This window comes from Pezoporus flaviventris, unplaced genomic scaffold (genome assembly GCF_033815535.1).
Source record: "Pezoporus flaviventris isolate CSIRO_AGI_PZ_B2104156 unplaced genomic scaffold, CSIRO_AGI_Pfla_v1 ptg000002l, whole genome shotgun sequence".
In the NCBI taxonomy this organism is placed as follows: domain Eukaryota; kingdom Metazoa; phylum Chordata; class Aves; order Psittaciformes; family Psittacidae; genus Pezoporus; species Pezoporus flaviventris.
Genome location: NW_026892550.1, coordinates 43,186,318 through 43,330,496, shown reverse-complemented (window position 1 = coordinate 43,330,496; position 144,179 = coordinate 43,186,318). Strand labels below are relative to the sequence as shown.

At 41.1% G+C, this 144,179-nt stretch overlaps 1 protein-coding gene across 12 annotated transcripts; it reads left to right on the top strand.

The window, feature by feature from the left end:
- The first annotated feature begins 51,478 nt into the window (after nucleotides 1–51,478).
- Nucleotides 51,479–139,004, top strand: TRIM2 (tripartite motif containing 2). 12 transcript variants are annotated; one of them, XM_061476404.1, is made up of 12 exons: nucleotides 51,479–51,676; nucleotides 101,494–101,675; nucleotides 103,754–103,991; nucleotides 109,382–109,533; nucleotides 110,201–110,381; nucleotides 113,456–114,179; nucleotides 122,417–122,520; nucleotides 123,774–123,941; nucleotides 130,064–130,232; nucleotides 130,895–130,965; nucleotides 133,354–133,494; nucleotides 134,514–139,004. In XM_061476404.1, the coding sequence occupies exons 2-12, from the start codon at nucleotides 101,542–101,544 to the stop codon at nucleotides 134,664–134,666; spliced, it is 2,235 nt and encodes a 744-aa protein (XP_061332388.1). In that variant the 5' UTR covers nucleotides 51,479–51,676; nucleotides 101,494–101,541; the 3' UTR covers nucleotides 134,667–139,004. The 12 variants fall into 12 exon arrangements, with proteins under 12 accessions (XP_061332388.1, XP_061332396.1, XP_061332362.1 ...); XM_061476412.1 differs by having other exon boundaries at nucleotides 51,479–51,770; XM_061476378.1 differs by lacking the exon at nucleotides 51,479–51,676 and adding an exon at nucleotides 51,697–51,840.
- The last annotated feature ends 5,175 nt before the right edge of the window (nucleotides 139,005–144,179 follow it).

Below are 144,179 nucleotides of genomic sequence, written 5' to 3'. Positions count from 1 at the left end.
ACCATTCTATGATTTTATGTTTTTATTGACTGACTTGTCTTGGTCTATTTGGCAGTGAAATGGCTAACAGTGCCATCATGTATATTTGTCTGCTTTTTGGATGATACATTTTTGCATTGTACTGGAAAGAGTTCATATCCTGTGTCAGTCTGCTCAAGGGAGCCTTCACACATGAGAAGAATAAGCATAGAAACATCTCCTGGTCTGCACCCAAGCTGCCTCTGGTGATTGTGAGCCTGACAGTGTAGCACAAGCCGGTTACCTTCTTTCCTGTTTCCGTAATGAAATCATGAGTTCTGCAATACTTAGACATTTTGATAGCCTGTAAGGGAAGGGTCCAAGCCCTTTGCCCCCCACCCAGAGAAGCTGTGCAAGCAGGTGCTGGTGGGATGGACCCTGTACTGCATCTTGGTGCACGCTGGCTCTCTGGCTGCAGGAGCTGAGGTGACAGCAAGCTCTGTTGAAGCTGGGTCTAGTCGTTCCTCACTTTGGTGTGCAACCTTTCTCACTCTAATGTTTCAGAGAAGACAGCATGGATTGGGTATAGTGAGTAAGAGAAGGAATAAGGATTGAGAATGTTTACTTCAAAATAGTGGTTTTTTTTTGGGGGGGGGGAAGTAGCTTGGGAGTTCAGAAAAAGCAGTCTGTGGAGAACAGAGAGTTGCTAAGGATGGTGCCTGACAGATAGACATTGTGATCATATAGCCATGGACAGGGACCAAAACATGGAACAATGCTGGTGTGCTTGTGCTGCTTGTCATTTCTTTTCTCCTTACTGGTTAAAAGACAACAGAGTAAATCTGGGGAGGATTCAGTGTTCCGCATCTGAAGGCCATATGTTAGCAGGGAAGTGCCTCTGTAAGCATTGCTTCAGTGCCGGTTCTGCAAAGAGGTTGCAGGAGCTCATTATTCATGATTTTATCTCGCTACCTGAAATACATAAATAGCCTAAAGGTTCCTCTGGTGGACTTCTTCCAGCTCTTTGATGTGCCAAAGATAATTTCTGTACATACTCCCTCGACCTGTCCCCACTCCCTACCTAAGGTTTAATGTTTCTACTTGTTATGTTTACCTGTCTGTACTAGACTGTAAGCTCTCCAAGGCAGGGACCTTGCCATCTTTCATGCTGGAGTACCTTGAAGGAGTTGTAATGCCAACATCAGCTATAAAGTGTGATATAAATTATCAAGGCACCATCAGCTAATACAGTTCAACTCTTTGGCCTTTTCTGTGCCAGGGGAGCTCCTGTGGGGCTGCCGGCTGCTCCTGACACTGACTTGGTGTGATTGGTGCCAGCAGTGCCGGCAGCCCAGCCCCAACAGGCAGCGAGAGCATGTGGTGCCCTGCTAGTGAGTCCCATGGTCGATGAGTAGGGTGATAAAGGCTGTGCCCGCCTGTAACCGCGTTCCTTATGAAGTCCCAGCAGCAGTGAGGCTTTTTGGAAAGCCTCCACCTGAAAGAAATCACACTGTCAGCAGCAGGATCCCATGCCCCCCTTTGTTTAAAAGCTCAGGACTATGCTCCAGGACTCACGGCACTCTGGACTTTAAGTTCCCTTATGTGAGACTGTAACAACAGAAGCAGACAGATGCACCCCTTCCTAGAGAGCTAACGAGAGAAATAGGCAGTCCTTCCCTGCCACAGCTCTGACATGATCTCTAGAGCGTCTTTGGGGCTGTAGCCACCATTCCACAGTGTTTTTGGGAGCTTGCCACTTGGACCCACAGTCCACAATGCACTTGCAGCTAGGTCTATCTGTCTTTCCTTTTTTTTTTGGAGCCAGTTTCTCTGTGCAGCCTGGGATGTGTCAGGGAGAGACCTTGTTTTTATAACCTCCTGCTACGGCTGGAGGTGATGCCTCTGTGGTGACAGCTGGGGAGCAGACTTTGATCTGGTGCATTGATGCCTCCCCTGGGAATTCAGGCCTCTCAGTCTTATTTGCCCTGGGCAATAGTCAAGAGGATTCCCTTAAGCAAAGAGCCATCAAACCTTATCAGCTGTCTAGCTATTCTTGTGTCATCACCCCTTGAAGACAGCATCTGCCATGGAGAGGTCAGGCAGAGAAATCTCTGGGTAAAAGTCCAGTGTGTGGCCCAAAGCAGTGCAGAACTGGGGGGACACATCCTGGGACTGGGCCAGCCCCATGGCACCCCCAGCAGCTCAGGGACTAGCAGCCAGCAGGACAAAATCCCAAGTCTCAGCTAACTCCCTGCCGAGCACATGGCCTCTCTGTCCTCCTTTAGTTGGTGGCACATGTGACAGGGGTCTCACCAGCATTGCATGGATCCCACACACCTAGGAAAAAACACATGCAGGGCCTCCTAAGCCCTGGCCAGCAGGCGAGGGGGCAAGCTGAGCTGAGGCTGTGATGAGGCAAGTGTTTGGTCCTGCATGTGGTCCCCAGCACCCACTGGTAACAATCCGAGGCTGTGCTGTGCTGCTCTGGCATGAACAGGGCTTGCATTTGGATTTTGCAGCTCTCATCACTACAGCATCCCAGAAATCAGAGGAACGGGGCTGGTGGAGGAGTGGGGTCAAAATTAGGGATGAGAAACTAGGACATTCAAGTTCTGCTTCTGGCTTTACTACACACCCTCACTTTCCCTACCTGTAAAACCACTAATGCCTTCATGTTTTTTAATGCCAGTTTCTTTTCTGAAGACTGACCATGATGTTTGGAGGTAAATTGCTGGGCTATAGTGCTCTTGCACATACAGGTTGCTTTTCTTCTTCAGAGAAGTTTGTCTCCAAAGCCAGGGGAGTGGCATGCTGTTAAAGGCCCATAAACTGGTTCACGCAGGGAGCCTTGCTCAAAGCTGGCACTACCTTAGACCTCAGAAGTGCCTGCAGTTCTAGTTACTTTTGCACATCTGCTTCTTCAGACTGTTCAAGGCTCTTCCATATTTCTTTCAAACAGAGCTATTATTCCACTCACCCAGGCCTGCTATTCACTGATGAATTGGTTGCTGTTCATTGCAGCTTGAAACACTATTTTGCAGCTCTTAATGCTTGCCATTCATTTTCTGCGGCAAATGGATTCATAACAGCAGTTATGCAGCTTTCATTGATACTTGATGCAGCAGCAATACCCTCAGCAAAGGCTTTTTTGTACATAGGGCTCCAAACCTTTCAACCACGCTATCATGGAAAGCCATAATGTCCCTTTTCTGCAATGCCCTGAGCCACCTGCAGCCCCTGAAAGAGCACATTGTTTCACCCATTAAAGAAACAACACGGGCAGTGTCTGCACTGGATACAAGGAAGGACTCTGGGTAATCCCTTTTTCCCCTACCCCCATCCTTCACCCGTGTCACATCTCCATTTCTGTTTGAGGCCAAGTTTTGGCCCCAACGCTGTTTAAAACTAAATGGAAGAATATTTGCAGGGTGGGTTATTTTAGGTGCTAAACGAGCCTCCTGATGTCACGCTGCCAGGTGGGGCTGATCCTCCCAGGATGGCAATCTTGCCAGGAGCGATTCCTGGTGCTGGAGTTCTGCATGAACAGCCACAGTTTGCTGCTTCTTTCTACCTCTGGAAAACCATATGGCTCTAAATGACCAGTGGGGGGGTGAGGGTGTTCCTTCTTTTCCTTTTTTATTTTCATAAAAAAGTGCTTGTGTGGGGAGAAGATGCTGTACTACCTTTTGCTCAGAGAGAAGGAGTCTGACAACTTAGCACTGCTCAGAGACAGGGAAATTACTTTGTCTAGTGAATATTCTAAAGAGATAAAATAACAGGGCACAATCAAAATCCTCTGTTTAAAAGAGGAGCTGCCTCTGTCCTGCTAAGCCAACAGTTTCATTGTTGGGCTCAACTTTCGCAGAATAACCTTAGAGAAGGAAAGGTGGAAATGTCTGTAAATGTTTTTTTTTGCTAAAGAAAAGGAAGATTCAGGCTGTAACCCATGTTGGCAACCAGAGGAGAAAGCTCTGTCCCAACAGATAAGTGGTGGTTTATTATGGACACATCCTTGCTGGCACTTGCCTGTTTTACCTACTAAAAAGGAGTTGTCACTGGCAGCTTGGCGCTGTCAAGCGCCACCCAGCAGCAGCACATCTGCCATTTGGCGTGGTGAGATACCAACCCTTGCTTGTTTTCAATAAACAGAGCTATGTTTTGAAGGGAAGGCAATGTTGTTCGAGAAAAACATAGACTGCTTAAAGGAAGATGGACTGTATGCTGCGCTAGAAAAGTGCCAGAGATGGCAAAGATAATCTCCAGCTGGCACGCTGCAGCTCCCCCCCCTCCCCGCTTTTGTGGCACTGGGAGAAGTGGCTGACAGGTTGTTATCCCACAGCTGAAGGATATGGGGAGGTGCACATAGTATTTTGAATCACAACTTTTTCTCTGTTCCATATTTTGTCTTTCCTTCTTATGGCTATCTTGGAGAAGATGGAAAGCTGGAATCATCTCTGCATCTCAGGAGCAAGAGAAAGTCACCTTCCATGCCCAGCCCTTGTAAATATCCCCTCCTCCTTGCAAAGCCTGTGTCTCCGTTTTTGTCCTACTGTGCTTCAGAGCAAATGCTGACATGGAGCAGGCACAAGCCTGGTGTGCTGGGCTTGGGTAAAGGGCTCCATGTAAGCAGGGGTTCAGTGGTATTGCTCTGCTGGCAGGGCTGCTGTGGGAGGGTGAGCAGGGAGAAGACCATCCCCAGCCTCTCTGGCACTGCTCCTGCTAAAGCCCTGCAGAACAAACCTGGCACAGGAATAGCTCACCAGGATTCTCCTTTCCTGCTGTTCCCCTCGAGGGCTGAGCCACTTGTTTATCTTGTGGGAGAAGTCTGCAGCCACAGTTAGCTTTGCATATTTGATCCTGTCTGAGGTAATTTCTTTTCCTATCTGCAATATTTCTATTGCAAGTGCCTATAATGGTTTCATTGAGGCAATGCTTACAATTGCTCAATGAACATATTACCTCTATTGTCCCCATGATCTCAAATACAAATGTTGTGGCAGTCACCTACTGTTTGTGGGCTTAGTGACAGAGGTGCCAATAAACAAGTGCCAGAGCAGCCATGGATGGCATGCCAAGACCCACTGCCTGCAGGAGCCCTGGGAGCCAGGCTTGGTGCCACCACCCCTCCACCAAAGGCAGGGTTAGCACCCAACATCTCCAGGTCAGCTGCTGAGATGGCTGTAGTCAGTTTTGGTGCACAACCCACAGCAGCAAATTTGATGTTTTAAAGGATACAGTACTTAATGCCTTTGATTCTTACTGAACAACCTCGAGGTTGTGGGTGTGTGGCACTCCTGAAATTCAGGCTCTACCTGAAAGGGAAAAGGCAGAGAGATGTATGACGGGAATGATCAGAGATGCATCATGCTGGCTGTATGAGATCTGAATGAACCCACTTCAGCCTAAAAGAGAGAGGACTCTGGGCTAAAGCAGAGATCTACAACATGACAAATAGCAGGAAGAATGGCAGCAGTTGCTCATAACACATGAACTGAGGGATGTGAAATGAAATCATCAAACAGATATTTTTTAATGTAGAGAGCAGGAAGCCTTTGTTTCACACAACCATAATTAACCAGTGGAGCTCATTGCCATGGGACGCTTCAGGTGCTAAAACTATACATGGGTTCAAAAAGCAATTAGGCAAATTAATGGGACAGAGGTCTACGGAGGCCTGTTAGAGCTGCTGCTGCAGACACAGCCTGTGGCTTGGGAAGTCCCTGGCCTGCCAAGTAGTGGGGTTTGCAGGGCTGGGCCAGGCTTATCCCACTCTTCCCACCATAACCCCTACAGGCCAGAGCCACAGAACAGCTGTAGTGTGTCTTCCCTTCCTGGAGCTCACTGTGCCAGACTAGAAGTACTCCCTCTGTAAGGGTTTTTCTCGAATATAAAAAATCAAAGGACTGGAGGACCGGAGGGGAGTCTCCCAGTACCTCACTATGATACTTGGGAGAGCTTGGTAGCTCTCATTTCTCTGAGGTGCATTACTATGGGAGCATAAGCAGGCCCAATTCAGAGAGATGTGTTTTTGCCTTCTTCCCCCTCTCTGGCTTCATGCTGGCAGTGGTGTTGCTTGACCAAGAGCCCCTGGGAAAGGCAAGAGGGTGGGTGCTGACTTGGGTATGCGAGACTGTGGGGGCAGCAGGACAGAGAGGGGAGATAGGATCATGTTAGCTGCTCTGGCAGCCTCACATGCATTCACCTGGGCACTTTGTCCTTCACCCTGGCACACTCTGTTTACTTGTAGGATGTGCAAGTGCCACTTGATGCAGGTGTAACATCAAGAAATTGTGAGGAAACAGCCCCTACATATACACAGATGGAGAGAGTAGGGTAGTCTGCAGGCTGTGATTAAAGCTCAGTGCGTTTACATTTTAAATGCTTCAGTACTCAGTTTAGATAGCTTAATCTTTGAGAATTAGATAGCTTAATCAGACAGAAATAGAAGCTCCACAAAGAAGGCTCTGTAAAACCCCAGGGCTCTGGGTATGTGAGCCCCAAGCTCAACCTCATTTTTGTTTAATGCAGCAGCTTGCAAGGCACTTTAGACAAGTATAAAGACAAAGTGCCGGAAAGAGATTTCATGTGCGGAGGTATGTAAAACAAGACTTGTGATTTGTTTATTATATTAAAGAACACAAACGGAGCTTTAAGATAAAAGTATATAAAATACATGGCATGGGAACCCAAACAGCAGCATTTTTTGCCGGGCAGAGAGAGGTAGGACACAGATTGTGTCAGGTTGCCTCTTCTGCACCTGCCTGGGATTAAAGTATTGCTAATGTTGGCCCTAGGTCTGCTCTACCCAAAAGTCTTCTGGTGCTGTACAACGTGTCACAGTTTTGGGGTGGGCTTTTTTATGTGGCTATGCAGACCCACTGTGCATGTAGGACATGGGAAACCCGATGGTGTGTTTGCTGTGGCTCAGTGGGCATCCCTCAGGGGCTATAAATTTGGGGTCATAAGGACATCAACTATCTGGATAAGGGGCCAATTAATGGATGTGATCTAGAGAGAATAAATCCAGAGAGACTCCAAGGCTGTTTACTGTAAACCAAAAATTACCTTTGGAAATTGGCCTTGGAAAATAACAGAGGTGACAGCAGTGCTTACTTGTGTCACAGCATTCCTGGGCTCCCATGGAAATTCATGAGCCCTGGTGTGTAACCTGGTCTCTTACTGCTGGTTATCCTATCTTGATCACTTGGAAAAACTGTATTCACCTGGGAAAAATGTACTTGCCCCAAGGTGTGCAAGCATGGCATTATTTGCCAGTGCAGTGGAAGGGCACAGCTGCTCCACTCAGGGATGGGCAGTGTGTGCCCTGTAGGGAAACCCTGCATGGGATGCGGAGAGACCATGCTCAGCCTTTCCAACACCGGACACCATCACTTACTTCACAGAACTGAGAGTAGTTGTAAGAAAACACTGAAAGGATCTGTAAGGTATAGGGGCATCTCCTATGCCCTTTACTCATCTTTTGTTTTTGTTTTTTTTTTGTTTAACCTCTACATCTAGTTAATATGATACTTCTTCCTTCATTGCTTCTTCCCTCTGTTTATTCTCTTTTTTTTTATCTCTTTTTCCTCTAGTGATGCTTGAGAAACACCAGAGAAACACTCATTTCAGGCAGTCTCTTCCCCCTTGTCCTTCTTTGCTCCCTCCGAGTGCACTCAGCGAGGCTCCCTCTCCTTTCCCTTTGCCTGTTTTGTGCTTTGAGGGTGGCCCCAGGGTTTGTATCTACAAACAAGCCACCTCTGGCAGGGTGATGGGAGCAACTTGGGATGCAGCACTGCATTCATCACCCCCCTGCCCTCTCCTTGAAGCTGCACTTTAAGGCCTGAAGCAAAGCAAAAATCTCTGCAGTTTCAATCCCCAGCCAGATAGCACAAGGCAGTGAGGAGGGAGAGGCTAATCTATTCAGGTCATTAAGACGTGGGCAGAACTCAGCCTGTCCTAATGATCCCCTTTGAAATCCTATATGTATATAATTCATCTTGTGTTCCAGTGGATCCTGCCTGAAACTGGTATTGCAATTCTGTTTCTATGCATCTGCTTTTGTATTCAGTGCTTTGAGGTAGTTTACATAAATGGGTGGCTTTAATTTGCGTTCCCATTGTAAGTGCCTTGAAGCTGTGTGGGGCTAGGTCCCCTCCACCCAGTTTTTGACGGAGCAGAATTACTGAGGGCGTAAGGGGCTGTGGTTCTTGGCCCGAGGCCTCCAGGAGGTACCAGCAGGCACGTGCTCTGCGCAGGGGATGGGGCAGCCCTGTGGTGCCCTCACTGCCACTCAGAAGGGTCTGTGCCACCTTCACCATGCAGAGTGGGGCCACAGAGGTGATGATGGTCTGTGTCAGCCAGTGAGAGACAGTGAGAGCTGACTGGAATAGCTTTCAAAGCTAACTGGCTCTATTTGTACAAGGGTTTGCTTGATTTCCTTTATGTGTGATTTTGAAGGATCAGATTGTTCCCAGAACATGTCTTCAAGTCTCATCACATTGCCATTAGCCATGGCCTTTCTTGCAGCCAGTTGTTGGCTCCCCTGGTCTGTTCCACATCAGGTTGGAAATGGTTTGTGGCAGGGTGTGGGACTTCCTACACCAGCATATCACTCTGCAGCATCTACCACAGCACTGCTCCAATCTTGATCTGGGGTCTTTCGATGTGACCACAACACACACGCTGGAAGAGGCAAGGCAGGCCACTATTAGGCATGAGCATTCCTGCTATCAAGAGGCACCAGCTTTATTTTGGCAAAGCAAATTACGTTGCAAAGGCAGGACAGGAAGAGGCTTCCCTGACAGATGTCCTTTCATCCTTACCTAGGCGAAAGGGACCTAGGAAAATGACACTATCCTGCTGCCTGCAGGGTGTTTCACATCGCTCTAACCAGCATTAATTTCAGCAGCTTAGCATAACTCTGTGTGTGTGTGTCTTTCATGTCTCTCTTTGCAGTCCAGCTCTGGAGGCTTTGCTGGAGTTTGGGTCTAAAGCCTGAGTGGAGAGCAGAGGAAAATGAACAAATGACAGGAATAATTTTGATAATTGAACACTTCATCCAACACTTAAAGCAACTGCATTGATCTCAGCTCAAAGCTGAAGCTTTCACTGTGAACAATAAATAACAGATGCTGGATTTACAAATAATCTCTTGTCCGTCCTGAGAGGACACACAACTCCTTTGTAAGTGCAGGAAACAGTCCTGGGGATTACAAAACAGAGAAGAGGAGGAAGGGAGGAAAAACCATCACCACACCATGTTTAGTACTGAATCTGTGATGAACAGTGTCAACGGGCATATACATCCAGAGAAAAGTACCTTTCATTCAGCTTACTGTGGTGGGGGACATATCCTGTACTCAGCTGTACTGTGCTATGTCAGTGAGGGTCTCTGGGTGGAAAGAGAGATACCAGCTCCCTGCATGCTGCAACTCTCCAGCTCTCCTCTTTCATTCACCACCAGAAGCGCAAGACAAAACCCATGAACAGCAAAACTGATTTATGCTTGCTTTTTTATTATTGCAAGCAAGGTGTTGCAGCTCATAGGCAGGACTGCCTTTTAAATGAAAGCTGATCTGAAACTGGCTGTCAGAAATCCTTCAACTGCTCCCTACCATGTCCCCAGTGCAGGTGCCAATCCCCTCTCCATTCCCTTTTTATCTCTCTCTCCCCCTTCTTCCATTTCTCACACTTTAATCCTTGGCCACACCACACTCTATGGACTTGTAGCAGGATTAATGTGAGTTGAAGCCTGAGGCTATATTCAGCTCAGATTTATGTCAAAAGGCACAGGGTCTGTGGTGCTGGAAAGCAGGCTGCTTGGCAGTGGCTAAAAGTGCTTGTGGTCACTACTCTAGCATGGATGTGTGGAAGATAACGTCAGGCCTGAGGAGCTGGGAACTGGGGATCCCCTGGACAGTACACACACATGGGTCTTCCTCTGGGTCAGTGCCATGCTTGCCACTATCCCCTTGTGTCAATGAGGATGAGGGAAGATCTTCATGCGCACCATGAACTGAGGCTGAACTGAGCTTTTGGGTTCTGAGACCCCATAAAACTGGGGAATGCAGGAGCCAGAGATAGTCCCCAGAAAGCACAGGGCTAATACGTGTTTCTAACAGGGCAGAGGCACAGCTCACAACCCTCCTTGGGCCACGCCTGTACTTCGGGCAGACTTTAGCATGCTTAGCCCTGCAACCTGCATGCTCTTGCAGAGTCACTTGGGCTGCCTGCTGCCCGGCTTGCTGCCACCTATGTCTGGCTCCTCCAGCACTGCAGACTTGATGGGCTAGGCTTGCATGAGGGTATCTGAGTTTTCCCTCTCCAAAGGGTGCCCCAGGGGAGCTGGAAGTCCTGACCGGAGGCTGGTGTGCAAGTGTGCTGGGTGGCTGACAAGTCTCAGCAGGTCTGGAGAAAGCTTCCCTGGTGGCGTGGGCAATGGTGCAATGTAGGACCTGGGAAGTGGAGTACCTCTGCACCTTTTAGAGGACAGCCAAGGAGGCTTTAACAAGACAGTGCCACATCAGGGTACCATATGCCTACGTCAGGTAGCACAGCTGAAGTCAAAGCCTGAACTAGCCTTGGCTAAGGATGCCGTTGAAGTTTGCCTAAAGCCCAATAGGGTAGGAAAAAAAAAGAGTTTTATTTTCCAGCTTCCCAGCATCAAATTTCAATTACAGTAGACACTGATTTGCTTTCCAAAGACAAAGTTAATTATCAAATTAGATTAGAAATCATTAAAAAGCTATTTCTGTTCATTACAGTGGGCTAATATACGGCTAGACTCTTGAAAATTATCAGTCTCCTCCAAATTGTTCACCAGGGAGAAAGGGCCCATTTTTCTGTGGCTATAATCCTACAGCTTCAGTTCTGTGTGCTTCTTGAAGCCTTCTCTAAGGCATCAGTCACAGCACACTTCAGTGCTTGCATGTATCAAGACCTGCTCATACTTCTGTTTAGTAATAATGCAGCTACCAAATGTCACCTGTCACAGACAGCTGAGCTATGTGACACTGGTGACTCACCCCACGTTCCTGGGAACACCTTGGCCACAGACACACTTTTGTGAGCTTACCACACCCTTTCCTGCAGCTTTCAGCACACCTTGACTGAAACATCTTAGTACTGTTGGTTTGAGAAAAGTGGTCCTTGACAGGTTAGCCACTTGGCTACCATTATAGAAACCTACTGCTGCATGACCTGCTTTGCAAAACATACTGTTAAAACATCTTAGTGGGGTTTGCCTGCAGACATTTGCCACTTAAGCACCTGGGATGCAGAAAGCATTCATTTTATAATAATCTAAAGCTGAGGTTACCACAATATGACACACACATGGAATAAAGAAAGTGAGACATGATCTGTACTGTATCTCTGTAGATGCATTCCTTGATTAGGCAGATACAAAGCCAGCCTTGTTTTGGATAATACATTTAGGCTTGTACAGAAACAGCATTTTTTGATTCATCCAATGATTTATTAATGTTTGGTTGTTTTTTTTTCCCCTACATGAACATGTAATCTGTATAAGTGCTTTGCAAAGTTTAAAATCTCATTCTGTTTTCACATTGGTTTCTCTGAAGTTTGTATTAGAGCTACCATAGTTCAAATTCAACTAATCCCTATTCTCATTTCAACACATAACCTAAATAATGTCAAATGTTACCAGCTGTGGTTCTGTTTGCAGTTTGCTCTCAGCTCATGGCAGTCTATGATATTTGTTAACAGATATAATTCAAATTTAGCCTGACAATCTGCATCCAAACAAATTTTTAGATGTTGCTATTACCTGATTTGCTAAAATTTCTACTTTTTCCCAGCTTTGTTGCCACATTTGTTTATATCCTCTGCTTGTAACAGCTTTAAGTAGTTATAAGCAGATTTCCTGCCACCATAATTGTTTAGATACAGAAGTGTTTATAGGTAAGTTAGTATACAAAATAAATGGGCTGGTTTTAACCACCTTTATGGTGGGCTAATCCCTTCTCCTGTGGGGATCTGAGCACACTTAACTTTGGCTGCCTTTGAAGAGATGAAGACAGATTACTGCCAATGCTGTGTGTAAACAAGACCTGGCAATGTCACTTCTCTCAGGTGGGGCATCCCAGGGCGGTGCATTTCCACAGCACCAGTTTTCAACTTCTTGGCACCACTACCTGTGCAAGATGAGAGTGACAGTTGTCTTGCTACCAGATGCACCTGCGTTTTTATTGTTTCTCTGAAATTTCTGCTCTGTCCAGACCATGAGGCTTGGTTTTTATTTTACCACTGCTCTTCCCTGCCTTTTTTTCTCTCTGTTGCAGTAGCCCTCACCAAGGAAGACAGGCAGCTTCATGTCCAGTTTGGTGTCACTGGATCATTTGAAAGGCTGGAGGGGCAGCCATGGGGAAGCAGACATGCTTCCCACCTGTCTCCCAGGCTCTCAGGAAGCTGCTGATGAGCACAAGTGTTTCAATCCCATCGCAAGAGCTGTGAGAGCCCCTGTTCCCTAGATAACCGAAAGAAGCGATTCCAGAGGAGGCTTTTCCATCCCACAAACTGTGGGGCATGCAGAAGCCCCTCCTTTCGTTTTCCAAACTCATTTCTGGCTGCCAAATCTACCCGGACTGACATCATCCTCTGCTAAGGGTGAATCAGCGCAGTTGCGGAGTATGGTTTTGCAATCTCTTAATGACAATTCACCACAGCCTGTCCCTGTATCAACTGGCCAGGGAAACAACATTAGTGCCCATTAAGCAAGAAACATGTTTAAACCCGCGGCTTGGGCAATGCGGCTGATGCTGCAGCTGTGCACAGGGCCTGGAGGAAGAATTTTGTTGCTCAGCTCCACCTAGTGGTACAGCCTCTGGAAAGACGGCTGCGGCCGTGGGAGGGTACACGGCCCGTGGGGACGGTGGGTGTCCATGAGGCGTATTTAATTGCAACTTTTCTCCTTTTGGATAGACGCATGAGTAAGCGTGCATTTTGGTGTGGATCTCTATAATAATACATACACACAACGGTGCAGAAGAGTTGGAATGATGCAGAACCACCCCTTGTTCTCCTGTAAAGCGTCTGCTTTCTTTAGGGAATGCTTTGCTTGGTTGCTGCATCTGGTCTCAGTCAGAAGATGAGCTCTGGGACCACTATGGGGTGTGCTTGGGCAGCACTTCATGATACAGGTCCTTAATCCTGAACTAGGGTGCTCCCTGCTCTTGAAGTACAGTAACTAATAATCCAAAAGAGGTGGTGAGGTATGAGAGCAACTGAAGTAAGCATGATCCTAAGTAGCGTTTGGGCTGGGTCTCAGCTCTGGCCCCAGAAAGGACCTGGCCAACAAACCTGCATATGGAGTCACAAAATGCTCTTTATTCCTGGCTGGGAATCAGCTGGGCTTCAGTGAACCTTGGAAAGTCAGTTCAGGTCCAGGATCCAGAATGGATAAGATTCATGTCAATCTGTTGGCAGCTTATAACACTTTTTCTTTCAATACTTGTATTTCCCATGGCAACTTAACGTAGGAGAACCAGAAAGCGAGAGTGACTCAAAGCAATGGAGAAGAGATAATGCCAAAATCAGCAGGATTGTGAAAAGCCTATTTGCATTTTTCCCCAGGGATGCTCATTTTTAATACCTCATTTTTGCTTGTTTTTAATATAGAGAGGTGCTAAAAGTAAGGATATTTTCTTATAATGACATGGGTTTTCCTAATGACATCCTTGAATAGGAATTTCTTGGACATACTATTCCAGTTGGAGATCAGAGTGTATAGCAGGGATTCGCATTCTGCACTTTGCTGAGTAGAGGCATGTTTTGTATGGCTTTGTAAGTCTTCAAGATCAACAAATCCATATGAAAGTAATGCTCAGCTTTTACGTGTTGCAGAACCTTTCAACTTCAAAGTGCTTTTCACACATTAACTCATCTGAGATGCGTTCTGTCATGAAACTGTTATGCCTTTGTTTTTTTGTACCACACTATTATTATATATATTAACCTGATGCCTAGAGGCCCAACTGAGCTCAGGGCTCTGCTGTGCACAGATGGAACACGAAAACAGCTTCTCTCCAGATGAGTTCACCATCTACAAAAGTAGCGATGGGTGGGAAAGGAGAGCAAGGCATGGGGAAGCGCAGTACGCCTCGTGTCACTCAGCCAGCTGCTTGCAGGGTGCAGGCTTCCTCAGTCTGAGGCCGGCACACAATCCCTTGGCTTCCCTGTCTCCTGGTAATGTCACAGTTGGCAAGAAAGCTCAACAGCCATTTTGTCTCCAGCTCAGCACAGGCTAATACAGACAAAATTGTATGTGACACCCTCCCGCTACTCTTTTGCCTGGGTTGTTTCTTTCTAGTCCCTTAATCCAAACTAAGGGTTATTCTCGTTGCAATCACTCTTTATATATCACATATATATATATATATATATATACATAACCCCAAACCAAACCAAACCAAACCTTCAGCTATAGTGTCCACTGTCTGTGACCTCAGCTGAATGACTCGTACATCTAACTTGCAGGTTTGTGGATATATACATGTCCTGTAGTGGAGATTATGTCAGGTCTGAAATGTCTTTGCTGTATTACCTCGGTACTTGCACCACAGTGTCTTGAGAGCTTGGGCACAGAGCAAATGGGTGGGTTTGTGAAATCTGAAATGCTGCTTGAAGAGCTTTTCTAGCAACTTAGATACTTAATTTGTTCAATGCTTTGAAGATACATAAGAACAGAAAAATAACAAATGTTATTATTACTAGCATTACTTAGCACAAAGAAGAAAAGGAAAGAGAAGGAAAGGAAGAAGGAAGAGATAGGAAAGAGAAGGAAAGGAAGGAGAAGGAAGAGATAGGAAAAGAAAGGGAAGGGATCTGCAAGTACAAATAAGTTGTTTGCAACCCATGTATTGCAAGTAATATCTCAGGAGACAATAGGTACAAAAGTATATGTCCAGATATTGGGTATAAAACTGCATACACGGTTTGGAGACTTGCTACCAGGGCCCTTGAAGCAGGTGGACCATTAGCTTCCCAAGAGTCATTCTGTTGAAATCAGCCCTGAGGATCAGGTAGCTCCAAGAGTTTACTACAGACTGGTGACCTTCCTGTGGGAAATAACATTGGCTTCGAGTTCCATAGCAGATCTCTGGAGGATGGCACTGGGGCAGTATGTAAACACTGGCATTTCAGACTACCCAAGTAGACACTTTCCTTTTGGAATAATTTCCAGTGTGGTTCAGAGTATTATCTTAACCTCACTTCCACAGCTACTTCATTTATATTTTATCCTCCTCTCTCCTGCCTTGTACAAGGACGGTAGAAGTCTTTTTGGGGCATAGACTTGTTCTGCTTTTACATGCCTAACAAAATAAGGCCCCACCTTCAGGAGCCCTAAGCCCTGTCCTAATAAATAAGATTAATTAATTGCATGATCATCTCCTTTAACCATGTGGGAGGAATAATGTTAGTGGACCTTTTTCTTCTTGTGTCAGTTTTCCAAAGTTTGCTTTGGACGTTCATGGCAATTCAGGCATGTGCCACAGAACTTGCCCATGCAATCTGTCTTGGTGAAGAGCCCCACTCCTACAGCTTGTATCTTCTCTGGGGATTGACACAATTTTTCTTTTGAAGTAGTCATCTGCTCTGGTAATTCAATTCCTTCTGATGGCTCTCTGTCCCTCTGACCAATTTGACACTGGCTTGTCAATGGCAGTCAGGAACAGGCAAACAGCAAAACCACAAATTCTCTAAATTGTGGAGAAAACAAACGCATGTAAAGATTTTGCTTCATTTGCATTTTGCCTTTATGTAATTTATTGTCTTTCAACATCTTGCCTTCACTTTTTAATTACTGCAACCCTTCCATCATTTTTGTAGTTTAAAAAAAGCCAATTATATGACAATCTTGATTGCTTAATAGTCATAGTAAAATGTGCCTGGGTATAAGTAAGGATGATTGTTCTTTCTTGTTTGTTTTTGTACTATTCACCTTTCAGATTTCTCAGTTATATAATTGTTCCCTTTGGCTTGTAATCAAGTTTTCAGATTAAGGATGTCTCTGCTGTAGTGCACTGGGGAGTTGACATATGGCTAATCCACCTGACAGGCTCTAGCTCCTCATTCCTTAAAAGCATGTGGATTTTGCTGTTAAAATGACACTGCCAGTCATTTAGGAAGTGAAACCAAAGTCTCAATCTCCATCTTTAAACCAGTGCTAAGAACAACAAGTTCCGTGCTGGAATACAGTGCTATTACTCCTCTTGCAGATGGCCTTGCAGATACGTAACAGTCTCAGCTCCTGCTGGCTATTGGGGGATTATACATGCTTACCAATTCTGTAAATCAGACATATAGAACCCAAACACATCTTTGTTTTCCACAAAGTAATCATAATCAGAAGTCATCCTTTCAGGCCCTTCTCTTACATACGTAGGACATATGATATTTTGTGTCCTACCTCCAGAGAAACCTTACTGGTGAGGTTTCTATGCCTCAATTTATTACTTGTTGTTACTTATGTGTATTGGCATAGTATCTAGCAGACCTTTCAGCAAGCTGTGACAGCAAATTGGCAAGCACTGAATAAGTAGAGATGACAAGATGGCCCATACCCTTTAAGGAGCATGAAACTGAGACAAAAAAATCATTCACAATGAACACTTATCTTAAGCATATCTGAAGACAACACTAAAATGTAAGGATATGACCAGGTTGTGCCCACAGGTATTTGCAGGAATGCAGGCCCAGGTTCACCCACACAGCCCACCAAACAAGGTTTAGTGTGGGTATAAGGTATATGTGCCCATTAACAGCAATTTGCAAGGGAGAGACCTGATAAACAGCTCCTTTGATGGATCATTGACACAATAAGCTAACAGAAAAACAGCTTTTTAAAAAATACTTCTTAGATACCCCAGGTGGTTCTCCTTCAGACAGAGAAGGATAGACTGTTCTGGAATATGTATTTGCATTCCACTCTTCAGAGGAAAGATGCTTGCAGAGTTCAAAAGAGAAGTATTAAACAGCAATGCTAAGAAAAATACCACTTTCAGGACTTGGGGACCCAAAAAAGCCCTGTCATAAAAATTACAAGATATACAAAACAGAACAACTGGGAAACACAGAGAAGTTGTCTTCTCTGTGAATAACGATCAGTATGTTGGTATCAAAACACAAAGCTATGCCAAAGTGATCCTGTAGCATACAAAGATAGAAGTATACAGTACTGAGAAAAAATATAGGGAGGAAGGAAGGAAGAATTTTGGCTTGCTCGGTGCGGGTGGTGGGGAAACAGCATGAGGGCAGAGGACACTCCAGGAAGAGATAGGAGAAGGAGTGAAAAAGACAGAGAACGGGAGTAAATTCAGACCAAGTCTGAAGTCTGCAGGTTAGCCATCATTAGATTTTATAGCTTAGTTCCTGAAGATGTTGAAAGTCAAGATAAAGGGTTGAGACATTACATTAAAATTGAGTTAGTTCACCTACTGTAAGCAGCAGCTCTGTCATATAAAAATCCCCGTATGCTTTCATTTAGCTCATTGTATCAGTTAAGTGGTTGAAGGAGGCAATGCATTTAAGGACATCTGAAGGTATTATTGTATATCTTTGTTGCACCCACTTCAGTGTGGTCCTACCACTAAGCTTTGGCAGCATTTCTTAGAATAAAATTGCATTTTTAAAAATCATATAGCAAATTTGCAGGCCTAGATCTCACAGCTGGGGGCAGAGGAGGGGCTGCCTTTGACTTTTTCATCAAAGTTGGGTTGGGTGCTAGAACTGAACCCTAAATGAAGTTTTCAGTCTGCTTTGACATAAGGGAAAAATCTCAGAAAACCCAGGCTGGCTGTTTTATGCTTAGCAATGGGCAAACTTTCAAACCTTCATCCTTCACAGATACAACCCCGCATAAATACAAGCAGAATTTCTTATGTACAGACCCCTCTACAACCCCCCCAAAACCTATAAATATGTGGACATGCATATTCCTCATTATTTGCCCCCTCTCTGCATAGGTCTCTGAAAGCTCTGAAGGACTTCCAGCCCAGTGCAGCCATGTGATATGTGGAAGAGCTCCATCCCAATGCTTCATCCCAAGTTCTCTTTTCCCAAATAACAAGGGATAGGACAAGAGGTAACGGCCTCAGTTTGTGCCAGGGGAGGTTCAGACTGGACATTAGGAAAAATTTCTTCACTGAAAGGGTGCTCAGGCACTGGAACAAGCTGCCCAGTGGAGTGGTGGAGTCACCATCCCTGGAACTCTTCAAAAGCAGTCTAGATGAGGCCCTCAGTGACATGGTTTAGCGGTGGACTTGGCAGTCCTGGGGTAAAGGTTGGACTTAAAAGTCTTTTCCAACCTAGCTGATTCTATGATGGAGTAGAGCATTACTTAGCAGTAGTTAATGTATTGTAATGTAATGCAATGTAATGTATGTTACTATTGCTGCTTCTAAGGGCTCTGGAGGAGCATGGGGAAGCCCATGGTCATTGCTGCCCCAGCAATGCTGTGAAAAGCCCATGATCAATGACTGTGGCCTCAGCAATAAGAAAGGTCACAAAGAGCCAGCAGAGGTGGCCATTTCATATTGCTTCCTGTTGACAGATGGCACTTCTGGTGCTCTTTACAGCACTTGAGTGCTTTTTCTCTTCCTGCTCGTTAATGGTTTGATTAACAAAGGGTGTGGGTGGCTGCAGCTGAGCTCTATTCCTGCTGGCCCAGGGCGGTGAGCGGGACTTTGCTCCTGTGGTAAATCCTCACAAATGGGTCCTTGTCTGCTCTGTGGGGAGATGCTGCCTCATATAAACGGTGAGGATACAATCTGCAAAAAAAATACTGCGAAAGGGGGAGAAAATGGAGTGGAATGGGAGGGGTATAGTGGCTCTGCTAACAGGAAAGCCGACTTCCTCTTTCCCTCAGGGTCTAAGGGAGGAGGTGTAGGATTTAATCCTTCCCACGGCTCTGCCCTGCTCTCTGGCTCCGGGGCTCGTGCCCCGGATGGAAAGGCCGTGGCCAGCGGCGGGTTCCCCACTCACACCGGGGCCGGCAGCGACGGCACACGGCACCCGCTGGGTGGCGCCAGAGGCCTCCAACGGCCGCGCCGGCAGCTGAGGTGGCGGCAGCCATTTCCTTGCTGCGGGGCCGTGGCTGTGCGCGGAGTAATGCGGTGTGCTGCTGGAAGCGGCGCCCGGCAGTCGTTTAACGCGAGCGGCCTACCCCTGGCGGGTGTCGGGAGTGGGGTTTGCGCCCCTGGGTGGTGATTTAGTCTTGCAGCTGTAGGGTGAGACTTAGGGGGAGGCCGTGTGTTTCTGCGAAGTGCTGAAAGAGTATGTCGTGAGGCATGTTTTGGCCTTATGTTTCAAAACTGGCGTAAGTTGCTCTACAGGAAGAAATCTGTCTGTCAATAAGGGATTTGCAGGGTGTGTTTCTGAAGGCTTTTTTGCCTGCTGGGGCAGAGGTAATGACCAAGTTATGAGAGAGGATATGATCTAATAACAATAAAAAAACCCCAAACAACTCATTTTAGTGTGATCCTGGGATTTATCTTCAGATTAAAAAAGGAAAAAAGTGTTACACCAATTTTATTTGGAGGGAGGGAGTGTGGGGCACATGTATTGGCCTGGTACACTCTATGCATCTTTTAGCAGCAGAGGAAGAGATGAGGTCAGGATTGAAAGCAGTTAAAAGTGTGTGTTAGGGATGTCTTACAACTATTCATCATGTAGATGATGTGTATTTTCCCGAGTTTTTAGATACCTGCTTGAAATGTTACTTTTTCTTTCATTACATACATTAAAAATGGATATGCCTACTCTTTATCCTGCTTAAAGATACGTGTGGTATGTGTAAAGAAACCTGAGACATGGTAGTGGGGAAAAATGAATCTTAGCTAAGCGCAGGTGACTGATAAAAGACATGGATCTCAGCACTGTGAGAGGGATCATTTAACTTCTGAAGTAAACCATGGGCAAGCCCCACAGGCTGAAAGCTGGTGCTTTTGGCAGTTTCAGTTTTGTTTTCTCCTTGATCTGAAAAGTCAGACTAAAGCTTCTGTTCTCCATTAAGGCATCCTGTCTTGGTTTGGAAACACCAAGCAAAGATGAGAAAAATCTTCCCCCAGGTGCTTTGATCCTCTGGTTAATCACCTTGTAGATTACAGCTTTGTCTGATTTCACAAATTAATTCTCGTGGCTTAAATCACTGGGGTTTTGTGTGTGTGTGTGTTTCTCTGCTGCATGAAACATCTCTTTAATAATGTTAATTTTCTCATTTCAAAGGATTCATGCACTGTAACCAAGTCATCTTTTTTGTCTTATGGTAGCCTGAACAGCTGGAGCTCTATAGGCTTCTCCTGCAAAGCATCTTACTGAGCTCTCACCTCTTCTTTGTGGCTCTTTCTGCCTCTTTCCTGGTTCTTAATCAAAGACCTGAGAAACAAGCTCCTGCACAGTACAAACACAAGAGATTGTACTCTCTCATTTTGCTTCCTCAGATGTTTCTGTAATCTCTTAATTTTGTGTAAACCTGAATTCTTTCCAAGATCCTTGTTTTCTTGAATACACTCTTGTCCTGTGAGGCCCATTCTTGCTATTCTTATATTTATTGCATTGCTTTTGCTTGAGTACTGTGTGTTACTGAGCTGAATATGCTTTTGATCAAGTTCTTTTACCCATTGTCAGTCTCAGTGTAATAAACATACACATGTAGGTATCACACACACACACACACATACATGTTATGTTATACATCTGTCTTGTACAAGAGGGAGGTAAACCCCCACCTTTATGGGCTGTGTACCTAGAATAAAAGCCTGCAGAACCCCGCTACAAACTTCCTCAACTGATCATGTTTCCCCACTGTCTGTGAGTTCACCAGTTAGCCAGTTGTTAACCCATTTATTGTGCTTTCATTGGTGTAGGGTAATAGCTACCTTTTAAAGTAGTGACCCAGCAGCTCTGTATCAAGTACTCTACTAAAATTATTGCATTTTCACAATTATCAGTAGTAGTCAATCCCATGGTCTCAGGGAATGCAATCAGGTTTGTGAGTCAATTTTCCATATAATCAGGTAGACCAGCCCTACTTACATTCCCATCCGTCCCATATAATCACGTAGACCAGCCCTAGTTATGTTACCATCCATTCCGTATAATCACGTAGACCAGCCCTACTTATGTTGCCATCCGTTCATTCTTTATTGATTGCATTGCATAGTTTTTGCCATTATCTTGCCTTGCCCTGAGGGTTACAGTTACTGAGGTCAACCCATTCTCCTCAGTGGGGAGACTATGTATTATCAGTACAATGCTCCAGTCTTCTGGCACGTTCCCAGTTTTTTGAAGAGAAATCTCTTCTCAGCATGATCAGAAGAGGTATGAAATTAGGTATAACAGCAGCCCTTAAGTCTCATGAGCTGCTTGATGCCAAAAGCCTGGATAAACAAAAAGTAGTCATGACACTGATACTGTTCTGTCAAATACCCTAAGGTTTGTTGATTCTCATGAATGCCTTGTTTCTCTAAATCTCCATTTGACCTTCATGTTCCAGTATATTTTATGCTCTTTAAAACTGTAGTCTGGAAGAGCAAATACTGTGGAGCAGTGTGTTTTGCACAATCCCTAGCATGTACTGAAACTTGGATTTCATTCTTAGGAATGTATTTTAGTCTCTTCTCATAGATTGTGAAGACTAACTGGAGGACTGTCTGTATCATTTTACCATGCTGTGATCTTTAACTGGGTTGTAACCAATTAATCTGACTAGGAAGAGACACAGTTATCAGAGCAAACAGCTGTCTGTTCATATCCTCCCTTTTAGCCACTGTATGAAGTAGTCTGGAAGATTCAGAGTAGGAGAGAACAGGCAGATAAATTGGCCTCCAGAATGTTCCTCCAAAGCACTTTATCTTTCTTTCTAGCAAGAAAGGGATATAGATTGAATCCTCAAATCACATTTGTAAAGAGGAGTTTCATAATTAATTTCTTAGTGCTTTGCCTGATTCAGTGCAGTTGGAGCTGTGCCTTTTGCTAACTGGGAAACCTGCATTTTGGTGGTGTGCACTGTTTCCTATTCCCAGACCCTGTGGTTAGATGCAGGCAGCCATCTTGGGTTCCACAGTACAGTTAAGCCTTATCCATTTATATCTGTAAAAATAACTTGAGAGTTTTGGAAGACAGACGATTCTCACATGCAGAAATCTATTTAAAAAGAGAGGAGGTATTTTGTTGGTTTGTGGGTTTTTGTCTTCTTTTTTTGAATGGGATCAGTTGTGTTGCAAAACTGAAGAGACTACATCTACACTGAGTCTCCCGAGGTGTGCACCAGTGTGATGTGTGTGAGGGGGTGCCTCCCCACTCATGGTTTTTAGTGATGAATGTACTTGTGGATATACCTCAGAGTCTGGAACAGGAGCTAAAACCTTACTGACTATGGACAGCTATTTCGTATTGATTGAAATAGAAAATCTCTTTACCATTAATCTGCATAATGTGCTCAGTGAACAAGAGCAGAGGGGCCTGATTTCAGTCATGTTAGTAATTTTGAGCTTTTTCATTTAATTCTGTGATATACCATGTGATTTTCTCTGGTGTTCATGAAAGGAATAAGTGTTTTGTATGACAGGTGATTTGTGAACTTAAAAGAATAAGCTTATTCTTCACCCTCCTCTGATTTTCCTGTTATTCCAGTCCTAGCTTTAAGTCCTTCCCTGAAGCACAGACTCAGCAGCGTTGCAGATGCAGGGTTGCATGGTGACGTCAGATAATTATCTGTGCATTAGAGCCTTGAAATGCAATATTAGCTAATAAATGAGGCTCTTGGCTAAACTCAATCTTTAGAACTGCAGTTGTTCCCTGCAGTGGTGATGTCCCTTTGGTCTTGTACCTGTATGGGCCCACTCTTGTCGCTGCTCTGCATGCAGTGCCTGTGGTGATAGTTCTGCTCTGTCACTCAGAAAAGCCCAGAGGTGCGCAATGAAAGGGTAAGGGGCAACTGTGAAATGTTGCAATAAGGTACATGGGGGGGGAAATTTCTTCCCGGTGAGAGTGGCAGAACACTGAACCAGTGCCAGAAACATGATATCTCAATCCACATTGAACCTTGAGTGGACAAGGCACAGGATCTCAATATTGAATGTGAAGTTAATCCTTTGTAGAAAAGGTATTTGGAATAAGTGACCTCTGCCTGTGTTCCTCATACCAAAGTTTACTCTGGTTGTGTATAATAGAAGTCACTTTTTCACCACAAGATGATTCAGAAGTGTCATTATGTTTCTCCTCTAAATTTGCCTTCCTCCCCCCCCCCCATCTTGGTGGCCCCATCTCAGAATTCCCAAAATAGCTGGATTCTTGTCTATTTTTTCAGGTGTGGTGTGAAGCCTTACTCTGGAATACAAGATCTAGAGCATAAGGAGTTAACAATGGTTATTTCCCTACCCTTGGCAGAGGGGTTAGAACTAGATGATTTTAAGGTCCTTTCCAACCCTAACTATTCTATGATTCTGTGGTTTAAAGAGGTGATCTGAACTCATGTGCTTGTTCTTCACTAATGTATATCTCCCATTTACTTACAGTAGTTTAGGATCCAAATAGAATATGTTTCTTTAAGGCAGTTGAAGCAATAGCTGTATTTCTAGCTTCCTTACTGGGACTTAGTGGCTTAGGTTATTTTGTTCCTTGCTATTTGGAACATAATCAGCAAGCATTCATTCCCCATACAGCCAGCATATAAAATTTGCAAGAGCTGCATACTGTGCATTCTCAATCAGTGTAAATCATTTAGCAGCCCACATGATAGATGTCTGGCTATTGGACTAAAAAATCCAGTTGGAAACACAGGCAGATGAGTCATGACCAAATTTTCCAGTTATATGTAAAATGATTATATTCACAAGAGACTCTGAAAGCTGAACAGGCTTTAGTTTCCAGCCACTAGAAGGGGAGGTGAAATACCATTGCAGTATTTTCATGCGTTCTGAATGTATATTCAGTGCCAAGATGTCTTTTTGCTGCACTTAATAATTATTACTGACATAGCCTAGCTGTAAACACTTGAGGGACTGGGTGATTCTTTTCTGTTCTCTCAGAGCTCACGGTAGTGGTGAACACATGTTACCAGATCTGTCTTGAAAGTAAGTTTGAACTTTGCACCAGTGTTTAATAGTTGCAGAATCTTCCCTTCCTGAATCAGAAGCTAGGGAATCTTCTCTGTGCTTGAGGAGCAGTGTGCCGTTGTTGTGAAAGTCAGAGCCTCAGCTAAATAGTTCAGCAGAGATTTCCTGGGATTAAACTGTCAGAGTATGGCCCTCATTTAGACCACTGACATCAGAGTGGGAGTGTGTTGGCTGATTATCAGCAGCTGCAAGGGATGGAGATGATGATGATTTTTCTTTGCCAGTATATGTCGAATCCCTAAACGTTTTCACTCATTCAGTATTTATTTGCTAGTCAGCAAATGCAGTGAACAGTAAAGTATAGATTTGAGCTCAGTTTTTCCTTTTTTGAATAGCTCCTTTGTACCAGGAGAGTAAATGTTGCCCCTTTACATTGCATATCCCTACTCTTCCTTTCAATGTTACAACTTTACAGCTTATTTGAAATGAGAACTTATTTAGCCCCTCTTGTAAGACAAGAACTCTCCTCATTTTCAATTGTCTTACCTGGGTTTTGCCTGGATTCTTGCAAAATAATAGCCTCATGACTGCATCCTTCCATCCTCTCCTGTGCTTGTTTGTGCACCTGTATCACAGATGGAATGGACACATCTTTGTAAGCATGACCTTTAACTGGTTTGTTGCAGAGAGTAGAATGCCATGGGTCAAACTTACTGATTCTTAGTATTTGCTTGATTTATGTTATTAAGCAGGACTCAGTCCCATAAGTCCTAAAAAAATAGTGGTTAGTTTTTGTGTGATATTTTTCTTGCAGGTGTGCTTTGTTTTACTTTGGGGACCTCTGTGGTAACCTTAAAGAAAAAGGCACTGATCAGAGGTTTTGAGTTATCCTTGAAAAGCCTGGGAAACTCTGTAACTTACATTAATTATTAAACAGAAGATGGTCTCTTGGGTTTTAAAATGTGTGTACTGATATTGTGCACTTAAATATCCAAGTGCTCCTTAATGATAGTTAGTGGGCAGTATCTCCTGCTTGAGAGATCCTGCTCCTACAGAAAATGCAGTCATGGAAAGCTCTGTCTTTTTAATGCTGTCACAAAAGGGCAGAATGCTTTACAAGGATCTGGTCTACTCAGACCTACAGCTCTAGCTCCAAGTAAGATAAAGGTTAGCAATTGCTTGTGGATGTAAAAGGAGGATGAGGAATAAGAGAGCATGGATTATAGATCAAAGCTGTAACATTTTATAAATGATAATGTGAGAACCTCCTACAGGCCATGGATCCTTTTCATACAATTTATCTTTCCTTCCTGACTGGCAGATGAGGCTCTTCATGCATATTCTGTTTCTCCGTTTGTCCCCTCTCTTCTCTTGTGCCTAGAAAACCTTGTTGCAGATCAGGGTGGTGTGTGAGCTGGCTGCTTAGCTGCTATACAGGTCAGGAAGAAAAGGGCCCTTCGTGAAAGGGCTGATGGGTGATTTGTTTGAATCTCACTAAGTCCAGCATCTAGCTAAGTTCTTCTTCAGCACTAATGGAAGTAACTTCTCATTTACATGGACAGAATGAAGATGACAATCAGACTCAAAGTTGCCTTTTGAAAACTTGTAGGGTTTGTCCCTACATGTCATATTTGGACATGATGTGTAGCTAGCTGCTAAGGAAAGTCTTCCTGGAGTGTTCCTGGCTACTGACCTAGGCTGGTTGTGGAAGCAGTTCATACTGAGGTGACTTCAGCATCTCTGCCCTTTCTTGCATTGTGCAACAGCTTCAAAGCACCTAGTAACAACAAACCTGGAAGTCTCTAGGGAGCTAATGAAATTAAAGTTCACTGAAAAACAGAGAAGAAAGTCTCTGGTAAAGCAATTGATTAGATTAACAACCTGGCGATGTGTCTTAATTCTCTTTCTAAGCATGGAACAAAGAAAAGACATGGGCTTTTATTCCAGAGCAAGTCACTCTCCAGTGAGACAAATTCTCCCCCAACTTTGCTAGTGACAGAAGGCAGGGCAGGGTGATTGATGAACCATCATGAAGATGTTTACAGAGCTGTTAAGATTCATGTTTGAAGACTGTTCAACCCTTGAAGATACAGTGATTTTTATTTATTTTTTTTTTTTATAAAGAAAAAACTTACAGGTTAATAGGAGATAACCTTCTCAATTTCTGTCAGTGTAAGCTGGTTTCAGACCGAAGACTAAACTGCAAATGACTCAGCTGCAGTTCTTGGGTGCTATAATTCTCAGTGCAATAGACTAGGCTATTTTTTCTACATTATTATTTTTGCTGGAAATAATACATACAAGTCTATAACTGGACTGATACAGGAAGATAGAATCAGCATGTGCAATAAATATGACATGAGTCCTGGCATATACTGTTTGAATGTTCGCATTTAAATATTTTGATATTGAGCAATTACAGTGTTCATGTGCCTTGATTTGATGTTTTATGTATATGTGTTTGAGGTTCTTGGTAGTACTGCCAGGGACTCTGGTATCTAAAGGTGCAAATAGCCAGCATGAGCTTTCAAGTATCGGGCACTACAGCAAAGGGATGTTTATGACTTTCCTGCTCTGAAAGCAATAAAGGGCTTGAAGGAACAATTTATATGGAGCCTTCAAATAAATACAGTAAAAGGCTGTTTTACTTTGTGTGAACATATTACAAAAAGAAGGAAGAAGAGTTCTGTATTTTTAGGAGTCTATATAGAGAGATAGTTGATAAGGTCTCAGTGTTTTAAATTAGTCTGGTGCTGAATATGTATCAGCTAAGTAAGGAGAAAGATGCCATCTGTAAGCAAGAAGAAAACTTAAAATTTAAACTTTAGTGAATTTCTTCAAAGTAGTTACCTTACTTTCACTTTAATTCTTGACAGATAATGTTATACTAAAGAAAATAAAGTGGGATTGTAATGGGGTTGGAAGGCTATACACTTTGTGGGAAACCAGACTATTAGGATAAATTTTTCCACTTGGCTTAACCAGTTACCCTGTGGTGCTCCTGTCATTAGAGACTGAGGTAGGCCAGACTCCCTCACTGAATTGCCTTCTTGTTCCATCTGAAATGTGCCCTGCTCTTGTACCTCCCTCTGCTAAGGTGTCCTGTAGCTATTTATTTCCAGGCCTTTTCCTTCCATAGACAGCAAAGCAGGCTTGTGAAGTTGACTGAAAGTAGAGGGAAGATCTCTTGATGTTGTGCCATTATCCCAGTTTTTAATGACATGTGCCCATCTTGAGACATTGTGTCATTTCTGTACTGCTTTTTAAGGTCATTGCTTAACCAAGGTGAGATGTAGTAGATGGAGTAGATGTTCTAACACCCAGATCAGCTTGTAAGATTCATAAATTATCAGAGAACAGGTCCAAATCTGTCTGAAAAAGTCACTGAGATTAATTGTGAAGATGAAGCACAGTATAATACTACATAGTACAAGCCAAAGCAAAGCGAGGTTCAGAGAGTTAGGCAGGGCTCTTACATCAGCAGTGAAAGCATACAGAGTGCAAGTCAGAGGACTTGCTGAGAGAGCAAGAGTAGGCAAATGCATTTCATTTTGTCCACAGCTTGCAACTTCTTACTCAAGGCTTACTGTTTTTTTTTGTTGTTACTTGGGTTTTTGTTTTTTTCTTTTCTGTAGGACATTCATTAGAAAGAAAAAAAAAAGTTTATCCATTTTTGGCAGGATCTTTCACCTTTTTTTTGCTTGCTTGTAAGGGATCTTTATCTTCAGATCTCTTACAATGGCACACTGGTTGTACACCTTTGTGCAGCTGATGTAGTGTGGCCAACTCTACCTACTTTCAAGACAACTTTATTCAAATTATGTAGGGAATGGTGTACTGAATGGAGGCTTTTTGCTGTGTGAAGAGTAGTGGATTGCATTTTGGTGTTAATAACATGTTCTGTTAAAAGGCAGGAGTTGAAGAGATAAAAATGTAGTAGAAGGCTTAGCAATGATGTTTAGCTGTTCTGGGATTCATACAGGCAGAGACCTCTGGCACTATGGATCAGGCTGAAGGCCTAGGTAACTTTTGGCCTTTATTACACACTGTGTTCCCCTCCTCACTCTTTCTGTTTCAGTCTCTCTTGTTTTATTTATTGCTAATTAACAATTCTTATTTGTTATATGATGCTGAATGTAGGCTGTTTAAACCAAGATGTGTGTCTTGACTTGTCTTTAGGAGGTATCTGGTATGTAAAGTAATTAACAAACTGACAAGTAGAGAAGTCCTGGCATAAAGACATAATGCAAATGCTGATTGCTCTTATTTCAAAAGCAGTGTTTTCTTAAGCCATAACAGGGAGTAGATGTCATTTAGGATACGTGAGTAGGTTACTCAAGAAGCATTTTGACAGTGACACATGAATTTAACTTAAAAGGCTCAGTGCTGTGTGTGATAAAGGACGTGGGTATGTGAAAGCTCAGCATTGCACATCTGGCCCTTCAGGGTAGAAAATTCTACCTCCTTGTACTTGGGTCAGTGTGTGGATCAGCAAGTAATTTCCTGGACACATAATTGCAAGATGCAAATAGGTGTCTATGGGATGGGAATTTACAGAATGCTGCATATGAACTTTTTTTCAGAGTTGCTAATGCAGCTGTTTCAGTCTGGTGAATGGTTGGATTGTAAGTCTTTTGGGACAGGGAATGTTTTCTTGTTTAAAAGGCTCCAGTGTTCTTCAAGGCCCCATAGTCCTGTAGAAGAGTAATCTACAACATGCAGTTTAGGTGCATTGTGGCTATGTCACATGTGGAATCGGGATGGAGGTGGGGAGGAGAAGTAGGGAAAGCGCTAATGGTTTTTTCTTACTTTGGACGTGTGACCTACTTTAGCTACTAATGGTGTTGATAAACGGGGGGAAAATGCGTGCAGAAGTATTTCTTCTTCTTTGTCTATAAATACCATGTCTATAAAACCACACCAGATACATTTCTGCATGCTTTTTTCTTTTCCCTTTTAATTCTCTGCAGCACTCTCTCCTCTGTGAGCATATAGGATTATGCATTAAGACAGAATTAATCCCTTGTTGCAAAACACACAGGCTCAGCATTTGCCATGGCTTTGCTCTAAAAAAGGGATTCAGACATTGTGGTCTCCATCAAAGAATGGCAGATTCTTGGCAGAACTTTCTTCCATATTTTTGGTGAGTAAAATAGTTAATAAATCAGTCATGCATCATTTAGCATGATTAGCAATCACACCCCCAAATGCTAATAGCTGTTCTCACTCTTTCTCCCGAAGATTACTCTTAAATCCTATCAAAGGACAAGATGCCTTTTGCCTTGCCTGGCATTAGCACCCTAGTGACCTACAGCCAAAGTCAATAGTCAGTAAAATAACTCTGACATGGTGAAAGAACGTGTGCCTTGACCAGATCCACTGTTTCTTAAGATGGTTTTTATTTCTCCTGTCAATGCCTGCACTTTTTATTTTTTTGTTTGTTTGGTTTTCATTTTTTTTTTTTTTTTTTTTTTTTCCTCCCACCTCAGCCAGTCTGGCCACATAAACTGAAGCTGAACAGAAGGAAGTTTGCCACAATGAGTTTGTTGCAGGGTCACACATGCTGGGGGAGTTTTGAAAGGCTGAAGACTGTTTAGGAGCTGGAACCAAGAAAATGAGGAGAAGGTAGGTTCTTAGCAAGGTCATTCTTTCTTGTTAATAGAGCAGATGAGCTTCTTTACCTTTTGTCTGCAGCTGAATGTTGTCTGTGACACTGCCTGCTCCTCTGGGTCTGAAAACAGAGAAACAGCACTGGAGACAGGTGATAAATTGATGAGAGAATCCATGATCTGTGAACTCTCCTTGTCTGCATTTTTAAACAAGAGTTGCTTAAAGTTGGGTTGTTGGGCATAGAAAATATTATAACATTTCTTTGATTTTGCAGTGCCCACCAATGAAATGGCTTGGCTTAGCAGGGACTCCTTACTTTACCTCATTACTACTTCGTGGTTTTTTTTCATGGTATTTGTTCATTATCACTGGGGTTCATTTAGAAATCTATGAGTGATATATTATTACTACAAATATTCTAGTATACTTATACCTATTCTTATAATTTCATTATGTTTTACCATGTTGAGGATTAATGATAACGTATCTATCTGTTAAATATTTTTCTTACAGCCGTATGATTTTTTTGCTAATCTGTTATTTGATATAAAGGATGGTCTGGAGATTTTAAATCTTCTTAGTACACAGACAAAGATAACAGGATATAAGCTGAAAGGTATAAACAGTGTTTGAACTTTATCTTGAACACATATCAAATGATGTATGGTTGTGCCAGTAACTGTTTCAAGTGCTTCCTAGTAAATAGGCAACCCCAGTCTGTTTGCAGACTTTCTGGTATGATCAGCATAGTTATCTTTTAGAGTGTACTGTTAGATAAAATAATAGGCTAGTATTCAGATCAGGGCTCCGTGTGCCTGGGTCTAACACATCAGGCTGTTTCATTCAGAACTGTTATGCCCTTGAATTGGAAATTTCCTTTCCATCACAGAATGAAGTCTTTACCAAAATTCCAGTTTATAATGTTTCTTTCCTAAAGACTGCAAACAAAAAGGGTCCAGGGGGGAATGTGGGTAAGGCCAAGGGGAAAACAAAGACCAGTGCAACTGGACAAAGAAGAGGGGTTACATGTTTGAGCGTAGAATTGAAAAGGGAAAAATTGAGTTGAACTGAAAAACTATGTGTAGGGAGAGCAAAAATGTAAAAAATAATATTTGGGAGACATCCAGACTGAAATAAAACTTTATTTTGTACCAAGTACTCCCTTAAATAAAGACCTAAATGAGCCAACTCACTACTGTTTAGTCCTTTGCAGTTGCCTAATACTTACTCCTCTGTGGAGAGTTTCAGCTCACAGGCTACTTTTATCTAAATGTAGAAGAACAGATACTTTTAATTGAAAATTCAGGTTACAGGCTTATCATCGTGAATGGAGTATTTCAATGGCTTCCGAACCACCTCTTCCCTTTCCGGGTTTCAAACTACATTTTCTGGCTCTTTAAAACTCTGCTTCTTGTGTGCTTACTGACAGACCTTCTGCCTAGCTGTGACTGTTGATCTCCCAAAAGCCCATGTACATGGTCCCCATTGCTGCCATGCAAAGCAAAAACCATGGCACAGGAACCAGAGGGCCCACATGACATTCCTGTAATGCTGGGTTGCCCTCTTGCAGCTTTAATTACTTGCTCTGCGAAGTTTCATTTATTATCTTTGGTTTTCAGCTTCTCAAATGTGCTTAGATTTTTTTCTTAATATATAAAAAATGTGGAGGAAAAGCAGTGCAAGTGCAGCTATGATTATATAGCAGCTACTTGGGATATGGTGTAACTGTTTTAGATGAAACATGATTAAGAAAATGGAAGGCATCAAGAGTGTACACTGGTTTCAGTTGTACTCTAAAGCTATGAAACCCTGTACTGTTCAATACCTTTGATATTCCCTTCTTCTGTCCCCAACCCTCTTCCGCTCATCCCCGAAAACCTTAAAACTCCTTGGCTTATTTTAAAACAAAAGGAAAATTACAGAATTTTTCTGGTAGCATATCATTGCCTTACACCTGTCTTTTAAAAGGAAGAAATTAGATGTGCTCTATAAACATTTGTATCTTGGCTTTTAAAATGGCATGCAAACCTAGTGTGATGTAAGGAAAGGTTGCTCAGAGAATAGTAGACTCTTAAGCTTTGAGGCCACCAGGAAAATCTGAATTGAGCTCCTGCTCTGCCACAGATCTTCTATTATTATTATTATTATTATTTTTTTTTTTTTAATGACCTTGAGCAAGGTGCTTTGTCAGTAAAGGTCTCTCAAGACCAAGGCTATTTCTACACACAGGGACATTGCAGTGATGAGTATGTGAGGGACAGTGAGCTGTTTCAATATTGCTCTGATGGGAACCTTGTGAGTACCTTCAATAGTCACCCCATCTTCCTGCAGAAGGCCCTGCCCTGTGGAGAGTGGCTTTGTATCTGAATAGATGCTGAATAATATTTTAGCATTGTGAGCTGGTCCCCAGGCTAGTATTCAGGACAACTGGAAATCATGTGTCTGCATAGAACCAAATGTGCGTTGCTGAGCCATACTGACAAGCTGGAGAAAGATGCAGTGCTTCCATCTTGTGACATGTAGTGTGTCCTCCATTATGTTTCTTCATCCTCCTCAGCACTGCCTCAGGACACTAGAATCTTGAGCCATGGTTAGGTTTTAGAGGTGCTGCAGTAATACAGACACTATTGCTGCCACTAACCAGCTTGATTTTAATAGCGGTCTTCTCTGCAAAACCACAAATGCAAGTTAATTGCAGAATGCAGGGAAATGTGGAATTACTACAACAATTAGATGAGGACAGCATCCTCAGTCCAGAAAAACAGCTTTAAGCACAGCTGTGCTGGAAAAAGTTCAGTCCAGCTCATTAGGACCAAATATTAAGATCACAGCTAGCTCCTGAGCATTCTTTTTAAAGCTGCCTCTCTTCCTGGCTACTGTTGTCTGAGGAGCGGCACTGCCTCTGCCTGATAGCATCTTCTTTTACTTTCTGGCCCAGCCAAGCTGAGACCAACAGCTCTTGGCTAATGGTGACTCTGTCCTCTGCACCTGCCCTGGCCTTGGAGGTCAGAGGTTGTAAACCGCCTTACATGCTCTTTGGAGAATTTCCCATCTAATGTGTGCTTGTGTGCTGGTTTGTTTTGAAAACATGGGTAGAGAAAAACATATGGCTGTCATTGGGATTGCTAGTTAGTTTATTTATGGCACCTTCTAGTTCTTTAAATTCTCTGGGACTAATGGATATCTTATGTTCCAATATTTATTAGCTCTATCTGCAGAAGCTGATTTTCCATTTTTTCTCCTTCACTTGTTATTAGTACTGCCCTGTCAAGTGAGATACCTCCTGGATTTTACACATGCTGCTCCTTTGCCTGTTTAGAAGCTAATCAAGATAAGACTACTATGAGGCTGCCATAGCAAAGGACTCCTCACAGGGCTGAGGGTAGACTTTTGAAGCAAAGAAAATTTGTAGTCACCCAAGTTACTTCAATTGGAATGTGATTTTTCAACTGCAGTTGTTCTGAAGATCGGTACAGGATTAGTAATGATGAAATGTTGTAATACACGATTTCTTAAAGCTCCTAAGAGCAGGTTGCATCCACAGTGGCATCTCCTCAGACTCACTGTGGGACAATTTTGGGGCTTTGATGTGTGTCAGTTTTCACTGTGGAAGGACAGTGATATCCCTTTTCCTGAATGGATGCTAACTTCAAACAAGTGAATACAGTCCATCTGTCCACAGCCTCTGAACTCCAGAAATAATTTATCAGTTTGATAGTGATATTAGCAGAGGAAGGTCATACAAGTCTGAAAAGGAAAAAGACTGAAAGAAAAAGGCAGGGGAGTGACTTGACAACTGTGTGGAGATGAGGAAGGATGCCTGAAGAAGAGAAATATGCGATGTCTGTGTGTTTCTTATAAATGGGATAAATGAGATTAAAGAAACCCTAGGAAAGTAATAGGAAATTTAAACCATGGTCATGTATAGTTATTGTGAGTGTAGCAGAGAGAGCCTGAGAGGAAAAAAGAGAGCAAAAAAAGAAAACATAGAATGAAAAAGCTTGCTGAGCTGACAGAAGAATGCGCTCTGAGGAGAAGAATGCAAAACTATGAAGAATTAAGTATCATGACAAGCCTGAGGTGAAACAGACCCTGACAACAAGGGGATTTCCTTCTTTGGAAGAAGGAAAAAGTAGATTTTTAAATAGAATACAAACTACACACATTTAGAGTTAATTTTAAGTGGTATTCTATCAAAAGTTGATTGATCACGTATCATACTGAAATACTTACATTTTCATTTTCTGGATAGAAAAATCGCTGAGAAATTTAAAGTACTGTAGTTTTTAATAGCCTTTTCTACAGAAAGTTTCATGCTTTCATTACCACAACTGGATGTTATGGTGAATGACCCAGAGAGCCTGCCACCCCAGGACTTCAATTTTTAACACGTCTAGCTTCCTTGATATGGGTATGCCTGCAGAGTGACACACAGAGATGCCCCAGATAGTTTGAGACTGAATGTAGTTATTGTCACACTGTGGTTGAAGCAGCACAAACCACATGTCTGAGAGCTGAAACCTGTGCTGTTGTTGTTGCTCTTTTCCTGTGTACATCAATGACAATCAAGTGCAGGACTGTATTGCAGATGTGTCTGGATTGAACTTCATAGATACGAGAGCAACATCAACATTTATAAAACTTCATTGATCAACACATTTAATGTTCTATAGAGTTGCTTCTGTCTTTCCACCTGCTAACACAGCTTTATGTCTCGCTAGTCCTGGCTACTGCTAGGAAACTATGTGCCAAAAGAAAACACCCCATATTAACAGGGCTGGCTGACTAGGAAGGGAAACCTGAGATCCTGAAAGCTTTCATTCACTTTAAATGGAAAACGTAATCTGGGCAGTCTAATTTTTGCTGTCTGGAGCAAGAATACAGATCATCTTATCTGCCGGGACAGTGAAGGTCATAAAAAGGATGGTTTTGGAAATTATTTTCTCTGTAGCTGAGGAATGATGTATCTTACAGAAGAGGACTTGCTTTATTGAATTAAATTTTCATTGAGGCCAAAAGATTAATCTTCAGGTAGCAAAAACCTCTTAGTATAATTCTAAAAGTATCTTCTCAGAACAAGACTTGGAATATAACTTAATATTGTTTCAAGTAAAAGGGTTAAAGTGCCAGTCTAGTCCTTCATGAATATAGTAAATTGTGTTTATTTGTTTTAGCTGTTTGAAGTGACTTCTTGTGCCAAAACACAGCACTGTACCATTTACTTGGAAGAAAATTAACTCTATCTCAGCCAAAACTTGTTTATAAATTTTTACTTTTGAAGCCCTGATGAAGGAAACAAAAGGATCAGAGAGGAGAACAGAAGTTATGAGGTGATTGAAATAATATATATACACACAGGGTGACAAAGAAGCTGGTAAAATAAAACCCATAAGTTGAAACTGGTAAATTTTCTAGGCCTAAAATATTCCTGAAAAGTTACAAAGGGAGGAGTAGAACAAAAGCAGCTTCTGTTTGTTTCAGATCTTTGGAAAATTTTATTACTAGCTTTAAGGGTCATTGCTGCAAGTTGAACCAGGTTAGAGAAAGTGTTATTTGTTCCTATTTCTAACAAACCACATTTGGTGAGACTCTGGAATACTGTCATCATAGTAATCCCCTTGTGTATTAACTTGTTGTATTTCTACACAATAGCTAATAGCTTTTTAATGTATTGTCATGCCAGCACATGCCTTCATGTTGAGAAGTCCTCCACATACAAGTCAGTCTTGCTACTTTTGTTGAACAAACAAGCCATGTGGTATAGGTTGTTCCATTTACTTGTATTTACACTTACTCTGAAGGAGAAACATCTTCGAGAGTTATGGAATTTGACTCTGCTACTGACTTCTTGTGTGACTGTGGTCATAGAGACAAGTCTTTATATTCAGAAGTGTTGTTCTGATCCAGGTATTTAGCTTGAAGTGTTAACCTCCGGGCTCTGGTAACATTTTCAGAAATACTAAGTGCCTGCAGTGATGACAGGATTTTTCAGGGGAACACCACGGCCTCTAACAGTCTTTTCAATTGCTTAACCCTGGACCAGAAACATTAGGGCCCTCAAAGAAGAAGCCCTTTCGGGGAGGTGGGGGGAGGGAAAAAGAGATTCTTATTTCCTTAGTGCCTCAGTTGCCTTCAGTAGTGACCAATTCTTACTGGTCACTACTTATTCTTCAGTAGTTCAGCCAATTCTTATCAGCCACCCTTGTAAACCGTTTTAAAAAGGGTGAATGAAAGTCTCTGTATAGGTGCTTTGTCTTGAACGTGATTGTAGCAAATATTCATACTGTGTATGAACTATGTACTACTAAAAGCAGCTTTAATGCAGACTTTCATGGATGCACATGATCAGTAACCTTACCCAAAGCTTTGTTGCGGCCAGGCACTCATTCTGCTGTGAATGGCATAGATATTGTAACTAAGGGACTACTCATATGCCTTTTTATTTTTATACATACCATTTGACTGAACTGGGAGCATGGAGCCATATAGATCTTGAGCTTGAGTAACAGTATGTAAGCTCCATTTTATGTTGATATAAATTAGTATTTGTACCCTTGACCATCCTTTGTTGTCATTTCCCTTTGGTTCTTATAAATCAAGTTCACCCTTAGTGCTTTGGAGGTCTAGAGGGTGAGCTAGATCAGCTGTGCCAGATACCTGATGCATTCTGTGTTCAGGTTCCTGGAAGGCAAGCAGCAGGAATCTGGACATTTGCAGTAGGCCAACCTGGAGATACCTGAAGATCTGAAAGGAATATGGGTGCAACTTCCAGATTCCATATTAGCTGAAGGTGGAAGGCAAGCCTGTTTCTCAGTGCTTTTCCTGCAGGCCATTAGCATGATCTGCTGGTGTCTTTTTTTTAGCCACTGTTGCTGTGGAATAGTGGTTAAGGCTGGCAGAACAGTGGAAAAGGGAACTCTTACAAATATAATAACAATTAAATAATTTTAATTCAACATTCTTGAAGACCATGGTGACTCTGCTATTTGCCAATCTTTAATATTGGTACAATGGTGGAACGGTCATGGAGATGTTTGCACATCCCAAAGGATTAGTCATGGAAATCAACTCTTTGTTTGCTATCAATTGTTTTTGTTAAAAGTTTCAGCCACCCACTCAGCAAAAAAGGCAGTGGATGAAAAGCATACACATAACTTGAATAATCAATAGCTGGTATGTTTGTGAGCAACCAGAATCTGAAAAATAGGCCACCAAGCCATTTGGCAGAAGCATAAAGGGACAAAATGCATTTCTCAACAGTGAGAAATATTTGTGAATGATTGTGAATTAGAGAAGATCAAAATTAGTGTCAGCTGGTAAATAGTATTCAGCCAGCTCCAACACTGGCACTTAAACTCTCAAAGAAGCTAAATTCCTGGAAGTGTAGAGAATAGTAAATTGTCTGCTTGTAGGAGACATAGCTTATAGAAAGATAATGTCTCTTTCTAGTCAACTTTATATAGACATGCTGAGATAATTCAGCCAACCAACATAAAAAAAAATACAAAGTCTAATTTTCTGCAGCTATGCAATTTGGCCATTTGCATACAAATGTCCATCACTATAGACTGGAGCATCAAAAGTAAAGCTTATTATTACCTAAAGAAATCTATGGGGAAAACTGTGAAGGCTACTTCAGTAAGGTTACAGCAAGGTGTGTCATGTCAGTTTGATGCTGAATCAGTGTAATGTTTCAGCAATGGGATATGACAAAGAGATAAAAGCAAGATTATTTTTTTTTCCTAACAAAGCAGTTGCTGGCAAATTAAAGGCCAAGTATAGTATTGGGAAAAGACATGTCATATGTAGGAGTACCTGTAATAGACCTCTTTGGAGGTCTTCAGACATCTGAAATCATTGACCTAAGGTAGTATGTAAAGGAATTACACAGACCCTCTGTAGTAAGGTGATTCTCACCTTAATTATAACCATAATTGATATAAAATTGATATATATGATTATAATTGATCTATAGGGACATGTAGACATGCCTTTGTGGATTGAAGCCCTGGTGCCTATATTGATTACTGAATAGAAAAAAGCTTTCTATGATGTTACAGCTTTTGTATTTAGGTATTTTACAGACTATGGAAGTTATATGTAAATAGGATATCAGAAATACACACATCTCGAGAGCTACAGTGTCTTTATCATACTGGATGTTCAGCACTACGTAAGCACAATATAAAAATCTGCATATTGCAGACAGGGCTGTTCTGTTTCTTCTCTAAATGTTTCATTGCTTGGCTAAGTTAATTGTACGCAAGCACAGCATGATGTTCCTTAGCTGCTTCCTTTCAAGCTGAGGAAAAATACTTGATAAAGGACAGAAAGACTGATTTGCAGCAGATCAGTCAAAGCAAATCCCATTTTAATTGGAAAATGTGAAGGCATTTCCTCTTACTTAGTCATCTTGCCTGCCAGACTTGTGCCTTCTATCTCCAGCCATTTGATCACAAGACTTTTCTACATTGTTTGTATGTGTATATGTTTAGAAATGGAGTGTCTTATATTTATTTTTCATACTGCAAAGTTACTGAACTGCTTTTGCTTAGATTTATTATGTTTTTTTTAAAGACTAACTGGAAATTACCAGCTAGAAATGTGAGTTTCAAAGCTCTTCATATGTGACACTATAGTATTATCGGGAAATAAGGAGAGATGAAAGGAACTTTAGAATGTTTATTAATTTTGATTCTTAAAGTAGTTAATGAAATTGTTACCTTTGCGTGTTAGTTATCTACAAGGAGGACTGTCAGTAAGGACTCTTTGCTGGCTTTTTGGACATCCAGGTAGTTGTCCCTGGGTACTATTCTCTCAGTAGCTTCCACTGGTTCATTTGTCTTCATTTACTGGAAGGTACCTTACCCTTACTTGTGCTAGTGTAACTAACTTCAAACTTAGATCTGTGAAATGGTCCATTTAAAATGAAATAAATTATGCTCATATTTCAGTAGGGCCAACCCATTTTTCAAGTCTGCTCTGGAGAGGTATTGGATTGTGCTATTAACTTCTGAGAAGGGACTGTGGCTGTGAGGAGCAGAGCTAGAAACCTCTCAGTGGATATTCTGTTGAAGGAACAATGACAAGGAGCAGCAGCCTGAAAATACAGATTTTATTAGAATTAAAAGGGCAGTATTCTTGCCATTTCTGCAAACTCTTCCATGAGTATTTACTCCCTTACAGTGAAGGAGGTAGTCCCTATCTTAGGTACTTCCACATTCCAGTTTTGCTACAAGTGTGTTTTACATGTCATGCATGTCGTGAAGGAGTTGAACTGGCTGTATCTAAACTTGGAAGAAAGGATGCATAAAATCATAACTATTTTATGATTCTATGAAACACTTTTGCAAAGGATTCCAATTGTCATATGGCTCAGCCTGATTCCTTTAGGTCCTTCCAGCAGTGTGACTGCTTCCATCTCTTTGCCTAGCTTTGCAATAGCCTGAAGCATCACAAAATCCATCAACCCTGTGCCCTTTGTTGTATTGAAGTGCATTCTTTGACAAACTGGCTCGAACAAACATACTTCAGCTAGCATTGAAGTCTATCTAAATAGGAATGTTTTGTGGTTCTTTTGTTGCTGCTGTTCTTGTTTTGTGTGGGAGGATGATTTTTTTTGTTGTTGTTGATTTAAGATGTTTCTGCAGTTTTAGAGACTTTTTAGTGGTGCATTTGGTGTTTGAAAGCAGCTGGGTTCTTTTATCTCTAAGCTTGCCAAATGGAATTTATTCCACAAACCCTTTGGCATTTTCCAGAACATGCTGCCAACCCTGACTTTTTTAAATAACTATATAGCTTTTTTCTGTTTTTTTTTCTTATGTTCTCTGTCATCGTGTTTTCCAGGTATTTTTGGTATAGAATAAAAACTTCAAAACGTATGCATAAAGCAGGCACATTTGAAAAAGAAGCCTGAGTTTTGAAGAAAAATGAGGTGAGACACAAAGGCATATTAGAACATAGGTCTGCCAGGCATTTAAGATCAAATGTAGATCATCACTTTCATGCTGTGGCGTGCAGAGAAATCTCTGAATTCAGTTGTAGCTGGTAATTGAGCACATGGAAATTGTTTCTGTGAGAAGGGAAAATCACGAAGTACTGCATTGCCCATGCAGTGAACACTGCTGTATCGTGGATCAGTTTTCTATGCAAATGGCTTTTATTTTATTTGGATTGGTCTTTTCAGTAGGGGTCTAATTCAGAGTTCCCAGTGAAATAGGAAGGAATCCACATTCTGAACATTTGGAATGTCGCCACAAATATTCCTGTTCACTACTGTAAACAGGAAGTCCAAAATTGTTCAAAAAGAATTCTTTAATCAAATATGATGCAGAGTATATACATAGCTGCAACTCATGAGCCCCATAACATAAACTTTCAAAGTGTTGTTTTTCCATTCATCTGTATGTTTGTGTTGTATTGATAACCTTAGGAAAGAACAGTGATAATAAACAGGCTAATAATTCACTCTAAAGAGGTGAAGCCTGAGGAATTGCCTGCATCAGAGTGGTTGTGGTTTGATGACTATTTGTTCAGAAGGAGAAGCACCTCTTGTCATTGCTGTGCAAGGAACAGGAACATTCAATACCAGGGGATGTTCAAAACATTTCTGATGCAATTTAGGAATATATGTGTACGTATCAGGTTCTTGCTCAGTGCTGCCTGGGCCAGATGGAGTACTACAATATGAATCATTGAAGAGGTCTGGGTGATAACCAAGGTCCTGGCATTCTCCCCATAGGTTTCTTGTATGCTGGGATAGCTCCAACTGATGTTAATCAGTGGGTATGACATTTCCTCCGCAGTGACACTGGCACTCTGCACTGCCAGCTTCCCAGCCAGGCAGAACAGCTTGCAAAAAGGAGGTCCTCCTCACTTTTTATGCTGTGTGATTACTTGTGGTAATATCCTGGCACCTTGAAAATGGGTCCAATACCCATGTCTTAATGATCATTCACACCCATCAGAGCAGAATGTTTTATTTGTTGCCAGCTAGCCTAAAATCCCCCATAACATAAAAGTGGAAGGATAATTTATTTGCATACGCCAAATATAGACAGCAAAGTTAGTAGGTGCAGAGGTAAGCTGAAAGAAAGAAAAGCAAATCTTTTTATCTACCTGTAGCTCTTCTTCAACTAACAAAGTAGTCAGAATACTTTTTTTTTTTTATTAAATCATTGTTTCCTACAGTTAGAGGTCAGTTTGAATATTCTCCTACAGTACAAGTGACAGTTCACCTTACTGTAGAAATGCTCATGCATTTCAGATGTTAGCTAGGGAGAGTAATCTCCTTCCAGGTGGTATACAGGCTGGTTGCTTCACTGGACTACAAACAAATCATTAGTTTAGTGCAACATAATTTTTCTTTCAGCAGATTGATGATGCTCAAACTTCAGTATGTAGCTCTTCACAAAGCCATATCCTTATAAACCAATATGGGGTATGGGCATGTAAAAGACATCAGAAGTTAGCTACATTACCAATTCTTGATTATTCTGTCGGTTCACCATGCAGATAACCAGCATCTTTTGTGAGACAGTGGATTTGAAATCAAGAGGTCCTGGGGCTTGAGAGACACAATGACAATTTATTTCCTGAACCTGCAGTCTAAAAGGAAAGGATTTACTAGTGCAGTAACTTAGGTGCTGTGTGCAACTGTAGAAACATTGTTACCAGTGACAGAAAAATGTTTTCTTGCTCTATTTAAGCATGCTAAGGATAAAAGTAGCTTCTAGATAATTCAGGGAAGTTGAGGGATGAGGTCAGAAAGATTGCTTTCATTGCTGCTGAGTAGGGAATATACCAGTTTATTTGCATACAATGTGACTTTGTTGAATTATTCATCAGTAAAGTGTTCTTTCCATCCAGCAGGTGTGAAAGTTAGATCTGTGCACTGGGTTTTTCCAGTGTGAAGGAGTTAGTACTGTAGTATCGTGGTATATGATGGTGTACTGCAAAGAGGATGTGGATCAGAGTTCAAAATGAAACATAACTGTGAAGATAACCCTTGACCACTACTTTGTAATAGCTCCATTTAATAATGCTACATGTGAAGACAAAGATTTCTTTGAATTAGTAGTTCTACTCTGTCCTTTATTATCAAATGTAATTTCAGCTACACCAGAGGGACTATAGCCTCTGTGTGTGTGTGTATATGTCTATATTATTTTCCAATTTCTTTGCATGTCTACATAGATAAATTAATGAGAGTTGCTTAAAAACTGTGTATGGTACAGCATAATTGATAGGGAAAATTGTCTTACGAAAAACTTCAATTTTACCCATTACTGTTTATTGTAACTTTTGTTGTTGTTGTTGTTTGGTTGGTTTTTTTTTTTTTGTAATGGAAAAAAAAAATATTGCATTTCACCTTTGATCTTGTTCAGAACACAGACCCACTTCTTAAATATTATGGATGAAAGCTCAGCACCATGGAGGTCTGTAGCAAATATCTCATTGACTTCACTGAAACCAAGATTTTGCCCTGAATTTATGAAGTGGTAAAGCACTACCAAACCACACAAGCCACAATGCACACCCAAAATGCCAGTGGTTTCTTTTCAGGGATTGGCAAAAATGCTGTTGTGAGATCATGGGGTATTAAACTAGTGTTTCTATTGTCAGATAGCCAACAAAACCTTCTTTGGTACTCAGAGGAATGATACTAAACACTCCACTCCCAAAACTGTTCTTAATGTCAGATGCACAGTATACATTTTTACATGTTACTTTTGGATTTTAAATACATTTGTCTATTTACAGTGCTTTGGAATTTGCCTTTGAATGCATAAGAGTCATCTGCATTTGCCTAAAAAAGTCAGTATTGTGTATAGCATGGTTTCAAAACTTCACAATTTTGTGTATGAGCACAGTGTAGGATAACCAACCTCTGAAAATCTGTTAGGAGCTTCTCCAATGTGTTTGTGACTTGTTTCAGAAGAACTGTGTCTAGGCATATCTGGAAGAATCCTTGGTACTAAGATAAGGACACTTAACTGTAATTAGGAACAAAAATAATTTTTCTATAGATCACTGTACATTTCAGAAAGTAGTACTGTGCTTCACTTTGGAATTAATCTAGATATGAACTACTCATTGAAAATCAAAGAGTTCATAATTAATACCAACTCAAATCCATACTGATCTGCTCAAAAGCTGTCATACAGATGTAAAGTGCCAGAGGAAACATGGACCTGTAATAGTGAAGCTGCATCCAAACAGTTTAGTAGGACACATGAAATAGAAATAGATGCACTGTGGCTGACACATTTAAGACTGTTGATGTTTGTATGTTTTTTTTCTTGGGTATATGTGATTTCCCAAAATATGAGCCTTCTTATGGACATGTTCAAAATAAGTTGCTTTTTGTAAAGGACTCAGCTCATAGACTACACTGTTCATCTTGTGTCTCCATATTTAAATGGATTTTTATGTTTCTTTCACTGAATTAAAGATTACCTCCTGATGTGACAGTACAGAAGGGAGACTCTCTAAAGGTGTAGTTCTCCTTACAGTCAAAAGATGGTAGTACAATTTCTGTTCCGAGCGGCAGAGCAACAGAGCAGGAACTATACATCCATTGTTTGCATTTATAGGAAGGCAACAAAAGAAGGGTGAATCCATAAATGTGATCACAACAACCACTTGTATGTCAGGCAGTGGTTATGATTATGACCTTCTCTGGTAGTCAGTAATTCTGGATGTGGCCATGATGGCCAGGTTTATTTGGTTCTAGCACAGCTAGGCAGCAAGTTTAATTAGGCTTAGCTATTGACTAGTATAATGTTAATCTCAAAGTATTTTTATAGTGAGATACAAATAGTTCATAGCAAGAAACTGGTGCTTCTGTGGAAAATAACACCAGTTTCCATAATCTAAAAAGGAGAGAAGTCACTATGCTCTAACTGCCCAGAGATTTAAGACAGGCTTTCCCTAAGAAATATGGGCTCTTCCCATCACGTTTTACTTTCTAGGCACACAAAGCAAATGAGGTGCTGATGCTAAAGAAAAGGAGCTATTTATCTGCTTTTTCAGCAATGGAATTTCAATCCCATTTGGTCTGTAATCAATCCTGTTAGAGCAGTTGTTTGCTTGGGCATACTGTTAATTATAGCAGAACCTGGAAAGCTTATTTTACACAAGGGATACATGATCTTCAGCAAAGTAAAAACGTTTAGGATCTAATATTCCTAACACAAAATATTTCGATGTGAATGATGCTGCACCTGAGCTGAGAAAGCAGGAACATGGCTGCACGCAGTGTGTGCAAAGACTATGATGGAATGTTTGTATCCTTGAATAATGTAGCAAGTACTTCTGTACACTCTGAGATACTACCATGAATCTGCTTAGAAACAAGACTAATAACTTGAGATCCTATAATAAAAATGCTCTACTTTTAGATTTGCAAGATCTGCCTCAAGAATTCCAGTTCTGTACTGCAGTGCCTGTAAAAATGATGCTTAGTCCTAACAGGTTACACCTAGGCACCAGAATTGGGCACCTGTGGAGTCAATGAAGAGCGTTCAGGCTCAACAAAGAAGTAGCCAAAAGAAAATGAGCACAGGACTTTGTCCAAATTTTCTTGCTTTCTGGAACCAAGGTGCAGTTGAAAGCTACTTTGATGACTTTTTAGTACCAAGGCTTCCCTTACAGATGACATCTACTGCAGCAGGACTCTATTTGGACAAGGTCAAGCAAGTGGTATTTTCAATTCTGTGGATTCAGGTTGAAGGGTACAGTGAGACATATTGCCAAAAAAACTGTGCAGGTCAAGGCAGAAGCCTGTTTCTGGGGTTGATGCGAGAGCATTATGCTGCAAAATGAAGGGTTTGTTTTCTATTCCCTGATTACAGGCTCAGCCTGGGAACAGGAGGAAGTTTGCAATTCCTGGAGTCAAAAGTTTAGTTCCAGGCACTGGGATTACCTGATTTTGTATGGAGCAGACTCACACCTTTGATTCCTTCCCATACAAGCCATCACTTGTAGAAATCAGGAAACTCTGTATATGGGGAAGGACTTCTGCAAAATCTGAAGGAGAGAAGAGATGCTGCTAGCATACATCATTGCAGCTGTGTCCTCCCTCTTCCAGCAATCTTTGTCTTAAATCACAGTGATTTCTGCAGCATTCTGGTTGTCTGTGGGAATTTGTTTTTTCAGGCATGGTATAGTATGTGGTTCCTAAATTACAAGTAATCCACTCAACTGATTTGGACTGGAGTGCTGGAAAAGATTGCTAACAAGTGTTTTGAATGAGTGCTTTCATAATTTCCATTCCACTTGGAACCTTCACAAGCCCAGAAAATTGCTCAATTCATTCTAAATTGGAGGTAAAGCCATAAAGAGGTCTAACTAGCTGGATGTTTTGGTCACATTGGAATAGAATTCTCCTGGTGGATAATTTTGGTTTGTGTGTTTTAACTTGTTTCCTTGTATTTAACAAACATAAAGACATTCCAAGTAAGTAGGGCTGTTTGTGGAAAATTCCCTCTGGATGTCCCTGGAGTGTGGAGGCATCCATTTCAGTTCAGAACTTCTAGGGCACAAATGATATCTCAGGAGGTGACAGAATGTCTCTGCATTGACTTGATGAAGCAGGAGAACTAAAGGTAATTATTTCTTACTCTTTTTTGAGCTTCCTTAGCTAAAAGGGCTAAATGAAAAAGTTCTGAATGCTGGTTATGGTGATGGTGTTGAGGTATTAAAATGCAGGAAGGAAAAGGAAGATGGATGAGGAAAGGACCAAGTTGTGACACCAGCTGCTCATTTGTCTCCCAAATAACACTACATTTGGCTTCCCTTTTACAGAGACATCTTCCCATTTGTATACCAGTGCCTCAGTTCCACCTGCTCTTACCTGCTATCCTGTAGTAATTGTAAACCAGAAAAATTTGTATCATAATAGAGGCAGGGTAGACCCCTGCAAACAGGACACTGTGTTCAAGAGGCTTTTGCTAGATTTAACATCATTAAAATGTGTCCAGTTGTTGCTGAAATCACTAATAGCTGTTAAAGGCAGAACCTGCAGCACAGATCTTCCATGTGACACTAAATCCAGGAGATAGCTAAGAAGCTGTGCTGTGCTTCCTGGATGCAGTGTTCACTGGGTATGAGCCAATTCAACAGCACCTTTTTCCTCTTCCAAATCTGTGACAATAGATACAGTCCAGACCTCAGTGAGAAATATGGAAACTCAGGTAAGTTTCTTTCTACCCTGTGCATTTTGCATCTACAAATCAGATCAAGACTGCTGGCTAACATTCTTCTTTTGAAGTTGTGGGGATTTATTGATTGATTATTGTTTTGGTTGGTTTTTAATTTCAATTTAAAAGCATTTGGTTTCATAAGCATTTTATTTGTGTCTGAATAAATGTTAAGTGTCAACATTTCAGGTAGGATCAGTTTTATTTCCTTTGCTGATATAAGAGAAAATCTGGAAGCATTTGGAGTATTCTGGGTTGAAAAGGGAAATGGTATCATGCAGTCTTTGTCATTAGAAACTTATAGATCCAGCAACTTGTAGAGCAAGGAAAAACATCAGGTTACAGTAGATGGTAGAATTAGGTGTTTTACATCCAAGACAACCTTGCCACAGACACGCAGACAACTGAGAGAGTTCTTGTCCTTCTGATGTAATAATCCTTCACCCAGTAAATGAGGGTCCATTCTCATATTTCTTGAAAATATAATCTTAAATGATGAATGCTCTGGACTTTCCCTAGGAAGAAGGCCAGGCATCCTGACTGGGATGAGTTCCTACACTGGCCTTTTGCAGGTCTCTTGATTATTTTATTTTATTTTTTTTCCCTACATTGCTCATCCCTCTTAGGAATAGACAGACTTGTATTTAGCTGTTCACAAGGTTTATTTGAGGTGAAGCACCTTGTTTAGACATGGTTGTTTTGCATCTTACATTGCTAGAATATGTAATTTTACAGAGTAGTCTATGGTTCACTCTCCAGGCAGTTGAACATCATCTCTGCTTCTCACCCTAGGGAGTGACTAGTTCATTGGCCATGTCATGCAATCATGTCACAAAAACCTTGGGGACCATCAGTGTTTAATCTGCCCTTAATGAAGCCTGCCAGATCAGCTTACACTATTTGTCACTATTTTCTGGCCTGGCTGCCAGAGGCTTGGCAATGATTTCTGCTTCTAAAACGAGGAAACAAGTAGGCAGGGCTTCAATTAGGAGCATTAACTGAAATTGAAATCCATGAGAAACCCAGGCAGAAATCCACCTTTGATCTGTTTCCTGTGTGTTCTAGACTAGATGAAATCAGATTAGTTTTAATCCCCATAATGATTATTTCCTTGGCTGAACTTGGGCAAGATCTGTGAAGGGACTGAGGCCAGATGTAGGGCCTGACTACTCTCTGGGGTAGATGAGTTCAGGAGCCCTCAATCTGGAAAAGTCACAGTGGAGTGCAGCCTTGTACACAGCAGTATTGTTTATCAGGGACCATGTACAGAGCCAGATTGTGTGTTTCTGCACCGAACTCCCAACATTTCTGGTTTCTGAGTCAGTATGCAGATCCCTGCCAGCTCAGGTGAACATGCTCCCACATTGCGTACATGGCCTTAAGTATGTGGTGGCCACTTCAAATGCTTCAGGCAGAAATGTAGGCCTTCAAAATCTGCCACATAACCCAGATGTCTGGAGATGCTAAGTAGCAGCAAGGGTTGGGCATCTCCTTATATCTAGACATGTCAGGGCTGTCACAGAAGGCACTCTGTGCCTGTCTTCTCTGAAGCAGTTAGTTTGGCATTGCTCGGAGGGCACCTGTTGACCCCAGAAAAATAGCTTATGCCATCAGGGACACAGAAACCTGAGTCTACTCCTAATGAAAAGTCAGTTACTGAAGCAGAGATTGGACTTTCAAGGTTAGTGTCTTAAACAGCAACCAGACTACTGTTCTACATAGTGGTCTTTGTTGTCTTCCTCACTCCCTTCATTATTTAGTAGCATCAGGACAGCAGCTTCAGAAGGATTCCTACCTTAGAATAACCTAAAAAGACATGATTAAATAAGGGAATGTTGGTTAAACTTTCATCTGGCTGCTAGCAGATTTAAACCCCAACCTGCCATCTTTTGAGTACTGTAGTTGCCTCTTGTCTCTTCCCCAGTCAGTTTTGTGAGAAAGGGAAGTTAACTCAGGAGAATGGGTATGTATGAATTCCAGTTGGAGATGGGCATTTTTCTGCAGCTCAGTTGAGGATGCCAAGGATGCATGAAGTGAGCTTAAGATCTTGGCATTTCATGGCAGCTGAGTTAGGCAGCTCTGCACCAGTGTGCTGGCTTTTGTGGGTGTCATTCCTGTGGATTGCTTAAGCACAGAACTCTTGGCAGGGGCATCTGCAGACTGCAAGGCACCTTGTGGTTAGGAACTGACAACCCTGTCTGTGCCTCTTTGTGATTCTGTCTCTCCCTTTATTTACTGCTAAGATTTTTTTCCTCAACCAAAGCATGTCAATTGAGCTAGATAGAAAGGAGGACTTTTTGTATAGCAAATAATAACATAGGAGAAAAGAGATTGCAATATCAAAAGCAATATATGTCTGATGAGCAGTCAATACCCTGGAAATATAAGTAGCTTGTCTATGTAAAAGCCTACCATGGAGTTAAGTGAGGTGTGTCAACTAGAGATTTCTTTTGGAATAAATAATGTAATACTGTACAAAGGGTATCTTTTGACACTTTTCTCTACCCCTGAGCAAAGCCATATGTAATATTGTGTTGCTAATATATTTTTTCATAGGCTTGATATAATGAATGGCTTGGGAAAAGATGTGGGGAACATACAATAAATACTGCTGGAATGGGTGGTTACCATTTTAAATAACCACTGGAAGTCTGCCTTTCTCAGCTGTATGCTAGGCTGTAGGGTTGCTGTCATGTTCAGTGACGTGTGCCAAACCATGTCCAGGTCGTAACAGCTCAATTACTTATTTTCCAAGTCTGTTCTCTGAGAGACCATTACAGCAGATCCTGTCAAGAGAAGCTTGGACTTCTGGAGAGAGCTAAGTCCCTCCTGGAAGGAAACTTAACAGTAAGTTCACAGGTTACAGCTGCATCTCTGTGTGTCTGAGTCCTGCTGTGAACACAGATCTTTCTTTTGTTCGACTAACTGCCTTCTCAGCAGTATCTTGGCCAAGTCCCTTATAGTGTGACCAGAAATCTGGGTAACTTGGGATCCCCAGGTAGCTAAAGGCAGAGTTTAAGGAGAGAAATATAAATGCTTTGTTAACTAATGGTAATAGTGAGATGCTCAACCCTGAGGTTGGTCTCCAGACACCCTGTGTGATGCTTGAGAAAGCCACAACTGTCCATGAATTGGATACACACAGAATATTTACATAGATAAATGAGGAGGGATCCAAGTTCATGCTGCTTCCATGCTGAGCTGGCTAGAGGTTACTTAGCTCAGTCCAGAAGCTGTGTAACTATGTTGGCTTTCATTGTGCTATGCTTTTCTGTGTTGGGAGCTTTGGCACAGCTGTGATAAGTAGCTTTTATGTCATTTTATGTTGGGTATGTGCACCTTTTTTTTTTTTTTAACAAGCTATTAACTTCATTGCTTTACATTGTTATAATATTCATTCCTCAATTTGTCCCTGTTGCTGTCTTTGTGCAATGTACTCTCTGAAGTTCAAGGTTTTACGCAGCAAAATATCAGAACTGCATTGAGTTTAAGTGACAGCTTAGCTCTTTCTAATCTGCTTAAGGAATCTTTTGATTTTAGTGCTTTTCTTTTGAATATATCGTCTTTTCCAGGGCCACTAAACATGTGTTTCACTTGACATTGTCCAATTATTTTTTTAATTTTGGGTGTAAGATTAATTCAGAAGTGGATGTAGATGTCCTGTTGAAAATATTTTCTTTTTTTTGTCAGTTTTGGAAGGCAAAAGATTTTAACACATTGTGGTGGTTATGTCCTGTGGATAGAACATGAGAACCATGGGGTTCAAAGGGAGGCCTGACTCCTGTGTAATGTTTGACTAAGAATGTGATATTCGATAAATCATAAAAGTTTCAGTCATATAGGATGCAGAGTGTGTCCTGATAGTGCTGAATTTTCTCAATTGAATTTAACACTATGCACTAAATCTCTTTTTTTTTTCTGGGTAAAAGGAGATAATGTTCAATGCTTTCACATTTTCATGTAACACTTGAGTTTTACAGACAAAAAGGTGTGTGCACAGCCTCTGACAAATTACTGCTCTGTGTGATTGTCAGAGGAGGTCTCCTGTCTAGGTCAGTTTGGATATTCGATGCAAGCTATGGAGCAATTTTGTTCTGTAACTTAAACATCAAACTTTTCCCAGTATACGGAAACCCCTTTGGAGGATTTTGTATTAGAGAATGTCTCATCACTCATGGCACCAGCACGGTTTTTAGCTGGTGAAGCTAAAAAGAGAAACAGCATCCCAAACAACACCTCATTTCAGGCAGCATGAGTCTTATTTGTAATTATGTCTCTGCTGTGCAAAAAAGGAACATAAACATGTGGGGTTTGAAGCAATGCTTCCTGCCTGCTCTGTCCCACATGGAAAATCCCTTTGCACTGTAGAGTGTTGGAGGACCTCATGTAAGTTTGGGGGAAGTGTTCTGATGCTCTCCTTGTTCATCTTCTGAATAAGAGTAGAGAAGAAAAATCAGTCCCCATGTATATTAATGCAGTTCATGCTAATAACAGTTGCTGGACTGGCAGGTCAGGAGAGATCTTGATCCACTGAGTCACAACACAGATATTGCAGACAAGTTTTTACTGAAGTTTCCCCAACAATATTTTTCAAACTGAAATCACTGATTTTGTGTAGAGGTAAACAGGCTGTTAAACTGCCTCCTTAACCATTTGACTTTTGATTTATATTTCCAATAAAAGGGTCATCTGCAAGGGTGGCTGCAGATAGGGAGGGGGACATCTACCTACCCATTTCACAGGGGTCACAAAACATCTGTGATGTGACTACCCCTTCATGTAATTCCCAACCCAGGCAGGTCTTCAGCTGCTGACTTAGAAGGCAAAGTCCCCTCACCCTGCCCAGTCCCATTACGGGGGCCCTAACCTCCCTGTCTTGCCCGATATGGTCTGACAGATCTGCCCTCCCCACTGTAGCTGCAGGCACGCTTGTTTCCTCTGTGCTGAAAGTTGTATAAACAGCAGTGTGCCTTTTCTGCCTCTGCTCCACTGCACGCTATGCCACACTGACTCATGCAGCTCCTTTGAGGAGCTTCCTCGAGTTTTAACGTAGCATGATTTCATAATGTAGAGTAAGTGATTTTGATGTTTCAGTTTTGAATGGGGTAGATGTAAGCAGAATTTGGGCTTACATCAGTAAGTGAAGTCCTGGTTGCTGGAAGAATAAACACACAGAAAAAAGCCCCACTCTGTAAGATGCAGTATTGATTCCTACATTGACCAAGGATGTCAAGTAAATGCTTCCCTTCTGCCTTGCTTACCACACATGCTAAATAATAGACCTTGTTTACTGGAATTCACAAATTATTTTGTCTTTTGTGACTGATGCAATGACAGTGCCCCCTACACTCTCATTTCATTTGTAATACCATTTGTTTTTTTTTATCCTGCATCTGTAATGCAGTTTTTAAATAACTATATTCCCCCCCCTCTCCCTCCACCTGCTCCCCAATCCACTCTAATTTTATAATGAGAATTTCAGTGCTGGATTATTTTAAAGGAAGAATCTAGGCCATATACATTATGTAAGGTTGCCATAGTAACATTTTCTCCGAGGGGAAAACTGACTGTCCATAGTTTCCACAGAAACCACTCCCCGCTGAGACAGGTGCCTCCGAGGGAAGTGGAGGGAATATAAATGAGAGAGAGGAAAAAGACGCGCACAGATGTCATATGATCTCTGCGGCATCCCCGCACTGTTGCAAACTCAACCGAACATTTCTGGGCTTATTTTCAGTTTTCTGTTTTTGATTGTATCACTGGCACCTTCTCTTGTCACATAAACTCTGTCCACTCTTCCCTCACATGGAACTGGTTTTGCAGCTGGAGGTACGGCAAATGCTCCACCTTGGTGGTGAACTGACCACATCAGATGCTAAAATCCAGTGCTGTAGGAACCACTGCACGTGGGAGAATTTAAATGGTAAAGGAGACTCTTCCCCCTTTTTTATTAACTTGTATTTTTCCTGAAAGAGGACAGCAAAGAGAGACAGGTATGGAATTCCTTCCATCCAGAAAGGAACCAGAGAGGAGTGATGCTCAACTGATTTGTCAGTTAATGTTTTGTTATTTTGGGGTACAAGCATGCACTGCTAGGAAAAATGTATTCTGAAAGATCAGGAGGTAGTAAAAAGGAATTAAGTCCTAGGATTTACTAACTGAGGAAAAAAAGGAGAAATGTCTCTATAATGTCACAGAGGCAAGTATGGATTAATGTTTCTGAAATCCTTTGCACATTTATTTCACAGATACTGTTGATTTGTTTAATTTTTTCCTTCAAGGGCAATAAACCCGTGACAGTCATTCAAGGCTTAGTGCAGCCATAACTACAGATTAACGCACTGGCTACTTCATCCTGTCATCTCTCTGCTGCTTTAAGGGGAAAGCAGGCTGACATGGTTATTAAATCTGGCAGCTGTGTTGTATGCACATGGGAAGCAAGTAGAGCACAGCATATAGAAAATGAGTAGCTTTCAGATAACAGCCTTTTTTTCACTGCTGCGAGGCTTGAAAGGCAGCCCAAAAAGCTCTTTCTCTTCTTTGTAATCACCAGTCGCTGGATCAGTGCGCAAATATCACAAATACAGTTGCAAATGTAAGTATTCTTTGCCTGCGTAGTGCTTTCAGATTGCTAATTAGGGTTTGTACCTCAGTCTTCTGCTTGAAAAAGCAGAGAGACGAAGGCTGAAAACATCCTGACAGAGAAAGCTTCTCTGCAGTATTGTTCTGCCTTTCAGTGGAAGAGCTACTGAGGGGAGAGGATGCATGAAAGCTTTCGGGAGCAAATAGTTTGCAGTTGTGTTTGCTTTTTGGGATGTATGCTTGCTGCTTTGTGAGGAGAGAAGCCAAGCAAGTGCAGGAGGGACTTCTAGAGGGGTGTTTTTCTGCTTAGATTAGATAATATTAGAATTAGTGAGAAAGATACTTCAGCAGTGATAGGTGGCTTGTGAGCGTATGGGAGAGAAACCTGCCATGGTAGTTTTCATCTGGAATCTTCTCTTTAAAAATCCATAAATGCAGACTTGGACTTCTCATTAAGAAACTCAACAATACCTTATTATCAGAAGCACAAATAGTCATCATAAGGGGCACCAGTAAGTCTGCATCTGACCTGATTAAGGACGATGAACATAGCATGGTGAGCAATGCATGTTTTTCACCGATCTCACTTTGTCTGTACATGAAGGTGATCTTTATCTGCTGTGTGGCTGAAGGCAGGATAGTAAGGTGGTTGGGAAGAAGCAGAGTCGAAGGTTTCTCAGTGTTGTGATACTGTAAGGAAAAGAATGGGTAATGGGTATTTGTTAGTGTTTTTTGGTCACATAGCACTGAAGGAACAGTGTATTGGCTTTTATTCTCCTTTCTAATTGAAAGCTTTTATAGTGTCATTGTCGTATTGAGTCTATAGTTAGTGAATTCTTACTGTGCTGTGAATGAAATCTGCTTATTGAAACCAGCCTGTGATCAGTACCAAGTAGAAATGTCAGATTAATTGCACAAGAAGTGCAGGCTGTAGCCAGTTTGTGTTGCCATATCGCATTTCTTTATTTACAGATCTTTTCATTTCTTAGGGACCACTGTGGTACTGTAAGCCTTTTATGAACCATGTGAAAATGTCATGATCACAGTTAACAGGTGACTGCCATTAAATGACTGCGGGGAGACTGTATATGTTGTGTGGTTTGCTACACATAGACAGCTAAAGATATTAATGGTATAACCCCTGATAATGCTTTTATAACACAGGTCTGTTTGGTCAATCTGTTGTTTATAAGCTGCAATATTTCAGCCTTACAGATTTATATGTAGAAATGCCTGCCTTCATTGTAGCAAGTGAAAGGTGATTTTGGAGATTCTCTTTCCTTCCTCTTGTCTCCTTTTCTCCTCATACACAGTCAGAAATTCATAGCGTCCCTGAAACTTAGCTGTGAAAATGGTCATTTTTTTGATGACAGCTGTGGAACTAAGTTTCCCAAGGCTGAGTGGCAGCCAGCCAACTGCTGAGACAAGTGGTGACCTTTCAGGATAATGTCTCTCACAAAAATGTCAAAATATTAAAATGGCAGACATCAAATGCCATGTGTGTGGGGAAGGACTGTCAGCTGGCAGGCTTTCAGCTGAAGGCAGTTAATCCACTGCTTGCCTGGATTAAACATTGAAAACCCCTGCCTAAGTCTCCAAAATGTAGAGAAATTGCTATTGCTGTAGCTTCTAGGGACACTTTTATTGGAAGATCGCTGATCTAGGTAGTGTATAGAGACAGAAGGTCATCCGTGGCCCAGATTGCTTACAAGCTATATTAAAACAAAGCAAAAAGTTGACCACCTTTCTTGTTTTGGCATTTTATCTGAATTCAGAATACAGATGCCAGTAGTAATATGTTATAACTGAATTGGTCACCAGGATACCAGAGTTTGCCTAGGCAGACTAGACATGGGCTTGAAATTCCATGGAATTGAAATAAGAAAATAAAATACACTTACTGTGACCTTATTTTAAAACTGTCTTACTGATTCACTTGGAGTATCTCCCTTAGGCTGTTAATGTTTAGCTATTAAGTTAATGAAGTATGTTAACTGAAATTATCTCAACTGACCAAAGCATGACTATAATTACAAAATAGTTGTGGGCCACCAAATCAAGAAGACACTATTGTCAATTACTAAGTTAATAAGACTCTTGATAAAATTAATTACTAAGGCAATAATGTTAATTATTAAGTTTAATGAAGCATGTTTACCTGCAGTTATTTACAGGATGTAAATTTCAATGTTAATTATTGACATGACACACAACCATCAGACAGTAATTGACTCATCATGGGTCATGTACTGTGATTCAAGCAGGTGAACAGCAGGGATCATAGTGTGCGATAAGAGTCTATCTGTATTTTCTATAAGCCCAATTTTTCCCATCTCTCTGCCCATCTAACAAGTACATTTAACATCACATTTTTGAACAGTGTGGTGTAAGGTATGTGGTATTTTTATACCCATAAACTAGGACTGAATCTGCCATCTGAAATCAGTCAAAACAACTCTACAGTTTACAAAGCCATACTGTAATAGACTATTCCATTCTGAAGGTATTTCATTTATTCACTTCATACACTCTTCAGATCATCCTTCATGAAGCAAGACTGTAACATAGGAAAATAAGCTATAACTTAACTGAGCATTGTCACTGACAAAACTTGGAAAAATTTCACAGTTGTTCTTTCTGGAAATTTCTATTGTGCAAGCCACTATGGTTTCTAAGCTCTGATTTTATTATGAGGTCATATACCTAGTTGCATATGCAAGAATAAAAAAGCTAAAGGATCCCAGAGGCCCAAGCTGCAGTTGGAAAGACACAATGCATTGGATTTCCCAGGGTTTTTTAATTTCAGTTTGAAATTGTGCTTTGCAATAGTAATTTTTTTTTGCATTGACACTGCAACTTGTGTAACTGTGGTGACATATTTAGCACTAACAGCAGGCATTGGTGTCAACCAAAATTTAAATATATTCTGATAACATCACTGTTGTCCCTTCCATAAAGCAGTTGAAAGAATCTAAGTGAATGCAAGCTGCCAAACGTGAAGGGCTATTGTATTCATCAAATGTCTTTTTTCCCCGTTTTTCGTTTTTCCATACAGAGAACAATGAATGAAAGAGTCTGAAGGATTATTTGCATGCATGCAATCAATCATAAATCCAGCTTGATCTGGATGGATAAAGCAGTAGTTTATCAATCTGGTTAGCTAGTACTTTGAGAGGATTTTGCAGAACTCATTAGTTCAGGAATATTAAGACAGGTACCTCTTTTTTTTATGAGACAATACTATGATTCCCAAATGGGTAAGCTAGAAGGTCAAAGGCAAAATAATTTATCCTGAGGAGTGGTACGGATTATTGTTAAGAACATTCTAAAATCCTCTCCTATCATTCATGTAGTTCAAAGCATTCCTGAAAGTAATGACCTAATTTTAAAGGCAGTAAATCAGAAATAACCAAATCATCAGAGCTTGTTTGTCATTTAGAAAGATGGGTATCCTTAATTTAAAGGCTTCAGTTCTTTTGAGACCCCTTTAGATACCTAGGAAAGTATTCAAAAAAGTTAAATACTTCTTCTGTCCCCTCCTCCTCTTCAATTCAGTGGGAATTAGTTCATGCAAGGGGTCTTTTTGAGAACTGAGAGAGCCTACATACCATGAGCTACCTCTGTTGAATACATTGTAATGAACCAGCTTCCATTCATCTCTGGATGAAAATAGCTTCACTGGAATATATGCCTTTGGCTCTTTCTTGGCAGAATGCGGAGTACTTCCTCCAAGGTGGCAGGGCTAGGTTTTTGGACATACAGGACATTGACTCCTTTGACATTCTGAGTGTTGCACTACTAACATAACCTGAATCCATAGATTGTTACAGCTTTGTTGCAGTATTTGTAGTCCTCAGACTGATTTTAAATTAGCCATCAGTTAATGCTGAGGCATTAGGTAATTGCTATGTAAAAGTAAAGCAGTGAGGCTGAAAACTGATCAAAGAATTAGATCAACTAACACCCAAATTATTTTAGCATGTTTGGAGTTCCAGAACAATACAGACATTAACCTTGGGCCAAGATGTAGCCATCCTAAAAGTGAATCTAACTCATACTGCATATTCTCATGGCAAAATTTTACCCTGAAAGAGTTTCCAACTGTCAGTGTTCCTACAGGAGTGATAGCCAGCATGCTCTTTTTCTCTATGAGATCAAGATTGTGCAATTTAAAATGAGAATGAGATAATTTGTTCAGCTTTTTTTTAAGAGCATATTGAGAGTTAACAGAGTGAACCTGTAATATGGGTAGCTTTCTATAGTGCTTATAATGAGTACCATGCTATGGACTTCAGAGGTGTTCTAGCAATCAGTAATTATTGATGGGAAAAGTAATTATTCATTGTAATGATTAGGAGACTCATGATGGCTTCCTTTGTTTTTGACCTTGATTGTTCATGAAATAATAGTCACAGCTAATTTCTTTTTCCAGAAATGCTCATTTCTTGGTCAGCATCACAGAGTGTAGGTAAGGGAGGACTACTATGCAAAACACTTATATTTATTTCTATGGAAATATGAGTTTACCCCTTTGGGGCAACAGAAGACCACATCATTGGCTTAGGGCAATGCTTTTAAAAAATGGTTCTCTCCTTAAAATATCTTCTGAAAGGTTTTGCTTTGCTTTATTCTTGAAAATGTGAGGACAGTTAGACACAGAGGGGACCTCACCTTATTGCAAGTGCTCTGGAGGGCAGAAAGAAGAAAGCTCTTTGATACTCACTGATCCTCAGCCAGCTAGCCCTAGGAGAAATCAGAGCTGGTGTTATGTAGCCCTGATTTATGGAGAAACTGCAAAATGATTGCTTAGATCCTCCAGCCGCAGAGATCCCCACACTACTCTGACCTTGTTGTCTGGAAAGTCTTTTCCAGTAAATATGCTTCCCCTCTGACAGTGGGGAAAGTTTGGGTGTTGCCAGAGCAAGAAGTGCCACAACATTACTATGTCATCATCTGTGCTTCAGGTAATCTATCTAAATAAAGGTGTTTATAAAGGGAGCTCAAGAGAGACCTTCAACTGATTGGTTTAATCAGGTATGGCGATTAAAAGTAGGTGTAGGGCTGCCTATCAACTCACAGTGCAATTCTCTGGGTCAGTGGATTGCTGTCTCTTTACAGAATCGTCTGTCATTGTGTATGTGTACAAAGAAGTCCACAGTGGTTTGTTTATCTACTGATTCAGAGCAGATGCTGAAATAGCACAACTTCCATGACGGAGGAATTGATAAAGAGTGCAGCTGGGATGTGGATGGTACAAGAAACTCCATCATTTTCCAAAAGGCATGATGAATGGCTTAATTGTTGCCACTAACAATTGTTGGCCATTTTATTTGCTATAGACAAAGTATGATCCCACTAAGAGCCAACTTGGAGAAATACAGTGATAGGGGAGTCTTTTCCATTCACTTAGCTTCATTCACAGAACAGAGTCCACTGGCTCTGTCTGGGTAAAGCCCTTCCACTATTACTCACCTGCAAAGTACAATTCTTGGCCACTATGAGGTCTTGAGCTGGCTAACATAGCTGCAAATAGGGAAGGCACAGCCCTGACAGTGAGGAAATTGTGTTAGCACAATATGCAGTAAAAAGAGCAGTATTTCATGTGGAGGAATTTTTGCAGGACAATATGTAAAGTTGCTATCTTCTAAGAGAGCTGCCTATGGGAATACTTCATGCCAGAGAAGTTCATCTAGTGCCCTGTGAATTTAATCTGTCCTCTTTTGTTGAACTGGATTTGATGTGTATTGCTTAATATCTTTGTCTGCTGCAAGGTTTATACTTAAGGCTACCTCTGGTGCAACCCTCTATGTAAATTTGGCTGCAGTACTGATATCTCTGGAGGACTTTACAGAGTATTTGATTTTTTTTAAATTTTTTTTTTAATTTTATTTCTTGGAACAAATTATCTATCTAAATGGGGTTTCTTGTTTTATCTGTTCACATGTTATCACTCTTCTCTCTGTAATTGTTGATTGAGGCTTGCTACATGAGAAAGGACAAATCAGACTTATAAACGAAGAAGAAAATACTTTTCACAAAGGAAGTATGTGTCTTGTTTGGTCTCACCTAATTTCTTCCATTCTCTTTGACCAAAAAATTTGCGCCCAAATCCAGGTGTGTGTTATTCTTTTATTCTTCTTGTTATATATAACTTGACCCATTAATTGTTTTTACAATGAGGACGAAGTCTTTCATTGGCATCAAAAACTAGCATCCCAAAGCAGGCTTTCTTCAAATATGAGTACTCTTGCAGCAAAGAAGGTGAGTGGTACCATGGGCTGCATTAGTAGAGGTATTGCCCACAGGTGGAGGGAGGTGATCCTTCCCTTCCACTCAGCAATGGTGAGGCCACAGGTGCAGTGCTGGGTCCAGTTTTGGGCTCCCCAGTATATGAGAGAGATGGGCACATTGGAGAGTCTAGCAAAGGACCATGAAAATGATGGACTGGAGGATCTCTCCTGTAAAGAAGGGCTGAGAGACCTGGGACCATTTAGCCTGGAGAAAAGAAAGCTCACAGAGAATCTCATCAATGTGTACGAATACCTGAAGGGGAGGTTGGGTAAAGAAGATGGAGCCAGACCCTTTTCAGTGATGCCCAGTGAAGGACCAGAGGTAATGGGCACAAACTGAAACACAAGAGGTGCCATCTAAATATCAGGAAACAGTTTTTAACTGTGAGAGTGACTGAGCAATTGCAGAGGTTGCCCAGAGAGGTTGTGAGGTTGTGAAATCTCTGTCCTTGGAGATACTTAAAACTTGACTAAACATGGTGCTGGGCAACTGGCTCTAGGTGGCCATGCTTCAGCAGTGGGGGATGGATAACTCCAGAGGATCCTTTCCCTCTGAACCATTCTGTGGTTCTGTGATTCTGTAATTCTGTTAATGAGTGTCAAATAATAAGACTAAATATAAGAAAAAAGAAAGGTACCTATATCACATAAAAAATTTATCTCCCACATGGGTATGCATCAGGACACAATGAAGTTAGTGTACATATCCATGTGATTTTAAGAAAGACATTTTCTGGAATAAAGCCTTTCCTTATTGTTACTGTTCAGGCTCCTACTGCAGAGCGGAGGATTGTAATGGTTCCCAAATAAAAGCACTGGAATTTTTATCCTGCAAAGCAATCTGATTTTTGTCTTGTTCTCAACTAACTCAATGATTTTGGCTGATTATTTTTAATGATGCAAATATCTAGCACAAAAAATATCATCTGAACCATAAGACTGTCAGCCTATTAACTGCTGAAGGCAGGGTCACTTAATGGAGACATATGAAATTACCATGTATACAGATGGTGTTACCAAAATGCACTAAAAATGCACAATTGACACCAAAATGCATCTTTGGGCAGACCTCATGGCATTCAGTTACCTCCATATAGCAAGAAGGTTCCTAAAACCATAGCTGTAACAAGATTTCTTAGAAAAACTCTGAATGGTAATTAATTCTGTTGAGGATGGTATTAAATATCTCTGTGTGTTCTTTCCCATTTAAGAAGATAGATATACTGGAGCTTGTTGTAGAGGCTGAAATTACTGTAGGTGAGGACGCAAGTGAAAGACAAAAAGACTGGTCCGTACATCTTCAGCTTCATTTTTTTGAAATGCTGCTGGGAAAATTTAACCTTTTCCCTCATTCAAAAGTTAAACAGATTTTTGAATCTCAAAATATTTCCTTTACAGAGAGCCTGTGTCCTGTTGTTCTGAATTGTACACATTACTGCTCTTGAACCTTCTGGAATATCAAGGGGTTCACATGTATTTTGTTTTAGGTATTATCATATCTAGGGATTCCAGTGGGATTGACTGTAAAATAAGCTTCCTTTCTGGCTGACCTGTGCTTTTTACTGTTTCTAACCTCTCCTTAAAATGTCCAGGAAATATGGCTTAGAAATTACTGCATTAATCCAAGCAATTGCTTAATTTTAGCAATTATATTGTAATTATCATTGCCTCATTCTCTGAGGTCTTTTTCAGCTCCAGTCAGAAAGCAGCCAAGAGCAAACAACAATCCTTTCAAAGCCTCCTTTAAACATGGCATATTGCTGATCTTGACAAGCATGCAGAAAAGCACAAGTGAATGCACAGAAATTTTCAAGGCCTGCTTTTCATCCAGATACTGGGTACTATGCAATATTGCTTCACAACGGATTTTGTTCCTTGCATGCAAATAGAATCACAGGATTCAAGCTATAATTTAATCCATGTTGTAGGAAGGGTCAACACAGAGGCTCTGGTAGAGCACTGGGCTGCAGTCAAGCATCTGTGACTGTTTTAACAGAAATCAGGGAGCCTTTGCTCAAGGAGTAAGTTGTCATATTCACTACTTTTAGAGCAATAGCAAGACTGAAAGCTGAAAGAAATGTGTTGGTTTTGTTTTGTTTTTTAAATGGCAATTAAAAGCACGAAAAGCAAACTGGGATGGAACTGATTTCATATTACTATAAAAGTATAGTGATACTGGATCCAGGTTATAGAAATTAACATTTATTTCATTCTGTCAAAGGTCTTCAGAAAACCTCTACTGATTTATATAGCAGTGGTGTTGCTTTTGTGTATACATTTTTCTTTATTTATTTGCTTGAGATAGATTATACAGTATCCCCACACTTCTTTGTTGGCTGTGTAATATTTCAAAAGACTGCAACAAAGTTAATATTTGCAAGAAATCTATCCAGGCATTTTGTTTGCAAATAGAACTATACAATGTAGTTGATTTTAGATTCCGATTAAATACAAAATTAAATGTCATGTTTAATTCTCAGCCATGTCCTTTATCCTTCCATATTAATTACGAGTATGTTCTTATGTAGATTTTTCCCCCTTATAGTTGCTATACAAATCTCATGCAAATATTTTCTCATGGAGAATTTAAGTACATGCAGAACTCATAACAAAATACATATTTCTGAAACATTTTAGCATGCCATGAATTAATTTTCTTTTCAAATCAATAAGAGCATATTGAAAAGAACTCAGTTCTTTCGGTATGCATTAGTTTTTTGCTTGAAGTCTGTAGACCAGACAGAAATTTGTGATAGCCTTGGTGTTTTCACTCTGCAGTGAGCCATTTGTCTATAGACTTGTTTGCTGTTCTTGCCATTATTAAGAATCTTTGCATGCTCAGTCTGCTGCTACTGTCCGTAACCATTTTTACCCAGGATCCTATATGTGTACTAGACTGAAGAATTACTTTGGGATTATTTTGATCCCAGTTCAGTTTTCTTAGGCTGCTATAAAATGGCATGACATAATTAAATCCAGACATGGGGGTGGTTGTTCTGAGTACATGGCAGCTTTAGCCGTATGCTCCTTGGGTCAGGGGACTTTTATATTTTAATTGGGTTCTCCTGCACCGCTGAAGTTTGTAATGTCTTTTGATATTAAGGTCTTCTTCCCTTTCCTACTGTTCAGAATATCACCATAACAGAGCTTTGCTTGAGAACTAGTGTGGCCCTGTTTTTATAGGGGAATGTGTAATCACCAGGAACCTGACATGAGAACATCTGGGATTCATCAGAATTCCCACTTACTAGCCTGTTATATAAGGATACTGAAAACTCGGACTGTTGTGTTTGCTTGTAGGCCTCTATAAGTACACATTGCCATCTTTTAAAAGCATTTGTTCTTTCAAGTGAATGATTCTGACCTCTGTTGTGCCTCTGCAGTTCCATTTCAAGTGTTTAAATCATTTAAGTGTTTCCGCATGCTGGATAACTAGCACACTTTCTCTAGGCATGCTGGGTGGAAAGGGAGTATAGAAGTAAGCTGGGTATAGCATTTGTCTTGGTATCCCCTTCACTCGAATTCAGCAAGTAGGCAGACATAAAATGCAGGGGTAATCTCATTCAAGGAGAGGTAAACTGCTGATCTGCATTGGGAGTGAGGAGTGGCAAGTCACATCTGCAGCCTGAAGCACAGACCACTCTGGCCATTATTCAGGGTAAGTGTGTGTGAAGGGAGTTAATTCTTTTTAGTTCCTGGATAAATCCATGGCTGACCTCATTGATGTGACAGTGAAATCAGCGGGAGTTCTCATATGCTTAGAAGGAAGGCACATATTAAAGTGCTTTCTTTGAACCAAGGTCACTGCGTTGCTAATCTGAGCATTTTTCCTGTGATGAGCAAATACCTCCTGGTCTCTGAGCATCCTTTGCTCTTGCTGATGCAGAGGTTTAATTCTGTGCCAAGGAAGCAAGTGGGATATTTACCGCTGAGTTCAAGATGAATAGGGTTTATAATGGGAGCATGAGGCGCTGTTATCTTGCAGGCAGTCTTCTAATTAATCATATCTATTTGTTTTCCGACAGCAAGTTCTTCACAAAAGAGTTCTTTTGAATACCTCCCTTGAGTTCGTCTGTGTGAGCAGGGCCATCTCAGCAGCACAGGGAAGTGTGAGGAACTGGGGAAGCTTTTTCCTTGTGAACAAGCCCACATTGCAAAGGCCGTACCTAGTAAGGGAGATAGTATCTTTTTTTCATACCAATTTGACTGTTCCGGAGATACTGCTGGAAATGTTTTACTGTTATCTAGAAAAGGGCTCCTTGGAGACGAGTCATATTGTAATTTGAAATTAGGGTGGAGTGTGTGCTGTTGGTATCAGTGGCTCTTTGTGGAAGTAGCTGACACTCTGAATGTAGGTCTGCTTCAAAGCTAAAACATTTGTCCTTCTGAAATATTTTTGTGAACTCTAAAGCTAATCATAGCTGAGGGGTGTTTCAGCACTGTTTGAGAAATCCCACAAGAAGTTCATGAATCACTGAGCAGCAGTGGAATTTAAACGTTATGTAAATGTTGTGTCTAGATTCATTCACAGAATTTAATAGTGAAATGCCTGTAGTGTAGTATAGAACACCTCAAAGTAGCTTGTAGCCAGCTTGAGTATACAAACTCAGTTATGGCAGCATGGTGTCCAAGACAGGCTAATTTGCTTTGCTTCTTGACTGAGTTCTCTAGTACTTCAGCAGCACAAATACCAGACAGCTATTTTAGACCTAACTTTGATATTTCTGGCTACCCTGCTGTCACAGTGCAGTCTAGACAACCTTGAGGCTCAAGAACTCTCAGACGACCAGACTTCCAGGTGAGATGGGAAATTGAGGCTTTTAGTCTGCAAGAAGCTAGAGCCTACACCTGAATGACAAAAGAAAGGCATGTGCAAAGAGTAGTTTGTACTTGAAAGGCCTCCTGCAAGCTTTGTGGCAATTGAGGCCTGTGAACCACCTCTTACCAGGACGCAGGACTCAAGGAAAAATAGGGAGAAAACTTGCAGAAATGGAATTGAAGCTTATAGGTTTACTGTGCTCTACAACCCCAAAGCTAATCTTTACCAATGGTGCATGTATTTTTGGAGGCGCCTCTCCTTTTGTTAGTGTATTTGATATGTTTGGCATGAGTGACCTTAGAGGTGGCAGGGAATACTGAACAAAACTTACCCTGCCAAAGTAGTTAACCTGTTTATTGGCTTTTGAAAGATGTATTTCTCAAGTCCATAATGAAAGTAGGAACAGTTTTTATGTCCAAAAGTTCTTCAGTGAAAGCTTCAAAGCATTGTAAAGGTATATGCACAGTACTTCTGTGAAATAGGTAAGACATAATATTAGCACTTTACAGCAGGGTGTATGAAATGAAATCACTACTCCAGATCTATCTAGAACATCAGTGATAGGATAAAAATAATAGGACAGCTGTTGATGTACATCAGCTATCTAACCCTTCCTTCTTTCTTTCCATACAGCTTTTAATGCTATGTTTGTATTTTTGGTTACAGTTACAGTTTTATAATAGTCTGCTGCTTTTCCATTCCTGTAAAGTAGAGAAGCAAGTCTCTGTAGGCAGTATGGCATTATTTACACTATTAAGTTCAGGCACGTATCTCTCTTTGATCTGATCCTTGGTGTGGCATTACTGATGAGTTTGGAAGAGACATGGCAAGCCTTGAAGAGAGGCAGATTCTTCATGGGGAGCTGGCACATTGCAGGTGGGGAGTGGGATCCCAGCCGTCATTCAGCAGTGCAGGAAGGAACAGTTGTAAGCCTGACCTTTCTGTGTAGAGAGCCATGAAGAGTGAGGTGCCGACAGCAGATGTTTCACTAAGCCGTGTGGAGCACAGGGATATTTCCTGTAGGCACATGTGGCCTCCAGGGTTTTTAGACACATCCCCAGAGTCTTTTCTGGCATTTGCTACACCTCATAAGGCACCACCAAAGGGTTAAATAGTCCCACAGTGTGTTACTTACTCTCTAATTAGGAAATGATCCAGAAGCTCAAAGTTCAAAACGCACATGGCCTGAGCTGGGACTTAAGCCCAAGTTCCCATTGATTGCAGCCCCCTCTGTTAGTGTGCTGTATCTGCACATGGTCTCTGCCTTGCCATTCTTGCCTTTTTTTTTTTTTTCCTTTTTAAAAATTAAAATGCAACAGCTCATCTACAGAGTTTCACTTCTTTTGTCACCATCCCCAGTCTTTCATTGCTTGAGCTTGTGTGCTTTCTGGGAGTAACTTGTGACCCACTTTAAAATTGAAACCAGGCCAGTAAAACATGACAAAAATCTTCCTGCTCCACTCCATTCTGCAGCATCTCTGGCTACTGCTGGAGAAGCAGGAGAGGTCTCCTCCCAGCAGAGGCATAGATACAAACCAGTCAGACTGAGCCTCAGGAGGCCTGAGGTTCCTTGTTGGCTCCCAAAGGAGAAGCGGAGGACAAAATGGCATCCAGCTGGGACTGTGTTTTGAGAAGAGGAGCAGAGTTAGGCTAGGCTGAAGCCACAAAAATGGAAAGGAAAAAAAAACCCAGTTTTACCAACGAACAATAAATGTAAGAAGCCAGATGCATGGATGGCAATACATAAGGTGGCAATCAAAATATTATTGCATGGAGCCTGAAACCTAGGGAGTAGGTGAAGTTCTGGTGATTCATAACCCAAATACTTTATGGTTCTGGATGTAGAAAACTTAAATGTTACCCTTATTTTGCTCATCAGAAGCTTCCTCCTATCCAGATTTTTTTCCAAGGAAGTCAAATGATTGCTGTGTTCTCAGAAATTTGCCTTTAATGAAAATAAAATCTCACTTTCCTTTGGAAAATACGTTTCAAAAAGACATTTTAGTGCATGCTGAAAATCAAACAAGTGGCTACAGGATCTTTTAGGACCTTGTGTTTGAGTGGCATGCTTTTGGGGCTCATAGTTTTAGGTCTTACCCCAGAATTGCTAATAGCTTCTGGGGCTGACAGCCAGCTTTCTGCTTATGAAAAAGAGGTTGGTGATTCTGGTCTCCACCTCTTTCCCTCTTCTGCTTCCAGCCACATGTGTTTACTGCTTCCCTCCACTGGTTCTTGTGCTGTTTAACGTGGCAGGGAGATGAGTCAGATCATTAACCTGTCTGAAAAACATCCAGCAAGATGAATTTGTTCTGTGGGCTTCCAGACCATTACTGGAAGATGTGTAAGGGAGGGAGCGGATCTGGGCAGCTGGGAATGGTGGTGAAGAGAGGGGGCAGGATGACCCTTTAGGTTGAAGTAAGCTGTTAAATCAGCTTGGCTTTCTCACTTAGCTGGTGTCTGGGTTGGTACTGTTGGCAGTGCTGGTAACAATTTTCCTGTGCCATGCAAGGCTCAAGGACAAAGAGTCAGCTTCATTCTTGGCATAATTCTACGAGTGGAGCTGCAGTAGTTATACCCAGGGTGACTTTGTCTGAAGTGTGCCTTTTCAACATAGTCCACTAAATCAGCTCATTCTTGCTCTCTCTTTTGTTTCTTCATTTGTGCCTACACTGAATTAGCATCTTAAATAAATTGCCATGGGAATCAGAGGTGAAATAGCTAGCTTGTTTTCTCCTGTGCATCTACAGTCAGTCTTTTCATAGCAGGCTTTTCACAATCTCATGTACAGTGTTTGGGCACTTGATCTATATCCATCAATGGCTTTTGATGCCTTTTCTGTTCTGTAAAAATATTAACAGCGTAAGGTGCTTGACATTTATATGGCTGATAGTTAGAAAATTTCTAGCACATGTTCGTTTATATATGCAGTTGGGATATCTCTCTGGAGTGACTTGTCACCTATTTATTGCTCCTCACTATCATTCTGATACGTTCATTCCTTATTTTCTGACATGTGGATTGTAGAAAAGAAAGAAGAATAGATAACTTGATTTGATGAAGCAAGCATTCTCTACATAGAGAACAAGGTAAAAAAAAAAAGAACAAAACCCCCAAAAGAGAGCTTTGTAGGAAGAGAGGAGGCTGAGAAGACAGGCCTTGTGATGAAGGGAGCTTTGGGAGCAGATCAGTAAGAAAAAAGAGTCTCTGAAAAGGCCTTGAAGCTCAGGACAAGAAAGCATGGCTTTCATGGGAATGTAGGCAGTATGGCTGGGATATGGAACAAAAGACAACCTCAGGTGCTGAATTTTCTGTGTAGAACAGTGTAGGTGCATTGGGAATAAGATCTAGGCTTAGTAATTAGAATAATTAAAGTAATCAAATACTATGATCACATGGTGGATCTGGGCACAAATTTACATATTAAAAAATACTAGAGGAGAGCTCTGGTAAAATGGTGTTGTTCATGTGGATACCATAGGGTTAACAAAGCAGAAAATCTGAGTGAAAGTATGAGCGGTGTAGGTTATATGCTTGGGTGGCAGCTGAAGGAGCCATGCAATGCACCAGCATGTCAGATATCATTGAAGAAGGTGCCTAGTATGTCTCATTGTGAAGAAAAGCTTGCAAATGTGACCCCAGCACATTGTGATGCAGCAATATGTGCCAGAACTTCTGTGCAGCCTGTCAGCAAAAGACTGAGAGCTGTGATATGCCTGCCCATCTGAACGAGGTGCTAACTTCAGCATCTGCTTCTGCGGAGGGCTCAGCTCCTTTACCAAAGCAGAGCATGGGGAAATGACTCGTGCCAAGTAATGCAGTAATGAATGTGGTGTGATTGGATTGCTTTATTTGCCTCCCAGAAAAGCATCTTAAAATTAGGAGCTGTCAAGGCATTTAATACATAATACCTAAAACATAGGGTAAAATACGGGATTGGAGAAAGGCAGAAAGCTGAAAAATAAAAATGCATGCTTATAAATCATTGACATAAAAGTGGTACAGGAGCCTGCACAAGCAAATAATAAAAGCTGGATAGAATATAACAAGAAGTAGGGTGCCTTGGGGAGTGTGAGAGAGGAAGAGGTAGGCAAAGAATTAATCAGAAAGGTCAGAGACAAAAAAAAGTGAAAGCCAAAAAGATGACATGGTTTTTATGGACAATTTTAATTATTCCCAAAGCAGAAAAGTCTCAAAGAGGCCGAGGCTGAAGTACAAAACATGATATTACACAGGGAGTTACTATAAGAGACCTGTTGAGACTGATTTTGGTGGCAGACAGGCCTCACAGCCAAACTAGAGGCACAAGAAAGTAGGACAGAGCTGTAATGAAATGGGATCAGCAGCTGTAAACAAGGTATTCAATTAACTAGGAACAATTCAGTTCAGACAACAAAGGAGAGAGGAACTTGGGGAGACAGGTGGGATCATAGATGAATGAGGCAAGATCAGAAGGAGCTTAAATTTCAGGGAGTATTCACTCCATGTAATACCTCTTTTGTCTCTTTAAGATCACTAAACTGGCAGAGAAATACTTGCTTCTGTGTTGTATATCCTTTCCTTGAAATGATGGGAGGGGACAGACAGACGGGGGACATGGTGTGGTGCTGAAGAGAGTGGGGTCTCAACACTTACACTTTTGACAGTAGTAAGTTGCTAGATGAGCTTGATTGTCTCACAGAACCTTACCATAAGGTGCTTATATTGTGATCATGCTCTTAGGGGGAGATCAGGACCAAAAGAACAAGTGGTTAAGATGGAGATGAAGAGAAACAATCATAGGAGGATCAGTGAAGATTGGGGGGGTCAGGTTAAGAAGGTCAGGGTAAGATGTTTGTGACAGTACGTTGGGAAGGAGAAGAATAAGAAAAATCACAGACTTTGCAAGTGAAACTTCTTTACAGTGAATATGGGCTAAACTTATTCACAGGGGTTTTGTTTGATTGATTGGTTGACCTAAATGGAACAATGCACTGGGGATGCCTCTGGGCATTCTAAAAGTGTTTGTATGACTACACTGCAAATATGTGCTTTTCCTAAAGTGACTTACTGAGTATTTTTTTCTTTCCACCTTAAGCATTTCACTGCCCAGCAGTAAACCGTCAAGCACCAGCCCTTCCCAGTCAGTCCTTCTTGTTCCTCTACTTAAGAATGAAACACAATATCTTGAACACCCAGAATGCGAAGAAGCTAATCATTGGCTCACATTGTGGCTGGCAGGGCAGGCCCGCCTCTTTGGCTTGTGCTGACAAGCTGTTTATGTTTGTGCAAGGCCACCCTTTAACTCAGCCGCCTGATGGCTATAATGGGACCAACTGTCTGAATGCTGCAGGGAGCTAAATCTTCTGATCAGAGGCACAGTGAATTTCAGTCTCTGATACTCCTGCGTGGACTCAATGGAACACTAGTAAGTAGCCTTCTGTCTCGTGGCTTTTCTCGTAAGACTAAAGGCATGTTTTAGCAAGGCAGGTAGGTGCTGTCATTCAGAGAGGCAGCTATTAAAGTATTTTCCTCTGTCTGAAGTAAAAGAGCAGCTACTTTGTATGCAGTGTCATGACTACAAGGACTACGCTATTTCAATCTCAAATGAGACCTTCCTGGGAGGCAAGAGGGAAAAAGTTAATAGGGACATAACCTATTTAAACTTGTCAAAGTTTTTTTCTTTATATGACTTTAGTTAACTTGCATCTAGTTTTCATTTTTAGCTGCATTTCCAGTATTTGGTCATCTGGCCATATTTCCAACAACAGAATTTTTTTTTGCAAGGTCATAAGTAGCATTGTTCAGAAAAGTTTGAAAGGGCTAGAAATGGGATACTATAAAATGAGTGCTCCCCCAAATGCTGATAGGTACTGCCATATTTTGAGACATATGGCTAGCAGTAGAAAAAGTGAAGTCATGTTCAGAGATTTCAGTCCTTTTTGCTGGCTGCCTTTAGGAAGTGTTCACAGCTCCACAGAGCAAAAAACTGCAGAGATGGAACGAGCTTGAGTTTTTGCATCTTTAACACATCCTTTCTAATGCTCAGAGTTTTATATAAAATATTCCATGTTTGGACAGTATTCTTCAACTTATTCCTGCATTGCAAATATTGACAGACTTTTCAGATGGGTTTTTTTGTCCTTTACACCAGCAAAGAAAATCTTTATGTCCCATTCAGAGCTGGACACCATGCAGAATCTCAGAACTAGTCTGGCCCTGAACTTTTGGCAAGTCTGTGGCAAGATTTCATGTGGTAACTAAGGAGCTCATCTACAGATATCTTTCTATAAATGAAGAAGATAAAAGAGATGACAGATGAAGTGGCTTTGGCATGACCATAGAGCAAAATAAGTGTCAGCACCCAACAGTCTGTTACTAAGGTCTCTGTACTGTATTATTTCTTCCTTTAATTTATTTTACAGAATCCTATCAGACGATGCAAGTAGTAATTTCTAGGGATGACTGTGTGCACCTCACAGTGTACAGATTGGCTGAGAGAAAAACCTCGTGAGTTGGCTGCTTATCCAAAACACTCTGAGCTCAGAACTGGATGGGAGGCCTCAAGCAGAGTAGGCTGTAGCAATATATTTATTTCTTCCTTCTTTTGGCATGGCTGGAAAAGTCCAATGCGGGACCATAGCAGCACTTCAGTATTGCCGGTGGTCCTTTCTCCAGGGTACTTCATCTCTCTCCAGAACCAAAAGTGCCAGGATCCCCAGAAAATTCAGCTCAGACTTTGAGTTCAAGAAACCTGGGGGATAAAAAGAAGCCATCACTATAAATAAGTGTGTTCATTATGCCTCTTTAAATCACAGGAATTATCTTACTTCTGAATTTCATTCAGGTCTTTGTTAGCCTTGAGTCATGACAAAAAATAAAAGCAAATCTGAAGCATCTTCTTTCCAGCTTGTCTAACTTGCCCCCTCCGGATATACCCAATAGTGGGATGCCCTGGGGGCTGTGCCCTTGCCTGTCATGCTGCTTGTGTTTTGGGGCTCTGCAGACCTTCTGCAGACAGCCCTGATGCAGTCTGGAGACCTTTGGCTCAGCTCTCCTACTCATCTATAATGCTTTTAAAGGACTGCATCATTCAATGAGTCTTGAATTGCAGAGGACCAGTCAAGCGATATTGTATGTGGGGAGCAGTGACTAAGAGACAGTTAAACAGGAACTTTCAAATAAAAACTGGTCAAATTATGGGCAGCTACTGTACTTAGTCCATTTTAACTACATGGGTCACAACACTTGCAGTTTAGCTCTGTGACTGAGCCTCCTCTACAGCAGTACACTGCATGCATGGCAGTGTATGAACTAAAGCTAATAACAGCAATAAACTGCTTCTGTGCCAGGCTGTGAACACAAGCCAGAGCTTTTCAATCACTCTTTCTAAGTAGAACATAGATACCAAGCCTTGACTGGTTAAAGATGAGAATGAAATAGTTTTTTGTCCAAGAAAGCAGGAGCTCAGTGCTTAAATACCAGTGGAAGCAATGAGATACACATCAGGCATAAATACACACCTAGAAGTTTTTGCTGTGCTCTCTCAGTACATAGTAAGGAGTAATCAATATGCTTACCACATTGTCTCTCTCTTGACTAAAGAAAGAACTCCCTTGTGCATCACGAGCTCAGCACAACATGGCTTGCTCTGTAGGGGCAGACCGTGCCTGTTTGATTTACATTAGAGTAAACAGGCAGAAGATTAAAATTGATTTGTCTTCCTCCCAGAGAGATAATTTTCAAGATGGATTCACAGGGCTCTGAATCAACATCCTTCAGAAAAAAAACCTGACTGCTCTGAACTGCATATGCTATAATCGTACTTTCTGATTCTGAGATGGTTGGCAGTTTGTGAAAACAAAATGATTTTCTAATACTCATTAACTGAGCCTTCAGATAGGCTGAGAAGCAGATAAGCATATCATCCTCAAACTACAAAAGAGGCAAATGAAATCTGCAAGAAAGCTGGAAATAGAATTAAGATCTGCTTCCAAGGGCTGAGCTTTTACTGCAGTTGATTTTCTTCTCCTGGCTGTGTAGTTCTCTGTAGCTGTATGTTGACTGTGGGATCCCTTGCCAACATTTTCCTGTGGCTGAGTCTTTAGTCTGCAGTCATATTTGCAATATAGCTATTGCTCAGTTCTTCAGCAGTTAATGGAAGGTACCAATTTGGGGTTGACCGAAACCCTGACCTCTTACCAGTAATTCCTGAATATACTTACAGTTACCAGATTACAAAGCTTGTAACATTCAATCTGATCTACTAGGTTTCCCCTTCTTTGCCCCTGAGAATGTCATACCAGCTCCCAGAACTGAGTGATCTCTCGAGGAAAGAACAGCTCTCTAGGTTAATAAGAGTTTTGAGTTACTGGAGCTGTAATTCACGACACTGAGCATTTGAATTCTTAGTAAAAGCAGGAGGCTTTAGTGGTGCTTTCCCTCTCAGGGTTTTGACTTATTAGCTGGTGCTCTGCTGGTGTGTCCTGTATGCTTAAAGAAGAAAAAGCAGGAGAGTTATAATAATCAGACCTTACTTATACATTAAGAGCAGAAGGTCTCTTTTTAACGTGTGCATTTTAGTTTGATGCTGTTACTTGGAGAAAGCGCTGCACTTAGGAAAGAAAAGGATTGCAAGGGAGGTTATATGTGCAAAATTCATCCCAAGAGAAAGAGGAAGTTTCTCAACCAGGAATATGCCACAGGGCCAATTCTGAAGGGTGGCCTGCCTGGAATATAATAGAAAACTCAGGTTAAGACAAAAGGGATCACTTCCTACCTTCCTGGCTGTGGCTAAATGGTGTTCAGGTCTGTGCTGCCTTAAATCTGTATAAACGAGAGCACTGTTTTTTCTCTCCCTCCCGATAGACCTGGCCTCTCAGCTGGCCAGTGATGCTGCAGGAAACAAGGATCAGTGGTGTACAGATACATGTACTGGCTGTGCTCTGTTCCTATGCTGGGATAATGTGCCCTTGGACTCCATAGCCAAGCCCAAAGCTTTCTTCTTACTGGAATTACTGGCTTACAGAACAGACTCTCTGTATTGCTGCTTTGATAGCGTGGAAAAGGCACAGCCTTGCAAACAACCTTTTTTAGAGTACATACAGGACTGGTATAAAATTAACTGCAGCCTCCAGATGGCCTACCCAGATTCCTCTCTAGCTCACCTCTCTCAGGCCCAGAAAGCAAATTGTATCCCAGTATGTGCTCAAGTAGGCAGGAAATATTATAGATGCCACTGCTCCTTCCTTCACGAAGGAACTTTTCAGTATTTCAGTTTCTATCCTTTTGCCTGTGTAGCTGGGCCAAAGGTCTAAGAAATAAACAATTTAGCTTGGAGCTTAAAATGTCCCTAATTGAGTGGGTAGCTTGCTGTGTTCTGTCCTTGTTGCTGCTGTCTAAAAGAATTATCACAGCTGTCGTCAGCCATTCCCTCTTATCAATGCTGGTTCACAGCATGTCCAGCTGACAAGCGTAGTACCTGTTAAGACTCAAGGATTGTTCTGTGGTTTCCCTCATGAAATCAAATCATACTGGGGGTCACTTTCTTCCTGACACCTTTCTCCTTACACAGTAACTTCAGCTGACACTTTACCTAGTTCTCCCTAATGTATAGTATAACGTCCTAATGTACCATAACTGTCAAATGTTAATGTTTCTTACAGTAATATCCTGGCATGGAATTCTGCAGGTCTTACTCTGCTAAACTCACACTAAAAGCAGCAGGGGGACTAGTTACTTAAGGGCTGAAATGGGACTGTGAAAATTACAGTCTTTTCTCACATGTATGGTTTAGCTTCTGCTTCTGATTGGGATGCTTTAAAGCCATACCTTTGGCCTTCTTTTTAATTAGTTTTTGAATGTGTAAGAGCAAATTGATAGGTATTGGATGATATTAACTCCAGCACTGCAGTGGTTGAAACTTCAGCATATTTTTTTTCAGACATTGCCTTCATGAGACCATTTCTCTACAGAAATCTGCCACCATAATTTTCTCCAGAGATCCATTCTCTGTCACTTTGAAATTTATGCTTGATACTTATATATCCAGACCTACATCAAAACATTTTCTTTGTTCACAGTGGCTATGGAAAATGTTTTGATGTCATATTGTAGTACGTAGATGGGAAAATGTGACCTAAGGCTACTGTGGCTCTGACTGCGAAAGACCAAGAGTGGGAAGAAACGATCGTGTGGGTAGAAAGAGCAAGAGCAGCATTCTTGTGTACGTGTGCAGGTACGTAAATTAGGGTATTCTCAGTAGAGATATCTGGTATTCCCACCTGCCCCAAAGCCCTGCACAGCCTCAAGCCTTTCACCCTTTCACTCTTGCCTTTACTGTCTCATAGAATGAGGTCCCTCATTCTTGAACTGGGCCTCCAGCTCATGTGAGTGTAGTGCATCCAGCTTTCCCCTGTGATTCATGCCCCCCTGCCTCAATCACATAGTTCACAGCCTCATCTTTCAGCCACAACTCCTCTCTGCCCATCCTAGACTTCTCTTTTTCCCAGGCCTCCCAGATCCTATGGTCCTGAACCTGTGAGCTACATACATTCTCCCTGCCTGCCTTACAGTCTTGTAAGTTTCCCAGGAGCCCTTTGCTCTCTGCCATATTCTCCTCCTACTCTCAGTTGTCCTCACTTATAGCCCAGTGTTTGCAGTCTGAGAAACAGGGGGCTGTTTCTTTTCCCCCAGTGCCTCAGGTTTGTCAGTGCAAAGGTCTCAACATATCTCTTTTTCCTCTTTCTTGCTGTACTTGAAGACAGGAAAGTAGGGCAGGTCCAGCGTAAACCAGGCACATAGTAGCCTTTTGTACATTGTAAGAATGGATAGCTCCAGGCAAGGTCAGCTAAAGACTAAGCCAAGAAAGTATAAGCATGGTATATGTCTTAGAAAGTGTAGCCCTTTCTATTTCTCTTGGTAAACAAAGTGTCCAGTATTCAAGACATATCTTGTGAACCAACTTCAGGCCCAGAGGTGCCTTTGAACTGTTGGCTGTGATTTTTTATGTATTCATTTCTTTGTGTCACTGGTCACATGGTAACATTTCTGATTCTTGGATGAATGATGTTTTCAAACAAAAAGAGGGATTTGGACACATTACTTTTGGTTCAGAACTTTTAATGAATGCAGCCATGTGAAAATGTATTACATCAGTGTTTCCTGGATACTTGCTTTTGAAAGAAAGCTTACTTACATGAATGAAGTTTGTGAAAAACAGCAATTCTGAGGCACTATGATTTTATATGAGCCAGGGCTGGTGGTTAATTTTTGTGAGGAGCAAACTATGATTCAGGGCAGTACAGAGCAGAAGCATGAGCCTGGCACAAACTGAATGTGTGACAGTATTTAAGAGTCATGGTTGCCACAGAAGTGTGACTTAGAGCTTAAAGTAAGATTACTGTCAGGAGGAGCATGGGGCTTACCTGCTGTTTCGTGGTATGTTTTCATAAGCAGCTTGAGCATTTGGCTCACAGTCTTCTTTCTTCCCCTGCTCTGGTCTTTGATGCCCCATGTCTGTGTTAGCAGCAGCATCCAGTGGACCCCTGTGAGCTAATTCACCTCATTCACCTTGCAGAAAAGCGATGCATTTTGTCATGTGTCAGTTTTCTGTCAGGCGATGAACTGTGTCTGTTCACTGGGAGTCCCAACAGGTTCCTCATTGCAAGGTAAGAAGTGGGAAGGTATAGCTAGAGCCTTTGAAAACAGCCTAATGTTTACCTTTTGCGATTGCATCCTTCCAGTATTTCACCTTCCCTGATGAAAACCACTGGGAAATATACGTTGCATGTTGTTTGCTGGCTCCATACTTAGAGAATACAAAGTACTGTGGGCTTCAGGTTGAGGAAAAAAGAGACCATCGTGCCAGCTCACTTTTAAGGGAAAAAGCTGCATGTCTCTGTCAACAAAGAACGCAGAATGAGATCATGTGTCCCAGGCAAACCCAGATCCCTGCAGTCACAGATGCTAGTGAGAGTTAATGGGAAAAAGTGGCTTAGTGGGCTGGGAACAGCGGGGCTACTGCAGGCTGTCGTGTAAAGAGCAGCAGCCACAGGCTTCTCCAACAATGACATCAAGGTTATAACGCATTATGTTGTTGTCTGAGCTGCGTATTTTCTTTCTGTGGAAAAGAAATAATACATTATAAAGCAAGATACATGTATGTGAAGTACAAGATTAGCATTTGAAACCAGACCTAAGATATTCCATGTGCTGTCTTTAAAATGCTGGTGATAAAATGATTTATAATAGCACAGCTAAATCATTTTTAAAATTGGATTGTTGTCAGTGCTAAAATCTACATTATTTTATTTCACGAAGAGTAAGTGAACTGAAGCTTTGCCTTGAACATCTCCAAGGGTTGATCTGTCTCAGTTTATCAGACTTGTGGTTTTTCAGTCTGCACAAAGCCTGCCAGCATGTTTGCATCAGAAAATTCATCTAGGACTTAAACTATGACTGACTAGAAATCTGCATAAACATATTTAAGATCCTGTGCCAAGTAGACTACTGCTAAAATGAAAGGTGAACACATAGCTTTGGTGCATCTCTGGCTTGTTAATCTGCCATCCTGAGCTTCTATCATTCAGGTGATTTCACAGGTTCAAATTAAATGGCAAAGTGCATCCTCCACCAAACCCAGGCCTTTCACCTGTCACAGTATTTAGACTGCAAAGAACAGGATGGAAAACAGTTTGCTTTCATCTGTACCTTTGCCATTCAGCAATCCCAGTACAACCACACTAGACCTGGTAGGAGCAGAATCCTGACCAAGAGAGATACATATTCTGACATCTACCGTGCATCACTGCCTGTCCACCCTGACCAAGGAGAGGCACCTTTTCCTTGCTTTAATGAATGCACAATGAGGTTTAAAAAAAAACACTTTCAAGAGCCTACATACAAAGCTGCATATAATCAGTATAATGAATATGTAAGCTGCATCCTACTCCACTCTTGTCCTACTCACATCACCAACATACTTGATGTCAGTGAAAAATCACAATTGTTTTCTACTTAGATGGAAAATAATAAGGTTGTTTGTAGCTGATATTTGAAAACATCCTAAATGGAAGCTGCTGTTTTTCTGAGAAGGCAAAGTACTCTTAGCAGGTCGTTTTCCATATCACAACTGTTCTTTGTTGCAGTCTTTATTATATGAAGCTTTCTACAGTGAATTTTCTCTTGCCGTCAAACTGATGAATATCTTCCATCTCCATTTCTTCGGAAAACATTTGCACTAGATAGGCACATGGTGCTTGACTGCCTCAAAGTTCATGGAGACACAGTGTGAATAAGTGGGCTTCAAATGGTGCCTTTGTAATATCCAGGCAACAGTGAGGGGACACACAGCTGGCCTGCCTACAGGCAGGAGCTATCTATGGACAGCAGGATTCTAGTGCCCCACATGGATGGTACAAAAGAGGAAGTGAAGACTAGAAAAGAAGGGAGAAAAAGATGATGAATAAAAATGATCCCTGGAGCATGGAAAATGAAAGGCCATTTAAGATCAGTCTTCTATTTTTGAATCTTGAATTTTCTTGACATTTTCTCACAGAGTTGATATTTGTGAAAGCAGTCTTTGATAAAAGTGGACTTTTTTTTTTAGAGAACATATATATTGAAGAGTACCTGAGAGATCAGCGTGAATTAATGCATTTGCTCCTTGGGGATAGAAAGCTATTCAGTCAGCATGAGCATCACAAGCTGAAAGTTGTTATTTACACCTACTCTCTGCTTTAACATCCTGTCTCAGAAAAAAAAGAGTTCTTATTCCAAAGATAACAGTGATTTTGCTGTCCCATAATGTGATAGTACAGTGGGGAAGAGAGACTACGTGTGCAGAAAATCATGCGAAGGCTACTCTGTTGTACCCCATGAAATAATTACTGACATCAAACCTGAAAGTCTGCTCTACCAGGATCAAGTTCTTTGATTTAATGGAAAATATCAGTCCTGATGAAAACAAGATGTAGTCAGTTCACCCTACCTATTTACTAAGTGGGAGAAGAATAACTCAGCTGTTAACAAGCCTTGTTTACTGCTGTTTCAAAAAACAATATTATTTGCTTCAGCTCGTAGCTGATGTCTGCATTTCAAGTGTTTTGCTGCTTACTACTTTATGGAAGAAGAGAACAGAAGAGAGGAAAAATGCTAGAATGTAGGCCAAAGATGCACAACTGCGGTTGCAGCCGAGCAGTAGGGCACATGAAATCTGCTCCCAATGTACCTCTTGTTTGTGTGGGGTGCTCTGATGACTAGTAATAAGACTGAGTTCATGTGTAGTCTTTAACATTGGATCACTGGATCACATTTCACTCATCTGGAGGGCTGCCTGTTTCCACAAAAGCTGTAGCAATATAATACCTTTGAGATCTCTAGCATTCTACCTGATCTGATTGAAATTATTCAATGGGTTTATATAACTATTGGAAGGAATTGTGATAGCACAGGCAAAAATACATGAAAAGAAAATTGTTTCATAATCTTCTCCTTTGCTTCTATTGATTAGTCTTTATATATATATAAACTATATGTATTTTTTAATAATTCAACTGCTTTTGATATTAGCAGTCCAGTCATGTCAATCCTGGACCCAGGGATCCAGGTACAAGACGAATAGACAGTGAGCACAGTCATAACTGTGCAAAGATGAAAACCTGAGCAAGTGACAGGGCTCAGGACTTTTGGGCAGAGTGCTTACAGCGGTATTTTTGTTTTGTTAATGACTCAGTGTACTGATTCACCTATATTTTAATGAAAGCTGTCTCACTGTTAAAATAGAATAAGATTATTCCCAGTGGAAAAGCTTGCAAAAGTCCTCTGGCAAAACTAAAGACTAAATAAATTTTAAAGTAAAAGAACATGCAGATAACAACTTTAGCTTTGAGGAATGTCAAAACTTTTTTTAGCCACAATTTTGACATTTAAACAGTGTTAAAAATTTTTTTAACCACCATAAAATTGGTCTCCCAGTTTTTTATTGGGAAAACAATCTTCTTCAATGCTGATTCAAAAACTTTGAGGTATCCAAAACTATAGGTGACCTCTTAAGCCTCTGGTACCTGAATTTAGCTAGGGCAGTAGGCCTTTAAATAGCTGAAAACAGGGACTGGAATCGATGTAGGAGCTTCAAGCCATGGACTTTCACAGAGTGTTTTTAAAAGTTCTGCTTCTGGTACTTTTGGTAAAATGTTCATTCCTGTAATTAATGGATCAGATCACCCCAGAGATTCTCTATCAAACAACCATCTGCTGACTCTGAGAGTTGTCTCGTTAGAGACCTTCCCCCCCCCCCCCCCCCCCCCCCCAGCCTAACCAAAACCTCCCAACACAATAGATCTGCTTCCCACCTGGAGGCATTTAAAGGATGTAAGTGGATCAGCATTCACTTCCCTGTTGATAAAAACCAGGTTGTTCAAAATGACTTGCTAAACTGCTGAACTATTTCAAGTAATGCGCTGGATTTTATCAACCCTCCTTGCCTTCCAGAGAGGCTGTTTGTGTTGGTAGGGAGGGCTGCAAGGTTGGTTTGTTTCCACAGGGTGGGGGGGGACCCAGCCACCACCTTTGTGAGTGGTGTGTGTGGTACTCTGGATGCTGAGGACTGCTGGGGGAGCAGTCAGTCATCTACATATGGGAGACCATCCCAGCGTGGGGCTGGCTGTTTATTTTCAAAGCCTTTGTACCTCAGGTTACTTGTAAGGCTGGTGCTTGGGGAGTTCTGCTGAAACTGGGCTGTATATGTTCCCTGGTTTGCCTGTGATTTGCAGCTGATGGAAACCAGATGGATGATCCTGTGCTCTGCAAGTCAGTATAGGAACAGGAGCTTCTGACATCAGAGCAGCTTTTACAGAAAACACTGGGTTAAGATTCAGGCTCAAGCTAGATTGCTTCTTCCCTCCCCCCCCTTTTGTCTATTTTTACTGCATCATTGGTATGTGTCCAAGGAAAGTCAGCCATATCATTCGGAAATACAAGGGGATAAACTTTTGACTGTCGGATCCCTTCAGGCTGAGAGACTCCAGAGTGAATGAACTGGGAGAGAGAGAATTAAAAGGAGAGCTTTCTTTAGGTGAACTCTTTCGGTTGTCTGCTCTGTCAACAGCAGTGTAAAATAACGAAGAAACTGCAGCAGTCCTTTCCCACTGTCTTTCTAAATAATGTAAGTTACCCTTTCACACTCATCTCTCTGTCTGCTTTTTCTGCTTTCGAGTGTTTTGTGAGAGCAGTGGTTATACAGCAAGGGAGCTCTTGCCAGGAGCTATGCTGTGTGATTGAGGGAATTGCTTTGTCTTTCTTTCTCTTAAGTCAGATCTGTAGTGGGGAAGCCGAGCAGCTTGACACCACGTTTCTTTGACAGTCGTGCTAGCTCGACTTTAGATGGCTGTCAAAACCTTTAAACCTTTTCAGTGTTTGTGCAGAGATTCGTCTGTAGTTGGCAAAAGACAATGGCAAATGTTCTGATTGAACTGTATGTCAGGCTTGCCGTAAGAGCAGGCATTTCAAAGGGGATCGTGTGATGCTGCGCAAAGAGGACAGGATGTGACAAATGTTTCCTGCTCTTTAATATTTAAAAGAAATAATTGGAACAGAGCCAAGCAGTTTGCCTAGGGAAGAAATAGTGATGCTCATTCAAAGCAAAATAACAACTGTGTAAATCTGAGAGGACAGCACCAAGGTCTGATTAGGGGAGTTTAGTTTTCCCAGGTGCTCAGGTTTTTGAAGTTAGCAGTTAACATTCATGTTGCTGTACTCTGCTGTGCTTCTGTGAAGAGTAACTTGAGCCATTACCTGGTGCGTAGCTCTTCGTAAGTTACTTACATTGGTTGGCTTCCCTCCTTTGAGTTCATGTTACTATTTTCAACGTGCAGTCTAGGCAGGCTGTCAGGCAGATGATAGGTTTAAGTGAAAACAAGAGATTATAATGATGATGTATCAGGTAATATAATAGTAATAATACAAAAATCACCCTGAACTCACTCATTAGGTCAAAACAATTACATGAATGTTCATTTATATATGGGGACAAATAAGAAAATTGTGGTGAAAGTACAATGACTTAATGAATATTTCTTAGATAAGGATGTGGCATAAGAAAAGTTGCTTTCTGTTCCAGCCTTGGATATTTTGTCTTTGAGGGCAATGGATTTATTACCCACATAACGTTCTGTGGCCAGCTATTGTGATTTAATAGTCAGAAGTTTTTGTCTTAAAGTTCCACGTTGCTGCTTGTGTGAGAACTGAAATTAAATTGACTAGTGATACCAATGAGAGTTTCTAGACTATCTAAGTATTTGGAATAAACTCTGGAATATAAACTGTAGGGCTTGAAAAGCACATGAAAAGGTTTAGTTTGTCGAAATCTGCATAAATTTGTTTATTTTAATGCTAGTCCCATAATTTTCTGGAAGATAGGCACATGATATCTAAAGCCTGGAGTAGTTATACAGAGAAGGTACCAGGAAGCTGTTGTACCTGGTCTTGGAACCGCATTGTCCTGCTAGAAAACAAAGCCAGCCAAAAGAGCAGGTTAGTCTCTGTTTCCAGACAGTTTTTGAGGGGCAAATCATTCAGTTGGCTGACAAAGTGAAATAAGGCTTCTGTGCTTTGGCTGTCATCTACTGCTTACCATAAACCAAAGGTTTCCTTAAACTTCTCAGAAAAGCATTTGAGAAACTTGAGTTGTGAAGAAACATCTTTGTCTGATCTGGACCTGCAGTATCCACAGATCGGCTGTAAAGGACAGCTTGGTGTTTGCTTGTTTGAGGGCTCATTTCAGTCCTTGAGATTCATCCTGTTTAATGAGAAATGGCTTTGATACACTTTTAATACACCATGGCTTTCCTCTTGGAGAAGGCTAAACAGAAGTTCTTTGTTGCTTCGAGGAGCACTGTTAACACATGCTGCTTGAGGCCCAGAAGGAAACTGTCGTGGTTTAAACCCAGTCAGGTAATTCGTTCGCTCACTTCCCCCCCTTTCTTGCCCTCCCCCTGCTCTCGGAGGGACGGAGAGGAGAATCAAAAGAATGCAACTCCCACGGGTTGAGATAAGAACAGTTTAGTAACTAAGGTATAACACAAATCACTACTGCTACCACCAATGATAATAATGATAAAGGAAATAACAAGGGAACAGAATACAACACCTCACCACCCGCTGACCGATAACTCGCCCCCCAAGCCCGACCAAGCTCCGACCGATACCTCCTCCAACCCTGCAGTCTCCCAGCCCTTCCGGCTAACTCCCAGTTACATCCTGGGCATGACGTGCTGTGGTATGGAATACCTCTTTGGTCAGTTTGGGTCAGGTGTCCTGTCTCTGCTTCCTCCCGGCTTCCCCTCCTCCCTGGCAGAGCATGAGGCTCACAAAGTCCTTGGCCAAACCAAAACATCTCTATCAGCTCTGTTCCCGAGCCGAAAGTCAAAACACTGCACTGCACCAGCTACCAAGGAGGAGAAACATGACTGCTACTGCTGAACCCAGGACAGAAACATAAAGCGGGTTTTATGACAGAACCAGTTCTAGATTTGATTATAGGGTTTCTGGGAAGAAGGAGAAATTAAAATCATGGAAATATTTATTTCAGCCAACTGGTAAAAATCTTCTGGTTTCTATGTGTAATTCATAAAGGAAGACAGCAAATGTATCATGCCATATGCAGAATAAAAATTAGAAGCGTATATGTTTAATGCCTTTTGGAGGTGCTTAGATGTTTGTCTTTTTCATGGAAGTGATTTTCCATGTACTAACTAGAATATCCTTCACTGTGAGGGTGGTCAGACACTGGCACAGGTTGCCCAGAGAAGCTGTGGATGTGCCATCTCTGACAGTGTTCAAGGCCAGGTTGGGTGGGGCTTGGAGCAGACTGCTCTTGTGGAAGGTGTCCCTGCCCATGGCAGGAGATTGGAACCAGATGATCTTTAAGGACCCTTCCAACCCAAACCATTCTGTGATATACGAGTTCAGTGATATCTTAGTTTTGAGGTTAAGTTTGAGACAAGCAATGTCCATAGCCTTACAGCACATGTGAGTGCTGTCTGAATTCTGCTATGTCCAGCAGCATGCATAGTGTTTGGAAAATTAGACTTTACTTGGACGAAGATGACAATACTGCTGGGGGATTTCCTTGGCCCATGATACTGTCTTTTTCTCTGGAAATACCAGTTTTAGCTTGAAGGCCAGGTTGTTTACTGGAAAATCCCAGATAATTTGTGCTTGAAGCCACCATGAAAACATGCTGGGCATGTCTTTGCCTGATAATGGAATTTCATTATCTCATAACAAAACAAGGATTTGGACAGCTTATATAAACACAGCAGTGCTCCTGATTCCTGTGAGGAAAACTGAGGAATTAAATGAACTGGAGAGGTTTTGGGTGTCCTAATGTGAAAATCTAAGTCTTGCGCATTATGATAGTGAAACTGAAATGTAATCATCTGCATAAAGTATTAAACGTACACAGTTCTGCAGAAACACGTAATACTACTCTAGACACATGAACTATTTCTACAAAACCAAAATCAGGTTAGGATAAATCCTTGAGCCAAATGTAAAAGAAATTGGGTTTGATCAGCTGGCAAGTGTATTGTCTCATCAAATTAAATGTGCCTGAAGATACAAATGTATCTAGTTTGAACTATTTGTTTATACACAGCAGCAAACATATCTATTCCTCTAAATAATAAATTCAGTTTATAAAGAATGATTCTTAATACAATTACATCATAGAAAGGATTAGGTCTTCAGATTTAAATAGCTGTTTTAAGAACAGTGCAATATGCTTTGTTATAAAGAGCCATTAATTCCAAAGAAGCCTTAAAAATTTTCTCTTGGGATTTTGCCCATCCATATTTTGCAGGGTAACATTTATGAACTTGCTTTTTTTAGTCAGCTTTCAGGGACCACGTTGGAAAAGTTCAGTGACTGTCAGACTGAAATCGACTACTGCAGATCCTACACTTGGCTGACACCTTCAACCAAAATTAGATACACTATTTTCAGAGACTACAGGTTGTGGTTATGTTATTGCTAATGTTTGTGGGTTGAATAAAAAAAGGGGGGTATACAGGGAAGCTACGTGAAATGTTTGTCATGAGTTGTTAAAAAAGCGAGGACTGAAACAAAATCAATATTTATTGAAAGGGATAAATGTTGGAAAGGAAATGATTGTTTGGAGGTTTCTAAAATACTAAAGGGAATAGTGCAGGACTTAGCCTTCACATAAATAGACTTCACCTCTCTATACCTCCATTTGTGACAGATTACTTCTCAAGACACGCTGCTTCTGTTAGAATTGGGCCTGCTCTTGTATTTCTTACGTGAGATGAATGGATAGGAGGCAGTCTCTTTCCTCCTATAAGTAATGTGAGGTTTATGTTAACATGTGACTGCAATAGCCAGAGCTGCTTGGTTGCAGACACTTAGCAAATGTAGTTCGGAAGAATTCGTGTTTGTGAGAAATTGTGCAAGATTTCTTTCTCTTCTTTATTTTTGATCAACTGGAATAAAGCCCACATCCCACTGAACAAAACTCCGGTTGATCTTTGGAGAGATTAAAATGGCATTTCATGTCAAACTTTCTGTATTGTTTTAGTTCTATTTCTGTGTTTTATTTCTGTGGTTTAAATAACTAAATATTTATTGTGTAAATTCTAACATTAAAGGCATTTGTCTTTGTTTTCTACCACAGACTCTCTAGACATTTTCTGTCTCAGAATTTGTAGGCGTATCTTCGCACTGCATATCATTCCTTCTCATAATTGGGGTAGTTTGCTATATTTGGATTAGGCATTGCTTATTTTAAATGGTGAATTAATTGTCGGTAATTTAGTTTGATCACAGGAATAGCAGTTTGTAACTGGAATAGCATGAAGTTAAATAAATTATTTAATATGTCACACTAGTGTACCGTATGGGGACAGCCAAGGATGTAGTCAGCCGAGAAGCCTGCTGGCAACCAGGCAGCCTTCCCACTTCCCAGCTGGGCCTTAGAGCAATAACTCAAAAACAAATCCCATTCAAAAGGAAGAATTGAAATAGAAATTGGAATATGGTTTTTGAGGTGCTGAAGAGATAGAGTGGCAGGTGGATGTTGGCTGGCTCCATCTGTTTTGCTACTAGTTAGTTGCAGTAGGGTTAAAAGAGGCACAGCTAAATTAAGAAGGAGACTAATCACAGACATGTGAAAAATGTTAGCAGCATGTATTCTGGCACTTCTTACATTACATGGTGATCCTGTTAATGCAAGCATCAAAATATATCCTGTATAGCTGGACTGCTATGGTAGTTTACAAAGAAACTGCTGACAGAATGGCTATGATGGTTTACTGTTAGATATTAAATCCAGGCTATAAAAACTTTAAGAATATGCCCTGTCACTGGGAAAAGACAAATGACTTGAAAATGAACTGTAGTGATGCATACCCTAAATGTTCCCCTGGAAGAACTGCAGACAACTCTGCTTCTTATGGTCAGCACTTTTGCTCATGTGTAAAAGTGTTATTCATTCTCTCTCACTTTAAAGCCTTCTGAATATTGTCAGGTTTGGATGTATTTTAGGAGCAAGTAATTAGGTAGATGGTGATCTTCAGTCCTTATGCCAGGACAGACTCCCTCTATGAAAGGGGCATAAAGATTGGAGTAGATGCAGTTACTTTTGATCAAGTTCTAAATGCATGAGATGAGTATTCAGCAATCTGCCTGCTCCTAATTTGTCTTAGTGTTATTAGTCTGCCTAAACATGTGTATGATCAGTTTATTTCTGGGTGACTTTCTGTTCTTTTGTCATGTATAGCTATTTGTTCTGTGCTACATTGATTTTCTATTGTTGATTATTTTTCTCTTTCAATACTGGAAATATAGAGTGGCAATCCTTTCTTTTTCTCCTGTATTTTTTAATGTGTGTGCAATGCTAGGCTTGAGGATATCCCTTCACTGAACTCATAATTCAGAAAATTGTCATCTATACTGTGACTGCTTCCTTCTACATCACAATTTAGTGGATGTTGGTTTATTTGTGAGTTTTAAAGGTGTGTGGTATTGACCAGTATGTTTTGTGAAGTATTCAGGAGTTGATTTGGCAAGGAAGGAGCAGTGGCTGGATTACTCTCAGCTGCGTAACTCTGACTAGTATGAAAATATAAATGCAAGGATGCTTCTGCACCTTGTGCAGAACAAAACCCCTCCAAAATGGTAATGAAATAATGAGCAAACACACGACATGATTACTTACAGAACAACCAAAAAAGGAGATTGCACTCAATAAATTTTGCTGAACTTGGAAGTGCTCTTGAAAAGATCTGAACAATTACGTTTTCATGTGCCTCTGAATGCATTAATCTCCATAGTGGCCCTTGGTGAGAGTATGTGTACCATATTTAGCCCTAGCCATATTTGGCCCATGATTTATATTATTAGAGAGCTTGCTTACTCTGTAAAAAACAGGATGTCCGAAAGAGCAGATGTCACCAAGTTCAATGATGTCAGGTGTCTTCAAGGCCACCCTGGTTCTTCCTGAAAACAGCTATGTGTTATAAACACTGTGAATCAGCCTGTTTACAAATTCCTCAGGATCTAAAATAACCCCTAGGAATGATAAATCTGGCTGAGGGACAGGCCTTTTGCAGCATACATAAACTGTTGAAGAGAGAATACTGCCACAGTTTGTCTGCATTGCACAGTTGGTTTTTTTTGCCTCCTATTCCAGTGAGGAAATGTTATTCATCTAATACCCTTCTACAGCTTTACTCCCGAAATCCCTGTATTGGTGGAAGTGTTAATATAAACCTTCAGGGACTAACTTCCACATGATAAGCTTTCTAATTGCACTGTACTGAGGTTAGGAAATCTAGGGCCCACAAGTCAGGTAGAGCCACAGCTTGATTTCATACCATGTAAGTTTTTTTTGTTCTAAGTGTTACTCTGAGACAATATTATGGTAGGAGTTAATGTGTGGTCTTCCCAATGCGCTAAAAAGGCTTCCTGGACACCCCACAGGAAACAGGCGCTTCTCTTACTTGTTTACTTAATCTGCTCTGTGTAGTCTTGGGAAGAACTGATCTTTCTGCATCTCAGCTCAGAAAACATTTTATAAGAAAGAGATAAAATTAAGTGTTGCTCCATGAAGATTTCATGCTATTTCTCAAATATGCGGTGGTATTTTTTTTTGTTTTGCATCCAAAATAGTTGGAAATAAATTTTGATTGTGAAATACAAACACGATCTGAGATACTTCATTCCTAATTAAAGAGGAATAATCTTCCATTCATTCACAAATGTAATGCTTTACTTAAAACCTCTGTGGAGACAAGTGCAATCTTTTATTATACTGGAAACAGAAGACAGTATGTAACAGAGGACTTCCATGAGAACTGTGCTACATGTTCGGTGTAGGCGTAGAACACCCTCATCCCTTAGCTTCCTCATTCTAATTAACTTTTTTACTAGTCCCTCCTAGAAAAGTAAAATAATAATAAAACCCCCCAGACCAGACTAGTGCATGCAAAAATGTTAGCATAAAAGAAGGTGAATTTGCAAAAAATGAGTGGTTCCATTTTCCTGTGCTTGCAAAGTCCACAATTTGTGTGTCTTATCAGCAGCTGACACATTGCATAGTCTCGAATACAAGTAAGTAGAAGAGCAGGAAAGCTTCTTCCCAGATTTAATTTTTTGGTATGGATCTTTATCTGAGCTCCTGAATGGTGCCATTTACCCTCTGAACAACCACCGGTTTCCCTCTGGGATGTTCTCTTGCAGAAGGCCTGCTTGGAAGGTGTGCACCTTCTGGAGGGACCTCTGTTGAGGAAAATGGACAAGTTTTAAATGAGGAGAACCAAGACAGTTATCAAGGCATGATTTCCCCATGCTCCATGGCATTGCTTTTAGAATAATACAGAGTACCTCTGTAAAGAAACAAGACAAATGTCACTCTTATGGAAATATCTCTAAAAGTTTCTTTTTTTTCCTTCTTGAAATTAAAATAAATTTGAAAAGGTAGGAGGTAGTGGGGAGATATGCTAGGTAAGTACTGTATTCACTATGAAAGGGTTCTCTGCTTGGGGTGATGACTAGTCAATTTCCATTCATTGTTGTGTGTCCTGTTTGTATGACTTAGAAATGGGTGTAACTGCTAAAGTGGCATTTTTCATGCAAGAGTAGTGTATTAAGGCAGCTGTGTGCTGGATTCATTTCACCTGACATCCCTGAATGGCAGGGCTCTGCCAAGTGATAAAAACAGCCTTGTGGAGCCATTAATGTCCATTAACTGTGCCAAAAGGGAGTGGCTATTATGACAGCCCTTGTGATGTCTACACTGAGTATTTTGAAGGCTTGTCTGGACCTAATTAGAAGTAAATCTAGCCTAGCCTTATAATTTGGATGGTGGCTGACGGTGAATGCCTACAGAAGGGCATCTGAATAGATCACACATACCATGGTGCTCTCCAGAATGCCCTTTCATATTCAGTGATTTGTGCTTCCAGTTCTGCTTCTGGCAGAGGCGGTGTCTTTGTGTTTTAAAATCTTTAATCAGTTTATCCAGCATGAATTTGTACTTCTTTCTGGAATGCCTGTGAAATATTAACAATTGTAGCATCCTGGGCCAATGGTTTTCACAGCTCACAGGATGACAGAATATCCAGCACATCTATGGACAGTAAATAGGAAGAGTAAAAAGCAGCAGATCTAAATTTTGACTAAAACTTAACTCAGAATACAGCATGCTCCACCTAAAAAAAACGTAGTGAATGCTGTTTCATCAGGCTTTCAAAAGCATTTAACTTACGTGAAATACATCCTAACAGCCCCTCACTGTGGTATCTGAAGAGAAGTAATTCAGTACCTGAGATAGTGCAGCCTCTGTATGTCCTGTTCGTAACAGGTTTTCTGCTAGGATTTCTCAATTACTTTTAACAGCAATGCCCAGAGCTGGTTTCTTTACATACACCTCAGATGGGTTTTATCATTTACTCATATAACCTGTATCAGTAACAACACGGTACATCTTGTTGCAGTCGTCGCAAGAACTACTTCTAAAGTGTCAGGTAGTTCTTGTATCCTTTGCAAAGGGAGGAGGATTCTAAGATCTGCTCCTGTTCTCTGACTGCAAAAGATTCAGGCTAAATAAGCCACCATCTTGCACCTCTTTCTTCACAAAAATAGTTGTTATCCAAATTAATGGCTGGCTATGACAACTTATTTCCTAGTGTAGAAATGGTTAAACGGTGTGTCATTTAAACCTAGTGTCACGGTTAAATGGTGATAGCTGAATTGCGTGAGGCGTTAAGACATTGGCTACCTATGCTCGCACAGGATCTGTGTTCTGTGTAGCTGGTGCCTATCACAGTGGGATTCTGACACTTGGAATATATTTCCAGGTACTATCACAATCTGAATGATAATGTGGCTGGTTTAAGACAATTTTGTTCTTAGCTATCCTGATGCCCGTGTTTTTTCCAAGTGTTTTTTTTTTTTTTCTTTAAAGAGATAGCTGCATTCACATGGTTATTGTTTCCTAGACTGTTTCCTAATTTGATTTTCATGTACCTAAAAATGTATTTGTTCTATTGTAAGGTCAAATGGATGTGTTTTTATACAGAAATGAATGTACTGTGTACCCCAGTTCAGCTTGGGAGAGTCTTTAAACTGTGTCATTTAAGTGGTTCTACTTGCCTCCTCTTTCAATAGCTTCTGCTTTGTAAGTTGTGATGTCAGTCTAAAAGATGGATATTCATGCAGGCAGTTATGTATAAGGGTCTTCTGAGAATGTAATTTTTGCAGAAGTCTGACCTATATCAAGTCTGGCAATGCCCCTTGGGCATCTAGCCTGAACCTGCTTGGGCTGAGAACCTGGAAGAGATGTCTAACAGAAAGCTTAGGAGAGTTATTTTTGGAGATGAAGGATAAAAGTGGACACTTTTTACTACTGCTCCTCTTTCCTGCTTGTGTCAGGTATAAAACCTTGTCCCTCAAGGAAGAGACTTGAGGGAAACCTGGTCTGAGTCGGAGCATCTGCTTGGTAGGCCCTGAGAGAGGGTCACTAGACTGTCTGCCTGCTCAGGGATATGGTGGTTTTGGAGTCAGATAACTGCATCTTACTGTGGCTGAAGTGAAACTCTGGAGTGGAAACACATACTGGGAATTGATGCATTTTGCAGACAAGGCACGAGATACGGGGAATGCTTCGTCTCTGCTGTAGAAAAGTTTTGGCTTTTTCCCATAACAGCAGTTCTTTAAATAGGAGTGCTGGCATGCAATCAGCAAACGGTTGTCCTTGCTAAGGACTGGAAAGACGTGTTTACTGGGTGAAGTTCAGCCACGGGGTGTTTCCAAGCTTTGAACTGCTGGACATGACTCCTGCTAAGTCAAATGCAGTGACCCTGTGAGTGCAGAAGAGGAGGACAGGGCATTGCAGCCTGCATGCTCAGGCTGTGTGCTTGGAGCACCCTGCAGGAGCTGTAGGTGGCTTTTTGTTACTGTTGTTTGATCGGTTCAGCTCCTGTGCCTACAAGCATTGTTAAAACCCACAGAGCTTCTTTTGCCAAGGTTGTTCTGACATTGCTTCTCACTATTGCTGGTGCTGCCAAGCTACCTGCTGTATGCAGCTACGTGTTTGCCTACTTGCTGTGGAAGTTCAGTGTTGCATTCTTGCCAACTTAAAGAGCCTGCCTGGGTAAACTGCTGCCTGCCACTTTATGCTTGAGCAAGGGTTTTGCTGAACCCAAGGACAATATAAACATTTAGATATAGTGCTGTGTTTTTGAAAGACGTATCAGTTCACAAGAAAACTTAGCAGAGAGAGGGTAACGTCGCTGCTGTGCTCTGGGCAAGAAAATGAGGTGGGTACTGTACACAAGCCAAGGTAAATATGGAGGTGCAGCAACCAGTATTTCATCTTTTAAGCAATGGAAGTGCTGCAGAGGATGAGAGCCCGAATTCAGCCTGCTTACAGACTGGAGGGGGGTTGTTCCTTCTCTCTCTTTCTTAATTTCTATCCCAAAATTTTTTTTGGCAGAAACCCTACCTGCTCAGGCACCCTATCTGCTGTGTGCTGTGCACTAAGAAGACATGAGTTCCTTTGTCTTCTGCCTCCATTTTTTGCTGTTTTAACGCTTATATTCTGTCTGCTGTTTCTTGCTGTGAAACACCTATTTTTTTCTCCCGATTTACTTTCCACATGCTGTATCTGCTGGGAAGTGGGGTTGTGAAGGCTGCAAGAAAACAATTCTAAAGTGCTGTCGGTCTCTAAGTTAATTTTGTGAAGAAGTTCCATGGTATGTGGTGATTGCTGGGTGCTGCCTTCTCCCTTGCTGACTTAAACTTTGTGCTAGTTCAACAAAATCCTACTGAAGTAAATGGAAACAGAGGCAGATGAACTTAACTTTGCAGTGATCAATGGAGAATATATAACTAAGCTCCAGTACCCAATGTATATCACCTCTCCTAAAGGGAGAATTACAGAACTGTAAGATCAAGTGGAGGTGCAGTGCGGGACAGATCCAGAGGTGTGTGTCAGGGGCGACTGAAGAGGATGGTCTCTGAGCAGTTCAGCCTTCACAGCACAGCTCAGTCCCAAAAGCACTGGGCATTTATTACTTGCCTCTATTTTTCTTGCCATTGCTGAGCAACTCTGAAGAAGATGCCTATAGCTTTTAAAATACACCTTATATATTCCTACAATATCCAGGAAAGGCCAAGGACATCTTTCCAAATAGATTCCTGCTCAATCTTCTGCTTTTTGTCTGTACTGCTTGTTATCCTGTGCCTGGAGGGGTTAACAGTGATTAGTATCAAGTCTCCGTGGAGCAATTTTATTTCAACTAGCATTTCAGAGCAGATGTTTATAGAAGCAGCAGTGATCTGATGTGCAGTTTTAATTATTTGTCAGTTCAGCTTGGCTTTATTTGAGCCTGTGCTTATAAAGGCTGAACAGAGACCTGTCAGTGTTAACAAAACAGGTAGGCCCAGGGAGTCAAAAATGTACAGTTGTAAGGGTGATGTTAACAGCACCTGGTACTTAACCAGGGTAAGGGGCTTTTCACTATAGGTGCTCTGACTCGCTGCTTTTAGATCCTTCTACTTGGGCTTGTACAACATCTAGCTCCTGAAATAATTACTTGGACCTACCACACTGCAGATTGTAATGGCTCACCTGAGAATATGTCTTTTTATTAAACATGGAAAGGGCCCTAAATGACAGCTCTGAGGCTGTCATTTAACCTGATATGTGATGATTTAATCCTGTCATTTCCCTCAGCATGCCCTTTCCCCCTCATTTCCTACCCTCTTTCTCTGAAACTTCATTTGTGAGAATGTTGGCCATTTAGCTGGGGATTCATGGACTTCCACTGCAAGCATTCAAATTGCCCCTGCACATGCAATAAATCCAGTGTTCTCCAAATGTGGTGGAATTTATTGTGCAAGGTTCTGACCCAAGATGAGGTCCTGAAAACCTCAGGCAGACAAACAGTCTTGAACTAGGTATCATATCTCAGTTGAGTGATGACTGTGTGACCATACAAGCTCTAACTTCCCAGTCTCATCTCTTGGTGTGTGTAGGGCAGCCACCAGCAGGTCTTCTCTGTGTCCAAGGACTAGACAGCTAGGAGGTGGGGTTTGTGGGGATGGAAGCAGGACTATTGCACCACCAAAGGGTGGTGAAGGGATTCTGCAGAGGCAGGCAGAAGCTGTGGGAATGGGGAGAGAGAAGAAGAGGGTGTATTAGATTCCACTCATAACCCTTTCCTCCTCTAGAAGAATATAAAGCATTAGTATGTTGATATCTTACGAGGCCCACCCCTGTATTTCAGGTGTTCATCCTGTTATAACCTTTGATTACAGACTAAGGAAAGGAAGGAGAAAAAAGCAACAAAGCATTAAATATGTAAAACTATTAAGCAAGGCTTTCATTTATAGCAGTGGCTTCTTTTCCTGTTATTCCTGCCTTTAGTGGTTGAAAGCTTTTAGAAGAAACCTTGTTCGTGACATCAGAATCTGACTGGTACTCAGGGTGAGCCCATTGCTGTGCAGAAGAAATGCCAGAATGCAGTCACCAGAGGTTGTTTCTGGTGTCCGTAGTGCCTGGCCTTGCAACCTCAATGGCAAATACCCAAAAGGGGAAAGAGAAAAAGTAACACAGAGGGGAGAAAAGCAGTTGGTGTTTGGTGCTGTCTGGCTTGCAACATCAGTGCCGGGTACAGGCAGGGAATGCAGTCACTGCAGCCAAGCTTGGGTTGGCTGAGCCAGGAGGCCAGGCTGTCCCAGCCTTGCTGCAGTTGTGCTAGAAAAGCCGCACCTTGGCAAACTAAACTACGTGTAAGCAGAAGGCAGAAGGAAATAGAATAAGGTGGCAAAGGCATAAGAGGATGTGTGCTGGGGGGGCTGGGAAGGTCTCCAGCAGCCCAGCATTTTATCCCAGGCAAACCTTTCAAGTTCTTTGCCTCCCAGGCTATGACAAGCCACGTGTTGGGTCACAAGCTTCAGGGAAGAGCATCTGCTCCACTGAATCACAACATGGGATAGGGATTGAGGGCCCAGGCTGTGGCTGCTGGGGAGGAACCAGGACCTAGCAGAGTTCCTTTTGGGGCAGATGGGCCCTTTAGCTACAAACCCACAGTGGGAGGAAGCTGTGGCTCTTCCCAGGCCACGTGAGCTACAGCCTGGGCTACTGGAGACTGTGGAGTTGGGGCTGGAAGCCGCTCTTGTTCTGTGGGAGCTGCTGCATCTGCATGGGTAAAGAAAGGTAAAGGTGCCTCCACTGCTGCTGTCTCATGAGGATGACAAAGGCCCCTTTATTCCTGGTGTGGGCATGGTCCCACAGTGACAGAGCCTGGTGTTTTCAACCCACGTGCTTTCCTGGCGCCACGGTCAAATTAAGGACGTTGGAACTGGGCGATGACTGTAACAGCCTATCCTTTCCTATATTTGTGTTCCCAAACTAGCCCTCATTCGCAGCATGTCAGCTTCGGGTAATTGATTTCTGGTCTCTCACACTTCTTGTTTTCCAGTCAGTCTTAATTGCCAGGACTTTATTAGCTGGCCATTTAATCTGGGTCAACCCAATATTATTTTTTTCTGCTGACCTTACGATCTCTTTCCTATAGACTGATTTAAACTACTCTCCCTTCAGTCAATTTGTAGTACAGGCTTCGGTGCAGACCACTAATTTTAACCTGGCATGTTTGGATGACTTATTTAATGTCAGGAAGGTTATACCAATACCTATCTTCCTATAGTCTGTAAATTAGCTGTGGGGTTTTTTAGAACTTACTATTAATGGGCTCCCTAAGAATATGAACTGAGGTTGTGTTTGGAACAGGGACAAGAATAATGTTTTCAAAACCCATGATATTTACAGGGGCTAGATCACTTCCACGACACTATGAAGATGGCATATGCTATGTATTTTCTTCTCCTGAACTTCATTCCTGAACTTTAAGTCAGCAGTGATGCAGATAAATCATAGAATCATAGAATGGTTTGGGTTGAAAAGGACCTTAAGATCATCTAGTTCCAACCCCCGCCATGGGCAGGAGCACCTCACAGCAATGAGTGCAGCAAATCTCTGAGGGAAAGTAGCCTGTTCTTTTTAAAACAAAAAAGACAAAACAAACCACAAAACCAAAACCAAGCACATAACAACAACCCCCACTCCCAGCTCCAAAGACATATACAATAACCCTACTTGAAACAGGCTGGTATTAACTGCTATGGGGGTAAAGTACACAACTGTTCGCTCAGCTACAAATCCATTTCCTCTTCACTAGGGAGAAGAAAACCATGATTCAACATTCAACATATAAGAGCAAGAATCACAAGGGAAATTCTAAGACTTTTGTCTTATTTTCCTTGCCACAGTACCACATTTTTGTTTTGCTGAAGAAGCAGGATTATTTGCAGAATATCAACTCCCTGTCAGCAGGCAGTTTCTCAGAGTTAATTGCAAGAGAATTGCACTTTGAAGCAATCTCTCATTTGGAGGTGTAGACCTCTGTGAGAGTGCCTGCAGCTGTGGCTCCTCCAGTCTCCTTTGGCCATGAGGTATGTTATGGGATCGGTTCTGATCTGAGGGGTACGCAGCCCTCACTACTGATTGTAAATGGAAATAGTAATTTGAGCAATACTTGTCATTCTGCTTTAGTGGATGTAAATTTGATGCTTGAAATGAGCAAGGAAAGCAAGCAGCTATGTGGTGCCTGTATGCTTCAGTCTGAGAGTTTTCACTTCGGGTCTGGGGTGGGGGTGGGGGGACTCCTGAATTTTCCCTCTTGATTTTTGTTTTATGTGTGTCAGTGTTCCAGTGGCAAAAACAAAAGGCCTTGGATCTCCTTGTGGGAGTGAAATATGTGGCTTGCTGTTTGCAGTGGGGGTTCTAGGCAGCTTAAAAAGAAAGCAAAAAACCCCCAAAGAAACATAAAAACCCACCCCTCAAAAACGTGCCTGAAATCTCTGCCCTTCTTTTGAAACTGTGAACCCTGCTGTGCAGATGCCTGTTTCTTCTGACCTGCTGAATGCTGGAGCTAAAATGAAACATACTTTGTTCTCTCTCTTTGACGGAGTTAGCACATGTTGAGAGAATCAGAGGAGCAGTATTTTGGCACAAGCACCCAAAATCCTAACACATACACACACGCTGCCTGATGTTTCATTTCAGGTTATAAACTGGATTACAACATGCTTTTACCCTGTGGGCATTACCCAGGGAAACCAGGCTGGATCTGCCTGATGCATAAAACAGATCTGGTAAATGATTGCCACGTGACAAGCAAATGATGTGTGAGGAATCTGTACTTTTAACAGGAATTTAGACTACTCTTCAGCCATGCTAAATGATTATTAATACTATTTACCTCATTGGTGCAAGAATTGAATAAATTCATTCTTTTTTGGAAACTGTGCTTGAAAAACTTAGGACAACATTTTAAACTTCTGAAATAACAATATCTGTCCTAATTAAGTCAGAGTAGCACAGACAATGTTTAAACCCCACATTTTTTGTTCTTGATGCAAATGGACCTTTGTGTCCTTTTATTTGTGGGAAGCTTTGTTAGCCTCAGTTAGCTGAAATACTTGCATATGATTTGCTTTTTCAAAAGAAAAGATACACTGTATTTAGAGATGCAAATACTACCTAGTCTGCAAAACCCACCAGCTGTTATACTGGAAGACAAAGCTAATTCTCTGTTGCTTTACTTCAGTAGCATCTGCATATTCACAAGCATCTTTTTAACAACCTTCTCTGCATAGCTGAAGAATACCAGACACCGAATTGCTTTTGGTAATAGCCTAGTTAAATCTGAATTGATCTGTGATTTTACTTTTTTTTTTTTTAATTTAAACAAGTAAATAGATTAACTAAGACAATACACCTTTGCATTAATGTTTGTAAAACAGTTGGGCTGACTGTTAGCTCTGATTTTCACGTTCATTGAATATGAGTTTACTAATTGCTGCCTTATGTATTTGACTTGAGTCTGAGTCAGGTCAAATACGCAACTCTGTAGTACAAGAAACTGCTGATGGCTTGTGTGTCAGTAGCACAGCTTTCTGAAGGGGTCCTTTGCTGCTTCTTAAACATCTGGCGAGACAAAGAGCTCTTGTGGGGGTCTTTTGTTGCTGGAAGTCGAGGCAGGGCAGAATTATATCCTGAGAAATACTTTGAATCCTGACAAAATCAAGGTGTAATTGTTGGGTGTTAAACTTTGTCTCCTTTACAAACGAAAGTGCTTTCGTTTCTTCTGTGGCGACTGTCCTGGTAATGGGCGTTACGTAATATTTACTCTCCCCTTCGGAGTTAAATCCTTTTTCCGATTCCCAAGTAATATTTGCATATGTATTTCTTAGCGGCATTGAGATGCCAGATGCACAGCGGTAGCCGTGCCTGCCTGCTAATCCTGTAATAACATTCTGGTGACCAAATTCAATGGCCCTGCGCGGAGCCTTGGAACAGCTGATTGCTGAGTAGGGAGGGAAAAAACCCACCCAGCGAATCTCGTCGCAGCTCTCTGCTGCATCCCTATCCCACAATCCCTTGCACCGTTTGCTGCAGTCTTTCTACACAGGCTGAGTGAGAAAAAGATGTGCTAAATAAAGATTGATTGGTTTGAATCCCGAAGGGGTCTCCCCCTTGTAAATGACCCGGAGGAAAAAAAAATCATGACGACTTCTCTGGGCCTCCTCTTGTTCTTCCATTTTTCTTTCCACCTGTCCTCTCCGTGGAATGGAGCGTCATTCCTTAGAGCACAAAATCTGTCATGCATCTAATAATGACTGTGCTGTGATAGGGATTCTGAGACAGTTTTACGCGTGAGGCTTGCAATATTGACAGATGATGGTTTGTTCGTTTGGATTACTGCGGAACTGCAGCTCCGTCCCTGCAAGGATTTTATCCTCAGCACTGCACTGATTAAGCTATTTTTCTGCAAAGATGGGTAGGTCTAAATAATGCTCAAGTTCTCTCAGTGTTATTCCTCGTGGCTGCTGCTGCGTTGCTCCTTCTGTTTTGGCCACCAGTCGTTCATTATGCTTCTGCATGCTGTAAGAATGAAGAGGGTTGCTGTGTTTTAAACAGGGCACCCAGCTGATGGCAAGAGTGGGAGAGAATGAAAATTTAGCTTATCAAGCCTTTTACACAAGTGGACTGTGTGGAGGTTATGATTATTAATTTGCGTGGTGTGTTGGCTAGTTTTGGGGCTGGTGTTAGAATCTGTTCTTTATTCCTAAAGAGTCTGGACACATGATATATCTGTTTTAAGGACTTTTAAACCTCAACTCCCCCATTCCTTGGAGCAACAATATCGAGGTTCCCCACCCTTTCTTACAGCTCTCAAGGCCTAACCGTTCCTTTGGAAATGTTGCCATTGGAAACCTATTCATTTATAATACATGAATAGACCCTCTAGGTTGTGAATACCATCGATAAGAAGAGGATGAACAAGCTGCAAGCAATTTGTTCTCCTCAGCCTGTACTTTCAGGCTAGTTGCAGCTCTGGCTGGGTGGAGTTCAGTGATGGCAGTGTATCAGCAACAGGGAATTCTGCACTTTTAGGAATAAATCCTGGAATTGAACAGACAGCTTTAAGTTTTCCAATGCCTTTTTGTTGGCTGAGCTGCAGAAACTAATAGAGAATTCAGTAACTGTTGGGAAATTCCAGAGCTCATTTGAAGATACCTGTAGGAAGAGTGCACCTTCCTATTACATGGCTCTATCTGAAACAGCTGTGTTGAGCTGTTATTTGCTGTGCCCTAATGTGGATTTTTTTCCTTTTCTAATGCTATAGGAAGTTCTTTTCATATGGGTGGGGCCGCACCCTGACTTTGGTTCCTGAAGGCATGCATGCATAACAAGGCAAGGCTTTCCACTAGCTTAGAGAGCCATTGTGTTCTCCTTTCTTTGCTGTATGGTATATTGTGAATGAAAATTGATAGTTGTATCTCCAAGCTGAAAGAAAAGAAGTGTTATGTTTCGGGTGGCTGGAAAGATAACAGTCCTTGAGCTTCAAAGGGGTAACAAAGGGTATGCGTTTCAGAACCCTTTTCTGCGCTTGATTTAGCACACATGAACTGGGTTTCCAGTGTGTGCTTCTTATAGATAAATGGGTGGGGGTTTATGTCTTGTTTGGTGCAATGTTTCATAAACCTTTGATTTTGCATGTTTAAATTATGAAGTGTTAACTATACAGAGAATGGATTCTTAGACTTGGTTTCAGAGCTCATGCTTCAGCTGTTCTTTATTAGATTGTGAGGCAGGATGAACATCCAAAAGAGCTCTGGCAGTTTCCAAGCTCAGAAGATGCTGCTACAAAAAAGAATGATCTTTTTTTTTGTGAAACTAGTGTTACTGTGCAAAATCTCCCACTGCTAATGCATCTGAAACTTAGGTTGCTGTTTCCAGGAACTGCTGTGACCACTGCAGTAAGTCAGAATACTGTCTTTGGTGAAATTCAAAAGACAGTATTCTGATTTAGATGATGAAAGCACCATGTAAAATCTGCAGCTTTTTGTCCAATACTCTTTTATTATACAGTTCTTTCATTGAGTCAGCGGGTAAAATCATCCTCGTGTAGGTACATCGCATTCATCAAAATTGCATCAAAGGTGGAGTTGGCTCAGGGAGGCTGCAGAATACTGAAAATTCCATACTCAAACCACTTTTTAATATGAATCACCTGTGAAAGACGTTGTTGTACCAGGTAGTGGTACAGCTTGAAATGTGCTGACGGAACTGTATTTCCAGGTGCATGTTTTGAGCCTGATTTATGTGAGCACAGGGGATAAATGACAGTCATGGCCTGCTGTGTTCCAGACAAAACATCAGATGTTGCAAGCACTTACTTCTGAATTGTTAATGATTTCCTCCACTGACAAAGCTTAAAGTGTGAACATTTGGAAATTAAAGTGGCTGGCATGAGCCTTGTGTATGAAACACCAAGAATCACCTGATTTTGCAATGAGATTGGGAAAATGTAAAAAGCCAAGGTGAAGATCAGATTAAATGAATACGATGTTTTTCAGGCAGCAGGAGTTTTCCTTGTGTAAACGCTGTTTCCTGGTGTAGCTGCACTTGATAGCAGCAAGATGAAATCACAGAAAATATCTGATTGCTAGAGAATTTTCTTCTGTTAAATGACAGGCAGCACTCACTGCAGACCTATTCTTTCATATGAGTAGGGGGTTTTTCTCTCAATAGTCTGTACTTAGTCTGTAACAAAAAATCTACACTGTTTGTAGTGTATCAGTGTCCAGTTCGGAAACTGTGCTTTTGATAAGAAGTCTTCCTGCTTCTGATTATCTTCCCTGCTTTGTTTGGTCCCCACACCTAACTTTTGGGGGTACGATCTATACCTGTATGGGAAGCAAACACAGCTGCATCCGTGGTGAAGTGACACTTCTTTTGCAAGACATCAGGGAAGTTCCACGTGTTATGCTGCCAAACGCACGGACACGTTAGTGCATGTTTGAGAGTCTGCTCTTTCTATTCCCTTTTGTGAAAGCTAGATATTTTATTTCCACTGCTTGTAAAGCCATTTTTAACGCAAGCTTTTAAAAAGTAACACAGATTCCCGGTTGATCTCCTAAGGTTTATTATGTGTTATTTATGGCATCTAAATAGGTAAAATTAATTTGTGTCTATGTAATACTTGATTTTACCTTACTATGGAGAAAGAAATTAAAAAAAAAAATGAAACATGCTCAATCCTGAAATCATGCATTTTTGGATTATGAACAAACATGATATTTTACAAGGATTATAGCCATTTTTAACCTTGTGGATTCTCCCTTCTTGGAAAAAGAAAGGAAACAAAAGGGCCAGCCATAAATGCTTTCCTCTGAATTAAATGTCAGTTACTGCTGTTGGGTATTTTTAACTGTGAATAACTTTCTGCTGCTCTATGTGCTAACACAGAGGTGATTCATGAGGAGCCTGTTATCAAGGAAGTCAGTACAGCCTAATCCATACTCACTGTTATTATCCTAGAAATAGCCACTTGCTCAATGTAGTAAGTAAGCCATACCTGTATGGCAAAATACACAGCTCAGGAAGAACAATATGAGTTCAACTCTGCCAGATTAGTGTGCCATGCATTCAGCACAGGAAGAAGATCTGATGCAACGCTGCCAATAAGATGCTACAGGGCATGCAAATCATTGTTGAATTGAGTGACTTTGAATGAGGGTAATCAGCACCAAGGCAGAGGGCTCCTTATTTCTGTCTTGGAAAGGCTGAACTGCCCCTGAGCCAAATATCAAATTGTCTGAAGTGGATGACTAAAAACTGGGGTAGAAAATGTTTAGGGAAGAAGTTACCTCCTGAGGAGTGTACCTGCAGTGGAGCCCAGCTGGGCACTGCTCACACAGAAAAGGAGCCCCTGAAATCTGTGCTGCAGCACAGGCACTTGCACCAGCCCAGTAGAAATGCTGGTGGAGAGGAGTTCTTGCAGGGCCACCCCGCATGGCCTCTGCTTGGCAGGTTTTCCTAAACTATTTTAGCAGGAAGTTTACTTTTCCCTGAGATTGCTTCCTTCCTTTTCCTCCCGTCTTCTCTTTCCACATATGAATTCTGTTGGCTAGAATCTGTACCTCCAGCTGAAAAGAAACTTAAGTTTTTCTCTCCTCGTGCCTTAGGTGCTCCAATCCTGCTGGGATTCCTTAACCTGTAAATTTAATTCTGTCAGTCATAGACTTTTTTCTTACCCTTCTATTTCATGCACTATATGACAGGATTAATAAGAGTCCTAGAAACATGATTCTTACTATTCTTTCTGCCTACAATGGTATTTTTCTTGCATTAATTATTTTGATGTGCTTTCATGCATCCTTCACCCTACCTTTGCTGATTCTTGGCACCTATTAGTTGCCTCTCCTTTGCTCAGTTTCTTATATCATGAGGATTTTCACCTATCCCACCTGCGTAGCTGATGCAGAAATGGAGCACAACCTTTCCAGAGGCTGACTGGTTCTGGAGGTTCCTTTCTGGGGACTTCCTGGAGTCCAAACCTGCCATATCTTTGGCAACACCAGCACTGATAAGGAAAAAATTGTTAGGCTGCGTCATTTTGCCTGTGATGCGGCCCTTTGACTGCCTGGTGCAGTTCCAGTCTAATCATTTTGCCAGCAGTACTGTAGATATAAGAAATCCTGTGTTTGTTAGCACTGACTGAAACTACTGGTGCAAGAACATTTATATCATGGGATTTTTTTAAAACCAGACAGTCCTGTAACTCCATCAGTCCAGAGGCAGCATGCCTTTCCAGAATGCCTGCTCAAACAGAGGTGTTACATGTTGTAGATATGGCTGCTTCACAAGTTCTCATCAGCGATAAGTCATTTTGGAAGTTTAATTCTTCACTGGTTTGGTTTTAGAGGGAAATATGAATTCCTGCACAAGGATGAAACATCAGTGAATTAGCTGTTGATCTTGTTATTTCATGGAGTTTATAAGCCATTTTTCTTCTTTTCTTCTTTTCCCCACCCCACTCCAGCAGCGTGCAGGGTAGAAGGGAACAGGACGCATATGTCAGTGGTCTAGGATGGCCAGTGAAGGCTCCAACATCCCAAGTCCTGTGGTCCGCCAGATTGACAAGCAGTTTCTGATTTGCAGCATATGCCTGGACCGTTACAAGAACCCCAAAGTACTCCCCTGCCTGCACACTTTCTGTGAGAGGTAAGTCCTTTCCTCAAGCTGGTAATGAGGTTTTTGTGTCGTGTAACAAGCACGTGGATGGGGACTTAGTTGTAAAGGTCATACCAAGGCATGATGAAGTCTGGGAATGCTGGAAAGTCAGGGATGAGGAAAAACACTGTTATTTGTGGGAGGCAGGAAGAAGAGATGGCAGTGGAATATTTGGAATACATTCCCTTTATGGAAGGGTAAATAAAAAGTAAATCTAATGAAACTAATGAATACAGTTACAACCATGTGAAATGTGTTGGCATTCAGAATTTGGATCTCAAATTAATGGCCTCAAATTTATCCTGATTAGTATAATTAGAAACAATAAAACCCTTTCTTTGTTGATTTACTAAGCAGAGAATTAATTATCCCATCCTTTAATGTCCAAGGGTTAGACATGATATATACATTATTAATAACCTGTGATTAAATGTCTTCATTATTCTGCAGCTTGGTTGACTGAAGTGGAAAAGCTCTGAAAAGAGATGTGATAAACCAGAAACCTGGCACCTACTGTATTTAGCTAAATTAATTGAATATCCATAGTGATAATGTTAATACTATATTATCCATCAAATGCTGGAGAAAATACAGTATCTGCAGAAAAGTTAGCTGATGAATTATTTGTTAGAGTTCTTTACCCAGTGATGTGATTGAACTCTTCGGATTATATGTTGAATGGCATGAGGATTTTAATAAATGATGTTTTGTGTGAACATTTAGTTCACGAGATTTCCACTTCCTAGAATTGTGGTGTGCATATTAAACTTTGCAGAGGGTGCAGGAAAAATTGTGGATCTCTGAGTGTGTCAGATGAACTGGTCTTTTGTAGAATAGGAAACCCTGACTTTACTGAAGTCAGCAGTGAAACTCTCACTGAAGTCAGGGAAATCAGAATTTTCACCATCATGTCTTAAGTTTCTTGACTTCAGTTCATGTGTAAATCCTAAGGTCAGCTTCTGGTTTTCACTGTAATCCTCTTATGCTGATCTGGTTATGGAGAGAGGCTGGAAGAACTCTTCTACTGTATTCCTGATGTGCAAAGCCTAAGCTCTCCATTCACAGAGCCCTTACTGGGGGGTCAGAAGGAGAGCTGCCATGGGAGGTTTGGTGCCAGAAAAACCCTTGGAAGTGGATAAGAGCTGTGTGGCTGTGCAAGGTCACACTTTCTTGGTTGGCATCTCTTAAGGAATGTGGTGTAGCACTGCTCACATTAAGGACTGCATTCTGCAAAGCTTCCTGTGCTTATGGGACTGTACTGAATTGCAAATTGCAGTTGGACGTTGCATGCCCAGCAGCCATTAACTTTTCAAGACCAGTTACCTAGGCCAGTCTGCTGCATGTTGTTGATCACAGAACTTCTGTGTCAGATTTACATTCTGTGAAATATAATTTTTCTAAAAAGCCCCCAGCAACCCTCTCCCCTCACACAAATCAAACACAAACAAACAAAAATCTCCTCCAAAACTCCCCTGAACATAAACTGTGATAACCCAGGCTGTGCTTCTCTATGTAATGAAGACAGCTCTGTTGATTCCGGCTAGCTGCCAAATAACTTCCCCAGTTGAAATAGATGGAAAAATTTCCATTGGTTTCACTGGGACCAGGTTTGAGCTCTGAAACACTAAACCCACAAATAAAAGTTAATAAAGGAGATTCTATTGGAAAGACAAGGGTCAACCACCGGTTAGGCCATTAAAGACACAGGCTCAAATACTTGATGCAATAACTTCATGTCTGTCAAACTTTGTCTGGTAGGCTATCATTCTTACTAGCCTGTGAATAGGATGCAGTAGGTGTTTGGAAGTGCAGATCCCCTCTGCATAAATATATCAAAGGCAGGCACATAACTCTTACAGTGATGCCTGTTTATAAACCTTTTCTCATGTGGCAGAGGAAAAAGGCTTAAAAGAAAAAAAACGCACGGTAACCACTTTTACTTCTGAAGCCTGGTGATGTACCTTTCCTTTTGTAAGTAGGGGTCAAACCAGTTCTTCAACTGAAAGGAGTTTTTTTCCCTCTTTGATGACACTTTGCCTTTCTCTCCCCTTCCACCTCCTTTCCCATAGGTGCTTACAGAATTACATTCCAGCCCATAGCTTAACCCTTTCTTGCCCCGTGTGCCGCCAGACCTCCATTCTGCCAGAGAAAGGGGTTTCTGCACTCCAGAACAACTTCTTTATCACCAACCTGATGGATGTCCTGCAACGAACGCCAGACAACAGCATTGAAGACTCCTCCATCTTGGAGACTGTCACTGCTGTTGCGGCAGGCAAACCGCTCTCCTGTCCCAATCATGATGGAAATGTAAGTGAGATGAACTCCTGTGATGTGTACAGTTACTGATACGTACTGGTTAGTCTGGTTTGTCATAGCTATTTTGTTCAAAAAAGATAGTGGGGAATTGTAATCACACTAGTTCTTTGATTTATAATATGCCGACAAAAGACAAGTGATTCTTATGATTAACTCAGATACTTTTAGTGGAGCATTTTCAAGTAGTCAGGATATTATTTCATCTAACCAGTCATCTTGGATGATACTGTCTTTTAGCACATTTGATCAAAATTATTGTCCTGTAAGTGCCAAACCTTGTGCTTTTGCCACAATGTGATGGGTTTCCGTAACTCTTTTGCTTGTAGAATCAACTATTGTCACGGAAGCCTATGTGCTTGTTTAGTCAGTATGTGGCAGGGACCTTACAAGCTTAACTGACCTGCACACTGAGGCAGTACCAAAAGCTGTGTGAGCATATTACCATGGAGCCAAGGGCTCAGGATGATTTGGGTCAGCGCAGGCTAGAAACAGAGAGCTTCTTTTTATCTGCAGTGTTTTGTGCGTCTCATGTATCAGTTCTTGGAGGATGCTTTATTTTTTTCCTCCACCTACTTTTTTCACCCAGCATCCCTCCCACATACACCCTCAAATTGGATCACTGAATGCGTCGGCAAGTACTCCCAACCGGGTAAGTATTCCTAGATTATTACAAGAACAGCTCTAACAACTCTGCTTACTTAAAAATTTTCAGTGTTAACCTGTGTGGCTTCATGGTAGGCATATGAGCTCCTATCTTACAGCCAGGCTTATGCAAATATGTAAGTGGGCAACACTGCAAAGCTGAGTGATGCTGTGTTATGAACCGAGTGCTGTGCTTCTGTGCAAGCCAAGAAATACGTGTTAGTATTTTAAGACAACTTTCGGGGAACTGTTTTATTTGATGTTCAGTTTAGGTATAGCAGTTTTGTAGGAATAATTTAGCTGATAATTAGTGATTACTGTTATAGAGGAACAGCTCAGTTCTTTTACCTTTACTGACCTGCTGGAATTAGATGGACTTGTAGGACTGATTTGCTGTACACTCTGATTAATGAATAACTAGTATAACTTTTGAATTGTGTGCTATACCTATGTGTGTGTAGTGGTTACTGGTTAATGCATTCCTAGTTTTTATTTGCATTTTATTGTCTCTCCTTAAAATGAATCACAGTTCTTTTCTGACACAGCAATCATGAAAGGGATCATTTGATTGTGAAATGCAGAAAATGATCAAAATGAAGATATTACTTGGTTTGCATTTTACATTTTCAGCTGATCATTCTTTGGGTGTGCTTAGAAAAAACTTTTCTCTACAATTAAAAATGACACCTTATACCACTCTGAGAACTTTCTAGGGAAAGGTGTTTTTATAAGTCCTCCAAACCCCATGTACTTGTCTGGCCTTGAAAAACAGTATGCCCTTTAGGATGCTGAGTAGTGTGTGCTGGGAGTATCTTCTTGCTTCAGTAAGTATCTGGGGGGGGTGGGGATAGGCTGAGGGTGACTCCAGTTTAAAGCTTTGTGGAGCTAGGAAGTTAAGAGCTAAAGTGCACACATTAGTCCTTGCGATGGGAGGAGCTGAGATAAGCTTTGGAGAGAACTGCTTGAGGCTGATCAGTGGGTCTGGCTGAAGGGCAGGGTGTGCAGGGCAAGGTGTTGGGCACATTAGACCTGACTGAGGAAACACATTTCTGCTGGCTCCACGTGTACACAGCATGAGGGCACTGTATGGCAAGTGCCTGGCTGCTAGCACCTTTGCTGGGGGCTTTAGAGGGTGAAAGAGGACTGAGCTGGTAGCTGAAGCAGAATGCCTCTGCTCTCTGTTAGTTTTAATGTATTGCTTGGGGTAGGGCCAGACCCATTGTATTTTTATTATCAAGGGTAAAAATTTACATCCGGTATAATTCATCTAAATATTACCAGATTTTCTTTGCATCAGCTTGGAAATAAGTTTCTATTTAAGTAAGTTTTTTCAGTCTTTCCAGCCATGCTGGATTTAAGCCTCTCTGATTAAAATCAGATAGAAAATGATGTGCCAATACTTTCTCATTGTCATGCCTTTCTGCTTGTAACTTAGCCTTCCTCAGGCCATGTACTTTCCCTTCCAGTTGGTCTCTTACTCCCATCACTCATATTTTCCATATGTGTGTGTATCCTATTCCTTCTGCTCACAACCTCTCATCCTCTGTTGTGGCATCTTTGTTGTGTGTATTCTTACAAAAAATGAAACTTCGCTTGTAGGATCTTAACACAAGAGATGGTTTCCTGTGCTTGAACTATTAAGAAATGCTTCCTCATATGCACCCAACACAAAACACAAATATATGTTCTTGTTAAACTAAGGTAATAGGGCACATACATGATGGAACTTTTGAACCTAACAGAAGATTCTTATCTTCTACCTACACATTAAAATAAGATTGGCTTTATCCTCATCTGCTGCAGCTCTTGTTGGAAGTAAGCATCCTGGTTTGCAAACATTGATCTACAATCATTTAGGGGCAGGTACAGCAGCCAGGACAGGGAAGGCTGTGAAATTCTAGGTCCATTACTTCATAATATGTAATAAGTGGTGTAGCCTCTTTGCAGTCACCCATCCTGAAAAGTCCATGCTTGGGCTTTGTTTGAATTTGAGGTAAGAGCCAGCCCAGAGTCTAGGATCCATGCTTTTACAGGTGCAGTGTATTTTCTGCCTATGGAGTGTAACAAGAGAGCATACCCCATATTAAATTAAATGCTTGATAACAGGAGAGAGTGCCTTATCTCTGACTAGCTTTTTCTCAAAAGATCAGTGAATAGCTTGGAAATTTGACAGGTATAAGATTTTGTCTAGAAAAATATTTCCTGAACTTGTTCAGGTGTCGCTTACTGCCTGTATGCTTCTGTTAGAAAATGTCGTGGTTTAAACCCAGTCAGGTAACTTGTTCACTCACTCCCAGTGAGTGGTGCCTGTCCTTGGTACTCTGATGAAGTGACTTCATAACAGACCTTATAAAACCTTGCTTTTTCTCTTCACCTCTGTACTTCCCACCATGGCACTTAGTTGTGTATCTCATTGTGCAATACTCACTGTGTCATTGAGGCTAAATAAAAAATTCAGGGTATCAGAGTTAGACTCTTATGAGCATTACAGCTAACAAACTGAGCTCTCTGCTGGCAAAATTTTGTTCTGCCTGTCACAAAATGGGATACCCATGTTGGACATGGAAGGAAGAGAGGAAAAGCCAGTAAGACGTGTCTGTCTACACTTGGAAATGAATCTCACCTGATTAAGAAGTGCTACACAAAATCTTAGGGAATTGGCTTATCTAGGCACTTGAAGACTGGATGGTATTAATACTGGGTTTTCTTTTTCTTCAGCTATGGCACAAACCCCAGATTTTGATGCGAAATGAAAGCTGCTTCACTCAAAAGATTGTAGTTTGACTGAGGCAAAGATGACTGTTTCTATGCAGACACATACATTAGATCTTTATGGGTTTCAAGCTGTTACCATTCTAGCTTATGTGATTGATTCTCTGGTGCTTTAATAAAAAGGAAAGAAGTTTATTAGGCTAAACTTTAATATGCCAATGAGATGCTTTCTTTCCTATATATATTGCTGCAAATATGTTTATTATGAATCGTTCAATAGGAAAAGAAATATTAAATTACTCTAATTGTTGTATCCAAAGATAAAAATATTTAATAAAGGCTTGTTAAAACATCTTGAATCTGCACATTAAATTATGAAGAGGCAGAAAGATGAACTTTTGACACTCATTCAAAAGAAATGAAATTTTCTGACCATATAAAAAGACTAAAAAAAAAAAAATCCTAATAAAATACATAAAATGTTGCTCCTTTTGGTTGTTTCTGGTTGCAAATTTTTGAAGCCTTTGAAAAGAATTTAAAGCATAAACTGTTTTTAACTTATTTCCTCTAGGCACAGTAAGACTGCATCACATCTTAGTGCCTACCAAAGTAACTGTCAGGCCTTGGAGGATCTACTAATGTGAAACTGCTAAATTCACAGTGACCGCAGTGGTGTTGATAGGGGTTGTCATTGTTTAGAAGGTCTGTTTTGATTTTGTTTTGTTTTCCTGGCTGATATATTTGATCTTACACTGTTTATTTGGAGCAGCTTTTAAATTTTCTCTGAAGTGGCTTACACAAATGGCCAGCAAATGTCTTAAACCCTCCTTGTGTGTGAATCCCATATCTTGTGAATGGAGATAAGAGAGAAGAATGGGAATGAGACAGAAAGGAGCTTATCAAAGGCAAATCCCTATTAATGCTGATAGCCACATGCAAATCACAGTCTTACTTCACCCTCCTAATTCTCAAGATGTCTTGGAGTAGCCAGCTACTTTGCATGGTGCTTTTACAGGTTCCTCTGCTCACCTGAAAACAGCTGTTTCTACACAACCATCTTGTTGTCAATCAGCATGTCCAGCCCAGCCATCTTTGTGTGCAAGGTCTAAGTGCCAGAAGCATCAGCTGAGTTATTCAAGAGTCTGATGCTATGCTGTGAATGCAAGAGAGCTGCCAGTGTCTCGCTTTGAAGCATATACTATGAGCTTCCTTATGCACTTTTAATAAGCCTAAAATGCTTTGTGCTTGAGGACTTCCTAGCTGTAGAAGAAAATCTTATGCCAAATTTGCATCTGTGTCCATTATTTTGGGCACAGCACTTTTCTCTTTCTTTCTCTTCATGAACATATTCAGAAGATCTGGTTTTATCTCCAGAGAGCATCTTACTGGGTACATAACAGGTTGAAAGAATCTCTTCCTCTTTCAAGTTTAGACCAGCACTCTTATTATAATCTCAGATATGAGGTTTTGATGGTTTTAAGGGATTAGTAATGAGATATGGAGATTTTTCTCTGTCGCACATTGATTCATTTAGAGTGGTTTTCTCTAGCAAAAACCCATGCTGTTTGGTGAGTGCCATCAAGGTCATGTTCCTTGGGTGGGCTGGTTATGAAAAACATCCTAAGTCTACACTCTTTTTGGCAGACAGGATGGGGAGACTAAGGATTGAGTTAGTGAGGGGACTTGAATGCCCTATTTTTTCGAGTTGTTTCAGAGAGCAGTTGAGAGAGACACCAAAACTTACTATTACACAGTATAAATATGATGTTAGGGACTGCCTTGAAGTCCAGCATTCTGTTTCCCAGGCTGCTGTTGTGACACTTTCTGATGCAATGAAATGCATTTAAATCAGCATTTTGTTATGAATATAGAACAGCCATCTTTTAGGCAGGAAATTAGTGGTGGCTAAGAAACGAGAAACTTGGTCTTAGAGCTTGGATAATAACAGGAGTTCAAGACCCAGTAAGATGTCCTTTGAGTGATGTTACTGCTGCGGTGTTTGAATTTAGAGTTGTGCACTTTTCCAGGTGATGGAGTTTTACTGCCAGTCCTGTGAGACTGCCATGTGCCGAGAGTGTACAGAAGGAGAGCATGCAGAGCATCCCACGGTACCCCTCAAGGATGTGGTGGAACAACATAAGGCTTCCCTCCAAGTCCAGCTGGATGCTGTCAACAAAAGGTATGGAGACTCCACTGATTATTTTCTATTTTCAGTTCTACTACTGGATTTCTGTGTTACCCCGGGTAGATGTGCAATGGACTTTTGCCTAGAAAACAGAAACAGTGAGGCTAGCATAAGGAAAAGAAAATCCTTTGAGTGCAATGCACTGAAGGGTCAGAGAAAAGTGCTAAAGATTTCAATCTATCCTTCACAAAACAGAGGCCAGTAGAAATTCAAGTGCCCTCCAAATAAGGGGCATAAAATGTTAAGGAGAAAAGTGCCAGCCAGTCATGAATTTAATGATAAATAAATAATATTGGATGCTTAAAAGACTAATACAAACACTATGGTGGCAGAAAGGCTAAAAAAATAAAGGTGGAAGTGGGATAGATCTAGTTATATTTTCCTGAGCAGATACATTTGCATAAAGGACAAAGGATACAAGGCCTCATTGTTAGAAATGCCTAAAGTCTAATGGATTTCCACAAGGGAGGGCCCTGGCCTAGCTATACTTTATGAAACCAAAATCACTGTGTGGTTGTAAAAGGAATGAACTTACTTCTGGGAAATGACCGAGTTTAAAGCCAGCCTGCTGATGAGATGGTTTCATCAAAGATATCAGAGCAAGGGCCAATGTTTAATGACTTTTGAAACAGCAATCTTTGTAATTTAATCCCTCCCTCAGGCTTCCAGAGATCGACTCAGCACTTCATTTTATATCTGAAATCATACACCAGTTAACCAACCAAAAGGCTAGCATTGTAGATGACATTCATTCCACTTTTGATGAACTCCAGAAGACTTTAAATGTGCGAAAGAGCGTGCTGCTTATGGAACTGGAAGTGAATTATGGCCTTAAACACAAAGTAAGATGCATGTTTTGTTTCAATAAAAACCTATTAATTTAACGAAACAAATTTTACAAATGATGCAGGACACCAGTTTGACCAATTGTGTCTCAGATCCAGGGAAGAGCTTTGTTTTCCTGAAATCAAGTGCTGCAGAGCCTTGCTTGTGGGTGCCCAGCCTTATAAATGAAATTGAGACCCTGTATGGGCAGGTAGCCCTTTGTGCATGGTGTGTGAGGATCTAAAATGGCCAATACACTAAGTAGACATCTGCTTAAAGCCAGCATACTGATGTATAGATGACAATAAGAGAACACCAAAGGAAAGTCTGAAATCCTTGTGCTGCAATCCTATGACTCCCCACCACCTCCCTTCATGAAGATACATGCCAAACAATTTCTCCTGAAGAACTGAGAAAGGCTTGCTGTTTTGCTTTAAGGCAGTGTTTTCCTTTCAAGTGCCTGCTAACGTATATTGTGTTAGATGTCACTCATTGGAACACGTAAAGATTGGAGGGACAACTCACTTTCTCAGGGGAATGCAGGCAGCAGTAGATTCCAGAGCTCTATTCACTCTCTTATTTCCTATCTGGATGATTGAAGATTGTGCTCTTCCCCCTGTATAGTAGACTAAGCTTCGAAGGAAGAGGACAGAAATCTGTGCATCTGTGAAGATGAGCTTGTAGCCTGGTTGTGCAGGGTTCTTGTTGAGAATTAGTCAGTCTGAATCAGGCAAATGAAATAATTTAGTCCTTGTGTTCCTGGGTATCGTTTGTCTGCTTTATATAAAGAAAGATCTTTTCCCTCAAAGCCTTCAAAGAAAAGTAGCATTAACAACTGGAGTTTCAAGTGTGCCTGATAATGTTGGGCATTCTCTGCAATTACTGAGCAGCTTGAGCATCTCCAGATGTCTGAAACTGAGGAATGCTGCATTCCTGGATCTGGAACAGGCTAGGTCATTAGGAAGGTATTGAACTGCTGAGCCTGTGAATATGGAGGAATTCTAACATGTGCACAAGATGTGTACTTTCAGGAACACACGGAGCCCAAAACCCTCAGGGCACAGAATTCAGACATCTTCAGAGCTAAGCAGGAGTTGTGGAGCTTTTAGCATCAAAAACTTGGACGTAGATCCCAGGTTCATCTAAATGTATTCAAGATGTCACAAAACCTTATTTTTTTATCAAGTAAATATACTCAGGGTATGTACGAAGTTCACACAAGATGGAGTATGACATTAATTTATCTTACTGGTTTTTAAAGGGATTTAAAATAGTTTGAAACCTATTTTGGGCATCAGAGAACCAAATTTTTACAAAGCTGTAAAGCAATAAAAGAGGCATCTCCCCTGTTTGTATAAAAAAGAGCTATTGGAATTGGATTTTACTTCTGAATAAAAAGTGGTGCTGCAAAATAATGCAAACCCAAATATTCTGTTATTCTGGTCACGTACTTTATAAAAACATAAAAATGAAAGAGCTGCACTTTACTAGAAGAAAGTTGGTGATTCAGTTTGAGTTGTGCAATGGACTGAAAGGGGCCTCGTGTAAAATACTCTAAAATGCATTTTAAATATTAGCTATGGTAAGATTTAATATTTTCCATCTTTGTAATGAAAGAAAACTATTTTGAGAAAATAATGGGTTTATAATGTAGCTGCAAATTGTCTTCCTCCTCAGTTTGTGGGTTTTTATGCCAAGCATATGGGGTTTTGTCATTCTAGGACTTTATTAGCTAAGCTATCTGCTTAACTACTTGTGTCCTTGAATAAACACAAAGCAGATTAGAAATGCCCTGTATTGAATCCTGAGACTTGCCTAGAAAAACAGACAACTTGAAATTTCAGTGTAGTCTTGAAATTTGTTCATTCTGTTTTGCTTGACAAAGATTTTGTGTTATCACTTTCTCATCAGCCTGGATTTTCTCCAGTGGGTGAAAAGCAGGCAGCTTTGTAAAAATCAGAAGAAAAATGCCTTTAGAACGTGGTGTCATTACATGGGGTGTCTCCGCAAGAGAAGCCATAGCAATAAATACACCCAGTCTCCAAGTTTGCTTTAAAATCAATTGAAAAGTTTTGAAAATATTTACTTTACAGTGATAGTCAACAAAATAACTTCTCTGATGCACAGGAATGTCTGTGCCCTAGTTCTTCTCTGTGGGGAAAAAACGTACCACATGTGTGACTGAGTACTTTGGTTTGGGGATTTCATCAGAGAGTGTTGGGGGTAGCTGGAACATTTGGGTTTTCCTGACTGTTGTGAATTTCTCTGCTAGGTTGTTATAATTCAGGATCCTTTTTCCAGTTCATTGCAAAATTGGTTTTAAACAAAAAGTTAGCCTTGTTCCCAGCCCACACCTAACAATTTTGAGGTCAGTATTGTTTTGAGGATTTTACACCAAGGGACAGAACCAAGCCTATAATAAAAGCTCTTCCTCGGTCTTAAATACGGAGTAGCTGCTTGCTGCCCAACAAAATTTCAGGCTACTCAACTCAACTTTTCCCAATATCCACAATCCATCCTTTACATTTTGCTTTCCTGTCTGCTGAAACTAGGGAATCCTTTTACCCACTTCTGCTGGAGAGACTTCCTTCTTCACTTACCTAGATCAGGAATCACACTTTTCCTCAAGATGGATGTACAGTGCCTTCTTGTCTGTCTCCATGGAGGAGCAACCCAAGGTTTCCCTGGGCTCTGAAGAAATTTTCAAGAAGTTTCTTGCAGCCTCCCCTAGTAATGGACCTGTGACTCCAAAATATCTCTACCCCTGTGCATGCAGCTCAATTCCAGTAATTATCTCACTAACTATGAATACTGAGAGGTAGGTGGAGCAGGTGGGGCAACTTAGCGTGACAGTGGATCTGTGAAGCCTTGAAAACCCAAAACAGGGCACCTGTTTTTGTGTTGCAGCATGTTATTCCAAGAACATGTAGGGGATCAGTGTGGTACTTTTTCAGAAATGAAACTTTAAAATAAACTCTAAAAGCCCTATAAATTGGGTTTCTACAAGGGTCTTCAGATATAAAGCATGCTACGTCTTGCTAGGAGACTTCCTGTAACATAATGCTAATCTGGTGTCTGGTAATGTACACAGGTCCTCCAGACACAGCTGGACTCCCTGCTTGAAGGACAAGAAAGCATTAAAAGTTGCAGCAACTTTACAGCCCAAGCCCTCAACCATGGCACTGAAACTGAAGTTCTGCTGGTGAAGAAGCAAATGAGTGACAAGCTGAATGAACTGGCTGAGCGGGACTTCCCGTTGCAGCCCCGTGAAAATGACCAGTTGGACTTCATAGTGGAAACAGAAGGCCTGAAGAAGTCCATTCACAACCTGGGTACTATTTTAACCACCAATGCTGTTGCCTCTGAAACAGTTGCCACAGGTGAGGGACTGAGGCAGACAGTGATCGGACAGCCCATGTCTGTTACCATCACAACTAAGGACAAAGATGGGGAGCTGTGTAAATCTGGGAATGCTTACCTCACTGCTGAACTGAGCACGCCTGATGGGAGTGTAGCAGATGGAGAAATACTTGACAATAAAAATGGCACTTACGAATTTTTGTATACTGTTCAGAAAGAAGGGGACTTCACTTTGTCACTGAGACTTTATGATCAACATATCAAGGGTAGCCCATTCAAACTTAAAGTGGTCAGATCAGCAGATGTGTCCCCTACCACTGAGGGGGTTAAGAGGCGTGTTAAATCTCCTGGCAGTGGTCATGTGAAGCAGAAAGCGGTGAAGAGACCTGCGAGCATGTACAGCACCGGCAAAAGAAAAGAGAATCCCATTGAAGATGATTTGATCTTCAGAGTAGGTAGGTGACTTGTCTGCTTCCTACTGACATATCTTAAATAGTTCATGGAAACTGACTGAAAAAAATCTGGAAGTTAAAGTATTTTAAGGTTACAGCTGTAAGGAGAGCAGCCTGACAATATCTTTAGGCCTCCACTTTTGCTCATATGTAAATTTTAAAAGCACATACTTTAGAAATTCTGTTTGCAGCAATTATTTAATTGGAAATTGGATTGAAAAATGCATATGTCTGATTTGGGATACAGTATTTTACCACCTCTTCTGCACTCTATCGGGCATCCTAAAATGAAAATATAAATAAGATCAATGTTTTAGATCAGATTAAATTACTTTAAAAAGAAGGGAAGTGGGAGCTCTCTTTCTCTAAACCTATTGCCCTAGAGATTAATCTAATTCACTGACCTAGAACTATAAATGATAAATCCTGTGGTCATATATAGTTATTTCATTATGTCAGCACAGGACAAAATGATGGTTTATTTTATTTTCATTTTTCCCCATCATCTAAATATGTTTTGGTTCTTTATATAGTGTAATGTTATCTATGGACTTCTAATTCTTGGCAAAAATGTAACATCTTGGTGCCATTTACTGGGATTTTCTGTCAGGTCTCTTGATATACACTTGTTTTAAGCTATATAATAATAATAATTCATTTTAAAAGCCTGTACCATGGGCTACTGTATTAATATAATATCTACTTATACAGTTAGAAAATACTTTTCATTTTGCAAAATGTGAAGTAATAAAATGTTTTCTAAAGAAAAAAGGCAGATTAATTTTTAATATGTACAAATCAGGATTTCAGCAGTGTGTGTTACCAAGTCTGACAACCAGTGAGTAAGGTGGCTTCCTCCTTTGTAGCAGAGAACTGATGATTGTTAATCCTGGAGGATTTATTAATCATTTTATTGAAAATTCATGTGGGCACCATTTGTCAGTTGAATAACCCTGTCCATCTGGGTTCTCATCTGTCAGTATTTCTGATAGATTCCTTGCTTTGATAGAGATTACATGCAACAACGTAATGGTTTTCTATCAGAAAATGAATTCGGGAAGTATGCTTTGCTTGCTGAATAGGGAAATGCAATATAAGCTTTGAGTAAAGCCACCCGTAAAATTACCAGCTTTCCCAGATGGCCAGTGCATTTCCTATAAATATAAAATCATAGAATGGTTTGGGTTGGAAGGGACCTTAAAGCTCATCCAGTTCCAACTCCCCTGCCATGGGCAGGGACACCTTCCACTAGACCAGGTTGCTTCAAGCCCTGTCCAGCCTGGCCTTGAACACTGCCAGGGATGGGCCAGCCACAGCTTCTCTGTCAGCCTGTTCCAGTGTCTCATCACCCTCACAGTCAAGAACTTCCTCCTAATATCATTGCTGGTACTGGTAAGAGAGGCAGAGGATATGTATAAATGTAGCCTAGGTCTTTCTGGGGCCCTGTTTTGAATCAGGGTTAAACAAAATAGTTAAGAATAATGTCTGAACCCTGTTTAGAAAGACAACATCTCTCTGATTTCTTCTGGAATGGTTGTGACATGTTGTATGCTAGACAGAGCTGGATGGACAGATACAAGCAGAGTCTGTGCGTCCACAGCAGGTAGGAGCAGGACAGCAAAGCCTGCACAGGTACATTGGGCCTATGAGTAACAGGAGAACACTGGCTGACACCTTCACTAAGTACCAAGCCCTCTTGTTCACATGTATCAAGTGCTGATTTGTTCCAGTGTGGAAATCACAGATATAAATACTTTAAAAGAAAAAGGGAAAAAAAATTATGTCCTGAAATTATTTTAAACCTGTTACTATTCTTGTTTAAAGCTTTTGGTATGGATTGAGTGTTTTCAGCTTGTAATTTCTGCTTCTGTATCCCTTGTTTCTAGTGAGCAGTTTCTAGCCTGTGGTATGGTTCTGCTTTGGGTTTTGTTGTTGGTTGTGTTTGTTGGATTTTAGTTTTGTTTAACTGCTCTCTGCAACAATTCATAAACTCTAGAAGTCTTAAATGTTTTCCAAAAAGTGCAGTGCCCTTCTTTGTGTCGTGATGCAGTCGTGACCATGTGCTTTGTTTTGGAGTTCTGCCTCCTCCCCATCTTCACCATTCTATCTCCCCAGAAAAAGAAGGAAAAATAATTAGAATAAGAGCTATGGGTGTCTCAGAGCTTTTGTTTGATGAAACATCTCAAGAATGTCCACGTTTGGGATATATGGACAACTGTTTTATTGAAAAACTAAGCTGAGAGTAATGCTTCATCCTATTACATGTTCACTTCTCAGCCATCATTTCACAGAATGACCCTAAATAGAGATGTCCCTCTGGGTTTCTGTGGGCTTATGTATGCATTGTCTGAAAGGTCTCTTAAGCCATTGCAGCTGTAATGCTCTAGGTTTTTAAACTCTTCCAAAATATGCAAAATTAATGAAGACAGGTAAAAATTCTGACATTTTCACAGGGATTGTCTCCATGGATTTGAGAGTTTGTTTAGTTCCAGTTTCAGCTCACTTTACATTTTTTGATGAGGTAACATAAAATAGTGTTTATCACTGTTTTCCAGTACAACTGCGTATCTATTTTGAACCCATTTTTGAATTCTTCTGATAGCCCTGGCCAAATCTGGATTTGTAGTTTAAACTGGGCAAGATAAATCTTCTATTTGAGCTGCCAGAAGCTCACACAGCTGTGTTGGAGAATCATACTGTAATATTCCTATTGGCATGCAAGTATGCTGAGTATGCTATTGTATATATGCTGATGTAAGGGCTTTTATGCACAAGTAAATTGATCAGCTCCTAGCAGGAGATTGTTCTTGTGCTAGGATTAACAGAGATAGCATTAATACAACATTAGTACAGCTAAGTGCTTTCGTTCATGGGGCATTGTGCATTGTATCTTTTGCCCATTCTGTTATTCATGGCTTTTAAAACAGCATGTGGCTCTATTCAGACATTTTAAGGTCAAACTATTGAGTGCACATTCATGCATTCATGTAATTAATATTTACAAGAACAGAGTATTTCTTGCTTCGTCCTCTTTTCTCTCAATAGTTTGCATCCTTAACATTTAAATTTTTGTTTTAAACAGGAATAATCTCTAACAGGGTGTCCATGCAATATCTGTGTAGCACCTACTTGGTTTATACGAAAGAAAACAAGAATGCACTAATGATACCCAGAAGATAATTGTTGTGCCATGTTTTTTGCTACCTCTGTAAGTGGAAAGGGAAGGCTCTTTTCCATTACCCTGCTGTTTTGCCTTAGACGCATGCTGAGCAGAGGATGATGAAGCTGAGGGATGTTCACAGTATCAGCAACTTCCACCTTCTCTGGTAAATCTATTCCCTGGTCTCTGAAGGAGGATTAAAAGCTATGGGTAGCATGAGTTAGCTACTCTGTCCAGGACCCCATAGCTCTAGCTTTGCCGTGCTATGCCATATGCCTTGGTATTTTTTCTCTTCTGGCACTTCTCGTGACTGGGTTCTTTGACACCTTTTAGCAGTAGTGGTACTATTTCCCACTTTAACTTGTTTTTCTCTTCATTTATTTATACTTAGGATCGGCATTAGATACAGCCAGATGGAGAGCTGGTTCTCTGCTAGAAAGTTCAATTTTCCTTTTCCTCTGATTGTGTTTAGTTGTCTATTCAGTCATGTAACTGAGCATCTAAGTTTAGCTGGTACATTTAATGTGTGTAATTCACTCTGATTCTGTGCCTTTAACAGTACCTTCTGTCAGCCTCCTTAGTAGGTGTGGATGTCACCTTCTGGTCTGTTATCAATGCTGAAAGTATATTAGGAACTCTACATAAAAACTCAAGAACAGGGCCTATGTAATAATTGTTTTAGTGCAGTTTAAAAGCATGCTTAGGTGGAGCAAAGGGATTCTTGATCAGGTTTCCCTTCTTTACTTTCCTCTGAAGGCCTCTGCCTGAAGCTCTGTATTAGATTGTCCTGTTTGAAAGGAACAGAGCTGCCTACAGATATATATACTTTTTGAGGTTTTAAAAAAATACAGATGGGTTATATGGGTACACATCTTGAAAAAACATTTTCCCAACTGCAGCTAGCCCTCTTCTATGGACGGTCCAGAGAATCCCCTGTGTGGGTCTGATGTCCTGATGACAGAGACCTGGTCTTGGTTCATCATTCAGGGTTTTGCTGCTATACCAGCGAAGAACTGCTCCTGAGGTTCACCTACCCAAAGATGTGTGTATACTTAGTTGTGGTGGCAGGGGCTCCACTGCACAAGGAAGGCTTGGAGGTGGTCTTGGCCAAGCTTTTAGGGCCAGATTCTGTGCAAACCAAACTAATACAGATCAGCCCGAACTTCACTACCATCAGTGTGTGGGAGTACCTGCCAGAGTTTCTACTGCATTATTCATACCTCTTTAAAGGCCACAAACACTGTGTGCCTTCATCCAACAGATTGACTGAATTCTAAAATTTAGGTTTGCATGAGAACTTGGGTTAGAAACATTGACATTTATTTTACAGTAAGCACATAGCTTGTTAACAATCTGATTTGGTACAGTTTTACTAGAGAGCCTTTTGTATTTCAGCTGTGTCTATTATGAGAGATGTCATCACATACTCAGAATGTGTAAGATTTGACTAAATATGGTTTAGTGCTCTGAGGAAAAAAGAAATGAAGGTAAGGAACAAGAAAGCAACTCTTTCATACATGTCTATGCAGTATTTATATAGACCTCTCCATACTGTCTAGTTTCATTGCTTTTTTCAGTACCACATACAGAGCAGTTCAAAAAGTATTTGAACTGGTGTAAGGAGGAAAGAAACTGTACTTACACAACAGGTTATGGCTACTTGAAACTTCCAAAGTCTCTCCATTAATCTGTAATCTTTCTGCAGGGTTCTTGTCTCTCTGAATCCATTTCTTTCCTGCTGGGGGCAGTGACATGGTTTTTCATTGTGTTTTAGGAAGCTGGTAGATCTAGCTCAGCAAGCAGAGAGGTATTAGTCATATTTGTAAAACTTGGAAAGAAAAAGACACTCCTATCACTATGATAATCAAAAATGTACATCGTACAGCAGGTTTGTCCAGATGCCCAGCACTTACAGAGCAAATTATTATTACAGTTGCATGATGTAATTTTTAACATCTTCTGTAAAGTTAATGGGCTTTTGGTTTGGGGGTTGTTCCCCCCCCTCTACCTTCCTTCTTTTTGGTGAGATTTAATCTGGCTTGTATTGTTCAAGAATAAAAGATTGAAATTATGAAGTATTTTCCATGTGCTAGATTGTCTTGAGCTGAAAATGGATGCTTTTTGTTGAAAGCATATCTTCAAAGCTAAATTAATTGATTTGTGCAGGCTACGCTCAGTAATACCAGAAGGAATTAGGTAATGCTAAGGCAAATCTGGTTGTTCATTATCTGTATACAAAGATGATATAAAGGGAGCTATTCCACAGGCTGCAGATCTTCTTCCTAATAACTCTGTTCACCCTTGCCCTAATGAAAACTCTGCTGTCCTCTCCCAGTCAGCTTGCCACAGAAGTTGCAGTAAAATGTCTGTCTTTTCCTCCTTTGTGCCATGCAGTAGCTCAGAACAGGAGGGAGGTAAGGCTGGGCAAAGACAGGCATGAAACGTGTGAGCTCTCATCTCTAAATCAGGCTGCTTGGGGAACACTGGCATGAGGATTTTGCAACTATCCTCTGGATCCAGCCCTGTGCATGTGAAATGTTGGTGCCTCCCTAGGCTAAGGAGATGGGTGACTTCCCATGACTGAGAGAAGACAAAGCACGGGGTGCCTTGATACAGAGGGGTGACATCTTGCAGGAAAAGACTTGCTGAAGACTGTCTCTCAGGCAGGTGTGTTTGTAAGGCAAGAATCTCTACAGGAAGGAGCTATTATCGTTTGGCATGACGGGGTCAGTTGCAGGAGCCTGCTTTTCCAGAGGCTGACATACTTTAGCAAAAGCTTTCCTCTCATCATCTGAACTCCTACCACTGCCTATGCTTGGATTCAGATCTTTGCTGGCATAGTGAATTATTCAGATCAGAAAGTTCAAAGCTATCTGTCTTCCTCTTGAACGTAAATTAGGAAATAAGCTGTGTTTCACTAATCTTAGCTTTCTTCATCAGAGAAATTTGTGCCACTGCAGAGGGGACTGTATCAAGGCTTGTGTGCAAATTAGGACCTATGTAATGTGTTTAATAGCTGCAAAGTACTATATAGAAGGACACTGCATGGAGCTGAATTTCATGCACACTGTGCTAATAAATTACTATTTCTTAAACTTACTGTGAAATGTGACTATGGAATTCCTGGGTAATTTGTTCTCCTTTTCCTTTGATGTATGTTTACAAGAATCCACTGAAGATCATTCTGAGTAACTCTTTATATAGGTCTCTCTTATCTTTAAAAATGAAATTCCTTGACTTTCAAGAAGATTTTTCTAAGGGTAAAGAACATACATTCCATATAGCTTGTGCTAGTTGGTTCCAGATGCTCTAGCTTATGCCTCCTCTTTTCTAACAAATGGTTTCCCTTTACTCTCAGTAGTAAAAGGAATGTTTCTCCCTTTTCATCTACTCTCTTTGGCTAAAAGGCAAAAAGGAAACTTATCATTAGCATATGGTGGAAAAAAATTACCGCATGCATCCCTCAGGCACTGCTCATTAACAGAATACACAGAAATGGCTCAAGTGTGGGTAATGTAATTGGTGTGTAACTCGCTGTTCCCTGAATATGTGCTTTCCCCTTACAGTACAAAAACTGAGAAGTATTTGCCTTTTTTAGGGGATGGAGCATTTGGAGTTCAAGAAAACAAGCCATGAAGCGAAGGGACATGCTCACACCACCAAGTACAGAGGAATTAAATGTTACTTGTTAGGCAGTGACAGGAAATATGCATCCCATACCCATCACTACAGCAGAAAGAAGGGTTGTTAAGAGCATATATATCCCTAATGAAAGCTAAATACAAATCAGAGGTAATATATATGTCTTATATTGGGCATCACAGTCAGAACAGTTTTAATCACCGAGCTCCAGGGTATTTTGGACTGATGAAAATAAAATGCAAGTTTTTCAGTTAAACCCATATATTGAAACCAGTTAATGTCTGATACGCAGCCAGTGAATGCTTATAAAAATACTTCATCAGGAAAAGTAGTGCTACATCCAATACTTGGAAAGAACAGCTTATAGAGAGACTTTTTGTTTCAAAACTCATTCATTCCTTATGAATAGCCTCGGGGTCCAAGATCATAACTGCAGTCTTGTCTAAAGACCCCTGAGCCTCCTTTACAAACAAAGCCGGAATCTGGATATTCTTTCTGTGCTCCAGATGTAATCTGGACGAGCCACTTTAGGGCTGATCTTTTAAAGACATCAGTTTGCTGTGTGACTGTCCTTGTAGCATCTCAAAACAAATATTTAAGTACCGAGGCACCTAAGCTTAATGAACTTTTGTGAAAATTTGTCATTTCTACAGCTCCTTATCCCCTTAAGCCACTGGGAAAAAGACTTAGAGTTTTATGTAAATTACTGTTGCATTTGTTCTGGGTAAAAATAGGACCTCTGTGTGTGTACGCTGCTTTATTGGAACAATCTAAGGTCTCTGCCAGAAACGTTCAGTCTCCAACTGTTGGTCCTCATTGGCCCACGTGTCCCAATCATTCAAAGGCAGTTCTTCATCTGAGTTTCGCTTCTAAGGGAATTGTTAAAGTCTGTGACTGAGAACTGTGTATGAGTCAACAGGAAACTTCCCTGTCTTGAAATGGCCTCATCCAAAGTGTTCACCAGTATGTTCTATCTCAACTTTGTGACTTCACTGAGGACATTTAGATAATTGTACTAAAACCTTGTCATCTCTTCAGGTTCTTATCTTAGCCTCTGCCTGTATGTTCCCACGGTACCACCCCTTTCATTGCCTTCTCAGTTGAATAAAAATCCAAAGTTTAAAAAAAGTCCATCACTTATGAGAAAACATTTTACCAGTTCCCTCACACAAGAGGCAAATCACGAACGCTTTGACTTGTGAAAGCCAAAGAGGTAATTATGTTGATGGGGCTTATGTATGCCAAAAAGTAAGAACTTCTTGTACTTAGAACTGTGGATGGTACTGAGATGGTGCTTTGAAGCTTTAGCAGATACAAAAACTCTTCAAAACAGAAAACTGTAGATCAAGGATGTATTAAATGCATGTATTGGCACTTAGGTGCTACCTCATTAGTCCTGCCTAACCTGATTTCTTATGTGCTTTGTGTTCTATTTTAGGCACCAAGGGAAGAAACAAAGGTGAATTTACAAATCTTCAAGGTGTAGCTGCATCTACAAATGGAAAAATATTAATAGCAGATAGTAACAACCAGTGTGTGCAGGTACGAGGATATGCCACTTCTAGCAGTTTTCTTTTTCTCTCCACTGCCACACCTCTGCCCTCTTTGTAGTCCAAGGCAGACACATTTTGTACAAATCGAGCAGATCTAGAAAATACAGAGGAAGCTCAACTTGTTCGTTATCTATTATAATTCCGTCTTCTTGACCTGCAGCTATCTTTTTCAGATCTACACTATATCTAGTATATATATCAGAGTTAACTTCCCTTCCTTATGATGTTTGGCAATGAATAAAGAAAAAATCTGGAAAAACACCTTTCTGTAAATATAATTTTACATAGTAAATTTATCAGTCTATGTTTACAACTATAAATCTAGGTCAGGATGCCCTAGATTTATATTTTTATATAATTTCTCAAGCAAATACAAACACATAGATGTCATTTTCAAATGGCTTTTAGTCTACTTAATTGATTTTTGTGTCTGATATCATGATCAAATTTCCTCCTTGGTAGCACACTTGACACCCATGATTTCTTGGCTTCTGTAACCTGTGTGAAAATCAAGCTGTGTTTTTTCATTTGCTTGCTATGTATCTTTTTTACCACTAGCAATTTGTCATCACTCTTCAGGCTGCCCATGTGGTAGCAATGAACAAGGCAGCAGTGTGTGGCTTGTTCTTCAGTATGTGGGAAACAGCAAGCCACATGCAGTAAGAATTCCATTCCAGGCCTTTTCAAAGAGGCACACTGTGTAATTTGCAGCCACTTCAGAGGAAGTTCAGTGTCTAATTACCTGGCTTGGGGACACAACCAGTGGACTGAATTTTGTGTGGCTAAAGCATCTTTCAGGAAATGGCCTAATGCTTACCCTGGAGTCAAATTATTAAATTCTGAAATTTTCATTTTGCTTCTATTCCTATGTTTTCTACTGACTTAGTCTTTGGCTGTGGCCAAATAGCTCAGTGCCTCAGTTTCCTCATTTCTAATATGGGAATAATACCACTTCCTTCCAGCTAAGAGGGACATTTTAAAGCTTAATTCACTAATGTTTGCTAAGTACTTTGAGATCACTGAAGAAACAGTGCAATGTAAGTCCAGAGAACTTCTTTATTTCAGAATTAGGGTCCAGGTGAAGCCTCTTCTTAAATTATGCATATCACTTTCAAATATGGACTGGTAAATGTTCTTCATGTTCCTCTCTTTCTGACTGTAGTGTTCATTAGCGACTTGCTAAAATCTATGCTCCAAGACACAGATGATGTTATTATTTAAAATGAATATTTTCTGTTACAGATATTTTCCAATGATGGTCAGTTCAAGAGCCGTTTTGGCATACGAGGAAGGTCTCCTGGCCAGTTGCAGCGGCCAACAGGAGTGGCTGTGCATCCCAGTGGTGACATCATTATTGCAGATTATGATAACAAATGGGTTAGCATATTCTCATCAGATGGAAAATTTAAGGTACGAAATACCATGGGAACTCTCCGGAGCTTTCTCCATCTTACAAAGGAATGCAAAGTAATGTTGGTTGCTTTTTTTTTTGTCCAGAAACTACATATTTTGGTTGTAACTTAGTCCAAATTCCATTGTTGTGATGACACAGCCATGTTGTGTAATTAATAGGAGGAGGTCACAGCTGTGATGCTTATGTTTTACCAAATAGAGACACTAGGTTCCATTTTACAGTTCTACATACTACATGCTTAAATGCCTTTCCATAACCTGTAGTCAGGGATAGCTAAAGTAATCAAGTTTAGTTGGACTAGCTCAACAACCTTCATATCTTTAGTATTCTCATTGTACAGGAAGATGTGTGCATATATGCATATACACACAGACAGACATAAAAACCTATGAGGAGGACATAAGGTTCTCCAGCAACAATGAAAAATAAGGTAGCAGACTGATGATGACTTCCTCTATTTACTCCGTGTGTACCAGCAAATCAAGTGTATAATTCACGTATGATCCTGTTGGTAATAAATGCAGGGAAGGGCAACCAAGGATGTTGTTCCAGTGCTACAGCATAGACAGGAGTGTTTTAGGTGGAGTGATGTGCACCGGAAAAACTGAAAGGCAGTAATAATGTCTTAGGTTTCAGAAATCAGAAGTTCTGAGGAAAGCACTCCTCATTTTCATAGCATCTCTGATCCCTTTAATAGGAGTAAAATAAGAAGGCAGATACTATGCTACACTGATGCTTGACAACCTGCAATATTTATTTTGTTTGGGTTCAGGTGCAATTCCAGAGAGAATTAGAGGTTGTCTTCCTTTGGCGTGTCCTCTGAATATATGTTACCGAGTCTGGCGATGCATGCCAGAAATAGTCACCTACAGGAGAGGTTAGCGGTATACACCATTCAGCAATATAAAGGACCTGCAGGGAAATTGCTACCATAGTTACTTAGTTCTACAGTCTTGCATTGGAGCAAAATTGCCTGTTTGGCTAATTTTCTGGAAGCCTAATGAACAAAAAGCTCAGGCCCAGAGCTGCTCACATGTGTACTAAGAAACGGCCTTCCTTTGAGTAGGCTTTGCAAAGTGACAAATGCCATAGCAAATAGGCAATTGTGCTTGCATAGTCCTCAGTGACCTCCATCTGGGAAACAGACGTGTATGCTTTTAAAAGTATCCAGATCCTGTGTAGACCTGAAGCTAAAATAAAACAATACTAATATACAATGCAAGTGTCAAAAAAAAAAAAAATACAAATCACTTGCATTGGAAGAGAATATGTGATTTTCCTTGTCAAGTAGTTTTGAAAATGTATAGCTAACAAAGGAAAACGTTGGTTTTGGCTGAAGTGCTTGAATGAAATGAAAGCAGCAAAACAAAACCAAAGAAAGACATGATTTAGTTAAGAATCTAAAAACCCTGAGTAAGCAAAGTGTGTTTTAAATAATTATTAACATCTTTTCTGTGAACTGGCTTGATCTGGACGCAGAGCATGGAGAGCTTATTTTCCTTCCTTCTCAAGACTTGTAAATCCAGCATTTTGGATGGTTCCAGCTCTGGAGAAAAAAGCCATGCCTCTGGAGAAGCCAGGATTTATGGGCTATACACTATCAGCAGGGAGACAGGTATTAAAAAAAATAAATTATTAAGGTAGTTCCTGTGACGTGGAGCCTAGCTTTGTTTTTAGTCAATGCTTTTGTTGGATTGCAAGAGCTGTGTGAAGTTGGCAATATTTGTGTGGTTAATGCAAGTTAATGCATTGGACTTTATAGTTCCTGAGACTAGACGGAAATGAGAGATGAAACATCAGTGATATAAAGTACTATTATTAGATTGAATGCAGAAGGCTATACTTAGGGGAGAAAAAATATACAAGTGTTTTGTAGAAGCATTTTACATATGGAGGGCAGGCATAATCATACAGTTGAAACACAGGACGTGGATATAACAGAGCTAGCATGTAGGAATCTAGCCAAAGCCTTCTAATATCTTGTGTGTTTGCAATGGTAATTCTTACAGTGGCTCTGTCAGATTAAATTGTGCAACACTTGCTAAGATACACAGAGAGAGAGATAAAGGTATAATGGTGTTTCCCTTCAAAGGACTGTGCCTGCAAGCCATTGTATACGATCTCTGATGCAGGCAGTCTGCTAGTTGTTAACTCGGCATTATCGGGGACTATTCTGAACTTAACCTAACTATTTTGGGTGGGGTTTTTTTTGTCCCCCTCTTTCTACGTCTGCTTACACCTACTCTGCCTTAGCAGCATTTTAATAGTCATGTGAGCCAGGAGGCAAATTTCCCCTGGAGCCAGGCCCAGGCATCTCCCTGATACAGCACAGGGCTGGCTTACCCCAGCAACCTCTGCTGCCAGGCAGAAATGTGTCACCTTCCTCAGTTGCTGGTAGAAACAGAGCTCAATTTTCTAAGGCTGTAAAACTTGCACAGTGAAGAGGTGGGCAATCTGAGGTTACACCAAAATATGAGCATCTTAATGAGGCTGTGTTATCTTGTGAATTGTAAAGCCTCAGATGGGGTCTTAGCATTTGAGGCTTCTGTTACTGCCTATGCCACAGGTCTTGCGGGTAACTAGTGATCTTCCTTTTCACTTCCCAGTGCTCTATTTTCCTTATCTATAAAAGGCAGGTAACAGTGTTGGGGCTTCCTCTGTAAATTACTCTGAAATTGCTTAAGAAAACTGTTATAGAAGACATATTGCTAGGCCAAGGAGAGAACACATGGTGAAGCAGCAGCAGGAGCTTCTGTGTCAGTGGTGGTATTCAAGCCTAGTGAAGGAACTAGAGAACAGAGCCAAGAAAATGATTCTTAGACTTCTGAGAATTACTTTCTTTCTAGTCTTGAAGGGTTGTATCTAAGATAACTTGTTAGTAGTCAAACAGGGCTGCAAGTCAAGATCAGGTTTAGATGAGTGGGAAAGAGGAAACATTTTCTCTGACAGAAAATTCTTTGTGTCTCATTAGAAGAATTAAGGAAGATGGTTGTAGCTGGTTGTCATGTTCAGATAGGAAAATGGGGTACGGTTAAGTGGTTACAGTTGAATTAAGACAGTTGTATAAATGATAAATCCATTTATTGTGTAACGCTGCAATGTGTGACAAAGCTGTATCTCTGTATTAGGGAAGTTCTCAAATAGGAAAAGAGGGTATGTTGAAAGTCTGTAAATTAATTCCCGACAATCATGAACCTTTCAGGTAGCAACAAGATTGGTGGAGTTAAAGCCCTAACACACCTATTTCTACAGTGAAAAAGTCTTTATAAATCTTTATAGAGGCTAGCTGACTTCTTTACCTCTAGCAGTATCCCACAGTAGAACGTTTTCCACCTCAGTAGGGTGGCTTTATAAACACGTATTTGAAAACCAGTCTAAATTCATACAATCCTATAAAATAAGGGACATAATGTCCTTGACTGAATTCAATTAAACACACTATTTGTATTAAGGGTTCAGATGATTCATTATACTTTTCTCATTTCTAATTGCAGAAAAGTCTGAAAATACTTCCATTCATACACTTAACAGGAATGACTGGGTTTCATAATGTTCTGTTCCGAATAATCAAACCTATAATTCTAAGAAACCTTCTGAAATAAAAATATACAAAGCGTATGTTCAGCCAGACCCAGTAATGTGTCATCAGCATATTTTGATCTAAACTGGAAACAGAGATTTTTTTGTAAAAAGCACTGCAACGTCTAGCTGGGCTTAATTTATTGCTGCCTGCAAATTATATATGAAATTCTGGCCCAAGAATGGTGATTTTTATTACTCTTCTCAGCACTGAGTGCCCATTAACATAGTACATGATTTATTCATGACTTTTTTCCATATGTATTGACACTTTACTCATGAGACTGAGTCATAGGAATCCTGGAAGTAAGGAGGTGGTGCAATGCACAAGCAGACAAACACAGCGGCATCCCAGAGGAAAAAAAGGAATATGATTTAATCACACCAAAGGAAATAAATCTACTGATTTGCATTAGCTTATGGTTTTGCTGCTTTGTTGTTATGCAAACCTGAATACATTTTGTAGGCTTGCTCATATCTTTCCCCTGGTGAACACAAAGTCATTTTTAATAGTCTTCCCTGGGGATATTTTAGCATGATTTAATTAGGTGGGTTTTTCCTAAATATTTAGCATTTTATAACAGCATATGTACCTGAACATAAAACAGATACGTGATCATTGCATATTGGCTAAGCATAGTCTTGAAGCTGCAAGATTTACTCCTTGGAGTTTTCTTCATTTAAGACTGAAAGATGTTTTGTAGTAATGCTGGTGAATTTGTACCAGACAGCATCAGGGAACTTAGATGACTTTAGTTTGGGATATCTTCTATTTTTACCTTCAACCCCACCTGTGAGAATGTACTGTGGAATAGGACCATGGGATTTACTAAGGTTAGTTGAGCTCCTTCAGATATCAACATGGGTATTTGCTTTGAAAACATTAGAGAATTGAGGGAAATAAGTCAGGTTATGCATCTTCTCTTGTGCCTTGTAATGTGTCTCACCTTTATAGTTAGTCACAGACTAACAGAGTTTCAGCTGCTCCTCATCACTTGCAAGAGGAAGGGAATAGGGGTAGAAAAGTCAGAAGCATTGCCTGTTCTAGGTGGTGATCTGTTCCACCCTGCAAAGGCAGTGAGTCAAAGATAGTCTTGTTTCATAAAGGAGGTATCTTAGTATCTACTTCATTTAAATTCTGATGGAAACAGGAAGTTATGTTCTCCACCAAAGAGATCACAGAGTCATAGAATACCAGATTGGAAAAGACCTCAAGGATCATCTGGTCCAACTTTTAGGTGAAGCATGATCTAGACTAGATGTCCCAGCACCCTGTCCAGCTGAATCTTAAAAGTGTCCACTGCTGGGGATTCCACCACTTCCCTGAGGAGATTATTCCAATGGTTCATTGTGCTCATTGTGAAAAATTTTCCTCTCGTGTCCAGATGGAATCTCTCCAGCAGTAGCTTGTACCCATTCACCCTTGTATTTTCCATGTGACTCCTTACAAAAAGGGCGTCTCTGTCTTCTTTGTAGCCACCCTTTAAATACTGGGACATGGTAATAAGCCATTCTTTTTCTGAGCCTTCTTTTCTCTATGCTGAACAAATCTGGTTATCTCTGCCTTTCCTCATACAGCAGGCTTCCCAGTGCTCAGTTCATCTTTGTGGCCCTTCTCTGGACCAGCTCCAGCCTGACCACATCTTTTTTTGCTTAGCGGAGACTAAAACTGAACACAGTATTCCAGCACTGAGTAGAGTGGGATGATGGCTTCTTTATCTCTGCTGGTGGTGCCCCTGTTGATGTAACCCAGCATCCTATTGGCTTTCTTTACCACAGCAGCACACTTTTCACTCACATTGAGCTTCTTGTTCACCGGGACCTCCAGGTTCCTTTCTAGAGAGCTGCCCCGCAGCTGGGCAGGCTCCAGCCTGTGCTGCACTCCTGGGTTGTGTTTTTCCAGGTGCAACACCTTATACTTGTCCTTGTTTTCTGCAGGGTGGCTCTCCGTTCACCATTGCCCACTTCCCCAATCAGTTTGATATTACTGGCAAACTTCATCCTTTGATCCCATCACCCAGATCACTTATGAAGACATTGAACAGCGTAGGGCTCAGTATCAACCCCTGGAGATAGGTCACCAGCTGGAAAAGGAGTGATTCACCACGACCCTCTGGTCAGCCATTTTCCCACCCACCACACAGACCATTTGTCAAGACTAACATATCAGTTTCTCCAGGAGGAAGCTGTGGGAAACTACCAAAAGCCTTAGAGAAATCCAGGTAGACAATTTCTACTGCCTGCCCCACATTGACTGAGATTGTATTTCTTATGAGTTGTGTGTTTAGACTCAGTTGCTGAGGTGGCAGATTTTCCACTCTAGAAAGGACATACAGAAAGCAGTCTTTATTTTCGATGAAGAAAAAAATTATGAAGTATACAATAAGAGCTGATAAAAACCATCACTGCCTTCTGGGAAACTTTTGATGACAAAAAATGTCTCTCCATCCCACTGTCAGCATGTAATGCAATCTTTGAACTGTAGTAACTTATTTCTATCATGCCAACATATTTTCCTGTTTTGTGTTTTCCCTTTTAGGCCAAAATTGGGTCTGGAAAGCTCATGGGCCCTAAAGGTGTTTCTGTGGATCGTAATGGACACATCATTGTAGTGGACAATAAAGCATGCTGTGTCTTCATCTTCCAGCCAAACGGGAAAATAGTGACCAGGTTCGGCAGTCGAGGAAACGGTGACAAGCAGTTTGCAGGTACACTTGATGTTAATATGTAAATCCCCTTTTCTTGCCTCTTCTGCTCACATTTGCATGATGTTTGAGCATGTTGAAGACGCTATATCCTTCTTGTTTCCCCTGGGGGAGAATGGTTCTACTAAACATACAGCTCCTGTTCACCTCACTTTTTAATTGGTAGGGAAGACAGCAACATCTGTTCTGCAAACAGAGCTGTAACCAAATATTTTTATCTACCTCCGCATGCCTGGAAGCATTTCGGACCAGTGACCCAAGAAAGACTGATCTTAACTAGTATTTTATAAATGATTTGTAATGCCCACATGCAGCTGCTCATGATAATAAACTACATGGTGCTTTGTGTTTCCAGTGATCAGATACACATTAACCAGTGCCCTAAGTGTTATCTTCCCATTAGAAAATGGGTGTAATGAAATAGAGTTCAGACTGAGATCAGGAAGACACAGTTATGCAAATGCAAAATGGTAGGAAAAGGCATACTGAGCTTTTTAAACCATGAAATGAAATTACTCCTAACTTGAAACTGATATTCTCAACTTGGCTGTTATTGCTCAGAAGCCAAATATAATATTTTGGCAGGCTGAATAACCTTTTAATTAAGAAAACATTTTGATTTAGTGTTGTTCTTGTTTATATTTGTTTCTTCCTTTGCATTGCAGGTCCTCATTTTGCAGCTGTAAACAGCAACAATGAAATCATCATTACAGATTTTCATAACCATTCTGTCAAGGTACTGTCAATTAACGGCAACTCAGAAAGCTTTTTACTTTATCCTGGTACTTTCGTGGGGAAAATAAAGTATTGCTAAGACCAAAGATATAACACTGTATGTATGATGTCTGATATAACGACTGCATATTCAGAGACCTTTGCATGCAGTGCATTGCTTAATAGAGATATAATCTGTTGCCTTTGGTGCCACTATAATGTTCTCTAGTTCAATTGCATAAACACAAGTTGTACCTAAGATAAATAATATCAATTTAGTTATTAGCTCTCTGCCAAACCTGTTATTTATCCTATATTCTTTCCTATTTTAAGTAAGTCTGGTAACTGCTTTTGAATTTCCCAACAAAAGCTTCCCACATTTCTAATTGAATAAAAGTATAACAAAGTACCTGGCAATCTTTAATTCCATACCTGTTAAATAGCCATGGTGAGATCGGGTGGTATATTTGTTTGTCCCAGTAATAAACCAATGCAAGTATACAGGTCACATGGTTGAAAAAGTATACAAAGAGGTACAGGCCATTTCAGAAATTGCTCACCTTTGCATGTGTGTTTTCAGGCCATGACATTCACTTTCAGTCACTTTCCATGCTCTTTTTCCCTCCCTCAATACACAGCAGCAGTAGGAGGACACGGGCAGCAGAACACTGTCCTGTCCCAGTTCTCAGGACAGGTGCACGGGTCCCATACACCAATGAGATCCCAGGGATTTCATGTAATGGTTGCCTGTTCTGATTGAACACAACGATTGAGGATTCTGATTTAAACCTCAGTCCACTTCTTCACCTGAAAGAGGAAATCGCTGTCAGACCATAGACACCCTCATATCCTGAGTGGCGCTGAGTCATCTAGCTTTTGAATAGCAACTTTACTTTTGTATCCTTTTGGAATTAGAGGAGAATTAGAGAAGAAATAGTAGCTCGTGTTTGGATTACAACAAAGAAACTAAGCCTGCTGCAGGAGCCCTAAAACAGATTGTTCCTGTGGTTTAGCAGCAGGAGGCCTATGGCTCCCATAAATTACCCCTCCACTAGCAGGGCTTGTCATGGTAACAAGAACGCTGGAGAGGGTTAACAAGGACAACCTAAAACGAAAAAAAGCAAGCGAAGAGATGTAAGAAGTGTGACATCTTAGCAAATTTCTAATTGTTGCATTCTTAATGAGAACAGAGCGTTTCCATCTGTCTCCAGTGTGAGTCAATGGGATAAAAATGTTAGTTGTTACAGTCTGGTACTAACAAACAGGAAAAGATTATTATTTTTGCAGCGTCCTCTAAATCAGTACAGATAATTGTTGTCATTGTGGAGAGTCATTTATAGTCTGGGCGATGTTGTTATCTTTTGTTGGTGAAGAGGAAAAAGTATATTTTGGTTTAAATAATAAATAAGTTTATAAACAAATCAATGTCACTCTTATGGGTCCCAAGGGTCTTCCTGCCACCTGTGTCTTGAATTAAATATTGTCACCCAGCAACATTACTCTTCCCCATCAACCTTCAAGCATATCCCTTCCTTCAGGCATATTCTATGGAAAAACCTACTCAGTGCAGGCTTCTCTCTCATTCCATCAGTCACCATCCCCGCTTACACCCAGGCAGAGAGCAATACATCATTGCCTGTTTTTTTTAATTAGTTGACTTTTTTCTACTTCCTTTAATCATCTGAGGCACCAACCTGGTACTTCATTCATTTCTTCCACCATATGCCTTATTTCTGTTCACTGTGGGTGTTCAAGAACAGGATGATTTCCTCACATCTTGCACTTCATTAGCACTTCAGTGTGTACTTGGCACTTGTTGGGTCTTTGCATTTTCTTGTGCAAACCACAGCTGGGATCTAAGAACGTTGTTGGACCTTTGGCGCAGCTGGGCCTGAGTCCAAGATGGACCAAAATAAATAGAGATGGCATGGTACTATGTAAATGACACATCCTGTATCTCATTTGGTCCCACTGGTGCATCCAGGTCACTGGCAGAATAGTCATTGACTGGTTCCATCTTTCTGCTGTCTAAACCTGTTACCATCACAGAGAATTCAGTTACTAAACTGTCTGTACAGACAGCAGCATGCCATGATTCTCAATATGTGCTAGATTATTGAAGTCAGAGTGCATCTGTTTCTGTAGGACTGACTCCCAGTGCCATATCTGTACTCAGCTCCTCTTAATTCAAGATGCAGAAGCTGTAGAAGGGCTCCTGGGGCCCTCCCCTCTGTGTCAGAGCTGAATCAGATCTTAAATGAAATGGAAAATACTGTCTGGTGTAATGGAGCTGGACAGAGAGATGGGCACCTTATATGTGTGTGTGTAGGGGCTGTGTTCCTGGGAACTCTTCAATGCCTAGGTTTATATTTGATACGTCATACATAGGTTTTTGTTTTAACCCATACAGGTATTTAACCAGGAGGGAGAATTCCTACTGAAGTTTGGGTCAAACGGAGAAGGAAATGGACAATTTAATGCACCAACTGGAGTAGCTGTAGATTCCAATGGAAATATTATTGTAGCCGACTGGGGAAACAGCCGAATACAGGTAGAAATTTCTATATTTCAAAGGTGCTTGATTAAGAGAACCAATGGATTGATAACTCTGGCTACTGAAGTCTTAAGACTTCCCAAGAAGCAAGATGATAGCATTTGAAGTGATGTGGTTTTTAACACAGCTTTTTATATGCCTCATTGCTGGTCTGTCCACACTTAGAACTGGAGGTGTCAGATGACTTTCCAGTGTGACTGCTAGTAACTCTGATGGTTACTCTGACCAAGGCTTTTGAATCCAAGTAGTTCCCCAAAAGCGATTTGATGATTTAGAAGACTTGCAAGCATTGCTGAGATGATAGTAATTTATAATCACCGTAACAGAAGATTGGAGACATGGTGGAAAACATGAAAAAGCAAACGATCTGGATAGACCCTGGGGCAAATGGTTTTTATAATCTTTATTAAATGTGGAGAAAATATTCTGGTTTTGATTTATGAGACTTACGCTCGTTTTATCTTTCAAGTGCTAATCACAAAGCCTGCCTCCTTGCCGAAGGATATCTAATAAATAACTAATTGTATGTATTATTTTCACTGAATATAAAAATAAGCAAGCTGCTTCTGAGTTGTTCTCAGAAAGCACTGACAACAGTGCAAACAAATTCCTTGTTTTCTCTGCGTGGGAAGCCAAGAGTTGTGCTAGCCACAGTAGTAATACTTGTTAGGAAAGCAAGGTGTTGGTTGAGTCCTTGATTGAGTTGGATTTATTGTAGTTGACTATTTTTAGAACAAGGAAAAGCTGAGATGCTATTATTATTTCATTGCATGTTTAATTCTTTCCAAAGATTCTGGAAGCTTTAATTAGTTCTTTTAGACAAGAAAATACTTGAATACAAGAATATAAACTTGTATATTATGAGAATAACAAATCAGATTCTGCCCTTGTTTATTCTAGTGTATTTCAACCATTTAAAAAATGAGAAGTATAATGGTATAATTGACAGCAGATTTGTGTCCTCTATTGTTCTTTTTTATTCATAACATTTATTCTGTGCTTTCTCACCCTCCAAGGTTTTTGATGGAAGTGGATCATTTTTGTCCTACATTAACACCTCTGCTGACCCACTTTATGGCCCTCAAGGTCTTGCCCTTACTTCAGATGGCCATGTTGTAGTTGCAGACTCTGGAAATCACTGCTTCAAGGTCTATCGATACTTACAGTAGCAATGAGCTCTGGAGCTGGATATTCGTCCACCCTTAAGAAAAGACTGATCCTAGAGATCCAATGCAGGATGTCTCCTACTTTGAGTTCCTTTTTAATAATGAGGGAGTCTCTTATGGACTTCTTGTGTTAATTTCCAAACTTACCTTGTTTACATAGGTCTTGCACCTCATATGTTACTCACTGAACTTTTTGTTGCAAGGGTTAATACAGCAAATACTCTTTAACTGAATTCATAAAGACAATGGGATATTAAACACAAACTGCAACTTATGGAACTGGAATTAACTATTAGGCAAAAATGAGGAAAATTTGGGAAAAGTCCCCAAAGCTTTTTGAAGACTGCGAAGGGTAGCTCCTGCTCAGAGCTTCCAAATTTGAAGAAGTATCATTGTTATGCATTATTTATCCCAGAAGTAATCCTGGGAATCTTCTAGATCTCATAATCATGGTAGGTATTACACTTTTAACATTCTTCCGTCTTACTATCTGTAACAAGTAGGTCCTTTTAGTATAAGGTTAAGTCTCACAAAATCCTTCTAGCTCTAGCTGTCAGACCTAACACAGCTCAATGTTTAGCACTATGAGAATCAATGCAAATTCCTTACTCATGTGGGATTAATGAAGGATTGTTTCATGTGCTTGTTTTCACTCTTCCTCTTGCTCAATGTGCTGGAAGTTCTTTGCAGAGACCTGACATTTCTAAAGCTCTGGAAAAACTTAACTGTAGTGATACATTAGTGAGAACTGAATTTCTGTGTAACGACAGACCTTTTGACACCAAACTAGTTTATTAGGATCAGGGTTATTACAATGTCAACTCAATTAACCTCATGTGTGCCACTCTTTTGTACGTGTTCTTTGCCGTGTTTTCCTTAAGGCAATTCATTGTATTAACCAATAAAATAAAATGCAGCATCACACAGGACAGAAAGCCAGAGAGGTACCCCTATGGAGGACCTACGTTATACAACCAAAGGAACTGTGGTAAACAGAGGTTGTATAGGAAAGCCAAGGGTTACCAAAGCTATTTGTTTTTACATGAGAAAAAATACATTGCAAATAAGAATGAATTTGAACCAATTCCTGAAGTCCTTCATCAAAGGGAATTTTGTTAGAGGAGAAAACAAGGACTCTGAGATTTGTTCTGATTTGTTTGTATGTATGTATGACTGATGGGCATAATAATAATAAAAAAGTAGGTTATTTCAGCAAACTGGAACATATGAATGCCATTTGTAAATGGCAGTACTCTGAAAACAATGTCCCTCCTCCTTCCTGCCGGATCTCTCTACCATGTCCTTTGTTGAAGTATTAATTTAACTGGAAATGCTTACAATCATGGTTCTGTTTTTAATGTGTTTTTTTTTAAAGTGTGAACTTGTCCTTTTTAAAGTAGCATTGGCTTTATTCTTATTTCTAAATCCAGTGGTCAAAGAATGAATTGCTACCGTAGCCTAATAAAGATAGAGTGGTGAACACTCTTAAACCTCATTTGAGGAGCTGGTGAGCTTGCTGCCAATGCCTACAATAGCATGGGAAGTACTGTCTTTCTTTTCTCATTTTTAGGGCCTTGAAACAAAAGGGCATTGGGTCAGGAACAAGGGATTATTTTAAGCATGTTTGCAAAATGGAAAGAAATCTTTATTAAATTACTTGTTATAAGTATTTGTCTTATTTCTAAAAGGTTAAGGTTGTTGTTTCAATGAATTTGAGAAAAAATAATGGTTTTTATGTAAAGATGCATTTGGTTTGTAAAAATGCAGACCCCAAGGTTCTCAAATGTGGAGCTTGTCTGATTTTAATTATTGTTTCTTAAAGATATTTCCTCTTCTTTCCCTTGTTTATTTTTTGCACATAGAGTCAATTTACAAATTTGCATGCAAAGGTAACTTTCCTTATATCATTGGAATAAATATTTCGTGTATAAGGTTAAAGGTTTGGACTACATAATGCAGCTAAGAAACTGGTGGTTACATTTTTGAAATGTTAAAACTCAAGTTTGTTATTACCAAGAGAACAAAATATCCTCTGCTTGAACTGAGTTTGTCCTAAAATTCTGAAGACTGTATCTCAGTCATTACACAATAAACTGTTGTATCAAAATTTAACAAAGTTGTAGACCAAATTTTCTGATGATCAAGTAATTTCCTTCTAAGTGTCCTTATAAGCAACCTTCTGGCAAATGTACAAATTCTGACATTGGAATGCCTATAAATGGAAAATTTATCAATGAAGAAAAGGTATGTATAATTTTAACTGTATTTATTAGGAGAGAAGAGGTTGAATGGGTTCATTGAGATAAAAAGAAAATGAGAAATGTGCTGTTGCTGTTAGTTACAGATAATATGAATCAAATGTAGTTCCAAGTTCAGATTTTTATAATAACATTTTACTAATCTTGCAAGGTTTCCACTTGGGAAAAAATTGACGAATCCCTCTGTTGCCAGGAACTCTGAGAGCACAGAAATCAAACCCTAACCTATTTATCAAAACATATACTTAAGACTTGTGCTATTTAATGTAAACACTTTTCTTCAAAAGATTTCCAGTCCCTTTGACTCGTTATTGTTTACCGGGATTTTATATAACCTGTGTCAATCATATGCATCCTTATCAAATATGGAATTCTGCACACAACCCCCCTTACAACCCAGCTAACAGCTATTAGGTATGGTGTAAGGTTTTTTCTTAAGACTGAATAGTCTTTTGGATTTTCAGACAGTATCACCAGAGCAGCAATTACTGCACCTGAAAAATGTCACTAATTTGGAGTTCCTTCTGATAGCAAATTCTGCCAACTCCAGTTTCAAATTCAGCGGCATAGGGTATTCATTTCCAAAGTCTGACCTTATCTGCCTGGCATCGGGAAACAAAGAAACACATTGCTTTTACAGTGTGCTTCTGAAGCTAACTTGGCTAAAATGCTTGGCTTACAAAGCTTACAACGAGCAACCAATGCAGAAATTCTGTTCTAAAACCTGCCAGATTGTTTTTCTCGTCCAACTAAGTGAACAGCAAAATTGCACTACTTATTTTGCTGAGTTGCTACCATTTATTAAAGGTTTATAGGCATTTTGCTGCCAGATTTCAGGTATAACCAAATGTTCCCTTGACTTCCCTGGAATGCTAATTGACTAGCAGCACAGCATGAATGGTGAAAGTATTTGCTTCATTTAACTAATCTTTGACCCAGAAATAATCTCAGAAGGTTATCAGATCTTGTGTAATTGGAGCATTTTAGGACAAACTAGCCAACTGTACCTTCATTGTTTTGTGAATAGAATAAAAGGATCTGTTCAGATAAATCCAATATAACCAGTAGGGGATTTTTACATATGCTAAACCAGCAGCAATGTAGCTGATGAAGGAAAGGAAAATGGTTTAGGCAAGCATTTGCCTAATGTAATGGGAGAGTGATTTATTAGAAAATGCTCTTCTCTTCTGTAAAAGCTAGAGGGCTTTCGATTTTATGTCAATATTTTTTATAACTAAGGATCTGGTGTTGCCATAATGAGAACTCTAAGTGCCCAATATGTTGTATTTGCTATAAAACAATTACTTTCAGTTGTGGGTGACAGCTAGTTATGAAATCATGATGTACACTGAAAATTTTCTTCCAGAATTGTGAGCAGCAATTGTTTAGGCCTGTTTGTGGAGAGTGCGCGGAAGGTACCTGTGCTTTGGAGTCGAAGATTCCTAAGGGGTTGTGTTATTTCTGATGAATGTACAGCACTTTCAGTTGATGTTTGTGAGCAACACGGCCTTAACCCTGACACTTTTGCTTTGGCTTTATGACATGGGAATGTTCCCTAAGCTGCACGGTGTGGGGCTGTAGCCCCTGTTAGAAACCTCTACCAGCTGATAACGCTGCAGTTTTCCACTTCTGGGAATGAGTCGGTCTGTTTATTTTATTTTTCTTAAAGGTTTTGTACATTCCATCTTTGTCAGTCAATCTCGTATGTTTTGTGTACACGTAAGCCTTGCACTCTCTTGACACAATGAAATATTCCTCTCACTTGTTCTTTCTGTTGTTGTTTTTCTTTTGTTGTTTGGTTTTTTTTAATTCCTGTGAGGCTAAATACAAACTTTGTCTCATTAAGGTCAAGGATGAAAGATGCACATCAAAGTGTTTGTGTGTATGTGTGTGTGTGTGTGTGCGCGTGTGTGTATGTGTGTTTAGCTTTAGCTTCTTGTGTGCCACAGTATTCTTGATGCTTTAGCTGATGATTAAAAAGAATTACTCTGTCTTGGAAATGTAGGAAAACCAGAGTCAAATGTGTACCTTTACCACGCACAAAACTTTCAAACAATAAAAATAAAGCTTGTTTCCTCTGTTACTTTCATGGTTGCGGATTTATTTTTCACGTCTCATACTCACTGTCCCCCAAAATAGCCCCATAATGCAGGAAGACAGGATGAGAATGAAATGAAGCAGCAGATGCTGCAGAGACTGACCTGTGTGGGATACTCATGGATCGTACTCCTTCCCAATACCCAGCCTCATCCCACCATAGACTGATTGGACCTAAGAGAAGGTGATATTACCTCCCATGCATGAGCATCTCCTAGAGCTCTCCCTGTCTTCCATCCTCAAGCTCTATTGAAGCATCTTTTTGCTGTCAATCATATAGATGATGTGGGAGGTAGCCACAAGAAGCAAAATGTTTGCTATTACTCTTCTGGAAATAAACTGATCTGCTGTTCAAATTGCATTCTTCCCTTCTGCTGAAAAACTAGCTCATGTAATTAAAGACTACACTATGGTGCATATGAAAGGAACAAACTTAAAGTAGGACAATTTTAATTCTCCTACTTCCCAACCTTCCTGCCTGCCATTGTCACTTTAATGTCCTCTCAAAACAGAATTTATGTATTTAATTCAATTACAAGTTTGTAAGAGCAAAATGAAGGAGAGCACAAATTTCATCCCATCTAAGCATATTTTAACACTGACAAAGCAATGTATTTTCTCTGCCTCTGGAACAGAAAAAACCTGTTTTGGCCAGTAATTAAAAGTCTCAGTGAGACACCCAGCATAGAAAATTTCAGCTCAAACTGCTAAAGTTTAAGAAAATCTCAGTGAATGAGAACAGGCTTCTAACAGAAAAGCAGTTAAGCGTCCCCCATACACAGTATTTCCATCTATTATCTTGATTTTATATTATACTATATGATTAGCAGTTTTGTGAAATACCACATTTAGACCTTCTGGAGCCCATTAAGAATGTCAGACCCTTATGTGTATTAGTAGTTTAATCCCCTTTACCCAGGAATGGAAAATTACTGTCACATAACAAAGCAGGAGATACTCCTATATATTCTCCCTCTGTTTGGGACCTCTTCCACCCCATGGCCTTTCAAGCCAGCTAGTTTTGATCTGGTACTGTGAAATCTGGGAGGTGTCAAGGAACCTCCTACTACAAAGTAAGTCAAGCCTAACTATTTGGCCAAGGAAGGGTTTACGGGCTGCCAATGCACTTGGGGCAGCTAACCCTGGCTGTCCCCAGGGACATGGGCAGAAGAACTTGCTGAGTCTCCTTCCTGCCCCACTGTCACCCAAGAGCATGACCTAATGTTTTAGAGGAGGATGTGCTGGGCTGGCTTGGTTGCTGTGATCACATTAAACTGGTGAGATCAGGAACACCTGCCAGCTGTGGCTCCAGGTGTGTGAAGAGGTTAGACCTGGGTGTTTGCTGACAGTCTACTTCCAGGTGTGATGGGGAGACAGGAGCAGTGCTGCGGCACATGCCCGAAGGCCGCTTCAGAGTGAGCGTCTCTCTGAATCCCCTTCCTTCATCTCCTCTTCCTCTTCTCCCAGCAGCATGTTCAGCTCTGACACCCACCCTCCCCTCACATGTCGCTTGGAGAAAACTCACATTGCAACACGTGCTCAGCAAATGTGGTAGCAACCATTTGCTTGGCAGTGGTAAAGCAATTAGTGGAGCTTGGTTTTATTTTGGCTGTGAAGGAGCAGGAAGGAGCCCATGTCCCTGGGGAGAGGAGGTCGTGGTGACAGGAGGAAAATAACTGCTACAGGGAGCATGGGGACATGCTCACTTGGAGGGCTGGCCAAAGGAAGGGAAAAGTGGGGGAACGGAATATGAGCCCTTGCAACAGATGAGGAGGTGTGCCAGCAGATTTCATTGCCAGATAGAGAGTTGAAAATGTGGTGCACAAGAAAGTGTGGAAGAAGGAGCAGCTTTGTGTTCTGTATGAGTAAGAAGCTTTGTATTAACAACGTCCTTTCTAATCTGTATTTCACTTTTAGTAATACACTGGCATGCACAATGAGGAAACGGACCATATCCCAGGTCTGTGTGGAAGAGAACCCCAGGTTTCAGGAAAGGGAGCACCTTGCAAAGGTGACAAAACACCCTCACGGGGACTGCCTGCATATTTTGGCTCACATGTTTTCATCTGCTTGAATTTAAACTCTGGAATCAGTGTGGCAGATGCAAACCCATCACTTAAACTGCAGAGCAATTTCCCGTAACTGCTATAGCTGAAGGAAGGCAATTCACCTCAGCACAAGTAATAATTAAACTGTAAGCAACTGAAGTCATAGAATCATAGTCACAGACTGGTCTGGGCTTGAAGAGACTTTAAAGATCATCTAGTTCCAACTCCCCTTCCACAGGCAGAGACACCTTCCACTAGACCAGGTTGCTCAAAGCCCCATCCAACCTGGCCCCTAGATCAGCCATCACAACAAACAACTGTTTCAAGCAGCACCAGATGTGGCCAGGTCCTTTGCTTCCAGGGGCAGAGAGGTTTATTTCTCCAGGTCCTGTTGCTCCTGTAATGGGCTACTCATACAAGACATGTAGACCACCGTTAATGTGTTTGTCTCTCACCTTTGCTGGTAGGCCTCAGAGAGCAAAGAACATGCATTGCACAGCTGGCAGGGAGCCCCAGGGCCTCACCTCAGAGGTGCAGCCACCCGGAGGCAGCAAGCTCCTATCCTCGGGTCTCCAGCCCCACCACTGTAGGCAGAGACTCAGAAACAACTACTCTTTACCTGACGATTAGGGCCAATGGTGGTGGGGTTTAAAATATTTTTAAACTTTCTATTTTGTTATTTTTTATAATTTCCAGTAATACAGGAGATACATACTGAAGATATGGCAGTGGCGTCAGTCAAGAAAAGTGCGCTTTCTACCAAAACACAAAACGGGTACGTACTGAGAAACACAAGGAAACAAAAAGAAAACTTGAGGGATTTTGCTCTAAAGCCTGGGCTATGCCAAATGCAAAAGTAAACCTGAAGCATGGCCCCAACATCTCAGCACATTCACTGTGACTTGCACCATGTGTTTAAAAAACCAAACAAAACCCCCCAAACCAAACATGGTATTACAGCACATAAAACGAGAGGAATGACAGCTGCTTTCTGGGCGGGCAAGACTGCTTTCTAAAAACGCAAGGTATATTCCATGGTTGATTGCACCGGAATTCAACTTTATGCGTCTTTTTTCCTCTCCTGTATTGCCCAGAGAAGCTGTGGCTGCCCCATCCCTGGCAGTGTTCAAGGCCAGGCTGGACGGGGCTTGGAGCAACCTGGTCAAGTGGAAGGTGTCCCTGTCCACGGCAGGGGGTTGGAACCGGATGAGCTTTAAGGTCCCTTCCAACCCAAACCACTCTATGACCGCCCGAGGCACAGCCCGCCCGAGTCCGCCCCGGCCCCGCCTCAATCCCGCCCCTCGCCCGGCCCTCCGCACCGCCTCAGCCGGGCTACAGCGCACCGGTGCCCCCGGCAGCTCCTCGCAGCGGCCGGGGTTTGCCGCGCAGCTGGGGGCGGTGCTGGGGGCGGTGCCCGGTGCCTTTTCCCTCCCGGTGGCGCCGAAATCAAACCGCGCCGGAGGCGACAATGGTAAGCGGCGGCTGCGGCGAGGCTGCTGCTCTCCCTCCTTCCCTCCTCTCTCTTTCGCGGCGTGAGCCGCGGCGCCGTGTCCGGTTAATGAGGCTGTTGAGCTGGCGGAGCAACCCGGCCATTGCCTCTGGTAACCCGCTCCTCCTCTTTCTTTCGTAGCTGCGGCCGCTGAGGCAGCGCGGCGGGGCTGCTGGGCCGTGTCCCCTGTCGCGCTCCCCCCGCTCTTGAGGATCCCGCGGCGCCGGTGCGGGGGGTGCAGCGTGGGCCATGTTTGGGTTCTTGAAGGGCAATGTAAATCTAAGGAACCCGGAAGAGCAGGCCCCGCAACCGCAGCTCGGGCGGGGGTACCGCTGTGTGGCCGCGGGTGGTGCGGAGGTGAGGGGAGCTGAAGGGGTGGCCGGTGTGGCCAAGTGTGCCGAGCAGCTATCTGCCTGCTGTGGTGTACAGGTGTGAGCACCTAGCTGAGAGGTAGGAGAGCGAAACCAACGTGAAGGTTAATAAAGCTTACCTGGAAAACACGTTGTCACTTTTCTCTGTCGGAGTGCTGGTGTAAAGGTTGGCGCCTGAGGGATGTCAGGCTTTGTGGCTTTTGCTCCTTTTGCTGCAGATGTCATTCGGGCTGTTTGGGAAGGCAGGGAGAAAGAAGGTGATCGGTCTGTCCTCTGTTCGTGCACCTACTTGTGTGTATGTTGAGGCTCCGGATACCAATGCTGTGATGTACTGATGTCATCAGAGACAGCTGTGTTGTCAGTGCTGATGTAGGGCATCAGCAGCTAAAGCAGGAGGGAGGAGACTTCAGAAAGTATTAATAGTGCTTTTGTTAAATGTACTGATTTGCTTGTGTTCCTGCCTGCGTGTTACTGTAACTGCATAAGCTGGTTTCTCAATTTATTGTTAAAAATTTAAGTCAGTCTGGCTGTTTTGCTCCTGAAAGATGTTTTAAACATTGTGCCGCCCTACTGTGCGATTTGTTTAAGAAGGAAGCAATAGTGAAGAAGTAAAAAATGGCATTAGCCGTTAATTCCCTTCCAGCACGACTTGGACACAAGCCCGAGTCATCTTTCTTGAAGCACCATGTTATTAGAATCCTTACTTCCATTGACTGCAGAGCAGCAATATTTATGTTGTTTTGTTTTTCTTTTTTTGAGGGAGACCACCTTTTGCCAACATCCTATTTTGCTCTTTCCATCCCCCTTTCAGTCTCCTGTAGTCACATGCAGCAGTGCAGGGTCACATAGACCATGAAGCAAGGAGTGGGGCAAGGGGAAACAGTCCTGTTTAATGTTACAGCCACTGCTTTTGGGTTGTTGAGGCGTGTGCTAGATGCTGTTAATAAAACTCCAGTTCTCTGTGAAGTACTTTATGTCCTGATTTTACAGGGGCATGTCAAAATAGCATCTCTTGGTTTTGTATTACAGGTAGCAGTTTATGAGTAGTCATTTCTCCCTTTTGCTTCTATTTCAATCCATGTTATTTACTGCTCAGTCACACAACTGCAGAGCAAGAAGCATAGTTTTTAAAGTGTGACTTTGAAATCAGAAGGTTAGGTAGGAAGTTTGAAGAAAGATGTAGTACCTTCAAATGTACTTTATCTCCTTGATAAAAAACTAAATGGACTACATCTCACACTAGCGCCTCTGTA

Excerpts from the sequence above, each read along its gene's own strand:
- TRIM2 (XM_061476404.1), top strand. The coding sequence starts at position 101,542 with ATGGCCAGTGAAGGCTCCAACATCCCAAGTCCTGTGGTCCGCCAGATT. Across the intron at positions 122,521-123,773 it reads GTAACAACCAGTGTGTGCAG|ATATTTTCCAATGATGGTCA; the intron begins GTACGAGGATAT and ends TTTCTGTTACAG. Across the intron at positions 133,495-134,513 it reads GGGGAAACAGCCGAATACAG|GTTTTTGATGGAAGTGGATC; the intron begins GTAGAAATTTCT and ends TCACCCTCCAAG.